Consider the following 144,179-nt stretch of genomic DNA (forward strand, 5'->3'; position numbering starts at 1 on the left):
GCAAATGGATGGAAGTGTACTTTCAGTCATTTGAGGAGCTATGAAAGCAGAATGGATGATGAAAAGACCAAGCCTTTTGTGTGCCAGGCAATGCAGACATCTTGACATAGCTGAATATTGACATCTCAGATGCTGTTACATGACAGGTAAGGTACAGCACAGGCTCAGTCCACTGAACTCTCATAACGTATCCAGGGTCAGGTGACAGAAATGATGGGCCGTGTAATCACAGAAGAAGGAGCTGCCTAGGAGGTGCCTGTGTTTGTAATATAGAAGTTTGCTACTCAGAAATTGGATCAGAGCTGTTACTTACCTAACTTATTTTATGACCAGATACAGACCAAAATATGAGACACAACCTTAATTTAATACCATAGGTGTTGTCAATGCATCAGGTTGGAGACTGGGAGGCAGGGCATAAGGACATGAACTGCACGCTAGTGGAAGACAGCCATAAATATAATTTATATGAAGCCATGTTTTCATGGTCTTCTTTAGTGACCTCTCTGAAGAAGCTCAGCTTCAGACTGGATGAGTGCTCTCTTGCTTGCCACTGGGAGGCAATTCTGGAGATGAGGAATGGGAACTTCTGGTAAAGACTCAGAGGTCAACAATACTATAAATGACTATATTTATTTTTGTAGAAAGTTCTGTAACATTCACCTTTCTTTGAGTGTGACTGTGGTTCCTGCCTCATCTGTTCTGCAACTTTTCCGTAATTACATTTCTTCTCTGATTCATTGGGTCAACATAAAAAAAAGGTGTTGAAAAGATCACACACACGTATTTAAAAGAGGAGAAGATATAATAGCAAGTAGAACTAGAAATAGTTATTCTTTGAAATTTCAACAACAAAAGTCCCACCTTTATGGTAGTGTATGCTGTACTGATACAAAATTAAACGATGTCCATCAAGGGGGCCTTAAAGCGCCCTCAGAATGAATATTTCTAAAGGATTTATTTGCTAATATAGAGATCCTGACCTAAATTTCCCCTGCAAATACTGGTATGCTATGTATAATGAAATAAAAGGAGATAATCACGATGCAAAGACTGCCAAAAGAATAAGTATTGGGTTCTGAATGAGACAGCTCACCTAAATATAATTTTTTTAAAAGCATAAAAATGCAAAATAATTAAAGGTAATATATACTCTGAACTTGGAAAACAGTGATGGACTTGTCAGCACTGCTTACCTTCAGGCTGACAAACTTTTAAAGGTGCATGGAAGTACCTAGAAATTCAACTGGTAATTTGACTTTCACTGATAACTCAGCCACCATTTGGACCAAACAGATTTGATGCTGTAGACCCACATTCTGCATCTGTAATTCTGGGGTAACGCCCATGGTTGAGTGACACTGCTGTAGATTTACCCTTTTTAATTGTAAGTGAAATTTTCCTGGCAGGTGCAGATGATGATGATTCTCTTTTCTCTATTTCTCTTTTAAACATAAGTAGCATAGAACAAGTTTAAAAACAAAACAGACAACAACAACAACAACAAAACAGATGAAAACAACAACAAACAAACAAAATCAACCAAACAAACAGAAAACTACCACCACTGACAAAAAAGGACTAATATGAAGTATGTATAGATGCTATTTTAAATTATGTTGAACAAGAATTTGGCAAAAGATATATATAAGAGAAAGATGTTTAAGTTCTAATAGCTGGAAGCCTACAAATCTAATTTGGATCAATCCAGGCTGTAAATAAAGTTGAGATTTTATCACAGTTACAGGAATTAAATGTTGGAGCAAACTCTGTAGAATGTGCGTCAGATTCCTTGTTGACTGATAGGTTTAAATCTTTAAAAGTCTGGATATTGTTTTTACCAGGGGTACTGTAAGTCATTCAAAAGCTCTGCTTTAAATGTAAGAATCAACTGACAAAATTGTACAGCTTTTATTCAAAATGAGGCAAATCTCTGTGGGTGTTTTTTGGGGGGGTTGTGGATGTTCCAAGTGTTTCAAGTGCTGATGGAATAATTTTTGTAGATGCCATTCTGCTTAGAAGAGAAATACATTTTCTGAGAGAAGGCGCTGCAGCATTTTGTGAAAGCATGCAGTTTTAGGTTTAACATGTTGCCATAAACATTTTGATCTATATCCAAATGGCATTTGTTGGGAGGTTTGGGTCCTAACTCCATCAGGCAGGACTAAGTAGCTGAGCAGCAAGTAGAAGTCTTTATTTTGTAGCATTGTACATTGTCCAATGGGGTTTATGACACACACACTGTCCAATGTGGTTTGTGAAACACACGCTGTCCAACGGGGTTTGTGACAAACACACTGTCCAATTGGGTTTGAGACACACACGTTGTCCCATTGAGTTTGAGACACACACGCTGTCCAGTGGGGTTTGTGACACACACACGCTGTCCACTGGGGTTTGAGACACACACACTGTCCAATAGGATGTGAGACACACACGCTGTCCACTGGGGTTTGAGACACACACACTGTCCAATAGGGTGTGAGACACACACGCTGTCTCCCTGAATTTGAGACACACACAGTCCAAAGGGACCACTATTATTTAAGCTGCATATTGGAAAAGACACATTTAGACCTAGGCCCTGAGCAACTCCACTTGGGCTAGTCAGCCCAACGTACATAATCTTATTTTATTAACTATACAAGACCTTAGATAGTACCCATGGCATCATCTAATTAGTTTTACTCATTTGCATTTCTAATTTGTATCCCATCATTATTTTCAAAGATGACTGTTAATATTCTTTGTGATCCTGTATACTCTTGTTCATTTTTAGCAAAAGAAATAAAGATCCAAGTAGTTTGCTATGGATAAATTAATCAAAAAATGTATGCATTTAAGAAGGACATGGTACCTTTATTTATTAGGAAAAGAAAAATGAGGAATTATGCTTTTGATATGGTAGTACTTATTTTGCTTGGTAGACTTAATGTTGGCTAACTGTAAGATTCAATTCTAATACTGTAATCATGCTGAGGTAATGTTTGTTGATGAAATTTGACATAAGTATAACTGAGTGGTTTGTGTATCTGGTAAGAGTTAGATATGTATCATCCTTGAAAAAGATGATAATCAAAGGTATAAAAGGCATAACTAAGGTGATTAAGCCAACTTGATCTAGTGGACTATTATAAAGAAGATTAAATGCTCAAAGCACAATGGAAAACACATGGGGTTCTTTTTGTGTGCAGTTGTTTGGGGTTTTGTTGTTGTTTTGTTGTTTGTTTTTGTTTTCAAGATAGTTCTGTCTTCTGGTTTCTGCTACCGTAAACTTATGATTCCTTGTGAATATGTCAGAGTGACAAACGAGAGATAAATGAAGTGAAAGCAACTAGTGTTATTTGGATCCTATCTTATTTGAATCATATCTGACGTTTAATAAATTACTATTTCTAAAAAATATCTTCATAGAACTGAGAATATTCCATAGCTGCACTCTCATAAGAAATTCTCACTTCACTATCTGCCCAGGCTTCCAATATGACTAGATCTATTCGATACAGTTTTTCCATCTTCAGTAATGATCCCATAGCTTTGCAGCTTAGCATCAATTATAAATGTCACTAACATATGCTATTCACTCCTTATTGCAGGACTTAAAATCTGATACCAATTCTCACACAAATCAGAAAGGCGTTTTCCCCTTTGTTCAGGCTATAGTGCTATTTCTGTTTACATCCTTTTAGCTAGTTTTCTATCTGCATGATAGTGTTCTCAATTAGGACCATCTGAATTAATTATCAGATGTTGCCATTGTAAAGATATCTTCCTCAGAAAGAGCAAACTGCAAGAAATGTGCAGTTGCAAAGTTTATATTTGCAGATTGAGAGTAGCGCTTCGCCTTGCCATGCTGGTAGTCATCCCAAGATTTCAAAACTGTCTGCGGTATATTGTATGCTTTTGGCTTTAGGAGATCCTGAAAACTGTATTCCTTTCACTTTCTTGATACTTTTAATTGCAATAATTTTTAATTCACAAACTATCTTATGTGACTTTGACATGAATTGCTTCATGTATGATTTCACTTAGATAAGACCAGCTGCTCCTGAGTCTTTAGTTATTCATGGAGTACACCTTCAGCTCCCACAACATTTTTAGCATAATAGAAAAAAAATAGTTATTCCTAAATAGGAAACAGTGCCGAAGTTTGAAAGAAAATATTAAGTGCTTGTGTTGCAACACTGTTTTCAAAACAAGTGAGTAAGTATTCTGGTGTTCTTTAAATGGTGGGCAAAATGAGTTGTGAAAAGGTTAAGAGAAGTGCTTATGGCCAGTCAGTGCATTATTTACAAAGCCAGGATTATGCCTCTAACTGCTGACTTTTAGTCCAGTCTTTTTCTGCCTTGTTCACACTGTTCATGAAGAGAAATGGATTAATATTGAGATGAATTAACATCTTAAGTTACCTGTTATAGCTCTGACATAGGTTGGGATGGGATTTATTGTGCAGGAGTCAAAACAATGTGGATTTTTCTTTTTTCTTTAGGATATGGCTTCTAAGAATTCCACTGTCATAATGAATATATTTCATGAGAACTGAGGGAATTTCTAAACAGCTTAAGATCGTTGAGGTTTGAAAGCCACATCTTTCCAAGTATTGTTAGTCAGCCTTTCTAAAGATTCGCTTGACCAATTAGCAAACACAGAGCCGTACTGCTCTTTAATCTCTCCTGGAGGCTTTTCAAGGTAAAGCAGAAGCGAGTAGAAATTCATTAGCGGCTGCAGTATAATGAAATAAACCAGTGACAAACCACACAGTATCATCATGAGCATTGTCCAGTTCCTTGTTGTTATATAATGAACACTTCGATTTAAAAAGAAAGCCCAACACAGATATGGAATCAGTGAGCACAATGTAGAAAACAACTGATACAACTTAAGCCATAACATCTTTAAATCAGTGGAATTCACTTTGCCTTAATACCACTAAATAATATCCGAAGCAAACAGGCGCATGAGTATCACAACTCTATGAGTTGGCACCGAGCCAAGAAAATTGAAAGGTACGTCAGAGCAGTAGAAAAGCCAAAAATCTCCAGATTTACCCCTTTCTCGTGCCCCACGTTGGGCGCCAATTATCTGTCGAGGGTTAAGATTGCGGGGTGACAATAAAACCCTGGCAGATGTATTGTTAACCCCCTCTTCCCCCCCACTCCCCCCTTTTGCCCCTCCCTCTCCCCCCTTCCACTCAGGACAGGCGATCGAGAGAGAAAAAGAAGGACAGAGAGAAGAGAGTTGAAAAAATTAAAGATGTTTTACTAATGCTACTAATAAGAATAGAGAAAATAATACAAAATATACAAAACCAATCTTGAAAGTCTCAGCAACTGCAGAGCCGGCACCCAAAGTCCTGGATTAGACTCCACAGCCAACCAGAGCTGGATTCAGTCTCTCACTAGGCCTCAGTTCGCAGGGACGACTAGCAAGGTCCTCTCCTAATGTCGGCCATAGGGAAAAAAGGAAAAAAGGGACGAGATCCTCGTGATCTCCCATTTTATATGAAGTATTCACGTGAATGGAATGTTATACACAGTTGGTCAGTTGTTTCTCGTCGCCCCTCTCGCGAGATGTCCATCCATGCTTATCAATAAGTTAGCATTCCATTGCTAGGTTTTACCAAAACATGTGTCTGGTTCTCCAGGAAAATGCAGTTAATACGAAGGCTTTAGCTGACAGGCAAACTCACTGAAAGAGAAACTTGTTTTTAAAAAAACCAGGACACACACACACCCTTCAATGGGGTTTTTAACACGCACACTGTCCAATGGGTTTTGTGACACGCACACTGTCCAATGGGTTTTGACATTCACACGCTATCCAATGGGTTTTGTGACACACACACTGTCGAATGGGTTTTGAGACACACAAGCTGTCCAACGTGGTTTCTGACACACACACTGTCCAAGGGGATTTGTGACACACACACGCTGTCCAATGGTGTTTGTGACACACACACTGTCCATGCGGTTTGTGACACATACGATTTCCAGGAGGGTTTCTGACACACACGCTGTCCAACTGGGTTTGTGACACACACACTGACCAATGGGGTTTGGGAGACACACGTCCTCTAATGGGGTTTGTGACATAGAAACGCTGTCCAATGGGGTTTGTGAAAAACACACTCTCCAGAGGGCTTTGTGACACACATGCTGTCCAATGCGGTTTGAGAAACACACGCTATCCAATGGGGTTTGTGACACACACAGTCTCCAATGGGGTTTGTGACACACACGCTGTCCAATGGGGTTTGTGACACACACACCCTCCAATGGGGTTTGTGACACACACACTGTCCAAGGGGGTTTGTGAAACACACACTGTCCAGAGGGCTTTCTGACATACACGCATTCCAATGGGGTTTGAGATCCACACGGTATCCAATGGGGTTAATGATATACACACTGTAAAATGGGGTTGGTGAAACATACGCTGTCCAAGGGGGTTTTTGGCACACACACGCTGTCCAATGGTGTTTGTGACACACACACTCTCCAGTGGGGTTTGTGACACACACGTTGTCCAATTGCGTTTTTGACACAGACACAGTCCATGGGGTTTGCGACACACACGCTGTCCAATAGAGCTTATCACACACACGCTGACCAATGGTATTTGTGACACACACACCGTCAAAGGGGTGTGAGACACAAACGCTGTTCAATGGCGTTTGAGACACACACACACTTTCCAATGAGGTTTGTGACACACACGCTGTCCTATTGGGTTTTTGGAGCAGACACTGTCCATGGGGTTTGTGACACACACACTCTCCATAAGGGTTTTAGATACACACACTGTCAAATGGGGTTTGTGACACAAACACTGTCCAACGGGTTTTGTGACACACACACTGTCCAATGGAATGTTAGACACACAAACTGTCCAATGGCGTTTGTGACATACACACGCTGTCCAATGGGATTTGTGACACACACACTGTCCAAGGGGGTTTGTGAAACACACACTGTCCAGAGGGCTTTCTGACATACACGCTGTCCAATGGGGTTTGAGATCCACACGGTATCCAATGGGGTTAATTAAATACACAGTGTCCAATGGGGTTTGTGAAACACACGCTGTCCAGAGGGGTTTGTGACACACACAGTGTCCAATGGCTTTTGTGACACACATGCCCTCCGATGGGGTTTGTCACACACACTCTGTCCAATTGGGTTTGTGAAACACACACTCTTTAGAGGGCTTTGTGAAACACACACACTGTCCAATGCCGTTTGAGACACACAAGCTAACCAATGGGGTTTGTGACACACACACTGTCCAATGGGGTTTGTGACACACACACTCTCCAATGGGGTTTATGACACACACGCTGTCCAGAGGGGTTTGTAACACACACACTGTCCAATGCAGTTTGAGACACACGCTATCCAATGGGGATTGTGAAACGCACACTGTTCAATGGGGTTTTTGACACACACGCCCTCCAATGGGGTTTGTGACACACAGACGCTGTCCAATGGGGTTTGTGAAACAAACACTGTCCAGAGGGCTTTGTGAAACACACACGCTGTCCAATGGGTTCTGAGACACAGACGCTCCCAAATGGGTTTCGTGACACACACATTGTCCAGAGGGCTTTGTGAAACACACACGCTGTCCAATGGGTTCTGAGACACATACGCTATCCAATGGGGTTTGTGACACACACACTGTCCAACGGGGTTTGAGACACAGACGCTCCCAAAGGAGTTTCGTGACACACACATTGTCCAGAGGGCTTTGTGACACACACACTGTCCAATGGGTTTTGTGAAACACACGCGGTCCAATGGGGTTTGTGACACACACTGTCCAATGGGGTTTGTGACACACACAATGACCAGGGCGTTTTATAACACACCCACTGTCCAACGGGATTTAAGACACACACACTATCCTATGGGGTTTGAGATACACACGGTATTCAATGGGGTTTATGATACACACACTGTCCAATGGGGTTTGTGAAAAACACGCTATCCAATGGGGTTTTTGACACACACACGGTCCAATGGGATGTGAGACACACACGCTGTCCCATTGAGTTTCAGACACACACACAGTCCAAAGGGATTTGAAACACACACGCTATCCAATCGAGTTTGTGACACAGGCACTGTCCATGGGGTTTGTGACACACACGCTGTCCAATAGGGTTTTAGAAACATACACTGTCAAATGGGATTTGTGACACAAACACTGTACAATGGAGTTTGTGACACACACGCTCTTTAATGGGGTTTGTGGCACACACTCTGTCCAATAGGGTTTCTGACACAGACGCTGCCCAATTGGTTTCGTGACACACACACTGTCCAGAGGGCTTTGTGAAAAACAGACTGTCCAATGGAGTTTTTGACACACACGCTGTCAAATACGGTTCGTGACACTCACACTCTCTAATGGGGTTTGTGACACACACACTGTCCAATGGGATTTGAGACACACACGCTGTCCAACGAGATTTCTGAGACACACACACTGTCAAATGGGCTTTGTGACACACACACTGTATAGGGGGGTTTGTGACACACACGCTGTCCAATGGGGTTTGTGACACACACACTGTCCAATAGAGCTTATGACACACACACTGACCAATGATGTTTGTGACACACACACCGTCCAAAGGGGTCTGAGACACACACGCTGTCCAATGGCGGTTGAGACACACACAAGCTTTCCAATGGGGTTTTGTGACACACACAGTGTTTAATGGGGTTTGTGACACACACAATGTCCAGGGGGTTTATGACGCACCCACTGTCCAATGGGTTTTGAGATCACACACGCTGTCTAATGGGGTTTGTGAAAAACACGTGGTCCAATGGGGTTGTGACACACACACTTTTTGATAGGGTTCGTGACGCACACGCTGTCCATGGGGTTGGTGACACACACGCTGTCCAATGGGGTTTGTGACACACACGCCTTCCAATAGAGTTTGAGACACACACACTGTCAAATGGGGTTTGTGACACACACGCTGTCCAATAGGGTTCGTGATGTACACGCTGTCCAATGGAGTTTGTGACACACCCACGCTGTCCTATGGGGTTTGGGAAACACATACATTCCAATGGGGACTGAGACACACACACTGTCCAGAGAGGTTTGTGACACACACGCTATCCAATGGGGATTGTGACACGCACACTGTTCCATAGAGTTTGTGACACACACGCCCTCCAATGAGGTTTGTGACACTCAGACGCTGTCCAATGGAGTTTGTGAAACAAACACTGTGCAGAGGGCTTTGTGAAACAAACATGCTGTCCAATGGATTTTGAGACACATACGCTATCCAATGGGTTTTGTGACACTACACAGTCCAATGGGTTTTGTTACACACACATTGTCCACCGGGGTTTGTGACACACACACTGTCCAGAGGACTTTCTGACAGACACGCTGTCCAATGGGGTTTGAGATCCACACAGTATGCAATGGGGTTTATGATATATACACTCTTAAGTGGGGTTTTTGAAACACACTCTGTCCAAAAGGGTTGGAGACACAGACGCTGCCCAGTGGGTTTTTTGACACACACACTGTCCACAGGGCTTTGTGACACACACACTGTCCAATGCTGTTTGTGACACACACACGCTGTCCAATGGGGTTTGAGACACACACATGCTTTTCAACGGGGTTTGTGACACACACACTGTCCAATGGAATTTTAGACACACACACTCTCTAATGGGTTTTGTGACACACACAGTGTCCAATGGGATTTGAGACACACACGCTGTGCAATGGGGCTTGTGACACAAACACGCTGTCCAATGGGTTTTTCTTAAAAACACAATGTTCAAGCGGTTTATGAAACAAACGCTGTCCAATGGGGTTTGTGACACACACACTGTCCAGAGGGCTTTCTGACAGACACGCTGTCCAATGGGATTTGAGATCCACACGGTATCCAATGGGGTTTATGATATACACGCTGTCCAATGGGGTTTGTTAAACACATGCTGTCCAACGGGGTTTGTGACACACACACTGTGCAATGGGGTGAGAGACACACGCTGTCCCTTTGAGTTTGAGACACACACAGAGTCCAAAGGTGTTTCAGACACAGACGCTGGCCAATGGGGTTTGTGACACACACACGCTGTCCATTGGTGTTTGTGACATACACACTGTCCAGTGGGGTTTGTGACACACACCCTGTGTAATAGCGTTTGTAACACACATGCTTTCCAGTGGGGTTTGTGACAAACACGCTTCCCAATGGGGTTTTAGATACACACGGTATCCTATGGGGTTTGTGACACACACACTGTCCAATGAGGTTTGTGACACACACGCTCTCCCATGGGGATTGTGACACACACACTGTTCAATGGGGTTTGTGTCACAAACACCCTCCAATGGGGTTTGTGACACGCAGACGCTGTCCAATGGGGTATGTGAAACAAACACTGTCTAGAGGCCTTTGTGAAACACACACTGTCCAATGGGGTTTTTGACACACACACTGTCCAACGGGGTTTGAGACAAAGACGCACCCAAATGGGTTTTGTTACACACACATTGTCCAGAGGGCTTTGTGACACACAAACTGTCCAATGGGTTTTGTGACACACACGCTGTCCAATGGGGTTTTTGACACACACCTTTCCAATGGGGTTTTAGATACACACGGTAGCCGTTTGGGTTTGTGACACACGCACTGTCCAATGAGGTTTGTGACACACACGCTGTCCAATGGGGATTGTGACACACAGGCGCTGTCCAATGGGGTTTTTGAAACAAACACTGTGCAGAGGGCTTTGTGAAACACACACGCTGTCCAATGGGTTTTGAGACACATACGCTATCCAATGGGGTCTGTGACACACACACTGTCCAACGGGATTTGAGACACAGAAGCTCCCAAATGGGTTTTGTGACACACACGTTGTCCAGAGAGCTTTGTGACACACACACTGTCCAATGGGGTTTGTGACACACACACTGTCCAATGGGGTCTGTGACACACACACTGTCCAACGGGGTTTGAGACACAGAAGCTCCCAAATGGGTTTTGTGACACACACGTTGTCCAGAGAGCTTTGTGACACACACACTGTCCAATGGGGTTTGTGACACACACACTGTCCAATGGGGTGTGAGACACACACGATGTCCAATAGGATTCGTGACACACACGCTGTCCAATAGGGTTTGTGGCACACACACTGTCCAATAGCGTTTTAGACACACACACTGTCAAATGAGGTTTGTGACACACACGCCGTCCAATAGGGTTTCTGACACACACGCTGTCTAATGGGGTTTGGGACACACACACTGTCCAATGGGTTTGTGACACACAAGCTTTCCAATAGGGTTTGAGACACACACACTGTCCAATGGAGTTTTTGACACACACCCTTTCCAATACGGTCTCTGCTGGTGTTCGCACTTTTCAGACACAATCCCGAAAGCCGCGCACACTGCAGCTCATTCGCTGAATGTCGTCTAGGGAAGCATTTTCAGGTCGATCTACAGCTCAGCTTTCTTCTGGTGGTACTGAGAAATGTCAGCGCAGGGAATCCGTCTCCCTCGAGCACACGGCAATCCCTCTTCGGTTTTCCTTTCTTGACTCTGCCTAGATGATTTCCCTGGTCTCTCTTCACTGGAGCAGTCATGGCTGTGCTATGTTACTCACAGGCACAGCCAACACACACCAAGTGTCAAGAGACACACTCCGCTGAGCTCAACACTAGCACAGATGCACATGTGCGACGAAATCAACACACATGCTTGTGGAGAGAAAGACATGGACTCACACGCATGTGGAGCGACGGATAGATACAGCAGGCGCTAGGAACACAGACTGACTTACAGGCACACTGTCCCCACACCAACAGGGACCGCTCTGCAGGTATCCTAGACGTTGATTATCGAACCAGCCACACTGACCTGCGCCAAACTCTCAGTCACTTACAGGCAAGACACATTCTCTACGACAAGCGCACAAGTGTTCGCCCTCAGCTATAGATCAGGGACAAGCTTGCGCAGAGACGCCCTGCTGCTCTTTCGCGTTACGGCATGATCTGTTTCTTTTCTCTTTGTAGATCGACTGCTGAGCGCCTTTCCTCGGGCCACTGTGAAGCATTTGCCATAGGTGAGAAGTAGCTCGGAGCAGCATTCACTTACTGCCTACGACTCTCTTTGCTCGCCTACTAGTAGAACTCCCTTGTATCTGTCGGCCTGAGAAATGCAGGACTGGGCAACCTCGTACAACACGCGGAACCTTGCCAACAAACGGCGCAGCTGTGCACTCACTCCAGCTTAAGCACGAATGGAGCCTGCATCAAGGCACACGCATGTGGACAGACAATCGTTTGTAGACACAAATGCGTTCACGCACACGGTCGTCCAAATACAGGGACATATCTGCAGGTACCCTCCAAAAGAATATTCTCGTGCAACCACGTATGCGTGAGGCAGTACGCCAACCATCAACGGACGTGTTTACCCTCAAGCACGTCAGTACGTTTCGCCTACGTCTTTCTGTCCGTAGATGGGAGTGGGCGCGCTTGCGGATGTGCGCATGTGTGTGGCCAGGCGTTTGCTTAAGCATCAGTGTGTGAAAAGGTAGGTGCTTTTCTCTAGCTGCGTTCGCGTGCACGAGGTGGTGGGTGCACATACCTGGGAGCTTGTGGAAAGGTTTCTGCTTGGTTTGCAGTGGGGAATCGTGTGTGTTCACGTGGACAAACAGAAGGTCTAGCAACTAGGTTCCAGCGCAGAAAACGCAACTTTTCCGATGCTCTCTCTTTCTCTCCCTATACCGAGACGTGTATAGATACCGCTAAGCCTGCGATCGACGAGTAAGGTACCACGAAGCGTGCCGTACGGAGAAAATACCAACAGATCCTCGGTCCACACATTGTTTCTGATACATGCTTGAACGCACATACGTTCGTGCTGCTGTGGCATAAAAGACGTCCGTCAGAATATGTGATTGCGCGCAGCGGTGCAATTGCTTGGTTCTACATTCAGTCCTGGTGTGCGGGGCTTTCAGAACCGGGTCTGTTGAGCCTAGATGATTTCCCTGGTCTCTTTTCACTGGAGCAGTCATGGCTGTGCTGTGTTACTTTTTATTCTGCTTTTTTCATATTTACAGGCATTATTAGAGTCTATCTACTTAGCTCACAAAAATAGGAGTACAAAATACAGCGAATAAAAAATAATATTAAAAAATAACTTGACTTCCCCAAAGAAGTAATTTGAATCATTTTTAATTTCATCCAGGCTGAACAGATAGCATACTAAATAGTCAAGTGCTGTATTACAGCAGTAAAAAGAAAAAATGCAGACCTACTTTTTTAAACTACAAATTAAAGACACTTTAGATTGGACATTAGATCATCCATATGTTTTGTAGTGATTGAGTGATATTTGAGAGTTGCATTTTGTACTTTTAGGTTGGTGAGATGCATCACAAACAATAGTCCTAAACCATACATAAATTAAAAAAAAATATTCAAAAAAATACATATATTTTAATAAGCAGCTAATCAAAACTGGTTGTAAAGGATTTTGCAGACCCTTTGGGGAAGATGAAGTATGGTTCATTAAAACAGGATAGGAAAAAAAAAATCTGTATTTAAATCCGTTTTATGCCAAGAGTTTAATTACAGAGCAGACCCCCTTCTTACTGTATGAAAATGTTCAAAAAAATAAAGGAATACTAAAAAAATAATTTTGTCTCTAGATACACATTTATCTATTAAGACATGCATTAATGTATCTTTCTATATTTAACCAACCCATTATCTGCTTTTACTGTTTGAAAGAGCTGCATCATCTGCTTTATAGAATTATTAAAGAAAGGAAACAAAAAAATTATAATGTGAATATTTGGTTTTGGGAATAAAACTTCTGTGTATGCAATTAACATACAGGCACACAGAAACACTTTTATTCTATTAAAATGAAATGTTCATATTTTACTCTTGAATCCCTAGAAGGCCAGAGAAAAAGAGGGTCAATATTTCAGCCCTAATTAGATACCTGTTGAAAAAAACTGAGGCAAAATTGATTTGCATCGCAAAATGGAAGGAGTAAGGCATGACTGAAATGCATTTATATAGAATAGTAGGCTCCTCTAGATGGAAATGATTTTAAGCAATTGTGTAAGTTTTTAGAAAAACAACACAGGCTGTGAGGGGAACCCAAAACTCAGGCCTGAATAGCAGCCTTGTAAGCAGGTGAGTCATTACCTGTGAGAAAGGAAATGGCAGCAGCTGTTTGAGAAACTTTCACATGAACAAAAAACTCCCAAGACCTGGAGCTCTTTCCAGACTGGTGTGCAAATCCTGGCTACTTTTCTGTTTACTTCCCTCAGAGTGCCAAGATTAAGGCTCATTCCTGAGAGATTTAGTGTAAATACTTATCAGCACTCCTTGCTCAATTTCTCATGGTGGTTTTGTGGGATTTGCTCATTTGGACATAGAGTATAACAAGCAAATTCATTCCTGTTTCCCTTTAACATCCTGTTTATACTGACATTAATAAACAAGGTTTTTATAAACCTTCCTCAGTTCCTGATAAACTACAAATAACTGCAATAAGCTGGAAACTACTAAGCCTTCTTAGTACCACTTTATTTTTCCTTTTACCTCTCATGTATTACATGTAAAGACAGGGTAAAGCACCTGGCTCATCATTAACACCTGAAAAAGCACAAAAAGTGCCATGTGAAAACTGAAGCTCTATTAAAGCAAACAAGCAACTAGACAAAGAAGCTTAGTAAAGTACATAAGAAATCTGCTCTATGAATTCTAGGGAACAAAACACAGAACTGCAACTCATGAAGGAGACCCTCTAACTTGGCCTGCCATCATGTAGGCTCACGTGCAAAGCACCAAACACATCCATAAGGGCCTGGACTGTAACTCTTGCCTCAGCACTGCCCTGCTCTGGGATGCTGGGAGTCTCAGCTACTAAAAATCTTTATGTATCCTTCTGCTGTAAAACACTTTAGAAAAGTATAGTGAAAAATGAAAGACAATTACTGCTATAATTGAATTTATTTTCTCTAAAAGACAGAAAAATGAGAGGAATACTTTTTTATCAATTTTCTGGCTTCCGGAGAACTGACATACGAGGTATGGAGCTGAAAAGTAATAATCAGTATTGCCTGCTCCTTCCAGGAGCATGATCTCTACCAAAAACCTCTTGATACAAAAAATGTGAGGGAAATTCTCCTTTTATGTAAAAAACAAAACAAAACAAAGAAGCAGCTTGGGGTTTGTCTGACTTATTTTCTATTATTGAGAAAACCAGAAAATCAATTACTTCTTAAGTTTATTAACTTCTAGATCTCTATGTTCATGAAAAATGGCCCAATTATGCTGTTTGTATGTTATTTTTCTATCATCCTAATTCTCAACTACAACATTCTCACATTTCGTAGAGAGAGTCCAACAAAAAGAAGTAACTTCACCTCTTCTTCATCTTCACATAAAAAAAAAAAAAAAAAATCTAAATAAAGGATATGGCACACAGAAAACACATTGAATTTCTTGGCATTTGATTTTCATTCAGATGCATTTGCCTATGAAAAGAGTTGTCAAAGACAGCTCCCTGCTAGTTGTCAGTGGGGAATGATTTCAGAAATCAGTCTAAATCTTCACTGGCATTTTCTACTAAACTTCTCAGTAAGAATATAAAATGCATCACCCTGTTATCTAATCCTGACTTGCTCAAAAATATATCCAAAGAATTTACTTAGCATTTGAAAGAAACTGTTACCTTTAAAGAAACCTTTACAATCACAATTTTGAAAATGCATAACACATCTTCTTTGGAAGATTTACTTCTTTCACAAAGATGAGTAGATAGTGTGTATTTCACTGGGAATGTTGAAGCCCTTTCTGTGGTATTTCCAGACATTGGAATCAATAAGGATAGATACTGACAGTTGCCTTTCTTGCAGTGCCTACAGACTTTCTTCAGTTTGATAGAACCAATTTGTCTGGTCCCCTCTAGTTTCTCTGTACTCAGAAGGATGCAGCAGGATGGGAAGAACTCAGTACAATTCTACTCATTATAAGGATGAATTAATTAAGTTGAAACTGAAATCTGAGTTGCTATAAATGTGTAAGACATAACATATATATATTTTTGAACATCTGGAAATGATAAAAAAAAAACATAGGCTGAAAGTTAGTTTTGTGCTATGTAAAAGAGTTAGACTGTCTCAATAAATAAGAATCAAGCTGACCGTCAAATGACTACTTCAGGTAATGCTTACAGGACACCAAAGGGGAAGAATTTCTCTTGTTCATGAGAAACAGAGATGTTGCAAAAACTTAATAAGCCAAACATTGGCAATATTCTGGAGAAGAGTCTCTAACAAAAAGTAAAGCAAAATAAGGAAACATAAAGAGGAAACTGTACTAACTACATCAGGGGTAGAACTTGAACTGGAACAGTGGAGAGAAACCTTTGAAACCTGTAGCTGATCTACATTTTATATGTTCTTGCATGCACACAACGGTGAACGTTTTCTATTCCCAATGTCCTCTATAAAGCTGATGAACTGTGTATTTTTTTTTATGTGCTCTAGGAAAATGTGATTAAAATTAACATTAGGTAAGGGACTTAAACCTGTCAGGAAATCAGAAGGGAGTGGAAGGAATTTCCATGATAAGAAAGTGTTGATGATTTTCACTCTAGTGTGTTTCATCTTAACTGATTAGCTTGTTCTCTTGTTTGAATGCACCTCTGTCAGAGATGCAGTGAGCTGCTGCTACTGTATGCTTAATAAACTTCCAATGTGTTGTGAAGTCCCCTTGAAGAAAAATGTTCCTTTGCAATCAATCCAAAGAGTTTGTAAAGAACTGGATCATTAGGGGAAGTCAGAGTTTTCTGTGTATTGCTCAGAAGTGGACATTTTAACTGGATGACAGTTGAACCCCCAAATATTTGGACAGAAATAATTTCTCCTGTGGTTTGTAATAGCTTCCTTGGTACTCTTTTGTGTATGTGTGTGTATATATATATATATATATACACACATTTAAAATTCACATCTAAAACTTCTTAAGAGCAGTGTTCACCAAACTGTTTAAAAGCAGCAGCTACCTTCTGTGTAAAAAGTGTGCTTGCATGCTTACGTGAACACCTCCCCATTACTACTATTTTTCTTTCCTACTGAATGTGCTCCTTTTTTAAAAGGATGAGCTTGTTATATCTAAGTAAGTAGCACATATTTTGCATAAAGAAAGTTGCATTTGTAAATTAATAACACAGCTATCACGGAAATAAGTACTGACTATTCATTCAGGTGTCAGGGAAGATGCTGATTCACCTCCCAACATGCCTTTTGTTAACACATCCACTTAAGAGTCTGGTCATCGAATGGGCACTTGCCTGTTCACTTGATTCACCCTGTGCTCATTTGTGAGAAAATGAAACAGAAACAGTCATATGGAAAAATGTTCTAAGGTTACCTCAGAGAGTAGTCTTTGGTTTAGCTGTTGGCAAAGAGAAAGCTTTCCCTCCTTAAGTACGCTCGTTCCCAGGAGAACTATTAACATGCAAGTCCATTCAAGGGGAGGCTTCTTCGGTGGTTTGTGTCCTTTGACTCCCTGCCAGTATAGATCCTGTCCCACTGAAAGGAGTTTCTTCTGGTAGGGGCCCAACTAATTTCCATTTCCATTCAGCTCATTCATTTCATGGCTCTTGAGGCAAAGCCTCACATCTAGTCTTTGTCTTGACTATGAGGACTCAGCAATTAACAAGGATCCATCACAATTTTAAGAGTGGGAAGCAGAAGTCAGAGAGAGAATTGTGGTGAGCTCAGAGGCCTGCCAGCATCCTAGCAAACAATTAATTTTGTGAGTATGAGGAATGGCTATGACTGTGATGAAATACATTACTGGTCCCTGCTCATAAATACTATATATTTGAGCATGCACACAGCCAGGTTGTTTTACATATCACCAGTGCCTTCAGTGGTAATGACAAATTTTTTCAGAGCTAGTATCCTTTATATGTACTGTAGAAGTTCTGTACAGGAGTTAATGTGCTTCCAGAGGGAAACAGGAAATGTAACACTTCTTAAATGGCAGGAGGTCACTAAAAGTTGGCTCTTTTATTCCTTGCTTTCTCTGTAACTCAGAACAGTACATGGTATTTACTGCTACAAAAGTGAACAACTACCACTAAGAATAACTTTCTCTGATCACAAAAAGGATCCTATTTCTTTTATAAGAGAGAAAATATTTTTCAAAACCCCAATTGTAAGAAAATAAAGAAAACAAGGTCATACATTTACTTTTGTTCCGCTGATGTGTAGAATTTTTAACAGGGTCACTACCTTGGTGTATGAAGTAAAGGTTTTACTTGCAGAAACTAGTCCTGAAGGGAAACAGTTTAATTTGAGAGATGTACTACAGTATTCAGTATTATTAGGATTGATCTTCTCTGTATATATCAATAACCTTGATTTGAAAAATGTGCTGAACTATGATGGAACCTAAAAAAGAAAATGACAATCAATATAAAAAGAGAGAAAATAAAACATAAATAAACATAACACATTGAAGGAAAGCAGAAGTGTGGGCAGCTGTATGCTTTTTTTGAGTTTTACATAACATTTTTAAATAGTTTCAATACACTTTGCTATAAGCAAGGCCTTAGGACTTTGGTGTTTCTTGTGTCAGAGATGTTTTTTTATTCCTACTAGCAAAATGGAAGTCGAAAACAAAATAAAAGACAGTTTCTGGACTGGCTTGTTGGATTCAAAAAAATATTCCCTTATTTCACTGTAATTTGATACAAATGCCAGGAAAGATAGTTACACTGTTATTGCAGGCCCCATTTAATTTCTCCAGAAAAACCTATATTCATTTACAACCTTATGTATCTCTTATTCTGCTACTCTTTCTGGTCCCATCCCTAGTTAAATACAAACTGTTCTACTTTTGATAGCTATCAGTGAGGCATCTGTGCTTCCTTCAGAGTTAAAAAGGAACACAGATTGTCTTTTCCATTTCTAACAACAGGAAAAAAAATATCGATACATGTTTAAAGTACTAACCTTTTCTGCCAGATAGTATAGATATACTTCAAATTGCCACATAAAGTTTTCTGGAAAATATTAAACAGCGTTTTGCCTATCAAGATTTTCAGAGTAAGAGCATTGAGTACAGAATACTGTATGAAGAAAACTGCACTGTGTTATTTTTCAGTAGTATGAATCATTTACAAAATCAAAGTTTTAATTTCCTTTGAGATACACAGTACTGATTTTGCAGATTTCTCCCTGTTGTCATCACAGCAGGAGGAGGTGAAACAGCCTAATAAAGACAGGTAAGCACAGTTGTTCATTATGTATTCAAGAAGACTTCTAGAGGGGATTTCACTTGCTATTGAAAGGTTTAGACAAGCTTACCCAACAAGACAAGCTTATATTAATAATTCTCTCATTTCATGAAACAGCAATATGAAAGGCAAAGACACTCTGAGGCAGTGCTCCCCTAAACCCTGACTTGGAGGCAATGTGTTATCAGATCCTTTTGGTGTGGCTCCCAGCTACTGAACGCTAAAAAAAAACCCAACAAACAAAAACACAATAAAAACTCAAGACTGAGGTTTACAGAGAGAACAAAGAATGACATTGCTATCAGCATGATGCTTGCTGAGTGCTGTTCATAATATGAGAAGCTTGGGAGTTGCTGGGCAAAAGATTTTTTCTAGTATATTTGTTAATTCTAAAAAAGTTGTCTGTTAACATAAGCAAACTGAAAACATTTTAGACTAATACATTGAAATAATACAGTGGTATGAGTTCAGATCTATTTATGCAGAGAAATCATATGAATATCTCAAACTTTTGCTTAATGAAAAAAATAGTAATAAAATGAGTGCTCAACTGATTAAAAAAAATATACATTTAGAGACATCAATAAATACAGCCTCAAAAAACAATCTTTTGAAGAAAGGCATCAGTTTTGTAGGAAAATTATTCATTTTCTTCTCGAAGAAATGGACAATTCAAATCTAAATTAACAACATTAACTCAAAGACAGTATTAAGAAAGAGAACAAGAACTGAAATGGAATCATTATGTCTATAGAAGATTAGAAGCCAAAGTATTAGAAATTTGTAAGACAAATTTGCAATGTATGATGATCAGAGTATATCAGGGAGAAAAGGAGAGAAAAGAGCTGGAAAAGGAAATGGAATATTTATGGAATGATGGAACAATGAACTTAAACGGAACAAAATAATAGGACCAGGCAGTGGTCTGCTAAATTTAACTCTGAGTGGGATCCTTTTCATTTATATTCATGGTCTTTCAGATTTTATTTATTGGTACCATAACATATTTCAGGATATGATCCTAAAAATGAGGTGAAGAAATAGAGTACATCTAATAAGAACAAATATAAAAGATAGTGGATGCTAAGTGTCTGGTGCAAATAAAAGACTGTTAAATAAAGGTTAAACAGATGACATAAGCGTGATGCATGAGGCTGATAACTGGCAAAATCACAGCACTTTATAGAGAAATAGGTATCAGGATACCACCTTGAGCTGATCTATCCTGGATACCGCATGAAGATTATGTCCATACTAGCCAGCGACCATTCCTAGGACATGGACTATTGTTGTGCACTAGCAAATAAAAAACAGCGAAACTGTGAGAATATTTGCTAGCATAAAATTGGCTCCTTTCAACCAGGATTCTCCCAAACAGTTCCTGGCCCTGTTTCAGGAACCTGAATAATACAGGCTCCATACCCGCTGTCAGTTTGCCCATAGTCATTTGGGTTTGGCAGCGATGCAGGGAGCTCCGTGCCACATTAGCTTCAATACCTGGGAGGGGACCCTGGACTTGTTAGCACAAATGTAGCCTGAGAGGTTGACTCCAGAATATATAGCAGCAGCGTTTAGGCTGTTATGTCTGTCTCCTCTTTATCCATCAAGATACAGCTTCATACTACTACTCAACAATAATATGAACAAGTTTCCTTTGAAGCACCAAATATCTTTTATTTTCTGTTCTCCTTTACATTGATCAATGTATAAAAACAACAATAAGGTCTAACTGAACCATCAGATCTATTTGATAAGTCATAGAGGACCATCAATCTGTTGTTACACAAGTTAAAATTTTATTCAGGTATCTCTCCAACTTTTAGATCCTTAGAAGAGAATTAGAACCTGAATGACTTTTCCAAAACTAATCTTCAGATTTCCATCAGGAGTGAGGCTTGTTTTCATCCATTTGAGGAACTCTGGGGACTTACTCACAAATCCCATAGATTGCAGGAGGTTCACCCATACTGATTCATACTGGTAGTCAGGTCCTGACATTCTTCCCTCTTAGATTTCACTACGCTACAACCTCAATATATCAGGTAAAATAATTCCTTCTATAGTGCAATACACAGCTACTTTCTTGTTAATGGCAACAGGGAAATGTTTGCATTGTCTTATATAAATTTGTTGGTGGACAGTGCTAAACTTGATTCTAGTAATCAACAAGCATTTCTAGCAATAACGTAAGGTCAAAAAGATGAGTTCTGTTTTCCAGTACAGTGGTCAAGAAGAGAAAATACTGTTACAAATTAAAGTTATCACTTTGAGAATCAAAAGAAAGCTTACCAAATAGTTCTCTCATTATAAAATGAAACATAAGTACTTAAGAATTTGCTATCTTCCTCTTTTCCTTCATACATGTATATATGTCTATATGTACATATTAAAATTTTACAATAAAAATCTCAGTGTTTCAGATTTTCTTAGGGAAAATAATTACTTATGAAGTGAAACATCATCTGCCCTCTTTCAAACTGTGGGATATTTTAATCTGAAGATATTGTCCTCATCCTTGTTTTAAAACACTGATTCTCAGTCTGGATTTTGGTCTAAAAAGATGCTGTCATATGTGATGAATTTTATTGTTGGAAAAAGCATAGTTTAAATGAAACTAGAAAATTTCATGAAAGAGACTTGATTTGAAGAAAATTTTAATGGGATTATATTTGATAAGCACTACTGAAGTAAGCACTACTAATTTTGCTCTTGACTATGTAAGGATGTGTAGTTATGAACATATGTCTGGGCGTCCCTCTATTTTTTTTTCCACTGAATCCCTATCTGATTCAGGCAGAGAAAATACATAAATCTACTTGGGACTATTCAAACTCTATACTCTATTACAGACTAGCTCTTTTAAAGGAAGAATGAATCACAATCACATATATGAAACTACATAGTTACATTTAACAGCATTATACTCAAAATGATCTTGCATTTTATCATAAAGTTTCTGTCATCTCTCCCACCAAGATACCTGCAAAATACTGCAGTAAGACATTGAACAGGTCAAATACCATCAGGTAGTAGTCCACCTGATAAACTTGGTCAGAATAATGCTTTTATTCCTCTTCAAATAGCTCAAATTTTGTCACCTCTCAGCTTGAAACTACTGCCCTATAATTCAATACCTTTCAAGTGAGACAAGGTAATGGACGGTGTTCTGTCTCCATGTCCATCTGTTATAAATGAAGACGAGTCTTTGAGCCAATTAATTAATTTTATTAAGCAAGCAAATTTAAAGCAAGCAGTAATTAGGCAAAACAGCGCTGGGTGACCGGGGGAAGCTCAGTTCCACCGACGGCACAAAACTCAACTTTTCGTATGTGCTTATGTATGTTATACACTTGTTCACGCGCTGGGACACCCTGACGAGTTAGCTCCTGGTTGGCTAGTCGACAGTGAAAGATGTTGCTGGGTGTCGCTTGGTGTTTCTGCCTCTGGAGTTCTGTTATCTGTTGCACCATCTGGGAGCTCTGTTATCTGTTGCACCATCCGGCCATTGGCTTGGTTGGGGTCCGGCATCCGGCCGTTGGCTTGGTTGGGGCCCGGCATCCGGCCATTGGCTTAACTACTATTTTTTACAAAATATAATGAAACTTGCACAAGCGCAATTACTTCTTACAACGATATGCATAATATGATTGAACCCTACTCGATTTGTTCAACAACCTTGACCATATCTATTACACATCACAATGTATTTTTGACCACTAGATGAGAATAAGCGAGAACTTGTGAAAATAAAGACATACAGAAGAAATGCAAGGATTTCCATCATTTAGAATATCCTTATTTAGAATAAGGAATTTTTACTTTAAATATATCTTATGTTATTTTTATATTTCCCTTCATGTTCCTACTTCATTCATCCTCTTGTGCATTATTTGCTTGTAATTATAAAAGAAGGATGGAAGAAGGGGGGAAAAGTTATTCCAATGATTAAAAGCTTGAACAATAACAACAAAATCTTGTAAAGTTATCTAAATATAGACATGAAATAAGTTAAAATAATAACACAGTTTAGAATCAAAATGCTAATGTATTTATTTTTTTAACTCATGTATTTCAAAGATTCACACTAATTCTTAGTACTTAAACAGATACCAAAAGCACTGTTCTATTATCACGTAAACATTATAGCACATGCTTTATTCGTAAAATACACACACACACAGAGTTGCTAGCATTGAAACAAAACATTCCAAGACCCATAGCAAAGCCTCTGTTAGTTTGCATATGTACAACATCTAGCACCTAATAATAAATTAACTTTCTCACTCTTACTTTCATCACTATCATGAAATGAATCAAAGCACTCTTTCATTTCCACCGTCAGAGAGTTTTCTTGCTCTAGTGCACTTAGTAGCTACAGGTATGTCCGTGAAAATACGTGCTTCTTCCAGGCAACTCCAAAAACTCAGCTTATTGTAGTGGAAAATGCACAAAGGCATGAAACTTCTAAAGCTTTCTAATATTTTTATAAGTCAGGTCATACAACAAAGGATCCTTTAGTTTCTGGTGTTTGTCTCACATGTGACAGCACTAATATAAATCACAGTAATTAACCAAGAAAACAGTGTTCAAAAATTGATCATTAACAGAAATGATTAGTCCCTTAGAAAAATAATTAAAACCATTATCAAACATTCTCTACAACTTTCACATTCTCATCACTTCTAATCGTAGAATCATTCTGGTTGGAAAAGACCTTTAAGATCACCGAGTCCAACCATTAACCTAACTTACGACATCTCTCATTTGTAGCTCAGCTCTAATTAATTTATTCCTTGTTCAACACTTGAGCAGTTAATCATCTTTTAATAAGTCAAATGAAAAACATTGTATCTAGCATGAAAGTTTCTAAAGATTTTATTTCTTAGGTGTACAATTAAGAATTCATTCAAAAAATCTTTGAGATGTATGGTTATTACTTTCATAACCTGATGCCACAACGTGTCCAAGATAATATTTGCAATTAAGATATAAACTCCTGCTTTCTTTCATTTTAACATCTTGCATGACATTTTAAAGAGTCTATTTCCAATAAAATTACCATGAGTACTTAAGTAACAGCACTAATAAACAGTTAAAAGTAAGGAATGGTTGCTTGTTGTATATTATTACTGTCTCTATTCCCAGCACTTTGGGCTACGTTACTGAATCTAGTGATAAATATTTATAGCTATTATTATATCTACAGTAAAACAAAATTTATGTGCTTTTTTATTTGGTCTGTAAAAATGCATAGAAAGAATGGATAAAACTACTTCATCTGGTTTACTGCTAAGGTCGGGAATTTAAGGATCATATCTCTTACTGCTGTGGCCCACCCTAACTGCATATACTGAGAAGAGGGAAAGAAAAATCTGATTCTTTGATGAGCATGAATGGACAGCTTGTTTTAGCCTGTCTATAACATAATTGTGTAAGATAAGAGAGAAAAGCTGGATGGTTGAGTTTCCAAGTGTCCTTTAAAACTGCACCAAATTTAACTGGGAAAAGAGCCAATAAAAGATTTCTAATTAATAAAAGAAGCTCAACATTATAACGTAATGTTTCCCAAATATATGTAGTTTTCATATACTATGCATGAAATATATATATACATTTCTTTAACATATTTTTCAGCAGAAGTAAAAAAATCAACTGTCTTGTTCCTATGTTCACTTGGTCATGCAAATTTCCAAGATGTGCAACGTTTCGTGCGTGTATACCCAAACAGGCTTCTGTGTGCCTACATAACTAATGTTTATAAGTAAACACTGTACAGGAGTGGCAATGGTGTTTTATGACATCTATTCATTTTTATCAATTTTAGTCCCGACAGAAAAAGCAGAGATTCATTGTCTTTAGTTAGTACTAATAGAAACATTCCTATCACAACACATTTCTCAAAGTCAACCCTGAGATCATTGCATACTTGGTCCTCTCATGTGACACGCTATCAGAGTAACATTTTGTTAACTGTCACCTATTTCAGGTTTTATTGAGAATTCAGTGAAACTGGTAGTGACACTTGTGCCATCCAAGTCAAATATTCTGCCTGAAATCCCAAAAGGTCATTGTGGCTATGATTTGCATGGCTATACTCAACTCAGCATCTGTCTTCACAGTACAACTCAGCCAACCTCCCAAGGAAGGTAAATTAGCTTTACAAGCATGTCATATGGAAAGGTACCTCAGACAACTTCACAGACAAGTACTGTTTGTCTTACCTGAAGCCTTCAAGTCTCTTTTGTAGCATAACATTTTATGGTTCAAAATCTGTAAGCATTATGTACTATAGCAAGAAAAGAGGAAACTGAGAAGCGTAAAAAAATGACTAAATTACTCCCTTGTTTTAGGTGAAGAACAGAATACTTGTCTATCAAACAGTGATTTATAACCTTCCAGCCTTTTCAGTAATCTGAAAATACCAGAGATCACTAGGGCTCCCAATATGTCCCTTTGTCAGTGCCTTTCTTTTCTAGGAGAGATCGCTTTGCTAGTTTGCACCCTACATACTTCTAGGATTCAACATACAATCTTACGTACCATTTCAAAGTAACAGACCACAAATATCAGAGGAACATGAGACATTATATGCCCGGATTTTGCCTACATATGGGAAAATTTCTGCCTACGAAAGAAAAAGCAGTCCTATTTCTGATCAGGTTATGCTTCTGTGGGGTAGTCTGGAGAGTCAAAGGGCTTTGTTACTGATGGTTTATTTATGTTAGTTTATTTCTAAATGGCAGCTGTCTGAAGCTGTTCAGAGTTTGGAGCATGAAATTAAGTCTCGGGAGAGATGGATTAGAGGACAGAATGCCAGGGAGTCAATCAAAAATTCACTATATAAGTGGTTTACCCTATAGCTCTGAGAGTCTATCACAAAGCTTCCCAGTCTGTTGTTTGCCAGTTACGATTATTTCATACAGTCCTGCATTATTTATCTATATATATATATAAATATATATATACACCAACTCATATACAGGCATGCTTCCTTTCATCCACTCACATCTCACATGCATGCAGTATCAATACTCAATAATGTAGTTATACACTTACATGTGTCAATGTAGACACAAATGTGAGTCCTCCAGCTTTCGACAAAAGTGAATTCAAAAGATATCCTGAATCTCCTCCAAATAGCAAAATGTTACTGAGATGTATTAATGTTCCTATTACATTTTCCTCTTCAGGAAAAGGAAAGATGTGGCTTTCAAACCTCAACGATCTTAAGCTGTTTAGAAATTCCCTCAGTTCTCATGAAATATATTCATTATGACAGTGGAATTCTTAGAAGCCATATCCTAAAGAAAAAAGAAAAATCCACATTGTTTTGACTCCTGCACAATAAATCCCATCCCAACCTATGTCAGAGCTATAACAGGTAACTTAAGATGTTAATTCATCTCTTAATATTAATCCATTTCTCTTCATGAACAGTGTGAACAAGGCAGAAAAAGACTGGACTAAAAGTCAGCAGTTAGAGGCATAATCCTGGCTTTGTAAATAATGCACTGACTGGCCATAAGCACTTCTCTTAACCTTTTCACAACTCATTTTGCCCACCATTTAAAGAACACCAGAATACTTACTCACTTGTTTTGAAAACAATGTTGCAACACAAGCACTTATTATTTTCTTTCAAACTTCGGCACTGTTTCCTATTTAGGAATAACTATTTTTTTTCTATTATGCTAAAAATGTTGTGGGAGCTGAAGGTGTACTCCATGAATAACTAAAGACTCAGGAGCAGCTGGTTTTATCTAAGTGAAATCATACATGAAGCAATTCATGTCAAAGTCACATAAGATAGTTTGTGAATTAAAAATTATTGCAATTAAAAGTATCAAGAAAGTGAAAGGAATACAGTTTTCAGGATCTCCTAAAGCCAAAAGCATACCATATACCGCAGACAGTTTTGAAATCTTGGGATGACTACCAGCATGGCAAGGCGAAGCGCTACTCTCAATCTGCAAATATAAACTTTGCAACTGCACATTTCTTGCAGTTTGCTCTTTCTGAGGAAGATATCTTTACAATGGCAACATCTGATAATTAATTCAGATGGTCCTAATTGAGAACACTATCATGCAGATAGAAAACTAGCTAAAAGGATGTAAACAGAAATAGCACTATAGCCTGAACAAAGGGGAAAACGCCTTTCTGATTTGTGTGAGAATTGGTATCAGATTTTAAGTCCTGCAATAAGGAGTGAATAGCATATGTTAGTGACATTTATAATTGATGCTAAGCTGCAAAGCTATGGGATCATTACTGAAGATGGAAAAACTGTATCGAATAGATCTGGTCATATTGGAAGCCTGGGCAGATAGTGAAGTGAGAATTTCTTATGAGAGTGCAGCTATGGAATATTCTCAGTTCTATGAAGATATTTTTTAGAAATAGTAATTTATTAAACGTCAGATATGATTCAAATAAGATAGGATCCAAATAACACTAGTTGCTTTCACTTCATTTATCTCTCGTTTGTCACTCTGACATATTCACAAGGAATCATAAGTTTACGGTAGCAGAAACCAGAAGACAGAACTATCTTGAAAACAAAAACAAACAACAAAACAACAACAAAACCCCAAACAACTGCACACAAAAAGAACCCCATGTGTTTTCCATTGTGCTTTGAGCATTTAATCTTCTTTATAATAGTCCACTAGATCAAGTTGGCTTAATCACCTTAGTTATGCCTTTTATACCTTTGATTATCATCTTTTTCAAGGATGATACATATCTAACTCTTACCAGATACACAAACCACTCAGTTATACTTATGTCAAATTTCATCAACAAACATTACCTCAGCATGATTACAGTATTAGAATTGAATCTTACAGTTAGCCAACATTAAGTCTACCAAGCAAAATAAGTACTACCATATCAAAAGCATAATTCTTCATTTTTCTTTTCCTAATAAATAAAGGTACCATGTCCTTCTTAAATGCATACATTTTTTGATTAATTTATCCAAAGCAAACTACTTGGATCTTTATTTCTTTTGCTAAAAATGAACAAGAGTATACAGGATCACAAAGAATATTAACAGTCATCTTTGAAAAAAATGATGGGATACAAATTAGAAATGCAAATGAGTAAAACTAATTAGATGATGCCATGGGTACTATCTAAGGTCTTGTATAGTTAATAAAATAAGATTATGTACGTTGGGCTGACTAGCCCAAGTGGAGTTGCTCAGGGCCTAGGTCTAAATGTGTCTTTTCCAATATGCAGCTTAAATAATAGTGGTCCCTTTGGACTGTGTGTGTCTCAAACTCAGGGAGACAGCGTGTGTGTCTCACACCCTATTGGACAGTGTGTGTGTCTCAAACCTCAGTGGACAGCGTGTGTGTCTCACACCCTATTGGACAGTGTGTGTGTCTCAAACCCCAGTGGACAGCGTGTGTGTGTCACAAACCCCACTGGACAGCGTGTGTGTCTCAAACTCAATGGGACAGCGTGTGTGTCTCAAACCCAATTGGACAGTGTGTTTGTCACAAACCCCGTTGGACAGCGTGTGTTTCACAAACCACATTGGACAGTGTGTGTGTCATAAACCCCATTGGACAATGTACAATGCTACAAAATAAATACTTCTACTTGCTGCTCAGCTACTTAGTCCTGCCTGATGGAGTTAGGACCCAAACCTCCCAACAAATGCCATTTGGATATAGATCAAAATGTTTATGGCAACATGTTAAACCTAAAACTGCATGCTTTCACAAAATGCTGCAGCGCCTTCTCTCAGAAAATGTATTTCTCTTCGAAGCAGAATGGCATCTACAAAAATTATTCCATCAGCACTTGAAACACTTGGAACATCCACAACCCCCCCAAAAAACACCCACAGAGATTTGCCTCATTTTGAATAAAAGCTGTACAATTTTGTCAGTTGATTCTTACATTTAAAGCAGAGCTTTTGAATGACTTACAGTACCCCTGGTAAAAACAATATCCAGACTTTTAAAGATTTAAACCTATCAGTCAACAAGGAATCTGACGCACATTCTACAGAGTTTGCTCCAACATTTAATTCCTGTAACTGTGATAAAATCTCAACTTTATTTACAGCCTGGATCGATCCAAATTAGATTTGTAGGCTTCCAGCTATTAGAACTTAAACATCTTTCTCTTATATATATCTTTTGCCAAATTCTTGTTCAACATAATTTAAAATAGCATCTATACATACTTCATATTAGTCCTTTTTTGTCAGTGGTGGTAGTTTTCTGTTTGTTGGTTTGGTTTTGTTTGTTTGTTGTTGTTTTCATCTGTTTTGTTGTTGTTGTTGTTGTCTGTTTTGTTTTTAAACTTGTTCTATGCTACTTATGTTTAAAAGAGAAAAAGAGAAAAGAGAATCATCATCATCTGCACCTGCCAGGAAAATTTCACTTACAATTAAAAAGGGTAAATCTACAGCAGTGTCACTCAACCATGGGCGTTACTCCAGAATTACAGATGCAGAATGTGGGTCTACAGCATCAAATCTGTTTGGTCCAAATGGTGGCTGAGTTATCAGTGAAAGTCAAATTACCAGTTGAATTTCTAGGTACTTCCATGCACCTTTAAAAGTTTGTCAGCCTGAAGGTAAGCAGTGCTGACAAGTCCATCACTGTTTTCCAAGTTCAGAGTATATATTACCTTTAATTATTTTGCATTTTTATGCTTTTAAAAAAATTATATTTAGGTGAGCTGTCTCATTCAGAACCCAATACTTATTCTTTTGGCAGTCTTTGCATCGTGATTATCTCCTTTTATTTCATTATACATAGCATACCAGTATTTGCAGGGGAAATTTAGGTCAGGATCTCTATATTAGCAAATAAATCCTTTAGAAATATTCATTCTGAGGGCGCTTTAAGGCCCCCTTGATGGACATCGTTTAATTTTGTATCAGTACAGCATACACTACCATAAAGGTGGGACTTTTGTTGTTGAAATTTCAAAGAATAACTATTTCTAGTTCTACTTGCTATTATATCTTCTCCTCTTTTAAATACGTGTGTGTGATCTTTTCAACACCTTTTTTTTTATGTTGACCCTATGAATCAGAGAAGAAATGTAATTACGGAAAAGTTGCAGAAGAGATGAGGCAGGAACCACAGTCACACTCAAAGAAAGGTGAATGTTACAGAACTTTCTACAAAAATAAATATAGTCATCTATAGGATTGTTGACCTCTGAGTCTTTACCAGAAGTTCCCATTCCTCATCTCCAGAATTGCCTCCCAGTGGCAAGCAAGAGAGCACTCATCCAGTCTGAAGCTGAGCTTCTTCAGAGAGGTCACTAAAGAAGACCATGAAAACATGGCTTCATATAAATTATATTTATGGCTGTCTTCCACTAGCGTGCAGTTCATGCCCTTATGCCCTGCCTCCCAGTCTCCAACCTGATGCATTGACAGCACCTATGGTATTAAATTAAGGTTGTGTCTCATATTTTGGTCTGTATCTGGTCATAAAATAAGTTAGGTAAGTAACAGCTCTGATCCAATTTCTGAGTAGCAAACTTCTATATTACAAACACAGGCACCTCCTAGGCAGCTCCTTCTTCTGTGATTACACGGCCCATCATTTCTGTCACCTGACCCTGGATACGTTATGAGAGTTCAGTGGACTGAGCCTGTGCTGTACCTTACCTGTCATGTAACACCATCTGAGATGTCAATATTCAGCTATGTCAAGATGTCTGCATTGCCTGGCACACAAAAGGCTTGGTCTTTTCATCATCCATTCTGCTTTAATAGCTCCTCAAATGACTGAAAGTACACTTCCATCCATTTGCACTATCACTGTTTGAATCAAAAAGGAATTTAAAAATCTGTATTTGCTGTTGCATAAATTGGCAAAAACTGAGCAAAAGAAATTTCTTAAGAAACAACCGGCCATGTCCAAACACTGATTTAATGTCATGATCCCTGAACTGGTTTCAGAGTAGAAGAGAGGTCATTAACATTCATTTGTTTACCAAGTCCCATGAATCTCAGTCATAATTATTTAAGTCATGGGTGGTCCACACCGCTAGGAATATGGAGTACTCTACAAAAGATGTCCAGATAGAAGATTCGTCCTCAAATTCCCACGGGAAAACTCTGCATAGGAAGTACCTGCCGTCGGTGTCAGCTGCAGATAATTGCAGTGGGGTTTGTGACACACACACTGTCCAGTGGGGTTTGTGACAAACACTCTGACCAATGGAATTTGTGACACACACACTGTCCACTGGGGTTTGAGACACACACGATATCCAATGGGGTTTGTGACACACACACTGTCCAATGGGGTTTCAGACACACACGCTATCCAATGGGGATTTTGACACACACACAGTCCAATGGGGTTTGTTACACAAACACTGTTCCTAGTGGTGTTTGTGACACACACACTGTCCAATGGAGTTTGTGACACACAAACGCTGTCCAATGCGGATTGTGACACATACACTGTCGAATGGGGTTTGAGACACACACACTGTCCAATGGTGTATGTGAAACATACACTGTCCATGACGTCTGAGACACGAACGCTTTCCACTGGGGTTTGAGACACACACACTGTCCAAAGGGGTTTGTGACACACATGCTTTTTGGTGGGGTTTGTGACACACAAGATGTCCAGTGGGGTTAGTGACACACACTCTGTCCAATGGAATTTTTGACACACACACAGACCAATGGGGTTTGTGACACACACACTGTCCAATGGAATTTGTGACACACACACTGTCAAATGGGGTTTGAGACACACACGATATCCAATGGGGTTTGTGACACACACACTGTCCAATGAGGTTTGTGACACACACGCTATCCAGTGGGGTTTGTGACACACACACTGTCCAATGGGGATTTTGAGACACACACTAGCCAATGAGGTTTGTGACACACACTCTGAACAATGGAATTTGTGACACACAGACTGTCCAATGGGGTTTGTGACACACACACTGTCCAATGGGGTTTGAGACACACACGCAGTCCAATGAGGTTTGTGACACACACTCTGAACAATGGAATTTGTGACACACAGACTGTTCAATGGAGTTTGTGACACACACACTGTCCAATGAGGTTTTAGACACACACGCTGTCCAATAAGGTTTGACACACACACGCTGTCCAATGGGGTTTGTGACCACACACTGTCCAAAGGGGTTTCAGACACACACACTGTACAATGGTGTTTGTGACACACACACTTTCCATGGGGTTTGAGACACACATGCTGTCCAATGGGATTTGAGACGCACACTCTGTCCATTGGAATTTTTGACACACACACTGCCCAGAGAGCTTTGTGACACACACACTGTCCAATGGCGTTTGAGACACACACACAGTCCAATGGGGTTTGTGACACACACACTGTCCAATGGAATTTGTGACACACACACTGTCAAATGGGGTTTGAGACACACACGATATCCAATAGGGTTTGTGACACACACACTGTCCAATGAGGTTTGTGACACACACGCTATCCAGTGGGGTTTGTGAAACACACACTGTCCAATGGGGATTTTGAGACACACACTAGCCAATGAGGTTTGTGACACACACTCTGAACAATGGAATTTGTGACACACAGACTGTCCAATGGGGTTTGTGACACACACTCGGTCCAATGGGTTGTGTGACACACACAGTATCCAATGGGGTTTGTGACACATGCTGTCCAATGGGGTTTGAGATACAGACGCTATCCAATGGGGTTTGAGACACACATGCTATCCAATGGGTTTTGAGACACACATGCTATCCAATGGGGTTTGAGACACACACGCTGTTAAACGGGGTTTGTGACACACACACTGTCCAATGGGGTTTGAGATACACAGGCTATCCAATGGGATTTGTGACACACACTCATTCCAGTGGGGATTGAGACACATCGCTGTCCAATGGGGTTTGTGAAGAACACTCTATCCAATGGAATTTTTGACACACACACTGTCCATGGGGTTTTAGAAAAACAGGCTGTCCAATGGGGTTTGAGACACACACACTGTCCAATGAGTTTTCTGACACACATGCTGTCCAAGGGGATTTGTGACACACACATGGTCCAGTGGGATTTTTGACACACACACTGTCCAATACGGTGCATGACACACACACTGTCCAATGGGTTTGAAGCACACACGCTGCCCAATGGGTTTTGTGACACACACACACTCCAATGGGTTTTGTGACACCCACAGTGTCCAGTAGGTTTTGTGACAAACACGCTGTCCAATGGATTTTGACATTCACACGCTATCCAATGGAGTTTGTGACACACAAACTGTCCAGAGGGCTTTGTGAGACAGACACTGTCCAATGGGATTTGAGATACACACGGTATCCAATGTGGTTTGAGATACACACGGTAACCAATGGAGTTTTAGACACACACGCTTTCCAACAGGATTTGTGACACACACGCTGTCTAATGGGATTTGCAACACACACACTCTTCAATGGGGTTTGTGACACACACAGTGTCCAATGGTTTTTGTGACACACGCGTTGTCCAATGGGGTTTGAGACACAGACGCTGCTCACTGGGTTTTGTGACACACACACTGTACAATGTTATTGTTGAGACACCCACGCTGTCGAATGGGGTTTGAGACACACACACGCTATTCAATGGGGTTTGTGACACACACGCTGTTAAATGAGGTTTGAGACACACACACTGTCCAATGGGGTTTGTGACACACATGCTTTCCAATAGGGTTTGTGACACACATGCTGTCCAATGGCGTTTCAGACACACACTGTTCAACGGGTTTTGTGACACACACGCTGTCCAATTGGGTTTGTGACACACACGCTTTCCAATAGGATTCGTGACACACACGCTGTCCAAAGGGGTTTGAGACACAGACGCTGCCCAATGGGTTTTCTGACACAGACACTATCCATAGGGCTTTTTGACACACGCACTTTCCAATAGGATTCGTGACACACACGCTGTCCAATGGGTTTTGTGACACAAACAGTGTCCCATAAAGGTTATGACACACATGCTGACCAATGGTGTTTGCGACATTCACAAACTATCCAATGGGGTTTGTGACACACACACGCTTTCCAATAGGGTTTGTGACACACACGCTGTCCAATGGGGTTAAAGACACACATGCTGTACAATGGGGTTTGAAACACACACACTGTCCAGAGGGCTTTGTGACACACACGTTGTCCAAAGTGGTTTGTGACACACACACTGTCCAATGGGGTTAAAGACACACACGCTGTCCAATGGCGATTGTGACACGCACACGCTGTCCAATGGGGTTTGAGATACACACTCTTTCAAATCGGGTTTGTGACACACACACTCTCCAGTGGTGTTTGTGATACACACGATATCCAATGGGGTTTATGATACACACACTGTCTAATGGGGTTTGTGAAACACTCGCTGTCCAACGGGGTTTGTAACACACACACAGTCCAATGGGGTGTTAGACACATACGGTCTTCCATTGAGTGTGTGACACACACACAGTCCAAAGGGGTTTTAGACACACGCTGTCCAATGGTGTTTGTTACACACACTATCCATGGAGTTTGTCACACACACACTGTCAAATGGGGTTGGTGACGCACACGCTGTCCAATGGGTTTGTGTCTCACACCCTTCCCAATAGGATTTGTGACATACACTGTCCAATGGGGTTTGAGACACACACACTTTCCAAAGAGTTATGTGACACACACACTGTCCAATGGGTTTTGTGTCTCACACCCTTCCCAATAGGGTTTGTGACATACACTGTCCAATGGGTATTGAGACACACACACTGTCCAATGAGGTTTGTGAGACACACACTGTCTAATGGGGTTTTGTGACACACACACTGTCCAATGTGTTTTGACATTCACACGCAATTCAATGGGGTTTGTGGCACGCACATTTTCCAATGGATTTTGTGACACACACGCTGTCCAATGGGGTTTTGTGACACACACGCTTTCCAATAGGGTTTGTGAGACACATGCTGTCCAATGGAGTTTGAGACACACACACTGTCCAATGAGATTTGTGAGACACACACTGTCCAATGGGGTTTGAGACACACACACTGTCCAATGGGGTTTGTGACACACACGCTGTCAAATGGGGTTAGTGACACAGAGGCTGTCCAATGGGGTTGGCGACATACACACTTTCCAATAGGGTTTCTGACAAACACACTGTCCAATGTGTTTTGACATTCACATGCAATCCAATGGGGTTTGTGACACACACACCGTCCAATGGGGTCTGTGACACACACACACCCTCCAATGGGGTTTGTGACACACACAATCTGTCCAGTTGGGTTTGTGACACACATGCTGTTTATTTGGTTTTGTGACACACACACTGTCCAATGGGGTTTGAGATACACACAGTATCCAATGAGGTTTATTATAAACACACTGTCCAATGGGGTTTGTGAAACTCACGCCCTCCAATGGGTTTTGTGACACACACACGCTGTCCAATGATGTTTGTTACACACACGCTGTCCATGGGGTTTGTGACGCACTCGCTTTCCAATAGGGTTTGTGACACACACAATGTCCAGTGCGGTTTGTGACACACACACTGTACAATGGGGTTTGTGAAACACACGCTGTCCAATGGGGTTTGTGACACACACACTGTCCAGTGCGGTTTCTGACACACATACGCTCACCAGTGGGGTTGCTGAAACACACGCTGTCCAATGGAGTTTTAGACACACACACTGTCCAATGTGTTTTGAGACACACACACTGTCCAATGGGTTTTGAGACACACACACTGACCAGAGGGCTTTGTGACACACACGCTGTCCAATGGGTTTTGCGACACAAACAGTGTCCAATAGATCTTATGACACACATGCTGACCAATGGAGTTTGTGACATTCACAAGCTATCCAATGGAATTTTTGACACACACACTGTCCATGGGGTTTTAGAAAAACAGGCTGTCCAATGGGGTTTGAGATACACACGCTGTCCAATGAGGTTTCTTACACACATGCCTTCCATGGGGGTTTGTGACACACACAGTGTCCAATGGGGTTTGTGACACACACGCTGCCCAGTGGGGTTTGTGACACACACACTGTCCAGAGAGGTTTGCGAGACACACGCTTTCCAATGGGATTTTTGACACACACGCTGTCCAATAGGGTTTGTGACACACACATAGTCCAATGGGGTTTTTGACACACACACTGTGCAGAGGGCTTTGTGACACACACGATGTGCAAAGGAGTTTGTGACACACATGCTGTCCAATGTGTTTTGACATTCACACGGTATCCAATGGGGTTTGTGGCACATACATTTTCCAATGGGTTTTGTGACACACACGCTGTCCAATGGGGTTTTGTGACACACACGCTTTCCAATAGGGTTTGTGACACACACACTGTCCAATGAGGTTTGTGACACACACGCTATCCAGTGAGGTTTGTGACACACACACTGTCCAATGGGGATTTTGAGACACACACTAGCCAATGAGGTTTGTGACACACACTCTGAAGAATGGAATTTGTGACACACAGACTGTCCAATGGGGTTTGTGACACACACTCGGTCCCATGGGTTGTGTGACACACACAGTGTCCAATGGGGTTTGTGACACATGCTGTCCAATGGGATTTGAGATACACACGCTATCCAATGGGGTTTGAGACACATATGCTATCCAATGGGTTTTGAGACACACGTGCTATCCAATGGGGTTTGAGACACACACCCTGTTAAATGGGGTTTGTGACACACACACTGTCCAATGGGGTTTGAGATACACAGGCTATCCAATGGGATTTGTGACACACACTCATTCCAGTGGGATTTGAGACACATCGCTGTCCAATGGGGTTTGTGAAGAACACTCTGTTCAATGGAATTTTTGACACACACACTGTCCATGGGGTTTTAGAAAAACAGGCTGTCCAATGGGGTTTGAGACACACACACTGTCCAATGAGGTTTCTGACACACATGCTATCCAAGGGGGTTTGTGACACACACATGGTCCAGTGGGGTTTTTGACACACACACTGTCCAATACGGTGCATGACACACACACTGTCCAATGGGTTTGAAGCACACACGCTGCTCAATGGGTTTTGTGACACACACACACTCCAATGGGTTTTGTGACACCCACAGTGTCCAGTAGGTTTTGTGACAAACACGCTGTCCAATGGGTTTTGACATTCACACGCTATCCAATGGAGTTTGTGACACACAAACTGTCCAGAGGGCTTTGTGAGACAGACACTGTCCAATGGGGTTTGAGATACACACGGTATCCAATGTGGTTTGAGATACACACGGTAACCAATGGAGTTTTAGACACACACGCTTTCCAACAGGATTTGTGACACACACGCTTTCCAATAGGATTCGTGACACACACGCTGTCCAAAGGGGTTTGAGACACAGACGCTGCCCAATGGGTTTTCTGACACAGAGTCTATCCATAGGGCTTTGTGACACACACACTTTCCAATAGGGTTTGTGACACACACGGTATCCAATGGGGCTTGTGACACATACACTGTCCAATGGAGTTTGTGAAAAACACACTGTCCAGAGGTCTTTGTTACACACATACTGTCCAATGGGGTTTGAGACACACACGCTATCCAATGGGGTTTTTGACACATACACTGTCCAATGGGGTTTCTGAAAAACACACTGTCCAATCGGGTTTGTGACACACACGCTATCCAATGGGGTTTTTGACACACACACTGTCCAATGGGGTTTCTGAAACACACACTGTCCAGTGGGGTTTGTGACACACACACTGTCCAGTGGGGTTTGTGACACACATACGTTGTCAAGTAAGGTTTCTGAAACACACACAGTCGAAAGAGGGTTGAGACACACACACTGTCCAGACAGGTTTGTGACACACACCGTACAATGTTGTTTGTGACACACACTCTCTCCAATGGGGTTAAAGACACACACACTGTCCAATGACGATTGTGACACACACATGTTGTCCAATGGGGTTTGAGACACACACGATGTCAAATCGGGTTTGTGACACACACACTCTCCAATGGGGTTTGTGACACACACACTGTGCAATGGGTTTCGCGACACACACACTGTCCAGAGGGCTTAGGGACACACACGCAGTTTAATGGGTTTTGTGACGAACACGCTGTCCAATGGGGTTTGAGATACACATGGTATCCAATGGCGTTTATGATACACACACTGTCTAATGGGATTTGTGAAACACATGCTGTCCAACGGGGTTTGTAACACACACACTGTCCAATGGGGTGTGAGACACACACGCTCTTCCATTGAGTGTGAGATACACACACAGTCCAAAGGGGTTTTAGACACACATGCTGTCCAATGGTGTTTGTAACACACACACTATCCATGGAGTTTGTCACACACACACAGTCAAATAGGGTTGGTGACACACACGATGTCCAATGGGTTTGTGTCTCACACACTTTCCAATAGGGTTTGTGACACGCACTGTCCAATGAGTTTTGAGACACACACGCTGTCCAATAGATATTGTGACACACACACTGTCCAGAGGGCTTTGTGACACACACGCTGTCCAGAGAGGTGTGCGACACACACTAGCTTTCCAATGGGATTTTTGACACACACTCATTCCAGTTGAGTTTGAGACACATCGCTGTCCAATGAGTTTTGTGAAGAACACTCTGTCCAATGGAATTTTTGACACACACACTGTCCATGGGGTTTTAGAAAAACAGGCTGTCCAATGGGGTTTGAGACACACACACTGTCCAATGAGGTTTCTGACACACATGCTGTCCAAGGGGGTTTGTGACACACACATGGTCCAATGGGGTTCGTGACACACACACTGTCCAATAGGGTGTATTCCACACACACTGTCCAATGTGTTTGAAGCACACACACTGCCCAATGGGTTTTGTGACACACACACACTCCAATGGGGTTTGTGACACCCACAGTGTCCAGTAGGTTTTGTGACAAACACGCTGTCCAATGGGTTTTGACATTCACACGCTATCCAATGGAGTTTGTGACACACAAACTGTCCAGAGGGCTTTGTGAGACACACACTGTCCAATGGGGTTTGAGATACACACGGTATCCAATGTGGTTTGAGATACACACGGTAACCAATGGAGTTTTAGACACACACGCTTTCAAATGGGGTTCGTGACACACACGCTGTCCAATGGGGTTTGTGACACACACAATCTGTCCAGTTGGGTTTGTGACACACATGCTGTTTAATTGGTTTTGTGACACACACACTGTCCAATGGGGTTTGAGATACACACAGTATCCAATGGCGTTTATTATACACACACTGTCCAGAGAGGTTTGTGACACACACCGTACAATGTTGTTTGTGACACACACTCTGTCCAATGGAGTGTGATACACAAACGCTGTCCCATTGATTTTGAGACACACACACAGTCCAAAGGGGTTTGAGACACGTACGCTGTCCAATGGGGTTTGTGACACACACACTGTTCAAGAGGATTTGTGACACACACAGTGTCCAGAGGGCTTTTTAACACACACGCTGTCCAATGGAGTTTGAGATACACGCGATATCCAATGGGTTTTATGATATACACACTGTCTAATGAGGTTTGTGAAACATATGCTGTCCAATGGGGTTTGTGACACACACACTGTCCAATGGGGTTTGTGAAAAAAACGCCCTCAAATTTGGTTTGTGACACACAAACTGTCCAATGGGGTTTGAGACACAGACGCTGCCCAATGGCTTTTGTGACACACACACTGTCCAATGGAGATTGTGACACACAAACGCTGTCCGATGGAGTTTGTGAAACACACACTGTCCAATGGGTTTTGAGACACACACACTGTCCAGTAGGTGTTGTGACACACACACTGTCCAGTGGGGTTTGTGACACACACGCTGCTTAGCGGAGTTTTTGACACACACACTGTCCAATGGGGTTTGTGACACACACGCTGTCCAGATGGGTTTTTGACACACACGCTGTCCAATGGGTTATAAGACACACACGCTGTCTCATGGCGATTGTGACACACACACGCTGTCCAATGGGATTTGTGAAAAACACACCCTCAAATGGGGTTTGTACCACACACACTGTCCATGGGGGTTTGTGAGACACACACTGCCCAGAGGGCTTTTTGACACAAATGCTGTTTAATGGGTTTGGTGGCACACACGCTGTCCAATGGGGTGTGAGATACACGCGGTATCCAATGGGGTTTATGATATACACACTGTCCAATGGGTTTGTGACACACTCGCTCTCCAATATAGTCTGTGACACACAGGCTGTCCAATGGGGTTTGTGACACACACACGCTTTCCAATAGGGTTTGTGACACACACGCTGTCCAATGGGGTTAAAGACACACATGCTGTCCAATGTGGTTTGAAACACACACACAGTCCAATGGGGTTTTTGACACACACACTGTCCAGAGGGCTTTGTGACACACACGCTGTCCAAAGGGGTTTTTGACACACACACAGTCCAATGGGGTTTTTGACACACACACTGTCCAGAGGGCTTTGTGACACACACACTGTCCGAAGGGGTTTGTGACACATACTCTGTACAATAGAATTTGTGACACACAGACTTTCTAATGGATATTGAGACACACACGGTATCCAATGGGGTTTTTGACACACACACTGTCCAATGGGGTTTCTGAAACACACACTGTCCAATGGGATTTGAGACACACACACTGTCCAATGGGGTTTGTGACACACAAATACGCTGTCCCGTGGGGTTTCTGAAACACACACAGTCGCATGAGGGTTGAGACACACACACTGTCCAGAGAGGTTTGTGACACACACCATACAATGTTGTTTGTGACACACACGCTGTCCAATGGGGTTAAAGGCAGGCACACTGTCCAATGGCGATTGTGACACACACATGCTGTCCAATGGGGTTTGAGACATACACGCTGTCAAATCGGGTTTGTGACACACACACTCTCCAATGGGGTTTGTGACACACACACTGTGCAATGGGGTTTGTGACACACACACTGTCCAGAGGGCTTAGGGACACACACACGGTGTAATGGGTTTTGTGTCTCACACGCTGTCCAATGGGGTTTTTGACACACACAATGCCAGAGGGTTTTGTGGCACACAGGCTGTCCAATGGGTTTTGTGACATACACACTGTCCAATGGAGTTTTTGACATAAACGCTGTCCAATGAGGTTTGTGCCACAGACGCTATCCATTGGGGTTTGTGACACACACACTGTCCAATGGAGTTTTTGACATAAACGTTGTCCAATGAGGTTTGTGCCACAGACGCTATCCAATGGGGTTTGTGACTCCCACACTGTCCAATGGGTTTTGTGACACACACTCTGTGCAATGAGGTTTGTGAAACACAGAATCTGTCCAAGGGGGTTTGTGAAGCACACACTGCCCAGAGGCCTTTGTGAAGCACTCACGCTGTCCAATGGGCTTTGAGACAGACACGCTAACCAATGGGGTTTGTGACACACACACTGTTCAATGGGGTTTGTGACACACACACCGTCCAGTGCGGTTTCTGACACACATACGCTCACCAGTGGGGTTTCTGAAACACACACTGTCCAATGGAGTTTTAGACACACACACTGTCCAAAGTGTTTTGAGACACACACACTGACCAGAGGGCTTTGTGACACACACGCTGTCCAATGGGTTTTGTGACACAAACAGTGTCCCATAGAGCATATGACACACATGCTGACCAATGGTGTTTGTGACATTCACAAGCTATCCAATGGGGTTTGTGACACACACACGCTTTCCAATAGGATTTGTGACACACACGCTGTCCAGTGGGGTTAAAGACACACATGCTGTCCAATGGGGTTTGAAACACACACACTGTCCAGAGAGGTTTGCGAAATATACGCTTTCCAATGGGGTTTTTCACACACACGCTATCCAATAGGGTTTGTGACACACACACAGTCCAATGGGGTTTTTGACACACACACTGTCCAGAGGGCTTTGTGACACACATGCTGTTCAAAGGGGTTTGTGACACACACGCTGTCCAATGGGGTTAAAGACACACACGCTGTCCAATGGCGATTGTGACACGCACACGCTGTCCAATGGGGTTTGAGACACACTCTCTTTCAAATTGGGTTTGTGACACACACGCTCTTCAATGGGGTTTGTGATACACACGGTATCCAATGGGGTTTATGATACACACACTGTCTAATGGGGTTTGTGAGACACACACTGTCCAATGGGGTTTGAGATACACACGTTATCCAATGGGGTTTATGATACACACACTGTCCAATGGGATTTGTGAAACCCACGCTGTCCAACGGGGTCTGTGACACACACACTGTTCAATAGGGTTTGTGAGAGACACGCTGTCCAATGGGGTTTGAGACACACAAACCGTCCAATGGTATTTGTGACGCACACACATTGTCCAATGGTGTTTGTGACACACACACTGTCCATGGGGTTTGTGACACACACTTTCCAATAGGGTTTGTGACACACACGCTGTTCAATGCAGTTTGAGTCACACACACTGTCCAATGTGGTTTTTGACACACACGCTTTCAAATGAGGTTCGTGACACACACGCTGTCCAATGGGGTTTGTGACAGACACAATCTGTCCAGTTGGTTTTGTGACACACATGCTGTTTAATTGGTTTTGTGACACACACACTGTCCAATGGGATTTGAGATACACACAGTATCCAATGGCATTTATTATACACACACTGTCCAGAGAAGTTTGTTACACAAACCGTACAATGTTGTTTGTGACACACACTCTGTCCAATGGAGTGTGATACACAAACGCTGTCTCATTGATTTTGAGACACACACACAGTCCAAAGGGGTTTGAGACACACACGCTGTCCAATGGGGTTTGTGAGACACACACTGCCCAGAGGGCTTTTTGACACAAATGCTGTTTAATGGGTTTGGTGGCACACACGCTGTCCAATGGGGTGTGAGATACACGCGGTATCCAATGGGGTTTATGATATACACACTGTTCAATGGGTTTGTGACACACTCGCTGTCCAATATAGTCTGTGACACACACGGTGTCCAACAAGGTTTGTGACACAGGCACTGCCCAATGGGTTTTCTGACACACACACTATCCAGAGGGCTTTGTGACACACACACTGTCCAATGGGGTTTGTGACACACACACACTTTCCAATAGGGTTTGTGACACACACGCTGTCCAATGGGGTTAAAGACACACATGCTGTCCAATGGGGTTTGAAACACACACACAGTACAATGGGGTTTTTGACACACACACTGTCCAGAGGGCTTTGTGACACACACGCTGTTCAAAGGGGTTTGTGACACACACGCTGTCCAGTGGGGTTTGTGACACACACACTGTTCAGAGAGGTTTGCGAGACGCTTTCCAATGGGTTTTTTGACACACATGTTGTCCAATAGGGTTTGTGACACACACACAGTCCAATGGGGTTTTTGACACACACACTGTCCAGATGGCGTTGTGACACACACGCTGTCCAAAGGGGTTTGTGCCACACACGCTGTCCAATGTCGATTGTGACACGCACACGCTGTCCAATGGGGTTTGAGATACACACTCTTTCAAATCGGGTTTATGACACACACACTCTCCAATGGGGTTTGTGATACACACGGTATCCAATGGGGTTTATGATACACACACTGTCTAATAGGGTTTGTGAAACACTCGCTGTCCAACGGGATTTTTAACACACACACTGTCCAATGGGATGTTAGACACACACGCTCTTCCATTGAGTGTGAGACACACACACAGTCCAATGGGGTTTTAGACACACACACTATCCATGGAGTTTGTCACACACACACTGTCAAATGGGGTTGGTGACACACACGCTGTCCAATGGGGTTTGAGATACACACGGTATCCAATGGGGTTTATGACACACACACTGTCCAATGGGGTTTTTGACACACACACGCTTTCCAATAGGGTTTGTGACACACAGACTCTCCAATGGTGTTTGGGACACACATGGTGTCCAATGGGGTTTGAAACACACACACATAGTCCAATGGGGTTTTTGACACACACACTGTTCAGAGAGGTTTGCGAGACACACGCTTTCCAATGGGGTTTTTGACACACACGCTGTCCAATACGGTTTGTGAGACACACACAGTCCAATGGGGTTTTTGACACACACACTGTCCAGAGGGCTTTGTGACACACACGCTGTCCAAAGGCGTTTGTGGCAAACACGCTGTCCAATGGGGTTAAAGACACACACGCTGTCCAATGGCGATTGTGACACGCACACGCTGTCCAATGGGGTTTGAGACACACGCTTTCAAATCGGGTTTGTGACACACACACTCTCCAATGGGGTTTGAGATACACACGGTATCCAATAGGGTTTATGATACACACACTGTCCAAAGGGGTTTGTGAAACACTTGCCGTCCAACGGGGTTTGTAACACACACACTGTCCAATGGGGTGTTAGATACACACGGTCTTCCATTGAGTGTGAGACACACACACAGTCCAAGGGGGTTTGTAACACACACGCTGTCCAATGGGTTTGTGTCTCACACGCTTTCCAATAGGGTTTGTGACACACACTGTCCAATGGAGTTTGAGACACACACACTGTCCAATGTGTTTTGACATTCACACGCAATCCAATGGGTTTTGTGACACACACGCTGTCCAATGGGATTTGTGACAGACACACTGTCCATGGGGTTTGTGACAGACACACTGTGAAATGGGGTTGGTGACACACACGCTTTCCAATAGGGTTTGTGACACACAGGCTTTCCAATAGGGTTTGTGAGACACACACTGTCCAATGGGGTTTGAGACACAGACGCTGCCCAATGGGTTTTCTGACACACACATGCCCTCAAATGGGGTTTGTGAGACACACAATCTGTCCAATGGGCTTTGTGACACACAGGCTGTTTAATGGATTTTGTGATACACACGCTGTCCGATGGGATTTGAGATACACACCGTATCCAATGGGGTTTGAGATACGTACGGTAACCAAAGGAGTTTTAGACACACACGTTTTCTAACGGGATTTGTGACACACACGCTGTTCAATGGGATTTGCGACACACACGCTCTTCAATGGGGTGTGTAACACACACAGTGTCCAATGGGGTTTTTGACACACGCGTTGTCTAACGGAATTTGAGACACATACGCTGCTCAATGGGTTTTGTGACGCACACACTGTCCAATGTTGTTGTTGAGACATTCACGTTGTCCAATTAGGTTTGTGAAAAACACACCGTCAAAGTGGTTTGAAACACACACACTGTCCAATGGTGTTTGATACACACACACGCTATTCAATGGGGTTTGTGACACACACACGCTGTTCAATGAGATTTGAGACACACACACTGTCCAATGGGGTTTGTGACACACACGCTCACCAATGGGGTTTGTGAAACACACACTTTCCAATAGAGTTTGTGACACACATGCTGTCCAATGGCGTTTCAGACACACACTGTTCAACGGGTTTTGTGACACACACGCTGTCCAATTGGGTTTGTGACACACACGCTGTCCAATGGGGTTTGTGACACACACGCTGTCCAATGGGGTTAAAGACACACACGCTGTCCAATGGGGTTTGAGATACACACGGTGTCCAATGGGGTTTGTGATACACACACTGTCTAATGGGGTTCGTGAAACACTCGCTGTCACACGGGGTTTGTAACATACACACTGTCCAATGGGGTGTTAGACACACACGCTCTTGCATTGAGTATGAGACACACACACAGTCCAAAGGGGTTTTAGACACACACGCTGTCCAATGGGTTTGTGTCTCAGACGCCTTCCAATCGGGTTTGTGTCACACACTTTCCAATGGGGTTTGAGACACACACACTGTCCAAAGGGTTTTGTGACACACACGCTATCCAATTTTTTTTGACATTCACACGCAATCCAATGGGGTTTGTGGCACACACATTGTCCAGTGGGTTTTTGTGACACACACACTGTCCAACGGGGTTTGTGACACACACGCGCTGTCCAGTGGGGTTTGTGACACACACACTGTCCATGGGGTTTGTGACAGACACACTGTGAAATGAGGTTGGTGACACAGACGCTGTCCAGTTGGGTTTGTGACTCACACACTTTCCAATAGGGTCTGTGACACACACGCTATCCAGTGGGGTTTGTGACACACATGCTGTCCAATGTGGTTTGAAACAAAGACACTCTCCAGACAGGCTTGCGACACACACGCTATCCCATGAGGTTTGTGGCACACACACTGTCCAATGGGTTTTGAGACACACAAACTGTCCAATGGGTTTTGAGACACACACACTGTTCAATGGGGTTTTTGTCACGCACGCTGTTAAATGGGGTTGGTGACACACTGACTTTCCAATGGGGTTTTTGACACACACACTTTCCAATAGGGTTTGTGACACACACAGTGTCCAATGGGGTTTGAGACACACACACTGTTCAATGGGGTTTGTGACACGCACGCTGTGAAATGGGGTTGGTGACACACAGGCTTTCCAATGGGTTTTTTGACACACACAGTGTCCAATGGGGTTTGTGACTCACACACTGTCCATGGGGCTTGTGACACACATGCTTTCCAATAGGGTTTGTGACACACACAGTTTCTAATGGGGATTGAGACACACACGGTATCCAATGGGGTTTGTGACACACACACTGTCCAAATGGGTTTCTGAAAAACACACTGTCCAGAGGGCTTTGCGACACACATGCTTTCCAATGGGGTTTGTGAAACACACACGCTGTCCAACGGGGTTTCTGATACACACACAGTCGAGGGGGTTTTGAGGCACACACACTGTCCAGAGAGGTTTGTGACACACACTGTCCAATGTTGTTTGCGACACACACGCTGTCCAATGCTGGTTTTGACACACACGCTGTGCAGTAGGTTTTGTGACACACACGCTGTCCAATGGGTTTTGTGGCACACACACTGTCCAATGGATTTTGAGACACACACGCTGTCCAGTGGGTTTTGTGACACACACACTATCCATGGGGCTTGTGACAAACACGCTTTCCAATACGGTTTGTGACACACACGCTGTCCAATGGGTTTTGCGAAACACACACTGTCCAATGGGGTTTGTGACACACACGCTGTCAAATGGGTTTTTTGACACACAGACTGTCCAATGGGGTTTGCGACACACACGCTTTCCAATAGGGTTTCTGACACACACGCTGTCAAATGGGGTTGGTGACACACAGGCTGTCCAATAGAATTTGTGACATACACACTTTCTAATGGGGATTCAGACACACACGGTATCCAATGGGGTTTAAGACACATACACTGTCCAATGGGGTTTGTGAAAAACACACTGTCCAGAGGACTTCATGACACACATGCTGTCCAATGGGGTTTGAGACACACACGCTATCCAATGGGGTTTTTGAGACACACAATGTCCAATGGGATTTCTGAAACACATGCTGTCCAATGGGGTTTGTGACATCACACACTGTCCAGTGGGGTTTGTGACACACATACGCTGTCCAGTGGGGTTTCTGAAACACACACAGTCGAATGAGGGTTGAGACACACACACTGTCCAGAGAGGATTGTGACACACACTGTCCAATGTTCTTTGTGACACACGCTGTCCAATGGTGATTGTGACACACACACGATGTCCAATGGGGTTTGAGACACACACGCTGTCAAATCGGGTTTGTGACACACACACTCTCCAATGGGATTTGTGACACACGCACTGTGCAATGGGGTTTGTGACACACACACTGTCCAGAGGGCTTAGGGACTCACACGCTGTTTAATGGTTTTCGTGACACACACGTTGTCCAATGGGGTTTGAGATACACACGGTATCCAATGGGGTTTATGATACACACACTGTCTAAGGGGGTTTGTGAAACACTCGTTGTCCAACGGGGTTTTTAACACACACACTGTCCAATGGGGTGTGAGACACACACTCTCTTCCATTGAGTGTGAGACACACACACAGTCCAAAGGGGTTTTAGACACACACGCTGTCCAATGGAATTTGTTACACACACACTATCTATGGGGTTTGTCACACACACACTGTCAAATGGGGTTGGTGACACACACGCTGTCCTATGGGTTTGTGTCTCAGACGCTGTCCAATAGGGTTTGTGACACACACTGCGCAATGGGGTTTGAGACACACACACAGTGCAAAGGGTTTTTTGACACACACGCTGTCCAATGTGTTTTGACATTCACACGCAATCCAATGGGGTTTGTGGCACACACACTGTCCAATGGGTTTTGTGACACTCACGCTTTCCAATAGGGTTTGTGACAGACACACTGCCCAGTGGGGTTTGTGATACACACACTGTCCAGAGAGGTTTGCGACACACATGCTGTCCAAAGGGGTTTGTGACACGCACGCTGTCCAATGGGGTTAAAGACACACACGCTGTCCAATGGCGATTGTGACACGCACACGCTGTCCAATGGGGTTTGAGACACACACGCTTTCAAATTGGGTTTGTGAGACACACACTCTCCAATGGGGTTTGAGATACACACGGTATCCAATGGGTTTTATGATACACACACTTTCTAATGGGGTTTGTGAAACACTCGCTGTCCAACGGGGTTTGTAACACACACACTGTCCAATGGGGTGTTAGACACACACGCTCTTCCATTGAGTGTGAGACACACACACAGTCCAATGGGGTTTTAGACACACACGCTGTCCAATGGTGTTTGTTACACACACACTATCCATGGAGTTTGTCACACACACATTGTCAAATGGGGTTGGTGACACACACGCTGTCCAATGGGTTTGGGTCTCACACCCTTCCCAATAGGGTTTGTGACACACACTGTCCAATGGGGTTTGAGACACACACTGTCCAAAGGGTTTTGTGATACACACGCTGTCCAATGTGTTTTGACATTCACACGCAATCCAATGGGGTTTGTGACATACACATTGTCCAATGAGTTTTGTGACACACACACTGTCCAATGGGGTTTTGTGACACACACGCTTTCCAATAGGGTTTGTGACACACACGCTGTCCAACGGGGATTGTGGCACATACTCTGTCCAATAGAATTTGTGACACACACACTTTCTAATGAGGATTGAGACACACACAGTATCCAATGGAGTTTGTGACACAAGCACTGTCCAATGGGGTTTCTGAAAAACACACTGTCCAATGGGGTTTGAGACACACACGCTATCCAATGGGGTTTTTGACGCACACACTGTCCAATGGGGTTTCTGAAACACACACTGTCCAATGAGGTTTGTGACACACACACTCTCCAATGGGGTTTGTGACACACACACTGTCCAATAGGGTTTGAGATACACACGGTATCCAATGGGTTTTATGATACACACACTGTCTAATGGGGTTTGTGAAACACTCGCTGTCCAACTGGGTTTGTAACACACACACTGTCCAATGGGGTGTGAGACACACACGCTCTTCCATTGATTGTGAGACACACACACAGTCCAAGGGGGTTTTAGACACACATGCTGTCCAATGGTGTTTGTTACACACACACTATCCATGGGGTTTGTCACACACACACTGTCAAATGGGGTTGGTGACACACACGCTGTCCAATGGGTTTGTGTCTCACACGCTTTCCAATAGGGTTTGTGACACACACTGTCCAATGGGGTTTGAGACACACACACTGTCCAAAGGGTTTTGTGACACACACGCTGTCCAATGTGTTTTGACATTCACACGCAATCCAATGGGGTTTGTGGCACACACACTGTCCAATGGGTATTGAGACACACACACTATCCAATGGGTTTTGTGACACACACACTGTCCATGGGGCCTGTGACACACACGCTTTCTAATAGGGTTTGTGACACACACGCTGTCCAATGGGGTTTGGGACACACATGTTGGAAACTGCAGCGAGTCTGTGGAATCCTTGACAGAAAATATGAGAGTAGATATCAGCCTTGATATATTAAGATTTACCCTTGAGGAGGATGGGAGTAAAGGAGTATCCGGAGAGAGGAGAGATTTACCCGTGAGAGAGAAGGGGATAGAAGAATAACATGGATGATAGAAAAATTAACCAATGAGATGTTAGTGCTGTAACTTGTAACCAATAGTGAAAAGACACATGAACTGGCAGAATTGTATAAAAATGCACTTGTAGCAATAAATGGTGCTCTATTACTTTCATCTTGAAAGAATTTGGTCCATGTCACTTGTCCGTCTCAACCGCGACGTGGTGACCCCGACGTAATCCTACCTGAAGAGGATCTCGCATAACAAGGTGACAGCGGTAAGCTGTGAACAGCCGAAGAGCTGTGGAGACGGAGCACGATACAGCTAATAAGAACAGCCAAGGAGAGCTGCCGAAGATCCGGATCGATTGAAAAGACACCTCGCTAAGGAGGAGGTGAGCTACCGGGAACATGGGGGGAAACTTATCTAAAGAAGAGGGTACTATATTATCTACATGGAAGCTGCTTCTGAAGAAGCAGGGTGTTAGTCTTCCGGAACTGACTTTAAGGAAAATGTTACTATGGGGCAAAGCACAAGGTTTAGAGGGTAACCCTGTGACAGCATTTAGTGTGTCACAATGGATGGACTTGGGGGATAAACTGTTCGACAGTGCTACCCAAGGGTCCAAGGAAGCAACTGAACTGTTAACGACGTGGCGCTTATTATTAGATACTCTGAAAGAGTTAAAACAGCAACAGGCAGAGGCGGCCGAGGGGAATGGTCTTCTTGGCTCTTCTGGGCCAGATTCGGAGAAAAACGCAAGATTAAGTACTACTCCGACACCCCCTGTTACTAAAGATTCGTTAAAACCGCCCAAGTCCATATTATCTGATACGGATAAGGATCCGCGGCACTTAATTGAAAAGTTAAAAGGAATAAAGGAGGAGCGTACGTATGTGTGGCCCCGAGATCAGGAAAAAATTGTGAAAGAGTCGTATACATATGTGTGGCCCCGAGATCAGAAAAAAACTGTGAAAGAGTTGTATACATATGTGTGGCCCCGAGATCAGTTAAAAGCTATGAAAGACTCACATGAAAAAACAGCGTTATGGTCTCGGGAGGGGCCCTCAGAGAACCAGTCGGAGCACCAGTCGGAGCAGTGCATTCGGCCGACCGCTCCGCTGTCATCAATTACGGCTCAAATCTCTCCTCTATCATCAGCAACCGCGGTTCCGCCGTCTGCGTCATCGCCATTAATCACAGTTCAACCCTCTGCCCCGCCCCTATCAGTCGCGGAAGGAAAAAATGGACATTTTTTTTCCTATCCCCCCTTGCCTGGAGATTTAGGTGGGGAGGACCCCCCCGTGGTGAGCCAGACTGAGCTAAATAACGTAATTTCTACAGATTTGGGTCCCCCCAACCTGCCCCCGCCTCCCTCCCACGCTGCTCCTGAGGGTGGGGGTAGAGTTTCAGAGCGTAAACCCAACTTACCAAAAAGCTGGGATTTACCCCCAGTTTCGATTACAGTTAAACCATGGGACCCTGTGCGTTTCTGGAAGAGACACTATACAGGCACGATAACTTTCTGAAATCCTGAAGCAGTCAACAGACCTCGTATATCAAGCTGTGATGGGGGTGCCTGGGACCAGCAGTGCGGCCAAATCATTTGCAACTATTAATCAGGGTCCCAGTGAGAATTACATGCAATTTATTGACCATCTCCAAGAGGCCATCAATGAGCAGGTTGAAAACTTAGAAGCTAAGGAAGCATTGGTGTTGAAATTAGCAGTAGAGAATGCTAATGTTTGCTACCTGCGAGTTTTACAGTACATATTATGTGTTTCTGTGTATTGCCTCTCTGAAAATCAAGCAGCTTCTTAGGAATGTGAGTTAATTGTTTTACTAGTTGTTTTTAAGTGCGCCCATTTTTCCCAGTCGTGCTGCAAGCAGCCTGTGTTTTATACCCCTCCCTCCCCCTTCTCAAGGTTTTTACTTGTAAGATGGGGTCAGGAATAATTGTTTTCAGTTGTGTTCCTAAAAATCAGTATTGGGAGGTGTTTTAAAACTTAGGAAAGCACTCAGAATTATAAGGAAGGAATATCTTGTTAAATATTGAAATCAGTGTTCGCTGCTGTTTACGTTAAATGATTGGTAAAAGTGTCTGGAGAATAGAATTTTGTTGCAATTAATGTTGTTTTTAAGGTGAGAAGAGCAGGACAACATAAATCTCTACAAGAGATCATTAGATCATTACAGACAGTTTTACAGTTGGAAGGATTTGAACGTCAACAAGCTGAGAGAGAGTTAACTGATAACACACAGGTCACAGTAAACTTGCTAAAGTCTGCTTTCCTCATTAACCTGTTTTCTTTGTGGGTATCGGTTTAAGCATGTTGCAATTTTGGTAGGTCTTTGTTATATGGTATGATAAGTTCACAGTCTGTTAAATCATGAGAATTCATTGACTCAAAATGTGCGTTCTGTGATGGTGCAGAGGATCGTGAGTGGTTTGGTTCTTTGCTGCGTGGATGTGATGGTAAATTTTGTGTGTGGTAGCTGTTATTTTTTTTTCTCTAGCATGCTAGCTTTATTCCAGCATTCAGACTTGCGCAACTCTGTGACAGGTTGTGTCTCATCTCGGTGTGCTGGATTTGTTTTTTCCGTATGCACATCATGTAAAGAATCCTGGTTTTGGAATAACAGCTGTAGCGCACCAGATGAGACACTAAAACAAAAACAAAACAAAACAAAACACAAAAAGGCCTTGCCCAGTCCGGCTCGGCGGGTGCGGATGGGTTTCAGCGCGCAACTGACCTTTTTTGTCAGGGAGACCCAGAGGTACCTCCACCTGGCTGAGCAGTGAGCAGCCCAAAGGTGCAATATAAAAAATTGAGATATTGTCTTAAATTGGTGTAACTGTGATCCATCTGCATATTTGAACTTGGTATATGGTTTTCATATCTGAGCTCAGTATTTTAGTTTGCATATTCATATTTGGTACCAAAAGAATCTTGTTTGGGGAGATAATTACAAAATGGGAACCGGTTCCACTGCTAAAATTCCACCTTGCTCCTCCTTAGGATGCATCCTTACACATTAGAGTAATTGCTTATATTGTTAGAAAAGCATTTAAATTGTTAAAATGCTATGATAGCTGAGAATTTGGAAGAGGTTGTATTTAAAAGTTGCTAGAATATTAACTGATTTAGATTTAGGAAAATAGAATAATGGATTTATGTTTATTATACTGGTTTATACTGTTTTCTGACATCTCTAAATTGTAACAGGTAAATGGAGCTAAGGAATGTAACTATTGCTGAGCTACTTGAAATTGCATATAAAGTGTATTATGATTGGAATGAAATGGGAAAACAAAACAGCAAAATATTCCAGGCCTATGTGCAGCTCATTGTAACTGAGGAGTTTACCAGAGCCTCCCACCTCGTACCAGCTGCGTGACCTTGACTATATCTGAACTGCAGGAAGAAGAGAACGAAAAAAAATGGAGAAACCTGTTTTCCCGCTGCTAAGCGGAGAAAGGGGGGCTTTACTCCCCCTGCTCTGTCCTTTTTTTTCCCTGAAGTATTGTCATCCATTTCTGTTGTGGCACTGTGTTGTTTTTCGGCTTTGAATCAGGGGTTGTTGGTGTTGTTTATTTTTGCTTCTGTCTTGTTTCCTAGTTTTTGACACATCTGGGGAAAAGAGCTCATAATTTTACCTCCTTGCTGAAGTCAGTCTTTTCACACTGGTCAGCTTTGGGGGGTCACAGTGTTCAGTGCTTCTCTGGGTCAGACTGGTACTGATTTGAGTGTGGAGTGGAGCCAGGTTGGTTTGATGTGGAGTTCGAACTGATGTGTTTTCATGCTGGGCTGGACGTCTTGCCATCTCAGATGGGGGCGAGAGGGAAGTTTTATTCCCCCCCGCGCCCCTCCCCCAAGCAATGTTGCTGCTAGAGAACTGTAATACTGCATGAAGGAGTCCGAGGGTGAAATTTAAAGGCATCACCAGTGGATCCATAGTTCTAATGAAACTGGAAAATTAAACCAAATATTTGTTAATAGACTTATTCTGTGGTAATTAGTTGTTAGTGACTTCTTAGTAAATTCACCATGCTAGTTTTTGAGATCATGAGAGAGAACGAAAGAAAGGCCATTTTTTGAGACCAATGGAATGTCAAATTTGGAACAAAGTTTAAATACATGAATTCTTATAGTTGTTAGAAACTCCTATACCTCTCTTAGGTTAAGATTTGTTAAGTAAATTGTAAGCTCAAATAACGTTTTCTGAGACTTCTGTTTATTTGCATGGCCTACAGGAAGCTGCTTGGATGGTACAGATCTGCTTGCTGCAAGTGAGAAATCTCCAAGGAAATTTCAGATGCTGTATTTCCACTACTATTAACAGCCAATGTTTTGATAAAGCAAATACTACACTGATTGATCTGAAACAGGACTTCGATCTGGTAAGGGAAAACAATATCCAATAAATATGACAGCCAAAATGGAGTTGGAAACTTTGAGGAATAAATTTATTACAACCTTACAGGTTGACTGTATTTGATTGGACTTGCAGATTTGTCTATTTATGGCTACAACATAGAAACAACCTGTGGCTATTGTGGGACAGTATGATGAGATTGCTAATAGACTGATATACCGACTGTTACATACCAATTGTCACTCTACTCAAGAAAATGCAGGGAATTAATTTAAGTTTCAATAGGCCATGATCCTTTTGTCATATATGTACCATTTGTGAAATTTAATTCTGATTTTTTTATTTTATTTGTAATCTATGTCTTTGTAAATTACACTAGATGGTTTTCTTAACAGCACAGCTTTTGGCATGCCTAAATGTAAAATGTAAATTGCTGCAGAACCTGCAAGTCTTTAACATCAGACCATAGGCCATACTTGTATTTGGTCTGATCCTACATACTTGCAAAGTTTTTGTCGATGGTTTTGGGCAGTCTCATAAAGCTGTAGTGGTTTGGTGTGAAGATAACAATTGGCGTCATTCTGTAAAAATTCTTGAAGGTTCAACCCAATTAGCAGAACTTGGCACAGCTTTAAATTACTTAGAGCTTTTTAAGGAGGAACCTCTAAATTTGATTTGTGATTCTGAGTACGTAGTCAAGGTTCAATGCACATATCTGCTTCTGAACTGTGGTTTTTTTTTTGTTTTGGTTTTGTTCTTTTTTAAAACAAAAAGGGAGGAGAAGTAGGGAAAACACCACAAAACCAATTGTCAAAAGCACTGTATGTGATTAAATACTTTGCAAGTATGACCCAAAATCATGCTAAATCAGAAAGAACCTACATTAGTTATGGTCAAATCACTAGTCAATTGAAAAGGCCACATCAATTGATAACCTGAGGGAGAGGTTCTGCTTGTGTCTTTACAGATCAAGGGCCGCAATGGTTGCTGGCGCGAAACGTGAAACCTGTGTTATCTTCCTGACAACGATTGTTGCAGCTGCTGTGTTTTGGATGCCCGCACAGACAAAGACTAACATGTGGAGTACTTTAGCCAACATGACTGACCAGGATTCCATATGGCTAGCTATGGTATCTCCGGAAAACCTGTTCCACACATGCTTGGTTGGCATCCTCCTTGATGACTACAGCAGCATCACACAATTGTTTCAAAATACTGGTCGATGCAGAGGCATTGCAACAAACTGTAATAATACTAACATGGCACTTTGGATTAACTGTCTCCCGGAAATAGACATTGAACCACAGGAACTGGAATTGCTGGGATCTGTGCCCATGAACACTTGTATCCAGCTGGTTTGTGAAAAGTGCCAGGACAATATGCTAAAGCATGAATGGATAAGACTGCAAAATGTTAATGCTACCATTGGTGACTATAGAAATGAAACTCGATGGTGTAATGCTTCGCAGAAGAATCCAAGGGTTGTCATTGATAATGTGGGAACAGCGACCCCAAAACCTCCTGTGTGGTGTATTCTTGATCTGTGGAGATAGAGCCTGACCAGGAATTCCTTCTAATGCTGTTGGAGGACTGTGTATTTTGGGACTATTAACTCTCTTAACACCCAATGTATCTATGATAATAGATCACAGAAGAGCAAGATGAGAAAAACAGCTTTTGCGTGTATATGAGTCAAAATGTGATGATAATGTAGATTTTTGGGGATCAAGGCTAAGGGTTTTAGGATCTCTTGTATCTGGTGTTGGTACAGCTAAAAGCTTTAAATATTTTAGAAAATTAGGATGCTGGCTAGTTAAGCAAACTAACAGAACTTAAAAGGCTTTAAGTGGACTTTTGTTAGATGTAGATTCTGTAAGACATGCCACACGGCAGAGTAGAGCCACAATAGATTTTTGTTATTAGCTCAAGGACATGGGTGTAAAGATTTTGATGGGATTTGTTAAATAAATTGCTTAGTGGCTGAGGGTTTTTAGGATGGTTGTTATCAGTAGTGAAAACAGGACTGATCATTTTGATGATTGTTGTGGTTGCGTTACTAATGTTGCCATGCATGATTTCTCTGCTGCAAAGGGCCCTGCAGTGGACAATGAGGGCAGTATTTTTTGCACAAATAAGAAAAGAGGGAATTGTGGGAAGCTGCAGCGGGTCTGTGGAATCCTTGACAGAAAATATGAGAGTAGAGATCAGCCTTGAGATATTAAGATTTACCCTTGAGGAGGATGGGAGTAAAAGAGTATCCGGAGAGAGGAGAGAAGTACCCGTGAGCGAGAAGGGGATAGAAGAATAACATGGATGATAGAGAAATTAACCAATGAGATGTTAGTGCTGTAACTTGTAACCAATAGTGAAAAGACACAGGATATGGTAGAATTGTATAAAAATGCACTTGTAGCAATAAATGGTGCTCTATTACTTTCATCTTGAAAGAATATGGTCCATGTCGCTTGTCCGTCTCAACCGTGACACACACACACTGTCCAATGGGGTTTGTGACACACACGCTTTCCAATAGGGTTTGTGACACACACGCTGTCCAACGGGGATTGTGGCACATACTCTGTCCAATAGAATTTGTGACACACACACTTTCTAATGGGGATTGAGACACACACATATCCAATGGGGTTTGTGAAACATACACTGTCCAACGCGGTTTGTGAAAAACACAATGTCCAGAGGGCTTTGTGACACAGATGCTGTCCAATGGGATTTGAGACACACACGCAATCCAATGGGGGTTTTAACACACACACTGTCCAATGGGATTTCTGAAACACACACTGTCCAATGGGGTTTTAGACACACACGCTGTCCAATGGGTTTTGTGACACACACGCTGTCCAATGTGTTTTGACATTCACATGCAATCCAATGGGGTTTGGGGCACACACACTGTCCAATGGGGTTTGTGACACACACACTGTCCAATGGGGTTTGTGACACACACGCGCTGTCCAGTGGGGTTTGTGACACACACACTGTCCATGGGGCTTGTGACACACACGGTTTCCAATAGGGTTTGTGGCACACACACTGTCCAATGGGGTTTGAGACACACACACTGTCCAATGCGGTTTGTCACACGCATGCTGTCAAATGGGGTTGGTGACACACAGGCTGTCCAATGAGGTTTTTGACAAACACGCTGTCCAACAGGGTTTGTGGCACATACTCTGTCCAATAGAATTTGTGACACACACACTTTCTAATGGGGATTGAGACACACACGGTATCCAATGGGGTTTGAGACACACACACTGTCCAATGGGGTTTGTGAAAAACACACTGTCCAGAGGGCTTTGTGACACACATACTGTCCAATGGGGTTTGAGACACACACGCTATCCAATGGGGTTTTTGACACACACACGGTCCAATGAGGTTTGTGACACACACACGCTGTCCAGTGGGGTTTGTGACACACACTGTCCATGGGGTTTGTGAAAGACACACTGTGAAATGGGGTTGGTGACACACACACTGTCCAGTTGGGTTTGTGACTCACACACTTTCCAATAGGGTTTGTGACACACACTGTCCAATGGGGTTTGAAACACACACACTCTCCAGAGAGGTTTGCGACACACACACTGTCCAATGGGTTTTGAGACACTCGCGCTGTCCAATGGGGTTTGTGACACACACGCTGTCAAATGGGGTTGGTGACACACAGGCTGTCCAATGGGGTTGGTGACACACAGGCTGTCCAATAGGGTTTGTGACACACACTCTTTCCAATAGGGTTTGTGACACACACACTGTCCAATGGGGTTTGAGACACACACACTGTCCAATGGGGTTTGTGACACACACGCTGTCAAATGGGGTTGTTGACACACAGGCTGTCCAATGGGGTTTGTGACACACACTCTTTCCAATAGGGTTTGTGACACACACACTGTCCAATGGGGTTTGAGACACACACACTGTCCAATGGGGTTTGTGACACACACGCTGTCAAATGGGGTTGTTGACACACAGGCTGTCCAATGGGGTTTGCGACACACACGCTTTCCAATAGGGTTTGTGACACACATGCTGTCCAATGGCGTTTGAGACACACGCTATCCAATGGGGTTTTTGACACACACACTGCCAATGGGGTTTCTGAAACACACGCTGTCCAATGGGGTTTGTGACACACACACTGTCCAGTGGGGTTTGCGACACACATACGCTGTCCAGTGGGGTTTCTGAAACACACACAGTCAAATGAGGGTTGAGACACACACACTGTCCAGAGAGCTTTGCGACACACACGCTTTCCAATGCGGTTTTTGACACACATGCTGTCCAATAGGGTTTGTTACACACACACAGTCCAATGGGATTTTTGACACAAACAGTGTCCAATAGATCTTATGACACAAATGCTGACCAATGGTGTTTGTGACATTCACACGCTATCCAATGGGGTTTGTGGCACACACACTGTCCAATGGGTATTGAGACACACACGCTGTCCAATGGGGTTGGTGAAACACACATTGTCCATGTGGCATGTGACACACACGCTTTCCAATAGGGTTTGTGAAACACACGCTGTCCAACGTGGTTTGTGGAATATACTCTGTCCAATGGAATTTGTGACACACACACTTTCTAATGGGGATTGAGACACACACGGTATCCAATGGGGATAGTGAAACACACACTGTCCAATGGGGTTTGTGAAACACACGCTGTCCAATAGGGTTCGTGACACACACACTGTCCAGTGGGGTTTGTGACACACATATGCTGTCCAGTGGGGTTTCTGAAACCCACACTGTCCAATGGAGTTTTAGACACACACACTGTCCAATGGGTTTTCTGACACAAACGCGGCCCAATGGGTTTTGACATTCACATGCTGTGCAGTAGGTTTTGTGACATAGACACTGTCCAATGGGGTTTGTGACACACACGCTGCCCAGTGAGGTTTGTGACACACACACTGTCCAATGGAGTTTTAGACACACACGCTGTCCAATGGAGTTTTAGACACACACACTGTCCAATGGGTTTTGTGACACACACACTGCCCAGTGATGTTTGTGACACACACACTGTCCAATGGGTTTTGTGACACACACACACTCTCCATGGGGATGTGACACACACGCTGTCCTGGTTTTGTTAAAAACAAGTTTCTCTTTCAGTGAATTTTGCCTGTCAGCTAAAGCCTTGATATTAACTGTATTTTCCTGGAGAACCAGACACATGTTTTGGTAGAACCTAGCAATGGAATGCAAACTTATTGATAAGCACGGATAGACATCTCGCGAGAGGGACGACGAGAAACAAGTAACCAAGAAACTGACCAACTGTGTATGACATTCCATTCACGTGAATACTTCATATAAAATGGGAGATCACGAGGATCTCGTCCCTTTTTTTTTTTTTTCCCTATGGCCGACATTAGGAGAGGACCTTGCTAGTCGTTCCTGCGAACTGAAGCCTAGTGAGAGACTGAATCCAGCTCTGGTTGGCTGTGGAGTCTAATCCAGGACTTTGGGTGCTGGCTCTGCGGTTGCTGAGACTTTCAAGATTGGTTTTGTATATTTTGTATTATTTTCTCTATTCTTATTAGTAGCATTTGTAAAATATCTTTAATTTTTCCAACTCTCTTCTCTCTGTCCTTCTTTTTTTCCTCCCAATCGCCTCTCCTGAGTGGAAGGGGGGGAGAGGGAGGGGCAAAAAGGGGGAAGCGGGGGGAAGAGAGGATTAACAATACATCTGCCAGGGTTTTATTGTCACCCCGCAATCTTAACCCTCGACACACCCTTTCCAATGGGGTTTGAGACACACACACTGTCCAATGGGGTTCGTGACACACACGCTGTCCAATGGGGTTGGTGAGACAGAGGCTGTCCTATGGGATTGGTGACACACAGGATGTCCAATGTGGTTTGTGACACACAGGCTTTCCAATAGGGTTTGTGACACAAAAACTTTCCAATGGGGTTTGTGGAATATACTCTGTCCAATGGAATTTGTGACACACACACTTTCTAACGGGGATTGAGACACACACGGTATCCAATGGGGTTTGGGACACACACGGTATCCAATGGGGTTTGTGACACACACACTGTCCAATGGGGTTTGTCAAAAACACACTGCCCAGAGGGCTTTGTGACACACATGCTGTCCAGTGGGGTTTGAGACACACACGCAATCCAGTGGGGTTTGTGACACACACACTGTCCAATGGGGTTTGTGAAACACACGCTGTCAAATGGGGTTTGTGACACACACACTGTCCAGTGAGGTTTGTGACACACACACTGTCCATGGGACTTGTGACACACATGCTTTCCAATAGGGTTTGTGACACACACGCTGCCCAATGGCGTTTGAGACACACACACTGTCCAATGGGGTTTGTGAAAAACACACTGTCCAGAGGGCTTTGTGACACACATGCTGTCCAATGGCGTTTGAGACACACACGCTATCCAATGGGGTTTTTGAAACACACACTGTCCAATTGGGTTTCTAAACACACGCTGTCCAATGGGGTTTGTCACACACACACTGTCCAGTGGGGTTTGTGACACACATATGCTGTCCAGTGGGGTTTCTGAAACACACACAGTCGAATGACGGTTGAGACACACACACTGTCCAGAGAGCTTTGTGACACACACTGTACAATGTTGTTTGTGACACACACGCTGTCCAATGGTTTTTGACATTTACACGCTATCCAATGGGGTTTGTGGCACACACACTGTCCAATGGGTTTTGAGACACACACGCTGTCCAATGGGGTTTGTGAAACACACGCTGTCCAATGGGGTTTGTGACACACACACTGTCCAGTGGGGTTTGTGACACACATACGCTATCCAGTGAGGTTTCTGAAACACACACTGTCCAATGGAGTTTTAGACACACAAACTGTCCAGTGGGTTTTGTGACACAAAGTCTGCCCAATGGCTTTTGACGTTCACAGGCTGTGCAGTAGGTTTTGTGACACACACGCTGTCCAATGGGTTTTTTACACAAACAGTGTCCAGTAGAGCTTATGACACACATGCTTACCAATGGTGTTTGTGACATTCACACGCCATCCAATGGGGTTTGTGGCGCACACACTGTCCAATGGGTATTGAGACACACACACTGTCCAATGGGTTTTGAGACACACATGCTGTCCAATGGGGTTTGTGAAACACACACTGTCCATGGGGCTTGTGACACACACGCTTTCCAATAGGGTTTGTGACACACACGCTGCCCAATGGCGTTTGAGACACACACACTGTCCAATGGGGTTTGTGGCACATACTCTGTCCAATGGAATTTGTGACACACACACTTTGTAATGGGGATTGAGACACACACGCTATCCAATGGGGTTTTTGACACACACACTGTCCAATGGGGTTTCTAAACACACACTGTCCAATGAGGTTTGTGACACACACACTGTCCAGTGGGGTTTGTGACACACACACAGTCGAATGACGGTTGAGACACACACACTGTCCAGAGAGCTTTTTGACACACACTGTACAATTTTGTTTGTGACACAAACGCTGTCCAATGACTTTTTTGACACACATGCTGTGCAGTATGTTTTGTGTCACACACGCTGTCCAATGGCATTTGCGACATACACACTGTCTAATGGAGTTTTAGAAACACACACTCTCCAATGGTTTTTGTGAAAAAAAAGGCTGCCCAATGGGTTTTGACGTTTACACGCTATCCAATGGGGTTTGTGGCACACACACTGTCCAATGGGTTTTGAGACACACGCTGTCCAATGGGGTTTGTGAAACACACACTGTCCAGTGGGGTTTGTGACACACATGCTGTCCAATGGGGTTTGAAACACACACACTGTCCAGACAGGTTTGCGACACACATACGCTATCCAGTGAGGTTTCTGAAACACACGCTGTCAAATAGGGTTTGTTACACACACACAGTCCAATGGGATTTTTGACACACACATTGTCCAGAGGGCTTTGTGAGACACACGCTATCCAATGGGTTTTTTAAACAAACAGTGTCCAATAGAGCTTATGACACACAGGCTGACCAATGGTGTTTCTGACATTCACACGCTATCCAATGGGGTTTGTGGCACACACACTGTCCAATGGGTATTGATACACACACACTGTCCAATGGGTTTTGAGACACACACGCTGTCCAATGGGGTTTGTGAAACACACACTGTCCATGGGGCTTGTGACACACACGCTTTCCAATAGGGTTTGTGACACTCACGCTGTCCAACGGGGTTTGTGGCACATACTCTGTCCAATGCAATTTGTGACACACACACTTTGTAATGGGAATTGAGACACACACGGTATCCAATGGGGTTTGGGACACACACACTGTCCAATGGGGTTTGTGAAACACACACTGTCCAGTGGGGTTTGTGACACACATATGCTGTCCAGTGAGGTTTCTGAAACACACACTGTCCAATGGAGTTTTAGATACACACACTGTCCAATGGGTTTTGTAACACAGACGCTGCCCAATGGGTTTAGACATTCACAGGTTGTGCAGTAGGTTTTGTGACACACAGGCTGTCCAATGGGGTTTGTGACACACACGCTGCCCAGTGAGGTTTGTGACACACAAGCTGTCCAATGGAGTTTTTCACACACTCACTGTCCAATGGGGTTTGTGACACACACGCTGCCCAGTGAGGTTTGTGACACACAAGCTGTCCAATGGAGTTTTTCACACACTCACTGTCCAATGGGTTTTGTGACAGACACGCTGCCCTATGGATTTTGACATTCACACGCTATCCAGAGGGCTTTGTGACACACACACTGTCCAATGGGTTTTGAGACACACACGATGTCCAATGGATTTTGAGACACACACCCTGTCCAATGGGGTTTGTGACACACACACTGTCCATGGGGCTTGTGACACACACGCTTTCCAATAGGGTTTGTGACACATACGCTGCCCAATGGTGTTTGAGACACACACACTGTCCAATGGGGTTTGTGAAACACACGCTGTCCAATGGGGTTTGTGACACACACACTGTCCAGTGGGGTTTGTGACACACATATGCTGTCCAGTGGGGTTTCTGAAACCCACACTGTCCAATGGAGTTTGAGACACACACACTGTCCAATGGGTTTTGTGACACAAACGATGCTCAATGGGTTTTGACATTCACAGGCTGTGCAGTAGGTTTTGTGACATACAGGCTGTCCAATGGGGTTTGTGACACACACACTGCCCAGTGAGGTTTGTGACACACAAACTGTCCAATGGAGTTTTACACACACACACTGTCCAATGGGTTTTGTGACAAAAACGCTGCCCTATGGGTTTTGACATTCACATGCTATCCAGAGGGCATTGTGACACACACACTGTCCAATGGGTTTTGAGACACACATTCTGTCCAATGGATTTTGAGAACACACGCTGTCCAATGGGGTTTGTGACACACACACTGTCCATGGGGCTCGTGACACACACACTGTCCAATGGGGTTTGTGACACATACGCTGCCCAATGGGGTTTGAGACACACACACTGTCCAATGGGGTTTGAGACACATACGCTGTCCAATGGATTTTAAGACACACACGCTGTCCAATGGGGTTTGTGACACACACACTTTCCATGGGGCTCGTGACACACACTCTGTCCAATAGGGTTTGTGACACACACGCTGCCCAATGGGGTTTGAGACACACACACTGTCTAATGGGGTTTGTGACACACACACTGTCCAAAGGGGTTTGTGAAACACACGCTGTCCAATGGGGTTTGAGACACACACGCTATCTAATGGGGTTTCTGAAACACACGCTGTCCAATGGGGTTTGTGACACACACACTGTGCAGAAGGCTTTGTGACACACACGCTGTCCAATCGGTTTTGAGACACAAACAGTGTCCAATAGAGCTTATGACACACATACTGACCAATGGTGTTTGTGACATTCACACGCTATCCAATGGGGTTTGTGACACACACACTGTCAAGAGGGGTTTGTGACACACGCGCTGTTTAATGGGTTTTGTGATACACACGCTGTCCAATGGGGTTTGAGATACACACGGTCGCTAATGCGGTTTATTACACACACACTGTCCAATGGGGTTGGTGAAACACACGCTGTCCAATTGAGTTTGATACACACACGCTGTCAAATTGGGTTTGAGACACACACTGTCCAATAGGGTTTGTGACACACACGCTTTCCAATGTGGTTTGTGACACACACACTGTCCAATTCGGTTTGAGACACACACGTTGTCCCATTAAGTTTGAGACACACACACATTCCAAAGGGGTTTGAGACTCACACGCTGTCCAATGGGGTTTGAGACACACACACTGTCCATGGGGTTTGTGGCACACACACTGTCCAATGGGGTCTGTGAAACAGACGCTGTCCAACTGGGTTTGTGAGACACACACTGTCCAATTGGGTTTGAGACACACACACAGTCCAAAGGGGTTTGAGACACACACGCTTTCCGATGTGGTTTGTGACACACACGCTGTCCAATGGGGTCTGTGAAACAGACTCTGTCCAACGGGTTTTGTGACACACACACTGTCCAATTGGGTTTGAGACACACACGCTGTCCCATTGAGTTTGAGACACACACACAGTCCAAAGGAGTTTCAGACACACACGCTGTCCAATGGAATTTTTGACACACACACTGTCCATGGGGTTTTAGACACACACGCTGTCCAATAGAGTTTGAGACACACACACTGTCCAATGGGGTTAGTGACACACACGCTGTCTAGTAGAGTTTGTGACACACACGCTGTCCAATGGGGTTTGTGACACACACGCTATCCAATGGAGTTTGCGACACACACACAGTCCAATGGGGTTTGAGACACACACGCTGTCCAATGACGTTTGTGAAACACACATACTTTCCAGAGGTGTTTGTGACACACACACTATCCATTGGAGTTTTAGACAAACATGCTGTCCAATAGCGTTTGTGACACACACGCTGTACAATGAGGTTTGTGACACGCACACTGTCCAATGGGTTTTGTTACATACACGCTGTCCATTGGGGTTTGACATTCACACGATATTCAGTGGGGTTTGTGACACACACACTGTCCATGGGGCTTGTGACACACACGCTTTCCAATAGGGTTTGTGACACACACGCTGCCCAATGGCGTTTGAGACACACACACTGTCCAATGGGTTTTGTGAAAAACACACTGTCGAGAGGGCTTTTTGACACACATGCTGTCCAATGGCGTTTCAGACACACACGCTATCCAATGGGGTTTTTGAAACACACACTGTCCAATTGGGTTTCTAAACACACGCTGTCCAATGGGGTTTGTCACACACACTGTCCAGTGGGGTTTGTGACACACAAATGCTGTCCAGTGGGGTTTCTGAAACACACACAGTCGAATGACAGTTGAGACACACACACTGTCCAGAGAGCTTTGTGACACACACTGTACAATGTTGTTTGTGACACACATGCTGTCCAATGGTTTTTGACATTTACACGCTATCCAATGGGGTTTGTGGCACACACACTGTCCAATGGGTTTTGAGACACACACGCTGTCCAATGGGGTTTGTGAAACACACGCTGTCCAATGGGGTTTGTGACACACACACTGTCCAGTGGGGTTTGTGACACACATACGCTATCCAGTGAGGTTTCTGAAACACACACTGTCCAATGGAGTTTTAGACACACAAACTGTCCAGTGGGTTTTGTGACACAAACACTGCCCAATGGCTTTTGACATTCACAGGCTGTGCAGTAGGTTTTGTGACACACACGCGCTGTCCAATGGGTTTTTTACACAAACAGTGTCCAATAGAGCTTATGACACACATGCTTACCAATGGTTTTTGTGACATTCACACGCCATCCAGTGGGGTTTGCGACGCACACACTGTCCAATGGGTATAGAGACACACACACTGTCCAAGGGGTTTTGAGACACACATGCTGTCCAATGGGGTTTGTGAAACACACACTGTCCATGGGGCTTGTGACACACACGTTTTCCAATAGGGTTTGTGACACACACGCTGCCCAATGGCGTTTGAGACACACACACTGTCCAATGGGGTTTGTGGCACATACTCTGTCCAATGGAATTTGTGACACACACACCTTGTAATGGGGATTGAGACACACACACTATCCAATGGGTTTTTTGACACACACACTGTCCAATGGGGTTTCTAAACACACGCTGTCCAATGGGGTTTGTGACACACACAATGTCCAGTGGGGTTTGTGACACACATGCTGTCCAATGGGGTTTGAAACACACACACTGTCCAGAGAGGTTTGCGACACACACGCTTTCCAATGGGGTTTTTGACACACACGCTGTCCAATAGGGTTTGTTACACACACACAGTCCAATGGGATTTTTGACACACACACTGTCCAGAGGGCTTTGTGAGACACACGCTATCCAATGGGTTTTTTACACAAACAGTGTCCAATAGAGCTTATGACACACATGCTGACCAATGGTGTTTCTGACATTCACACGCTATCCAATGGGGTTTGTGGCACACACACTGTCCAATGGGTATTGATACACACACACTGTCCAATGGGTTTTGAGACACACACGCTGTCCAATGGGGTTTGTGACACACACACTGTCCATGGGGCTTGTGACACAGACGCTTTCCAATAAGGCTTGTGACACACACGCTGCCCAATGGCGTTTGAGACACACACACTGTCCAATGGGGTTTGTGAAAAACACACTGTCCAGAGGGCTTTGTGACACACATGCTGTCCAATGGCGTTTGAGACACACACGCTATCCAATGGGGTTTTTGACACACACACTGTCCAATTGGGTTTCTAATCACACGCTGTCCAATGGGGTTTGTCACACACACACTGTCCAGTGGGGTTTGTGACACACATATGCTGTCCAGTGGGGTTTCTGAAACACACACAGTTGAATGACGGTTGAGACACACACACTGTCCAGAGAGCTTTGTGACACACACTGTACAATGTTGTTTGTGACACACACGCTGTCCAATGGTTTTTGACACACATGCTGTGCAGTATGTTTTGTGTCACACACGCTGTCCAATGGCGTTTGTGACATACACACTGTCCAATGGAGTTTTAGAAACACACACTCTCCAATGGGTTTTGTGACACAAACGCTGCCCAATGGGTTTTGACATTTACACGCTATCCAGTGGGGTTTGTGGCACACACACTGTCCAATGGGTTTTGAGACACACACGCTGTCCAATGGGGTTTGTGAAACACACACTGTCCATGGGGCTTGTGACACACACGCTTTCCAATAGGGTTTGTGACACTCACGCTGTCCAACGGGGTTTGTGGCACATACTCTGTCCAATGCAATTTGTCACACACACACTTTGTAATGGAGATTGAGACACACACGGTATCCAATGGGGTTTGGGACACACACACTGTCCAATGGGGTTTGTGAAACACACACTGTCCAGTGGGGTTTGTGACACACATATGCTGTCCAGTGAGGTTTATGAAACACACACTGTCCAATGGAGTTTTAGATACACACACTGTCCAATGGGTTTTGTGACACACACGCTGTCCAATGGGGTTTTTGACACACACCTTTCCAATGGGGTTTTAGATACACACGGTAGCCGTTTGGGTTTGTGACACACGCACTGTCCAATGAGGTTTGTGACACACACGCTGTCCAATGGGGATTGTGACACACAGGCGCTGTCCAATGGGGTTTTTGAAACAAACACTGTGCAGAGGGCTTTGTGAAACACACACGCTGTCCAATGCGTTTTGAGACACATACGCTATCCAATGGGGTCTGTGACACACACACTGTCCAACGGGGTTTGAGACACAGAAGCTCCCAAATGGGTTTTGTGACACACACGTTGTCCAGAGAGCTTTGTGACACACACACTGTCCAATGGGGTTTGTGACACACACACTGTCCAATGGGGTGTGAGACACACACGATGTCCAATAGGATTCGTGACATTTTCGTAGGTTTATAAAAGAAGCGCTGCATGTATGTCTCCAATAAGGTTACAGTATTGCTGTCAAGTGTCTCTATTGGATTATTTTTATATAGACAATAATTTTGGAACATGTAATCTGAGGTTCTGGGAAGGCCTTTTGGAATTCAAGATGCTTCACAAACAGAAACATTTATAAACCATGATCTGTATTTAGTAACTTTTGCCACAAATGAGCTTGCTCAGTGCTCTTGGTATCATGAGTTTAAAGTTGCCTTCTAGCCTCCGAGGGTATATATGAAATACAGCTTATTCAAATTCAGGAATATTGCAGATGAATTACATACTCCCATAAATGTATTAACTACAACTACATATACTGCCAATATATCATATGCTGAATTAAATAAATGGAGAATTTACTGCAGCTTACACAGAAATAAAAGCATAGTCTATTAAATCAGTCATATTCTGAACCAGATACATAACCTATCTAATCAGATACTTAATATATTGAATCAAAATCACAGTACCTGCTGGATCAAATACATCATGCATTGAATGAAACATACCATCCAAAAAGCATGTCGATATTAACTAAATCATGTTGAATGACTATGTAATTTACTAAATTAAAAAAAAAACAAAATAAAAAATCAACACAGTAGTCATTGAACCCAGCATATCAGATCATAAACAAACACAAGATATAGGTGTTTAGAAATAACTTGCAATGCATTCCCAGTTAGGTATTGGCAAACTGTTATTGTTACATAGAAAAAGTTTTCTAGAATCTTGGAAAATTAATTTTTTAACAGCCATGGACTACTGACTAATGTAGGTATCACACTTGAATAAAAACTGCTATCATTCCTAGATATCCAATGTGTTCCAAAATTATAAAACTAATGGTATATAAGAGATTCATGACATTCATTTAAAAAAATATTCCCTGAGAAAATCTGCAGCAAATATCACACTTTGGCTGTTTATCCCCACACCAGTTCTTATAATAAAATCATAACAAAAAGCAGCAAAGACCTAAGTTCAAGATGAGAAAGAAATTCTTATTTTAGAGACATTTTTAAGAAATAAGTGACATGCTTGAGCCCAGATTGCAAGTGTAATGTGACACAAACTTGAATTGGTTCCTAATACGATTTTTAAAAGCCAAGTACTAATTCTTAAAAAAAAAATATTTATCTAAGACTAAGTAATATAGTGTTAGCCATCGTTAAAGTTAATCAGAGTTCTGCCAATTAGACTGTTTTCTGTCTAGTAAGTTCATAATGTTTTATTGAAATTAATACTGTAGAACATTTCATAATAAGCATTGTTGAAAACAAATCTAAATGAGTATAGACGTTTTATGATACATTCAATATTCTTCAATTATAAAATAAAGAATAGATATTGATTTACCTATTTGCTTTTTTATAATATCTCCATAGAAAAGACACGTTTCCAAATGTTAAGTTAGTACCCTTGCTGTGAAACCAAGAATGTACCAGTGCCAAGATCTAATAGATGTGTGTATCCATTTTGATGATAAAATGAGTTTATTCATAAAGTAAGCCTATGTTTAAAAAAAAACTTGCAAAAACTCTACAGGAGTACATAGAGCTAAATGAATGAATGAAGACTTTTATTATTGGACAATTTTTTTTTAATTTTTTTTTTTCTATGTGTTTGATTTGATCTCATTTTTAAGATTCTCTCAAGCCTGAAGTAAGAATCATGTTTCACACCAAAACTCCAGCCCTTTATGAATATACTCAAAACTTCGAGATCATGGGAGGTCCATCTATGTACTATTAGCAATTCAGTAATAAAAACCCTTAACTGGGAGCTGTGAAGATTTGTTTCCTCAGCGCTGTAAAGCTACAAAGTTATTGTTTTTATCACACAATAAATATTTAACCTTTGTTTTCTTTAAGTGGAACAGTTTCAGCCAAGAGACAGAGATTAGAACTTTTATCTTTTTTTTTTTTCTTTCTCGTTTTCCATCCCAGTACCTCTAAAATGTCAGTATCAATGGAAAAAACATAAAATCTTTTCTAGCTTCTCTCAGCCCTTGAAGAGGAAATGACACTGTTGCTCATTAAACACTTCCAATGCTTACCTAAAAAAATAAGGTGCTGTTCTCGGAAAGCATTAACAAATCCTGGGGTGCCAATATATGGAAAGATAGCAACTTTGCAGAAACCCTTTATTCTTAATTCCTCTTGCCTCAACAACAAGAGATCAGCTGGAGTCTTTCGCCCACCCATCATCTATAACACCAACCAGCAATCGATACCAGAAGCAGATGTTTTATGAAAACTTCTCTTGCTTTCTCAGCTTCAGTCCCTTTAACCCATGCTGAGAAAAAGAAAGGAAGAGGAACAGGATTGATGTAAAGGGCAAAGCTAAGGATGAAAAAGCTGTGTCAGAATTAGAAAAGGTAAACTACTTTTTACAAAGAAACACATATAGAGTTTTTCAATACAGTAGATTGAGCTCAACAATTCTGTAATGCTCTCAATTAGACTGCTTTCATGCAAGGTTCAGAGTTGCTGCCTTTTGAAGAAAATACATTTGCATCCTTAGAGGCATTCAACAAGACTTTAGAAAGTCATCTAGTAAAAGGTCAATTGTGAGAACACTGGAATGCCTATAACCTTTCATTTCTAATGAAATGCTCTGTAGATTCCCAATGGAGTAACAGCTTGTATAGTTCCACTAAATTTTATTTTGAAATCAGTTCCCACATAACTCATTTAGAGAAGCTTTTGAGTCTGTTCCCCTACCCTGTCCTACTGCTTTCAGGAAAATCATTAACATTGCCTACCATCTTGCTTATGCCTTAATAGTCAAGGAAGGATATGTTTAAATTGCCAAAGAAGGCCTATTTTTTAAAATTGTATTTCTGAGCAATTAGTTTGCTGTAGGTTGAAGTGTGGAATGCAGTGTTTCAGTATATAAAGACTTGGTTGTGTTTGTATTTGACTCAGAAATATACTGGGTGTTTTTACATACAGCAGAATCAAAAATAGGGCTAATATTTAAATGCAGTACATGAAGCAGAACTCTGCATGTAACGCTGCTGATTTTATGGGTGTTTCTTGTAGCTCAGAGGCCCCATTCATATGGATCTCACTGAAGGTGTGGTGCCATCATTATTTGCAGCTGAAATTGGGTGAAACAATTGCTTCACCTTATTAGTAGTTTGGATTTGAAGGAGTTGTATCAGCTATTGTTTTTCAAATTCATTAGATGAAAGCTAGTAACCTGGAACAAGGCAAATATTCAGACACTGAGAGGGGACAGGATCCAGGAAGCAGTTTTGCATATACTTTGTAAGTGAAATATGACTTAGAAGGGACAAAGTTTGTCAAGAAGTTCTGCCAGTTCACAAACTGTTAAATGTCTACGAGCTTAATTTGCCAGGGAGCTGCTCTGATAAATCTGTTCCCTCTTCATGCCAGATTACCAAGAAAAGGATCAAAAAAATTCCATTAAACGAAGAAGATTAACAGGATGTTCTTGATAAAGAGTCTCTAACTGGCATATGCTTATGCATCTCGAAAAGGGGTATGTGTGGCAACCATAATGGAAACTTCGTGCCCAGGTTACAAGGAAATATGTGGAGTAAAACCCGAATTTCTTTTACATAAGCCTTAAACAGTAACCAAATATACTCCAACACAAATTGAATTCATGAAAATACCTCATTTACTGATAAAGTATGTCGATCATCTCAAAAGTTCTAAAAATATGTAGAAACTATATAGTATATATCTATAATACTAGATGCCATTGCCAGTTAAACATATGACCAAAAACTCTAGGAACCAGTGAGAGTTATACAAGGAAGAGTTCTGGATATTATCTGTCTTTGCAATATTTCAAGACATATGGCATGCTTGATTTTATTTTAAGCCGACCTGAAAAATGCTTATTTAAATTCCTACCCACCCCCTCAAAAAAAAAAATTAAAAAAAATAATTAAAAAAATATATTCCCTAGGGAGCCATTAAAACCATAAGTTATAAAACTGCAATCATATCTTCATCTTATACATGTGTCTATATATAATCTACTTAGAAATATCTATATGTAATACACTTAGATATATATAGATATGTGCACATCATTTAAGGTAAGACTTGGGAAGGCCAATGTCTCTTCCTTGTTAGGCGTAAAGCAAAAGCAGCATTTGTATTCAGAAAACTGTAATTTACTTTTCATTTTCATAGAAACATAGTTCAAATCAGATTCTTTCCCTTTTTGTTATGTTGAGGTTCCCTCCTGGCAGCACATGCCCTGGTAGGGGAAGAGCTCCGCTCCGTGGGCTCGGGGCAGGGGGTCCAGGTACCCAGGTCACACCACTCAGTGTTTCATATAGCAAGTTAGGGATCCAGGGGCGTCCTCTGGTATCACACACTTTCAGACCACAATAAAGGTTTATTTCCTTCTCTGTCTGTGCATCAACCCTGGCTGGGGCCATCTGCTCACAGTGGAAGGTACCTGTTAAACACAACGTGTGGAGCTGCTCTCCAAATCACACATTTTAAGATACTTTTTATTCTGCTTTTTTCATATTTACAGGCATTATTAGAGTCTATCTACTTAGCTCACAAAAATAGGAGTACAAAATACAGCGAATAAAAAATAATATTAAAAAATAACTTGACTTCCCCAAAGAAGTAATTTGAATCATTTTTAATTTCATCCGGGCTGAACAGATAGCATACTAAATAGTCAAGTGCTGTATTACAGCAGTAAAAAGAAAAAATGCAGACCTACTTTTTTAAACTACAAATTAAAGACACTTTAGATTGGACATTAGATCATCCATATGTTTTGTAGTGATTGAGTGATATTTGAGAGTTGCATTTTGTACTTTTAGGTTGGTGAGATGCATCACAAACAATAGTCCTAAACCATACATAAATTAAAAAAAAAATATTCAAAAAAATACATATATTTTAATAAGCAGCTAATCAAAACTGGTTGTAAAGCATTTTGCAGACCCTTTGGGAAAGAAGATGAAGTACGGTTCATTAAAACAGGATAGGAAAAAAAAAATCTGTATTTAAATCCGTTTTATGCCAAGAGTTTAATTACAGAGCAGACCCCCTTCTTACTGTATGAAAATGTTCAAAAAAATAAAGGAATACTAAAAAAATAATTTTGTCTCTAGATACACATTTATCTATTAAGACATGCATTAATGTATCTTTCTATATTTAACCAACCCATTATCTGCTTTTACTGTTTGAAAGAGCTGCATCATCTGCTTTATAGAATTATTAAAGAAAGGAAACAAAAAAATTATAATGTGAATATTTGGTTTTGGGAATAAAACTTCTGTGTATGCAATTAACATACAGGCACACAGAAACACTTTTATTCTATTAAAATGAAATGTTCATATTTTACTCTTGAATCCCTAGAAGGCCAGAGAAAAAGAGGGTCAATATTTCAGCCCTAATTAGATACCTGTTGAAAAAAACTGAGGCAAAATTGATTTGCATCGCAAAATGGAAGGAGTAAGGCATGACTGAAATGCATTTATATAGAATAGTAGGCTCCTCTAGATGGAAATGATTTTAAGCAATTGTGTAAGTTTTTAGAAAAACAACACAGGCTGTGAGGGGAACCCAAAGCTCAGGCCTGAATAGCAGCCTTGTAAGCAGGTGAGTCATTACCTGTGAGAAAGGAAATGGCAGCAGCTGTTTGAGAAACTTTCACATGAACAAAAAACTCCCAAGACCTGGAGCTCTTTCCAGACTGGTATGCAAATCCTGGCTACTTTTCTGTTTACTTCCCTCAGAGTGCCAAGATTAAGGCTCGTTCCTGAGAGATTTAGTGTAAATACTTATCAGCACTCCTTGCTCAATTTCTCATGGTGGTTTTGTGGGATTTGCTCATTGGGACATAGAGTATAACAAGCAAATTCATTCCTGTTTCCCTTTAACATCCTGTTTATACTGACATTAATAAACAAGGTTTTTATAAACCTTCCTCAGTTCCTGATAAATTACAAATAACTGCAATAAGCTGGAAACTACTAAGCCTTCTTAGTACCACTTTATTTTTCCTTTTACCTCTCATGTATTACATGTAAAGACAGGGTAAAGCACCTGGCTCATCATTAACACCTGAAAAAGCACAAAAAGTGCCATTTGAAAACTGAAGCTCTATTAAAGCAAACAAGCAACTAGACAAAGAAGCTTAGTAAAGTACATAAGAAATCTGCTCTATGAATTCTAGGGAACAAAACACAGAACTGCAACTCATGAAGGAGACCCTCTAACTTGGCCTGCCATCATGTAGGCTCACGTGCAAAGCACCAAACACATCCATAAGGGCCTGGACTGTAACTCTTGCCTCAGCACTGCCCTGCTCTGGGATGCTGGGAGTCTCAGCTACTAAAAATCTTTATGTATCCTTCTGCTGTAAAACACTTTAGAAAAGTATAGTGAAAAATGAAAGACAATTACTGCTATAATTGAATTTATTTTCTCTAAAAGACAGAAAAATGAGAGGAATACTTTTTTCTCAATTTTCTGGTTTCCGGAGAACTGACATACGAGGTATGGAGCTGAAAAGTAATAATCAGTATTGCCTGCTCCTTCCAGGAGCATGATCTCTACCAAAAACCTCTTGATACAAAAAATGTGAGGGAAATTCTCCTTTTATGTAAAAAACAAAACAAAACAAAGAAGCAGCTTGGGGTTTGTCTGACTTATTTTCTATTATTGAGAAAACCAGAAAATCAATTACTTCTTAAGTTTATTAACTTCTAGATCTCTATGTTCATGAAAAATGGCCCAATTATGCTGTTTGTATGTTATTTTTCTATCATCCTAATTCTCAACTACAACATTCTCACATTTCGTAGAGAGAGTCCAACAAAAAGAAGTAACTTCACCTCTTCTTCATCTTCACATAAAAAAAAAAAAAAAAAAAATCTAAATAAAGGATATGGCACACAGAAAACACATTGAATTTCTTGGCATTTGATTTTCATTCAGATGCATTTGCCTATGAAAAGAGTTGTCAAAGACAGCTCCCTGCTAGTTGTCAGTGGGGAATGATTTCAGAAATCAGTCTAAATCTTCACTGGCATTTTCTACTAAACTTCTCAGTAAGAATATAAAATGCATCACCCTGTTATCTAATCCTGACTTGCTCAAAAATATATCCAAAGAATTTACTTAGCATTTGAAAGAAACTGTTACCTTTAAAGAAACCTTTACAATCACAATTTTGAAAATGCATAACACATCTTCTTTGGAAGATTTACTTCTTTCACAAAGATGAGTAGATAGTGTGTATTTCACTGGGAATGTTGAAGCCCTTTCTGTGGTATTTCCAGACATTGGAATCAATAAGGATAGATACTGACAGTTGCCTTTCTTGCAGTGCCTACAGACTTTCTTCAGTTTGATAGAACCAATTTGTCTGGTCCCCTCTAGTTTCTCTGTACTCAGAAGGATGCAGCAGGATGGGAAGAACTCAGTACAATTCTACTCATTATAAGGATGAATTAATTAAGTTGAAACTGAAATCTGAGTTGCTATAAATGTGTAAGACATAACATATATATATTTTTGAACATCTGGAAATGACAAAAAAAAAACATAGGCTGAAAGTTAGTTTTGTGCTATGTAAAAGAGTTAGACTGTCTCAATAAATAAGAATCAAGCTGACCATCAAATGACTACTTCAGGTAGTGCTTACAGGACACCAAAGGGGAAGAATTTCTTTTGTTCATGAGAAACAGAGATGTTGCAAAAACTTAATAAGCCAAACATTGGCAATATTCTGGAGAAGAGTCTCTAACAAAAAGTAAAGCAAAATAAGGAAACATAAAGAGGAAACTGTACTAACTACATCAGGGGTAGAACTTGAACTGGAACAGTGGAGAGAAACCTTTGAAACCTGTAGCTGATCTACATTTTATATGTTCTTGCATGCACACAACGGTGAACGTTTTCTATTCCCAATGTCCTCTATAAAGCTGATGAACTGTGTATTTTTTTTTATGTGCTCTAGTGTAATAAATAATGGTCAAGGTTGTTGAACAAATCGAGTAGGGTTCAATCATATTATGCATATCGTTGTAAGAAGTAATTGCGTTTGTGCAAGTTTCATTATATTTTGTAAAAAATAGTAGTTAAGCCAATGGCCGGATGCCGGGCCCCAACCAAGCCAACGGCCGGATGCCGGACCCCAACCAAGCCAATGGCCGGATGGTGCAACAGATAACAGAGTGGCCGGACGGTGCAACAGATAACAGAGCTCCCAGATGGTGTAACAGATAACAGAACTCCAGAGGCAGAAACACCAAGCGACACCCAGCAACATCTTTCACTGTCGACTAGCCAACCAGGAGCTAACTCGTCAGGGTGTCCCAGTGCGTGAACAAGTGTATAACATATATAAGCACATACGAAAAGTTGAGTTTTGTGCCGTGGCGGAACTGAGCTTCCCCTGGTCACTCAGCGCTGTTTTGCCTAATTACTGCTTGCTTTAAATTCGCTTGCTCAATAAAATTAATTAATTGGCTCAAAGACTTGTCTTCATTTATAACAATTTTTGGTGCCGTGACTCGGATTAAGGATTTCTCGGAGGAACTTCTAAACTTCAGGGAGGCGCCCCGTCCCAGTTTCAGACGGCCCTGGAGTGGACGAAGGATCGCCCCGAAACCTTAACCTCCGAACCCTAAATTCAGGTAATTAGGCAAAAGAATCAAGCCCCGTAACACTTTGTGCACGAAGAACCGGATGAAGACCCCAGGGAGGGTAAGTATAGAAAGCGATTCCGTTCGGTTGGGGTGGGTTTCCTGGAGTGTGCTTGAACGAGACGCCCCCCCACTTTTTGGGGAGGAAGCGAAGCGAGTGTGGACCCTGCCGTAAGGCAGGGCGGGACTCTCTAGTAGTGCAGTTCTCATTGCCCGCGAGGGCGTGAGCCACGAACGAGGGGTGTGTGTGTGTGTGTGAAAGAAGGCACTCCAGAAGATGGGACAGAGGAAGAGCAAGCCCTCTGATCTCATGGGGAAGGGACCCAAGGAGAGGTCACCGGATATTCCCCGAGATTCCCCATTGGGCCTTATGCTCAAAAATTGGGAAGGTGCATTTTGCACGAGAAACAAGAGTAAAGAGAAAATGGTATATTATTGTATGTATGTCTGGGGAAACCAGCAGCGCCCTAATTGGGATAATCAAAACCTGGAACACAGGGGCCATATGGGAGATCTCCGCACTATAATCGTACAAGGGATTAAGGAATCGGTTCCTCAAGGGCAGAACATAAATAAAGCCTTTAATGAACAACAAAAGAAAGATGAGACTCCCACAGAATGTTTAGAAAGATTAAGAAAGAGCTTGCAGCTTTACTCCGGGATAGACCCTACGACACCGGTTGGGCAAGCTCTTTTAAAAACTCATTTTGTGGCAAAGTCGTGGCCGGATATTAGAAAGAAGTTAGAAAAATTGGAAGATTGGCAAGTAAAAAGAAACCCGTAGGATATTATTCCAAATTATTAGATCCAGTTAGTGGCGACTGGCCTACTTGTTTACAGGCCATAGTTGCTACTGCTCTCTTAGTCGAAGAAGTCGGGAAAATAACTATGGGAGGAGAATTAAAGGTATACACACCTCATAATATACGAGGGGTATTACAGCAGAAAGCTGACAAATGGATTACGAATGCTAGGTTACTGAAATATGAAGGAATCCTATTGCACTCTCCTAAGTTAGAGCTTGAAACCACTAATTTACAGAATCCAGCCCAATTTTTCTATGGGGAACCGAGTGAATCTCCTTCCCATGATTGTATCAGGGTAATAGAATATCAAACAAAGATAAGGGAGTATTTAGAGGAAGAGGAGTTGTTATGTGGAGAAAAATTGTTTGTAGATGGATCATCGCGGGTAGTGTACGGGAAAAGGAAGTCAGGATACGCTATAATAGATGGGAACAGTTGGACAATTAAAGAATCGAGTCCCCTTAACATAAGTTGGTCGGCACAAGCCTGCGAACTATTCGCAGTATTGAGGGCATTACAGTTGTTAAAAGATAAGAGAGGAACAATATTTACGGATTCTAAATATGCATTTGGGGTAGTTCACACGTTCGGAAAAATTTGGGAAGAGAGGGGCCTAATGAATTCTCAAGGTGAAGGATTAATACATGAGACCTTAATAAAGCAAACTTTGGAGGATAGAGACCAAAATGAGCTGGGTGAAGTGCCTCCCCTTAGCCCTCTTGAACATAAGGACACAACCGAGGGCTGATACAGGACTTTCCTCCTTTGAAATGTTATATGGAGTGCCCTATGATTTGGAGAAACCAATAGAACACCCTAAAGTGGAAGAAAAGATGTTACAAGAATACCTTATAGAGCTCATGAAAAGGAGGCAAGAACTGTTAAAGCGAGGCCTGGTGGTTCAAAGACCACCTTTAGATATCGCAATACATAGTATTAAACCAGGAGATCAAGTACTCATAAAAACATGGAAGGAATCATCGTTAACCCCTCGCTGGGAGGGACCTTTCCTTGTTTTACTCACCACAGATACCACAGTCTGCACCGCGGAAAGAAGTTGGACACACCTAGTCGAGTAAAGGGTCCTATTCTGCACACAGACTGGGAAGTCGCTGGGAAACCGGATGAGTTGAAGCTGACCTTCAAGAGGAAACAGACACATGACGCATAGCCCTGGATACCAGGCTTTTTATGGACAATTGTAAGGAATTATAGAAGTCGCACATCGCATGTCCTGTATGTAAGCAATGCAATCCGTGGGTATGTCGCGTGTGTAACGGGTGCGGGATACAGCAGTGGAAAAAGTTTCCTTATGTTGAATGATGGTGTAATGAGTGATGGGGAAAAACCTTAGATACCATTAGGATATTAATAATCACTGGACGAGAACATAGCACGGATCCTAGTTACGAATACTGTAGAAGAGATTGGTACAAAACTGTTGCACAATTAGAGGAAGAACTTAGGGATATAGGGTGTAATAAAACTATTCAGGTACCCTCTGTTTGGACTGTAAGTCCAGACATTTGGGAAATAACCACGAGGAATTGTAAGAAGCGTTTTGGTAAGAAAAAATACAGGAAGTGTTCCAAACCCTGTGAGGATTCGGGACAGTGGCCAAAACCCTGTATTCGAAAATAGCCCTATTGGGTTGAGTATTAGAAAGTGGGTTGTGACAGAACAAGAAGAGAATTCAGGAGGCAGTTCCCTGAAGACTACAACTGCTGCCGAGAAGATAACTTACCCGGCTACTCTGAAGCAACAGAGTAGGCCCAGGGCAAGGCAGAGGGGTATCCTTGTGGGGATTGGCAAGTGCCTCCGAAAACTTCTAAAATAAAGCAGCTCCATTAAGCAGAACAACCCTCAACAAAATGAACCTCCACTGGCTGATTTTTCAGCCAACTAAGGGCTGGGTCACTCTCCCTAATCCTCCTTACCTTACCGGTAATAATAGCAATAAACCAAGGGAGTTCCCATCAACCTTTTAAATGGACCCTCTATCGATGGGAGGACCAAACGATAATACAACAACAAACCACATCAGGGTCACCCTCTTTTACTCCAGCCTTATGCCAATTAGTTCAGGTTAAGCCATGCCTTAACGAAATGGGGTTTTATATGTGCCCTAGCACAGGGCCCTCATTTTGTAATACCCCAGGACACTATTATTGCGCTTACTGGGGGTGTGAAACAATTGCCTCAAATTGGCAGATTCCTCAGGCCAATGTGGATAAGTTTTTAAAGGTTGAATGGGACCTCCAGGATGCATTTCCTCTAAGTGACTCAGGGGCGGGATGCAATTGGCTCGCCGTGGGAAACTAGAACCCGATGGCAACTGTAAATACATAGTCATGAACATAACAAATCCTGAACATAATGGATGGCTTGTTGGAAAAACCTGGGGAATGCGGTATTATCAGCCGGATAATGACAGAGGAGGCATGTTTATCATAAAGAAGGAAGAAGTTAAACCGACCTTTCGAGCAATAGGTCCCAATCCAGTAGCAAAATCCCCTCCCCCTCTAGGCAGGGAAACAAAGACAGTAGAAAATGAGAATACAATAGTAAGAGAGGAAATTGTCACTGAAGCCTTGAAATCTCTGAATACTGAAGCCTCAGAATCTTTGAATCCTCTGTGGGAAATTATCTGGGCTACTTATCAAACCCTAAACTATACTCAACCCAACCTAACCACTGGTTGCTGGTTGTGTTATAACGTTAATCCTCCTTTTTATGAAGCTATAGGTGATAATCGTCTGTATACCACAAGCAAGGAGTCTGCGCCTATTCAGTGTCTTTGGGAAAAGCAGTAAAGCAGTAAAAGCAGTTACTAACAGCTTTGGCTAGCTGATGGAAAAGGCAGAGGAGAGGGCAGCAGGTGAGTGAGTAGTTTCTCTGCAAGCTTGCCAAAGACATGCCTGTCATGCATAGAATTGGAGAACAGAGAGGCTGGGTATACCCACCCACAGTGCTGAGCACACATTGTGGAAGACATTCAAGTCCTTTAGAAGCTATGAACCGTGATCACTAAGAGACAGAGATGTTCCTACTGTGTTCTGTGCTGGAGTTACTGTTCAGCGTTTAACCTTCCTGTATAAACTAAGCAAATAGTATCTGAAATGAGTTCTATTTAAAATAATGAATTAATCATTAAATTAAGCTTAGCTTAGTAGAAGGTACAAGTCAGAAGTTATTTAACAGAAGAATACAATCACTGAAGTGTAATAGTGCAGACTATTAATTTAAAAGAAACTCAAACAGGCATGGATATGCACAGTTAAAGCATTCATGTTATATTAATTGCTGCATAGCTGTTCTTGAGAGCATTAATTTCCGTATTTGCTAAAGCTGCTCAGAGACGTGCAAGAGAGGTGGACGAAAGTGTCAGCCTTGTGAAAAAGGTGAAGCAGGGCATCTCTTACTTGTGCTTGTACAAGAAAACATATAATAAATTGTTTCCTAGTTTGTGCTCCATGCCTGTGTTTGCAGTTTAACATCAAGCCAAGATCAGTTTGACAGCTTCTGGATAAAAGTTACTTTTAAATAATAGAGACAATCAGCATTGCATCTCCGTGATCAAAACTTTGAATGATACATACTGTTGCTAAATGACTTCATTAACTTTGGGTTTGTTTGAGTTTAACGTTATTTACCTTTATTTCAAATGCTGCCAAAATGGTATTTTTTGGAAAGAAAAATTAACTCAAGGTTTATCAAACTTTGACCCTTTTATATTAATAGCGACTATAACTATATTAACTATGCAACATGTAACTGGGATAGGGACTTGTATAGGTAAAGTACCAAATTCCAAGAGGTCACTTTGTGGTAAGATCATACCGAGCCTTAATGAAACCACAAGATATATTATTCCCCCGAATGGAACAAAATGGATATGTTCCAGGACGGGACTTACTCCATGTGTGTCTTTAAAGGTGTTTAACAGTTCCCGAGAGTATTGCATGTCAGTTACCATTATTCCAAGGATATTATATCATCAAGAAGATGTGATGTATCCTAAATCGACTTATAGGACTAGTTAAAAGCCGTGTAGAGCAGGTACACCTTATGCTGCTACAAAGATATGGTACTGATGAAGAAGCTGAAATGATCTTACTAGCCCAAGAAGCGGTAACTCGATTTGATCAACAAATAGATGCTCGAAAGGAAAGGGGGGAATTGTAATAAATAATGGTCAAGGTTGTTGAACAAATCGAGTAGGGTTCAATCATATTATGCATATCGTTGTAAGAAGTAATTGCGTTTGTGCAAGTTTCATTATATTTTGTAAAAAATAGTAGTTAAGCCAATGGCCGGATGCCGGGCCCCAACCAAGCCAACGGCCGGATGCCGGACCCCAACCAAGCCAATGGCCGGATGGTGCAACAGATAACAGAGTGGCCGGACGGTGCAACAGATAACAGAGCTCCCAGATGGTGTAACAGATAACAGAACTCCAGAGGCAGAAACACCAAGCGACACCCAGCAACATCTTTCACTGTCGACTAGCCAACCAGGAGCTAACTCGTCAGGGTGTCCCAGTGCGTGAACAAGTGTATAACATATATAAGCACATACGAAAAGTTGAGTTTTGTGCCGTGGCGGAACTGAGCTTCCCCCGGTCACCCAGCGCTGTTTTGCCTAATTACTGCTTGCTTTAAATTCGCTTGCTCAATAAAATTAATTAATTGGCTCAAAGACTTGTCTTCATTTATAACAGATGGAAAATGTGATTAAAATTAACATTAGGTAAGGGACTTAAACCTGTCAGGAAATCAGAAGGGAGTGGAAGGAATTTCCATGATAAGAAAGTGCTGATGATTTTCACTCTAGTGTGTTTCATCTTAACTGATTAGCTTGTTCTCGTTTGAATGCACCTCTGTCAGAGATGCAGTGAGCTGCTGCTACTGTATGCTTAATAAACTTCCAATGTGTTGTGAAGTCCCCTTGAAGAAAAATGTTCCTTTGCAATCAATCCAAAGAGTTTGTAAAGAACTGGATCATTAGGGGAAGTCAGAGTTTTCTGTGTATTGCTCAGAAGTGGACATTTTAACTGGATGACAGTTGAACCCCCAAATATTTGGACAGAAATAATTTCTCCTGTGGTTTGTAATAGCTTCCTTGGTACTCTTTTGTGTATGTGTGTGTATATATATATATATATATACACACATTTAAAATTCACATCTAAAACTTCTTAAGAGCAATGTTCACCAAACTGTTTAAAAGCAGCAGCTACCTTCTGTGTAAAAAGTGTGCTTGCATGCTTACGTGAACACCTCCCCATTACTACTATTTTTCTTTCCTACTGAATGTGCTCCTTTTTTAAAAGGATGAGCTTGTTATATCTAAGTAAGTAGCACATATTTTGCATAAAGAAAGTTGCATTTGTAAATTAATAACACAGCTATCACGGAAATAAGTACTGACTATTCATTCAGGTGTCAGGGAAGATGCTGATTCACCTCCCAACATGCCTTTTGTTAACACATCCACTTAAGAGTCTGGTCATCGAATGGGCACTTGCCTGTTCACTTGATTCACCCTGTGCTCATTTGTGAGAAAATGAAACAGAAACAGTCATATGGAAAAATGTTCTAAGGTTACCTCAGAGAGTAGTCTTTGGTTTAGCTGTTGGCAAAGAGAAAGCTTTCCCTCCTTAAGTACGCTCGTTCCCAGGAGAACTATTAACATGCAAGTCCATTCAAGGGGAGGCTTCTTCGGTGGTTTGTGTCCTTTGACTCCCTGCCAGTATAGATCCTGTCCCATTGAAAGGAGTTTCTTCTGGTAGGGGCCCAACTAATTTCCATTTCCATTCAGCTCATTCATTTCATGGCTCTTGAGGCAAAGCCTCACATCTAGTCTTTGTCTTGACTATGAGGACTCAGCAATTAACAAGGATCCATCACAATTTTAAGAGTGGGAAGCAGAAGTCAGAGAGAGAATTGTGGTGAGCTCAGAGGCCTGCCAGCATCCTAGCAAACAATTAATTTTGTGAGTATGAGGAATGGCTATGACTGTGATGAAATACATTACTGGTCCCTGCTCATAAATACTATATATTTGAGCATGCACACAGCCAGGTTGTTTTACATATCACCAGTGCCTTCAGTGGTAATGACAAATTTTTTCAGAGCTAGTATCCTTTATATGTACTGTAGAAGTTCTGTACAGGAGTTAATGTGCTTCCAGAGGGAAACAGGAAATGTAACACTTCTTAAATGGCAGGAGGTCACTAAAAGTTGGCTCTTTTATTCCTTGCTTTCTCTGTAACTCAGAACAGTACATGGTATTTACTGCTACAAAAGTGAACAACTACCACTAAGAATAACTTTCTCTGATCACAAAAAGGATCCTATTTCTTTTATAAGAGAGAAAATATTTTTCAAAACCCCAATTGTAAGAAAATAAAGAAAACAAGGTCATACATTTACTTTTGTTCCGCTGATGTGTAGAATTTTTAACAGGGTCACTACCTTGGTGTATGAAGGAAAGGTTTTACTTGCAGAAACTAGTCCTGAAGGGAAACAGTTTAATTTGAGAGATGTACTACAGTATTCAGTATTATTAGGATTGATCTTCTCTGTATATATCAATAACCTTGATTTGAAAAATGTGCTGAACTATGATGGAACCTAAAAAAGAAAATGACAATCAATACAAAAAGAGAGAAAATAAAACATAAATAAACATAAAACATTGAAGGAAAGCAGAAGTGTGGGCAGCTGTATGCTTTTTTTGAGTTTTACATAACATTTTTAAATAGTTTCAATACACTTTGCTATAAGCAAGGCCTTAGGACTTTGGTGTTTCTTGTGTCAGAGATGTTTTTTTATTCCTACTAGCAAAATGGAAGTCGAAAACAAAATAAAAGACAGTTTCTGGACTGGCTTGTTGGATTCAAAAAAATATTCCCTTATTTCACTGTAATTTGATACAAATGCCAGGAAAGATAGTTACACTGTTATTGCAGGCCCCATTTAATTTCTCCAGAAAAACCTATATTCATTTACAACCTTATGTATCTCTTATTCTGCTACTCTTTCTGGTCCCATCCCTAGTTAAATACAAACTGTTCTACTTTTGATAGCTATCAGTGAGGCATCTGTGCTTCCTTCAGAGTTAAAAAGGAACACAGATTGTCTTTTCCATTTCTAACAACAGGAAAAAAAATATCGATACATGTTTAAAGTACTAACCTTTTCTGCCAGATAGTATAGATATACTTCAAATTGCCACATAAAGTTTTCTGGAAAATATTAAACAGCGTTTTGCCTATCAAGATTTTCAGAGTAAGAGCATTGAGTACAGAATACTGTATGAAGAAAACTGCACTGTGTTATTTTTCAGTAGTATGAATCATTTACAAAATCAAAGTTTTAATTTCCTTTGAGATACACAGTACTGATTTTGCAGATTTCTCCCTGTTGTCATCACAGCAGGAGGAGGTGAAATAGCCTAATAAAGACAGGTAAGCACAGTTGTTCATTATGTATTCAAGAAGACTTCTAGAGGGGATTTCACTTGCTATTGAAAGGTTTAGACAAGCTTACGCAACAAGACAAGCTTATATTAATAATTCTCTCATTTCATGAAACAGCAATATGAAAGGCAAAGACACTCTGAGACAGTGCTCCCCTAAACCCTGACTTGGAGGCAATGTGTTATCAGATCCTTTTGGTGTGGCTCCCAGCTACTGAACGCTAAAAAAAAACCCAACAAACAAAAACACAATAAAAACTCAAGACTGAGGTTTACAGAGAGAACAAAGAATGACATTGCTATCAGCATGATGCTTGCTGAGTGCTGTTCATAATATGAGAAGCTTGGGAGTTGCTGGGCAAAAGATTTTTTCTAGTATATTTGTTAATTCTAAAAAAGTTGTCTGTTAACATAAGCAAACTGAAAACATTTTAGACTAATACATTGAAATAATACAGTGGTATGAGTTCAGATCTATTTATGCAGAAATCATATGAATATCTCAAACTTTTGCTTAATGAAAAAAATAGTAATAAAATGAATGCTCAACTGATTAAAAAAAATATACATTTAGAGACATCAATAAATACAGCCTCAAAAAACAATCTTTTGAAGAAAGGCATCAGTTTTGTAGGAAAATTATTCATTTTCTTCTCGAAGAAATGGACAATTCAAATCTAAATTAACAACATTAACTCAAAGACAGTATTAAGAAAGAGAACAAGAACTGAAATGGAATCATTATGTCTATAGAAGATTAGAAGCCAAAGTATTAGAAATTTGTAAGACAAATTTGCAATGTATGATGATCAGAGTATATCAGGGAGAAAAGGAGAGAAAAGAGCTGGAAAAGGAAATGGAATATTTATGGAATGATGGAACAATGAACTTAAACGGAACAAAATAATAGGACCAGGCAGTGGTCTGCTAAATTTAACTCTGAGTGGGATCCTTTTCATTTATATTCATGGTCTTTCAGATTTTATTTATTGGTACCATAACATATTTCAGGATATGATCCTAAAAATGAGGTGAAGAAATAGAGTACATCTAATAAGAACAAATATAAAAGATAGTGGATGCTAAGTGTCTGGTGCAAATAAAAGACTGTTAAATAAAGGTTAAACAGATGACATAAGCGTGATGCATGAGGCTGATAACTGGCAAAATCACAGCACTTTATAGAGAAATAGGTATCAGGATACCACCTTGAGCTGATCTATCCTGGATACCGCATGAAGATTATGTCCATACTAGCCAGCGACCATTCCTAGGACATGGACTATTGCTGTGCACTAGCAAATAAAAAACAGCGAAACTGTGAGAATATTTGCTAGCATAAAATTGGCTCCTTTCAACCAGGATTCTCCCAAACAGTTCCTGGCCCTGTTTCAGGAACCTGAATAATACAGGCTCCATACCCGCTGTCAGTTTGCCCATAGTCATTTGGGTTTGGCAGCGATGCAGGGAGCTCCGTGCCACATTAGCTTCAATACCTGGGAGGGGACCCTGGACTTGTTAGCACAAATGTAGCCTGAGAGGTTGACTCCAGAATATATAGCAGCAGCGTTTAGGCTGTTATGTCTGTCTCCTCTTTATCCATCAAGATACAGCTTCATACTACTACTCAACAATAATATGAACAAGTTTCCTTTGAAGCACCAAATATCTTTTATTTTCTGTTCTCCTTTACATTGATCAATGTATAAAAACAACAATAAGGTCTAACTGAACCATCAGATCTATTTGATAAGTCATAGAGGACCATCAATCTGTTGTTACACAAGTTAAAATTTTATTCAGGTATCTCTCCAACTTTTAGATCCTTAGAAGAGAATTAGAACCTGAATGACTTTTCCAAAACTAATCTTCAGATTTCCATCAGGAGTGAGGCTTGTTTTCATCCATTTGAGGAACTCTGGGGACTTACTCACAAATCCCATAGATTGCAGGAGGTTCACCCATACTGATTCATACTGGTAGTCAGGTCCTGACATTCTTCCCTCTTAGATTTCACTACGCTACAACCTCAATATATCAGGTAAAATAATTCCTTCTATAGTGCAATACACAGCTACTTTCTTGTTAATGGCAACAGGGAAATGTTTGCATTGTCTTATATAAATTTGTTGGTGGACAGTGCTAAACTTGATTCTAGTAATCAACAAGCATTTCTAGCAATAACGTAAGGTCAAAAAGATGAGTTCTGTTTTCCAGTACAGTGGTCAAGAAGAGAAAATACTGTTACAAATTAAAGTTATCACTTTGAGAATCAAAAGAAAGCTTACCAAATAGTTCTCTCATTATAAAATGAAACATAAGTACTTAAGAATTTGCTATCTTCCTCTTTTCCTTCATACATGTATATATGTCTATATGTACATATTAAAATTTTACAATAAAAATCTCAGTGTTTCAGATTTTCTTAGGGAAAATAATTACTTATGAAGTGAAACATCATCTGCCCTCTTTCAAACTGTGGGATATTTTAATCTGAAGATATTGTCCTCATCCTTGTTTTAAAACACTGATTCTCAGTCTGGATTTTGGTCTAAAAAGATGCTGTCATATGTGATGAATTTTATTGTTGGAAAAAGCATAGTTTAAATGAAACTAGAAAATTTCATGAAAGAGACTTGATTTGAAGAAAATTTTAATGGGATTATATTTGATAAGCACTACTGAAGTAAGCACTACTAATTTTGCTCTTGACTATGTAAGGATGTGTAGTTATGAACATATGTCTGGGCATCCCTCTATTTTTTTTTCCACTGAATCCCTATCTGATTCAGGCAGAGAAAATACATAAATCTACTTGGGACTATTCAAACTCTATACTCTATTACAGACTAGCTCTTTTAAAGGAAAAATGAATCACAATCACATATATGAAACTACATAGTTACATTTAACAGCATTATACTCAAAATGATCTTGCATTTTATCATAAAGTTTCTGTCATCTCTCCCACCAAGATACCTGCAAAATACTGCAGTAAGACATTGAACAGGTCAAATACCATCAGGTATTAGTCCACCTGATAAACTTGGTCAGAATAATGCTTTTATTCCTCTTCAAATAGCTCAAATTTTGTCACCTCTCAGCTTGAAACTACTGCCCTATAATTCAATACCTTTCAAGTGAGACAAGGTAATGGACGGTGTTCTGTTTTCATGTCCATCTGTTATAAATGAAGACGAGTCTTTGAGCCAATTAATTAATTTTATTAAGCAAGCAAATTTAAAGCAAGCAGTAATTAGGCAAAACAGCGCTGGGTGACCGGGGGAAGCTCAGTTCCACCGACGGCACAAAACTCAACTTTTCGTATGTGCTTATGTATGTTATACACTTGTTCACGCGCTGGGACACCCTGACGAGTTAGCTCCTGGTTGGCTAGTCGACAGTGAAAGATGTTGCTGGGTGTCGCTTGGTGTTTCTGCCTCTGGAGTTCTGTTATCTGTTGCACCATCTGGGCGCTCTGTTATCTGTTGCACCATCCGGCCATTGGCTTGGTTGGGGTCCGGCATCCGGCCGTTGGCTTGGTTGGGGCCCGGCATCCGGCCATTGGCTTAACTACTATTTTTTACAAAATATAATGAAACTTGCACAAGCGCAATTACTTCTTACAACGATATGCATAATATGATTGAACCCTACTCGATTTGTTCAACAACCTTGACCATATCTATTACACATCACAATGTATTTTTGACCACTAGATGAGAATAAGCGAGAACTTGTGAAAATAAAGACATACAGAAGAAATGCAAGGATTTCCATCATTTAGAATATCCTTATTTAGAATAAGGAATTTTTACTTTAAGTATATCTTATGTTATTTTTATATTTCCCTTCATGTTCCTACTTCATTCATCCTCTTGTGCATTATTTGCTTGTAATTATAAAAGAAGGATGGAAGAAGGGGGGAAAAGTTATTCCAATGATTAAAAGCTTGAACAATAACAACAAAATCTTGTAAAGTTATCTAAATATAGACATGAAATAAGTTAAAATAACAACACAGTTTAGAATCAAAATGCTAATGTATCTATTTTTTTTAACTCATGTATTTCAAAGATTCACACTAATTCTTAGTACTTAAACAGATACCAAAAGCACTGTTCTATTATCACGTAAACATTATAGCACATGCTTTATTCGTAAAATACACACACACACAGAGTTGCTAGCATTGAAACAAAACATTCCAAGACCCATAGCAAAGCCTCTGTTAGTTTGCATATGTACAACACCTAGCACCTAATAATAAATTAACTTTCTCACTCTTACTTTCATCACTATCATGAAATGAATCAAAGCACTCTTTCATTTCCACCGTCAGAGAGTTTTCTTGCTCTAGTGCACTTAGTAGCTACAGGTATGTCCGTGAAAATACGTGCTTCTTCCAGGCAACTCCAAAAACTCAGCTTATTGTAGTGGAAAATGCACAAAGGCATGAAACTTCTAAAGCTTTCTAATATTTTTATAAGTCAGGTCATACAACAAAGGATCCTTTAGTTTCTGGTGTTTGTCTCACATGTGACAGCACTAATATAAATCACAGTAATTAACCAAGAAAACAGTGTTCAAAAATTGATCATTAACAGAAATGATTAGTCCCTTAGAAAAATAATTAAAACCATTATCAAACATTCTCTACAACTTTCACATTCTCATCACTTCTAATCGTAGAATCATTCTGGTTGGAAAAGACCTTTAAGATCACCGAGTCCAACCATTAACCTAACATATGACATCTCTCATTTGTAGCTCAGCTCTAATTAATTTATTCCTTGTTCAACACTTGAGCAGTTAATCATCTTTTAATAAGTCAAATGAAAAACATTGTATCTAGCATGAAAGTTTCTAAAGATTTTATTTCTTAGGTGTACAATTAAGAATTCATTCAAAAAATCTTTGAGATGTATGGTTATTACTTTCATAACCTGATGCCACAACGTGTCCAAGATGATATTTGCAATTAAGATATAAACTCCTGCTTTCTTTCATTTTAACATCTTGCATGACATTTTAAAGAGTCTATTTCCAATAAAATTACCATGAGTACTTAAGTAACAGCACTAATAAACAGTTAAAAGTAAGGAATGGTTGCTTGTTGTATATTATTACTGTCTCTATTCCCAGCACTTTGGGCTATGTTACTGAATCTAGTGATAAATATTTATAGCTATTATTATATCTACAGTAAAACAAAATTTATGTGCTTTTTTATTTGGTCTATAAAAATGCATAGAAAGAATGGATAAAACTACTTCATCTGGTTTACTGCTAAGGTCGGGAATTTAAGGATCATATCTCTTACTGCTGTGGCCCACCCTAACTGCATATACTGAGAAGAGGGAAAGAAAAATCTGATTCTTTGATGAGCATGAATGGACAGCTTGTTTTAGCCTGTCTATAACATAATTGTGTAAGATAAGAGAGAAAAGCTGGATGGTTGAGTTTCCAAGTGTCCTTTAAAACTGCACCAAATTTAACTGGGAAAAGAGCCAATAAAAGATTTCTAATTAATAAAAGAAGCTCAAAATTATAACGTAATGTTTCCCAAATATATGTAGTTTTCATATACTATGCATGAAATGTATATATACATTTCTTTAACATATTTTTCAGCAGAAGTAAAAAAATCAACTGTCTTGTTCCTATGTTCACTTGGTCATGCAAATTTCCAAGATGTGCAACGTTTCGTGCGTGTATACCCAAACAGGCTTCTGTGTGCCTACATAACTAATGTTTATAAGTAAACACTGTACAGGAGTGGCAATGGTGTTTTATGACATCTATTCATTTTTATCAATTTTAGTCCCGATAGAAAAAGCAGAGATTCATTGTCTTTAGTTAGTACTAATAGAAACATTCCTATCACAACACATTTCTCAAAGTCAACCCTGAGATCACTGCATACTTGGTCCTCTCATGTGACACGCTATCAGAGTAACATTTTGTTAACTGTCACCTATTTCAGGTTTTATTGAGAATTCAGTGAAACTGGTAGTGACACTTGTGCCATCCAAGTCAAATATTCTGCCTGAAATCCCAAAAGGTCATTGTGGCTATGATTTGCATGGCTATACTCAACTCAGCATCTGTCTTCACAGTACAACTCAGCCAACCTCCCAAGGAAGGTAAATTAGCTTTACAAGCATGTCATATGGAAAGGTACCTCAGACAACTTCACAGACAAGTACTGTTTGTCTTACCTGAAGCCTTCAAGTCTCTTTTGTAGCATAACATTTTATGGTTCAAAATCTGTAAGCATTATGTACTATAGCAAGAAAAGAGGAAACTGAGAAGCGTAAAAAAATGACTAAATTACTCCCTTGTTTTAGGTGAAGAACAGAATACTTGTCTATCAAACAGTGATTTATAACCTTCCAGCCTTTTCAGTAATCTGAAAATACCAGAGATCACTAGGGCTCCCAATATGTCCCTTTGTCAGTGCCTTTCTTTTCTAGGAGAGATCGCTTTGCTAGTTTGCACCCTACATACTTCTAGGATTCAACATACAATCTTACGTACCATTTCAAAGTAACAGACCACAAATATCAGAGGAACATGAGACATTATATGCCCGGATTTTGCCTACATATGGGAAAATTTCTGCCTACGAAAGGAAAAGCAGTCCTATTTCTGATCAGGTTATGCTTCTGTGGGGTAGTCTGGAGAGTCAAAGGGCTTTGTTACTGATGGTTTATTTATGTTAGTTTATTTCTAAATGGCAGCTGTCTGAAGCTGTTCAGAGTTTGGAGCATGAAATTAAGTCTCAGGAGAGATGGATTAGAGGACAGAATGCCAGGGAGTCAATCAAAAATTCACTATATAAGTGGTTTACCCTATAGCTCTGAGAGTCTATCACAAAGCTTCCCAGTCTGTTGTTTGCCAGTTACGATTATTTCATACAGTCCTGCATTATTTATCTATATATATATATAAATATATATATACACCAACTCATATACAGGCATGCTTCCTTTCATCCACTCACATCTCACATGCATGCAGTATCAATACTCAATAATGTAGTTATACACTTACATGTGTCAATGTAGACACAAATGTGAGTCCTCCAGCTTTCGACAAAAGTGAATTCAAAAGATATCCTGAATCTCCTCCAAATAGCAAAATGTTACTGAGATGTATTAATGTTCCTATTACATTTTCCTCTTCAGGAAAAGGAAAGATGTGGCTTTCAAACCTCAACGATCTTAAGCTGTTTAGAAATTCCCTCAGTTCTCATGAAATATATTCATTATGACAGTGCAATTCTTAGAAGCCATATCCTAAAGAAAAAAGAAAAATCCACATTGTTTTGACTCCTGCACAATAAATCCCATCCCAACCTATGTCAGAGCTATAACAGGTAACTTAAGATGTTAATTCATCTCTTAATATTAATCCATTTCTCTTCATGAACAGTGTGAACAAGGCAGAAAAAGACTGGACTAAAAGTCAGCAGTTAGAGGCATAATCCTGGCTTTGTAAATAATGCACTGACTGGCCATAAGCACTTCTCTTAACCTTTTCACAACTCATTTTGCCCACCATTTAAAGAACACCAGAATACTTACTCACTTGTTTTGAAAACAATGTTGCAACACAAGCACTTAATATTTTCTTTCAAACTTCGGCACTGTTTCCTATTTAGGAATAACTATTTTTTTTCTATTATGCTAAAAATGTTGTGGGAGCTGAAGGTGTACTCCATGAATAACTAAAGACTCAGGAGCAGCTGGTTTTATCTAAGTGAAATCATACATGAAGCAATTCATGTCAAAGTCACATAAGATAGTTTGTGAATTAAAAATTATTGCAATTAAAAGTATCAAGAAAGTGAAAGGAATACAGTTTTCAGGATCTCCTAAAGCCAAAAGCATACAATATACCGCAGACAGTTTTGAAATCTTGGGATGACTACCAGCATGGCAAGGCGAAGCGCTACTCTCAATCTGCAAATATAAACTTTGCAACTGCACATTTCTTGCAGTTTGCTCTTTCTGAGGAAGATATCTTTACAATGGCAACATCTGATAATTAATTCAGATGGTCCTAATTGAGAACACTATCATGCAGATAGAAAACTAGCTAAAAGGATGTAAACAGAAATAGCACTATAGCCTGAACAAAGGGGAAAACGCCTTTCTGATTTGTGTGAGAATTGGTATCAGATTTTAAGTCCTGCAATAAGGAGTGAATAGCATATGTTAGTGACATTTATAATTGATGCTAAGCTGCAAAGCTATGGGATCATTACTGAAGATGGAAAAACTGTATCGAATAGATCTAGTCATATTGGAAGCCTGGGCAGATAGTGAAGTGAGAATTTCTTATGAGAGTGCAGCTATGGAATATTCTCAGTTCTATGAAGATATTTTTTAGAAATAGTAATTTATTAAACGTCAGATATGATTCAAATAAGATAGGATCCAAATAACACTAGTTGCTTTCACTTCATTTATCTCTCGTTTGTCACTCTGACATATTCACAAGGAATCATAAGTTTACGGTAGCAGAAACCAGAAGACAGAACTATCTTGAAAACAAAAACAAACAACAAAACAACAACAAAACCCCAAACAACTGCACACAAAAAGAACCCCATGTGTTTTCCATTGTGCTTTGAGCATTTAATCTTCTTTATAATAGTCCACTAGATCAAGTTGGCTTAATCACCTTAGTTATGCCTTTTATACCTTTGATTATCATCTTTTTCAAGGATGATACATATCTAACTCTTACCGGATACACAAACCACTCAGTTATACTTATGTCAAATTTCATCAACAAACATTACCTCAGCATGATTACAGTATTAGAATTGAATCTTACAGTTAGCCAACATTAAGTCTACCAAGCAAAATAAGTACTACCATATCAAAAGCATAATTCCTCATTTTTCTTTTCCTAATAAATAAAGGTACCATGTCCTTCTTAAATGCATACATTTTTTGATTAATTTATCCATAGCAAACTACTTGGATCTTTATTTCTTTTGCTAAAAATGAACAAGAGTATACAGGATCACAAAGAATATTAACAGTCATCTTTGAAAATAATGATGGGATACAAATTAGAAATGCAAATGAGTAAAACTAATTAGATGATGCCATGGGTACTATCTAAGGTCTTGTATAGTTAATAAAATAAGATTATGTACGTTGGGCTGACTAGCCCAAGTGGAGTTGCTCAGGGCCTAGGTCTAAATGTGTCTTTTCCAATATGCAGCTTAAATAATAGTGGTCCCTTTGGACTGTGTGTGTCTCAAACTCAGGGAGACAGCGTGTGTGTCTCACACCCTATTGGACAGTGTGTGTGTCTCAAACCTCAGTGGACAGCGTGTGTGTCTCACACCCTATTGGACAGTGTGTGTGTCTCAAACCCCAGTGGACAGCGTGTGTGTCTCACACCCTATTGGACAGTGTGTGTGTCTCAAACCCCACTGGACAGCGTGTGTGTCTCAAACTCAATGGGACAGCGTGTGTGTCTCAAACCCAATTGGACAGTGTGTTTGTCACAAACCCCGTTGGACAGCGTGTGTTTCACAAACCACATTGGACAGTGTGTGTGTCATAAACCCCATTGGACAATGTACAATGCTACAAAATAAATACTTCTACTTGCTGCTCAGCTACTTAGTCCTGCCTGATGGAGTTAGGACCCAAACCTCCCAACAAATGCCATTTGGATATAGATCAAAATGTTTATGGCAACATGTTAAACCTAAAACTGCATGCTTTCACAAAATGCTGCAGCGCCTTCTCTCAGAAAATGTATTTCTCTTCGAAGCAGAATGGCATCTACAAAAATTATTCCATCAGCACTTGAAACACTTGTAACATCCACAACCCCCCCAAAAAACACCCACAGAGATTTGCCTCATTTTGAATAAAAGCTGTACAATTTTGTCAGTTGATTCTTACATTTAAAGCAGAGCTTTTGAATGACTTACAGTACCCCTGGTAAAAACAATATCCAGACTTTTAAAGATTTAAACCTATCAGTCAACAAGGAATCTGACGCACATTCTACAGAGTTTGCTCCAACATTTAATTCCTGTAACTGTGATAAAATCTCAACTTTATTTACAGCCTGGATCGATCCAAATTAGATTTGTAGGCTTCCAGCTATTAGAACTTAAACATCTTTCTCTTATATATATCTTTTGCCAAATTCTTGTTCAACATAATTTAAAATAGCATCTATACATACTTCATATTAGTCCTTTTTTGTCAGTGGTGGTAGTTTTCTGTTTGTTGGTTTGGTTTTGTTTGTTTGTTGTTGTTTTCATCTGTTTTGTTGTTGTTGTTGTTGTCTGTTTTGTTTTTAAACTTGTTCTATGCTACTTATGTTTAAAAGAGAAATAGAGAAAAGAGAATCATCATCATCTGCACCTGCCAGGAAAATTTCACTGACAATTAAAAAGGGTAAATCTACAGCAGTGTCACTCAACCATGGGCGTTACCCCAGAATTACAGATGCAGAATGTGGGTCTACATCATCAAATCTGTTTGGTCCAAATGGTGGCTGAGTTATCAGTGAAAGTCAAATTACCAGTTGAATTTCTAGGTACTTCCATGCACCTTTAAAAGTTTGTCAGCCTGAAGGTAAGCAGTGCTGACAAGTCCATCACTGTTTTCCAAGTTCAGAGTATATATTACCTTTAATTATTTTGCATTTTTATGCTTTTAAAAAAATTATATTTAGGTGAGCTGTCTCATTCAGAACCCAATACTTATTCTTTTGGCAGTCTTTGCATCGTGATTATCTCCTTTTATTTCATTATACATAGCATACCAGTATTTGCAGGGGAAATTTAGGTCAGGATCTCTATATTAGCAAATAAATCCTTTAGAAATATTCATTCTGAGGGCGCTTTAAGGCCTCCTTGATGGACATCGTTTAATTTTGTATCAGTACAGCATACACTACCATAAAGGTGGGACTTTTGTTGTTGAAATTTCAAAGAATAACCATTTCTAGTTCTACTTGCTATTATATCTTCTCCTCTTTTAAATACGTGTGTGTGATCTTTTCAACACCTTTTTTTTTATGTTGACCCAATGAATCAGAGAAGAAATGTAATTACGGAAAAGTTGCAGAACAGATGAGGCAGGAACCACAGTCACACTCAAAGAAAGGTGAATGTTACAGAACTTTCTACAAAAATAAATATAGTCATTTATAGTATTGTTGACCTCTGAGTCTTTACCAGAAGTTCCCATTCCTCATCTCCAGAGTTGCCTCCCAGTGGCAAGCAAGAGAGCACTCATCCAGTCTGAAGCTGAGCTTCTTCAGAGAGGTCACTAAAGAAGACCATGAAAACATGGCTTCATATAAATTATATTTATGGCTGTCTTCCACTAGCGTGCAGTTCATGCCCTTATGCCCTGCCTCCCAGTCTCCAACCTGATGCATTGACAGCACCTATGGTATTAAATTAAGGTTGTGTCTCATATTTTGGTCTGTATCTGGTCATAAAATAAGTTAGGTAAGTAACAGCTCTGATCCAATTTCTGAGTAGCAAACTTCTATATTACAAACACAGGCACCTCCTAGGCAGCTCCTTCTTCTGTGATTACACGGCCCATCATTTCTGTCACCTGACCCTGGATACGTTATGAGAGTTCAGTGGACTGAGTCTGTGCTGTACCTTACCTGTCATGTAACACCATCTGAGATGTCAATATTCAGCTATGTCAAGGTGTCTGCATTGCCTGGCACACAAAAGGCTTGGTCTTTTCATCATCCATTCTGCTTTAATAGCTCCTCAAATGACTGAAAGTACACTTCCATCCATTTGCACTATCACTGTTTGAATCAAAAAGGAATTTAAAAATCTGTATTTGCTGTTGCATAAATTGGCAAAAACTGAGCAAAAGAAATTTCTTAAGAAACAACCGGCCATGTCCAAACACTGATTTAATGTCATGATCCCTGAACTGGTTTCAGAGTAGAAGAGAGGTCATTAACATTCATTTGTTTACCAAGTCCCATGAATTTCAGTCATAATTATTTAAGTCATGGGTGGTCCACACTGCTAGGAATATGGAGTACTCTACAAAAGATGTCCAGATAGAAGATTCGTCCTCAAATTCCCACGGGAAAACTCTGCATAGGAAGTACCTGCCGTCGGTGTCAGCTGCAGATAATTGCAGTGGGGTTTGTGACACACACACTGTCCAGTGGGGTTTGTGACAAACACTCTGACCAATGGAATTTGTGACACACACACTGTCCACTGGGGTTTGAGACACACACGATATTCAATGGGGTTTGTGACACACACACTGTCCAATGGGGTTTCAGACACACACGCTATCCAAATGGGGATTTTGACACACACACAGTCCAATGGGGTTTGTTACACAAACACTGTTCCTAGTGGTGTTTGTGACACACACACTGTCCAATGGGGATTTTGAGACACACACTAGCCAATGAGGTTTGTGACACACACTCTGAACACTGGAATTTGTGACACACAGACTGTCCAATGGGGTTTGTGACACACACTCATTCCAGTGGGGTTTGAGACACATCGCTGTCCAATGGGGTTTGTGACACACACGCTGTTAAATGGGGTTTGTGACACACACACTGTCCAATGGGGTTTGAGATACACAGGCTGTTAAATGGGGTTTGTGACACACACACTGTCCAATGGGGTTTGAGATACACAGGCTATCCAATGGGATTTGTGACACACACTCATTCCAGTGGGGTTTGAGACACATCGCTGTCCAATGGGGTTTGTGAAGAACACTCTATCCAATGGAATTTTTGACACACACACTGTCCATGGGGTTTTAGAAAAACAGGCTGTCCAATGGGGTTTGAGACACACACACTGTCCAATGAGGTTTCTGACACACATGCTGTCCATGGGGGTTTGTGACACACACATGGTCCAGTGGGGTTTTTGACACACACACTGTCCAATACGGTGCATGACACACACACTGTCCAATGGGTTTGAAGCACACACGCTGCCCAATGGGTTTTGTGACACACACACACTCCAATGGGTTTTGTGACACCCACAGTGTCCAGTAGGTTTTGTGACAAACACGCTGTCCAATGGGTTTTGACATTCACACGCTATCCAATGGAGTTTGTGACACACAAACTGTCCAGAGGGCTTTGTGAGACACACACTGTCCAATGGGATTTGAGATACACACGGTATCCAATGTGGTTTGAGATACACACGGTAACCAATGGAGTTTTAGACAAACACGCTTTCCAACAGAATTTGTGACACACACGCTGTCTAATGGGATTTGCAACACACAGACTCTTCAATGGGGTTTGTGACACACACAGTGTCCAATGGGTTTTGTGACACACGCGTTGTCCAATGGGGTTTGAGACACAGACGCTGCTCACTGGATTTTGTGACACACACACTGTACAATGTTATTGTTGAGACACCCACGCTGTCGAATGGGGTTTGAGACACACACACGCTATTCAATTGGGTTTGTGACACACATGCTTTCCAATAGGGTTTGTGACACACATGCTGTCCAATGGCGTTTCAGACACACACTGTTCAACGGGTTTTGTGACACACACGCTGTCCAATTGGGTTTGTGACACACACGCTTTCCAATAGGATTCGTGACACACACGCTGTCCAAAGGGGTTTGAGACACAGACGCTGCCCAATGGGTTTTCTGACACAGACACTATCCATAGGGCTTTTTGACACACCCACTTTCCAATAGGATTCGTGACACACACGCTGTCCAATGGGTTTTGTGACACAAACAGTGTCCCATAAAGGTTATGACACACATGCTGACCAATGGTGTTTGTGACATTCACAAGCTATCCAATGGGGTTTGTGACACACACACACTTTCCAATAGGGTTTGTGACACACACGCTGTCCAATGGGGTTAAAGACACACATGCTGTCCAATGGGGTTTGAAACACACACACTGTCCAGAGGGCTTTGTGACACACACGCTGTCCAAAGCGGTTTGTGACACACACGCTGTCCAATGGGGTTAAAGACACACACGCTGTCCAATGGCGATTGTGACACGCACACGCTGTCCAATGGGGTTTGAGATACACACTCTTTCAAATCGGGTTTGTGACACACACACTCTCCAGTGGGATTTGTGATACACACGGTATCCAATGGGGTTTATGATACACACACTGTCTAATGGGGTTTGTGAAACACTCGCTGTCCAACGGGGTTTGTAACACACACACAGTCCAATGGGGTGTTAGACACATACGGTCTTCCATTGAGTGTGTGACACACACACAGTCCAAAGGGGTTTTAGACACACGCTGTCCAATGGTGTTTGTTACACACACTATCCATGGAGTTTGTCACACACACACTGTCAAATGGGGTTGGTGACACACACGGTGTCCAATGGGTTTGTGTCTCACACCCTTCCCAATAGGGTTTGTGACATACACTGTCCAATGGGGTTTGAGACACACACACTTTCCAAAGGGTTATGTGACACACACACTGTCCAATGGGTTTTGTGTCTCACACCCTTCCCAATAGGGTTTGTGACATACACTGTCCAATGGGTATTGAGACACACACACTGTCCAATGAGGTTTGTGAGACACACACTGTCCAATGGGGTTTTGTGACACACACACTGTCCAATGTGTTTTGACATTCACACGCAATCCAATGGGGTTTGTGGCACGCACATTTTCCAATGGGTTTTGTGACACACACGCTGTCCAATGGGGTTTTGTGACACACACGCTTTCCAATAGGGTTTGTGAGACACATGCTGTCCAATGGGGTTTGAGACACACACACTGTCCAATGGGGTTTGTGACACACACGCTGTCAAATGGGGTTAGTGACACAGAGGCTGTCCAATGGGGTTGGCGACACACACACTTTCCAATAGGGTTTCTGACAAACACACTGTCCAATGTGTTTTGACATTCACATGCAATGCAATGGGGTTTGTGACACACACACCGTCCAATGGGGTCTGTGACACACACACGCCCTCCAATGGGGTTTGTGACACACACAATCTGTCCAGTTGGGTTTGTGACACACATGTTGTTTAATTGATTTTGTGACACACACACTGTCCAATGGGGTTTGAGATACACACAGTATCCAATGGGGTTTATTATAAACACACTGTCCAATGGGGTTTGTGAAACTCACGCCCTCCAATGGGTTTTGTGACACACACACGCTGTCCAATGATGTTTGTTACACACACGCTGTCCATGGGATTTGTGACGCACTCGCTTTCCAATAGGGTTTGTAACACACACAATGTCCAGTGCGGTTTGTGACAAACACACTGTACAATGGGGTTTGTGAAACACACGCTGTCCAATGGGGTTTGTGACACACACACTGTCCAGTGCGGTTTCTGACACACATACGCTCACCAGTGGGGTTTCTGAAACACACGCTGTCCAATGGAGTTTTAGACACACACACTGCCCAATGTGTTTTGAGACACACACACTGTCCTATGGGTTTTGAGACACACACACTGACCAGAGGGCTTTGTGACACACACGCTGTCCAATGGGTTTTGCGACACAAAGAGTGTCCAATAGAGCTTATGACACACATGCTGACCAATGGAGTTTGTGACATTCACAAGCTATCCAATGGAATTTTTGACACACACACTGTCCATGGGGTTTTAGAAAAACAGGCTGTCCAATGGGGTTTGAGATACACACGCTGTCCAATGAGGTTTCTTACACACATGCTGTCCAAGGGGGTTTGTGACACACACAGTGTCCAATGGGGTTTGTGACACACACACTGCCCAGTGGGGTTTGTGACACACACACTGTCCAGAGAGATTTGCGAGACACACGCTTTCCAATTGGGTTTTTGACACACACGCTGTCCAATAGGGTTTGTGACACACACATAGTCCAATGGAGTTTTTGACACACACACTGTGCAGAGGGCTTTGTGACACACACGCTGTGCAAAGGGGTTTGTGACACACATGCTGTCCAATGTGTTTTGACATTCACACGCTATCCAATGGGGTTTGTGGCACACACATTTTCCAATGGGTTTTGTGACACACACGCTGTCCAATGGGGTTTTGTGACACACACGCTTTCCAATAGGGTTTGTGACACACACACTGTCCAATGAGGTTTGTGACACACACGCTATCCAGTGGGGTTTGTGACACACACACTGTCCAATGGGGATTTTGAGACACACACTAGCCAATGAGGTTTGTGACACACACTCGGTCCAATGGGTTGTGTGACACACAGACTGTCCAATGGGGTTTGTGACACATAATGTCCAATGGGGTTTGAGATACACACGCTATTCAATGGAGTTTGAGACACATATGCTATCCAATGGGTTTTGAGACACACGTGCTATCCAATGGGATTTGAGACACACACCCTGTTAAATGGGGTTTGTGACACACACACTGTCCAATGGGGTTTGAGATACACAGGCTATCCAATGGGATTTGTGACACACACTCATTCCAGTGGGGTTTGAGACACATCGCTGTCCAATGGGGTTTGTGAAGAACACTCTGTTCAATGGAATTTTTGACACACACACTGTCCATGGGGTTTTAGAAAAACAGGCTGTCCAATGGGGTTTGAGACACACACACTGTCCAATGAGGTTTCTGACACACATGCTGTCCAAGGGGGTTTGTGACACACACATGGTCCAGTGGGGTTTTTGACACACACACTGTCCAATACGGTGCATGACACACACACTGTCCAATGGGTTTGAAGCACACACGCTGCCCAATGGGTTTTGTGACACACACACACTCCAATGGGGTTTGTGACACCCACAGTGTCCAGTAGGTTTTGTGACAAACACGCTGTCCAATGGGTTTTGACATTCACACGCTATCCAATGGAGTTTGTGACACACAAACTGTCCAGAGGGCTTTGTGAGACACACACTGTCCAATGGGGTTTGAGATACACACGGTATCCAATGTGGTTTGAGATACACACGGTAACCAATGGAGTTTTAGACACACACGCTTTCCAACAGGATTTGTGACACACACGCTTTCCAATAGGATTCGTGACACACACGCTGTCCAAAGTGGTTTGAGACACAGACGCTGCCCAATGGGTTTTCTGACACAGAGTCTATCCATAGGGCTTTGTGACACACACACTTTCCAATAGGGTTTGTGACACACACGGTATCCAATGGGGCTTGTGACACATACACTGTCCAATGGGGTTTGTGAAAAACACACTGTCCAGAGGTCTTTGTTACACACATGCTGTCCAATGGGGTTTGAGACACACACGCTATCCAATGGGGTTTTTGACACATACACTATCCAATGGGGTTTCTGAAAAACACACTGTCCAATCGGGTTTGTGACACACACGCTATCCAATGGGGTTTTTGACACACACACTGTCCAATGGGGTTTCTGAAACACACACTGTCCAATGGGGTTTGTGACACACACACTGTCCAGTGGGGTTTGTGACACACATACGTTGTCAAGTAAGGTTTCTGAAACACACACAGTCGAAAGAGGGTTGAGACACACACACTGTCCAGACAGGTTTGTGACACACACCGTACAATGTTGTTTGTGACACACACTCTCTCCAATGGGGTTAAAGACACACACACTGTCCAATGACGATTGTGACACACACATGTTGTCCAATGGGGTTTGAGATACACACGGTATCCAATGGCGTTTATGATACACACACTGTCTAATGGGATTTGTGAAACATATGCTGTCCAACGGGGTTTGTAACACACACACTGTCCAATGGGGTGTGAGACACACACGCTCTTCCATTGAGTGTGAGATACACACACAGTCCAAAGGGGTTTTAGACACACATGCTGTCCAATGGTGTTTGTAACACACACACTATCCATGGAGTTTGTCACACACACACAGTCAAATAGGGTTGGTGACACACACGGTGTCCAATGGGTTTGTGTCTCACACACTTTCCAATAGGGTTTGTGACACGCACTGTCCAATGAGTTTTGAGACACACACGCTGTCCAATGGATTTTGTGACACACACACTGTCCAGAGGGCTTTGTGACACACACGCTGTCCAGAGAGGTGTGCGACACACACTAGCTTTCCAATGGGGTTTTTGACACACACTCATTCCAGTTGAGTTTGAGACACATCACTGTCCAATGGGGTTTGTGAAGAACACTCTGTCCAATGGAATTTTTGACACACACACTGTCCATGGGGTTTTAGAAAAACAGGCTGTTCAATGGGGTTTGAGACACACACGCTGTCCAATGAGGTTTCTGACACACATACTGTCGAAGGGAGTTTGTGACACACACATGGTCCAATGGGGTTCGTGACACACACACTGTCCAATAGGGTGTATTCCACACACACTGTCCAATGTGTTTGAAGCACACACACTGTCCAATGGGTTTTGTGACACACACACACTCCAATGGGGTTTGTGACACCCACAGTGTCCACTAGGTTTTGTGACAAACACGCTGTCCAATGGGTTTTGACATTCACACGCTATCCAATGGAGTTTGTGACACACAAACTGTCCAGAGGGCTTTGTGAGACACACACTGTCCAATGGGGTTTGAGATACACACGGTATCCAATGTGGTTTGAGATACACACGGTAACCAATGGAGTTTTAGACACACACGCTTCCAAATGGGGTTCGTGACACACACGTTGTCCAATGGTGTTTGTGACACACACAATCTGTCCAGTTGCGTTTGTGACACACATGCTGTTTAATTGATTTTGTGACACACACACTGTCCAATGGGGTTTGAGATACACACAGTATCCAATGGGGTTTATTATACACACACTGTCCAGAGAGGTTTGTGACACACACCGTACAATGTTGTTTGTGACACACACTCTGTCCAATGGAGTGTGATACACAAACGCTGTCCCATTGATTTTGAGACACACACACAGTCCAAAGGGGTTTGAGACACACACGCTGTCCAATGGGGTTTGTGACACACACACTGTTCAAGGGGATTTGTGACACACACAGTGTCCAGAGGGCTTTTTGACACACACGCTGTCCAATGGAGTTTGAAATACACGCGATATCCAATGGGTTTTATGATATACACACTGTCTAATGAGGTTTGTGAAACATATGCTGTCCAATGGGGTTTGTGACACACACACTGTCCAATGGGGTTTGTGAAAAAAACGCCCTCAAATTTGGTTTGTGACACACAAACTGTCCAATGGGGTTTGAGACACAGACGCTGCCCAATGGCTTTTGTGACACACACACTGTCCAATGGAGATTGTGACACACAAACGCTGTCCGATGGAGTTTGTGAAACACACACTGTCCAATGGGTTTTGAGACACACACACTGTCCAGTGGGGTTTGTGACACACACGCTGCTTAGCGGGGTTTTTGACACACACACTGTCCAATGGGGTTTTAGACACACATGCTGTCCAGATGGGTTTTTGACACACACGCTGTCCAATGGGTTATAAGACACACACGCTGTCTCATGGCGATTGTGACACACACACGCTGTCCAATGGGATTTGTGAAAAACACACCCTCAAATGGGGTTTGTACCACACACACTGTCCATGGGGGTTTGTGAGACACACACTGCCGAGAGGGCTTTTTGACACAAATGCTGTTTAATGGGTTTGGTGGCACACACGCTGTCCAATGGGGTTTGTGACACACACACTGTCCAACGGGGTCTGTGACACACACACTGTTCAATAGGGTTTGTGAGAGACACGCTGTCCAATGGGGTTTGAGACACACAAACCGTCCAATGGGATTTGTGACGCACACACACTGTCCAATGGTGTTTGTGACACACACACTGTCCATGGGGTTTGTGACACACACGCTTTCCAATAGGGTTTGTGACACACACGCTGTTCAATGCAGTTTGAGTCACACACACTGTCCAATGTGGTTTTTGACACACACGCTTTCAAATGGGGTTCGTGACACACACGCTGTCCAATGGGGTTTGTGACAGACACAATCTGTCCAGTTGGTTTTATGACACACATGCTGTTTAATTGGTTTTGTGACACACACACTGTCCAATGGGATTTGAGATACACACAGTATCCAATGGCATTTATTATACACACACTGTCCAGAGAGGTTTGTGACACAAACCGTACAATGTTGTTTGTGACACACACTCTGTCCAATGGAGTGTGATACACAAACGCTGTCCCATTGATTTTGAGACACACACACAGTCCAATGGGGTTTGAGACACACACACAGTCCAAAGGGGTTTGAGACACACACGCTGTCCAATGGGATTTGTGACACACACAGTGTCCAGAGGGCTTTTTGACACAAATGCTGTTTAATGGGTTTGGTGGCACACACGCTGTCCAATGGGGTGTGAGATATACGCGGTATCCAATGGGGTTTATGATATACACACTGTCCAATGGATTTGTGACACACTCGCTGTCCAATATAGTCTGTGACACACACGCTGTCCAACAAGATTTGTGACACAGACACTGCCCAATGGGTTTTCTGACACACACACTATCCAGAGGGCTTTGTGACACACACACTGTCCAATGGGATTTGTGACACACACACGCTTTCCAATAGGGTTTGTGACACACACGCTGTCCAATGGGGTTAAAGACACACATGCTGTCCAATGGGGTTTGAAACACACACACAGTCCAATGGGGTTTTTGACACACACACTGTCCAGAGGGCTTTGTGACACACACGCTGTCCAAAGGGGTTTGTGACACACACGCTGCCCAGTGGGGTTTGTGACACACACACTGTTCAGAGAGGTTTGCGAGACGCTTTCCAATGGGTTTTTTGACACACACGCTGTCCAATAGGGTTTGTGACACACACACAGTCCAATGGGGTTTTTGACACACACACTGTCCAGATGGCTTTGTGACACACACGCTGTCCAAAGGGGTTTGTGACACACACGCTGTACAATGGCGATTGTGACACGCACATGCTGTCCAATGGGGTTTGAGATACACACTCTTTCAAATCGGGTTTGTGACACACACACTCTCCAATGGGGTTTGTGATACACACGGTATCCAATGGGGTTTATGATACACACACTGTCTAATAGGGTTTGTGAAACACTCGCTGTCCAACGGGATTTTTAACACACACACTGTCCAATGGGATGTTAGACACACACGCTCTTCCATTGAGTGTGAGACACACACACAGTCCAATGGGGTTTTAGACACACACACTATCCATGGAGTTTGTCACACACACACTGTCAAATGGGGTTGGTGACACACACGCTGTCCAATGGGGTTTGAGATACACACGGTATCCAATGGGGTTTATGACACACACACTGTCCAATGGGGTTTTTGACACACACACGCTTTCCAATAGGATTTGTGACACACAGGCTGTCCAATGGTGTTTGGGACACACATGGTGTCCAATGGGGTTTGAAACACACACACATAGTCCAATGGGGTTTTTGACACACACACTGTTCAGAGAGGTTTGCGAGACACACGCTTTCCAATGGGGTTTTTGACACACACACTGTCCAATATGGTTTGTGAGACACACACAGTCCAATGGGGTTTTTGACACACACACTGTCCAGAGGGCTTTGTGACACACACGCTGTCCAAAGGGGTTTGTGACACACACCCTGTCCAATGGGGTTAAAGACACACACGCTGTCCAATGGCGATTGTGACACGCACACGCTGTCCAATGGGGTTTGAGACACAAACGCTTTCAAATCGGGTTTGTGACACACACACTCTCCAATGGGGTTTGAGATACACACGGTATCCAATAGGGTTTATGATACACACACTGTCCAATGGGGTTTGTGAAACACTTGCCGTCCAACGGGGTTTGTAACACACACACTGTCCAATGGGGTGTTAGACACACACGGTCTTCCATTGAGTGTGAGACACACACACAGTCCAAGGGGGTTTTAGACACACACGCTGTCCAATGGGTTTGTGTCTCACACGCTTTCCAATAGGGTTTGTGACACACACTGTCCAATGGGGTTTGAGACACACACACTGTCCAATGTGTTTTGACATTCACACGCAATCCAATGGGGTTTGTGGCACATGCATTGTCCAGTGGGTTTTGTGACACACACGCTGTCCAATGGGATTTGTGACAGACACACTGTCCATGGGGTTTGTGACAGACACACTGTGAAATGGGGTTGGTGACACACACGCTTTCCAATAGGGTTTGTGACACACAGGCTTTCCAGTAGGGTTTGTGAGACACACACTGTCCAATGGGGTTTGAGACACAGACGCTGCCCAATGGGTTTTCTGACACACACATACCCTCAAATGGGGTTTGTGAGACACACAATCTGTCCAATGGGCTTTGTGACAAACAGGCTGTTTTATGGGTTTTGTGATACACACGCTGTCCGATGGGATTTGAGATACACACGGTATCCAATGGGGTTTGAGATACGTACGGTAACCAAAGGAGTTTTAGACAAACACGCTTTCTAACGGGCTTTGTGACACACACGCTGTTCAATGGGATTTGCGACACACACGCTCTTCAATGGGGCGTGTAACACACACAGTGTCCAATGGGGTTTTTGACACACGCGTTGTCTAACGGAATTTGAGACACATACGCTGCTCAATGGGTTTTGTGACGTACACACTGTCCAATGTTGTTGTTGAGACATCCACGCTGTCCAATGGGGTTTGTGAAAAACACACCGTCAAAGTGATTTGAAACACACACGCTGTCCAATGGTGTTTGATACACACACACGCTATTCAATGGGGTTTGTGACACACACACGCTGTTCAATGAGATTTGAGACACACACACTGTCCAATGGGGTTTGTGACACACACGCTCACCAATGGGGTTTGTGAAACACACACTTTCCAATAGGGTTTGTGACATACATGCTGTCCAATGGCGTTTCAGACACACACTGTTCAACGGGTTTTGTGACACACACGCTGTCCAATTGGGTTTGTGACACAGACACTGCCCAATGGGTTTTCTGACACACACACTATCCAGAGGGCTTTGTGACACACACACTGTCCAATGGGGTTTGTGACACACACGCTGTCCAAAGGGGTTAAAGACACACATGCTGTCCAATGGGGTTTGAAACACACACACAGTCCAATGGAGTTTTTGACACACACACTGTCCAGAGGGCTTTGTGACACACACGCTGTCCAAAGGGTTTTGTGACACACACGCTCCCCAGTGGGGTTTGTGACACACACACTGTCCAGAGAGGTTTGCGAGACACAGGCTTTCCAATGGGGTTTTTGACACACACACTGTCCAATAGGGTTTGTGACACACACACAGTCCAATGGGATTTTTGACACACACACTGTCCAGAGGGCTTTGTGACACACATGCTGTTTAAAGGCGTTTTTGACACACACGCTGTTCAATGGCGATTGTGACACGCATACGCTGTCCAATGGGGTTTGAGACACACACTCTTTCAAATCGGGTTTGTGACGCACACACTCTCCAATGGGGTTTGTGATTCACACGGTATCCAATGGGGTTTATGATACACACACTGTCCAATGGGGTTTGTGAAACACTCGCTGTTCAACGGGGTTTGTAATACACACACTGTCCAATGGGGTGTTAGACACACACGGTCTTCCATTGAGTGTGAGACACACACACAGTCCAAAGGGGTTTTAGACACACACGCTGTCCAATGGTGTTTGTTACACACACACTATCCGTGGAGTTTGTCACACACACACTGTCCAATGGGGTTGGTGACACACACGCTGTCCAATGGGTTTGTGTCTCACAGGCTTTCCAATAGGGTTTTTGACACACACTGTCCAAAGGGTTTTGTGACACACACGCTGTCCAATGTGTTTTGACGTTCACAGGCAATCCAATGGGGTTTGTGGCACAGACATTTTCCAATGGGGTTTTTGACACACACACTGTCCAGAGGGCTTTGTGACACACACACTTTCCAATGGGGTTTTTGACACACACGTTGCCCAGTGGGGTTTGTGACACAAACACAGTGCAGAGGGCTTTGTGACACACACGCTGTCCAATGGGGTTAAAGACACACACGCTGTCCAATGGGGTTTGAGATACACACGGTGTCCAATGGGGTTTATGATACACACACTGTCTAATGGGGTTTGTGAAACATTCGCTGTCACACGGGGTTTGTAACAAACACACTGTCCAATGGGGTGTTAGACACACACGCTCTTGCATTGAGTATGAGACACACACACAGTCCAAAGGGGTTTTAGACACACACGCCGTCCAATGGGTTTGTGTCTCAGACGCTTTTCAATCGGGTTTGTGTCACACACTGTCCAATGGGGTTTGAGACACACACACTGTCCAAAGGGTTTTGTGACACACACGCTATCCAATGTTTTTTGACATTCACACGCAATCCAATGGGGTTTGTGGCACACACATTGTCCAGTGGGTTTTGTGACACACACACTGTCCAATGGGGTTTGTGACACACACGCGCTGTCCAGTGGGGTTTGTGACACACACACTGTCCATGAGGTTTGTGACTGACACACTGTGAAATGGGGTTGGTGACACAGACGCTGTCCAGTTGGGTTTGTGACTCACACACTTTCCAATAGGGTCTGTGACACACACGCTATCCAGTGGGGTTTGTGACACACATGCTGTCCAATGCGGTTTGAAACAAAGACACTCTCCAGACAGGCTTGCGACACACACGCTATCCCATGGGGTTTGTGGCACACACACTGTCCAATGGGTTTTGAGACACACAAACTGTCCAATGGGTTTTGAGACACACAAACTGTCCAATGGGTTTTGAGACACACACACTGTTCAATGGGGTTTTTGTCACGCACGCTGTTAAATGGGGTTGGTGACACACTGGCTTTCCAATGGGGTTTTTGACACACACACTTTCCAATAGGATTTGTAACACACACAGTGTCCAATGGGGTTTGAGACACACACACTGTTCAATGGGGTTTGTGACACGCACACTGTGAAATGGGGTTGGTGACACACAGGCTTTCCAATGGGGTTTTTGACACACACAGTGTCCAATGGGGTTTGTGACTCACACACTGTCCATGGGGCTTGTGACACACATGCTTTCCAATAGGGTTTGTGACACACACAGTGTCCAATGGGGTTTGAGACACACACACTGTTCAATGGGGTTTGTGACACGCACGCTGTGAAATGGGGTGGTGACACACAGGCTTTCCAATGGGGTTTTTGACACACACACTTTCCAATAGGGTTTGTGACACTCACGCTGTCCAACGGGGTTTGTGGCACATACTCTGTCCAATAGAATTTGTGACACACACAGTTTCTAATGGGGATTGAGACACACACGGTATCCAATGGGGTTTGTGAAAAACACACTGTCTAATGGGGTTTGAGACACACACACTGTCCAAAGGGTTTTGTGACACACACGCTGTCCAATGTGTTTTGACATTCACATGCAATCCAATGGGGTTTGTGGCACACACACTGTCCATGGGGCCTGTGACACACACGCTTTCTAATAGGGTTTGTGACACACACGCTGTCCAATGGGGTTTTTGACACACATGTTGGAAACTGCAGCGGGTCTGTGGAATCCTTGACAGAAAATATGAGAGTAGATATCAGCCTTGATATATTAAGATTTACCCTTGAGGAGGAAGGGAGTAAAGGAGTATCCGGAGAGAGGAGAGATTTACCCGTGAGAGAGAAGGGGATAGAAGAATAACATGGATGATAGAAAAATTAACCAATGAGATGTTAGTGCTGTAACTTGTAACCAATAGTGAAAAGACACATGAACTGGCAGAATTGTATAAAAATGCACTTGTAGCAATAAATGGTGCTCTATTACTTTCATCTTGAAAGAATTTGGTCCATGTCACTTGTCCGTCTCAACCGCGACGTGGTGACCCCGACGTAATCCTACCTGAAGAGGGTCTCGCATAACAAGGTGACAGCGGAAAGCTGTGAACAGCCGAAGAGCTGTGGAGACGGAGCACGGTACAGCTAATAAGAACAGCCAAGGAGAGCTGCCGAAGATCCGGATCGATTGAAAAGACACCTCGCGAAGGAGGAGGTGAGCTACCGGGAACATGGGGGGAAACTTATCTAAAGAAGAGGGTACTATATTATCTACATGGAAGCTGCTTCTGAAGAAGCAGGGTGTTAGTCTTCCGGAACTGACTTTAAGGAAAATGTTACTATGGGGCAAAGCACAAGGTTTAGAGGGTAACCCTGTGACAGCATTTAGTGTGTCACAATGGATGGACTTGGGGGATAAACTGTTCGACAGTGCTACCCAAGGGTCCAAGGAAGCAACTGAACTGTTAACGACGTGGCGCTTATTATTAGATACTCTGAAAGTGTTAAAACAGCAACAGGCAGAGGCGGCCGAGGGGAATGGTCTTCTTGGCTCTTCTGGGCCAGATTCGGAGAAAAACGCAAGATTAAGTACTACTCCGACACCCCCTGTTACTAAAGATTCGTTAAAACCGCCCAAGTCCATATTATCTGATACGGATAAGGATCCGCGGCACTTAATTGAAAAGTTAAAAGGAATAAAGGAGGAGCGTACGTATGTGTGGCCCCGAGATCAGGAAAAAATTGTGAAAGAGTCGTATACATATGTGTGGCCCCGAGATCAGAAAAAAACTGTGAAAGAGTTGTATACATATGTGTGGCCCCGAGATCAGTTAAAAGCTATGAAAGACTCACATGAAAAAACAGCGTTATGGTCTCGGGAGGGGCCCTCAGAGAACCAGTCGGAGCACCAGTCGGAGCAGTGCATTCGGCCGACCGCTCCGCTGTCATCAATTACGGCTCAAACCTCTCCTCTATCATCAGCAACCGCGGTTCCGCCGTCTGCGTCATCGCCATTAATCACAGTTCAACCCTCTGCCCCGCCCCTATCAGTCGCGGAAGGAAAAAATGGACATTTTTTTTCCTATCCCCCCTTGCCTGGAGATTTAGGTGGGGAGGACCCCCCCGTGGTGAGCCAGACTGAGCTAAATAACGTAATTTCTACAGATTTGGGTCCCCCCAACCTGCCCCCGCCTCCCTCCCACGCTGCTCCTGAGGGTGGGGGTAGAGTTTCAGAGCGTAAACCCAACTTACCAAAAAGCTGGGATTTACCCCCAGTTTCGATTACAGTTAAACCATGGGACCCTGTGCGTTTCTGGAAGAGACACTATACAGGCACGATAACTTTCTGAAATCCTGAAGCAGTCAACAGACCTCGTATATCAAGCTGTGATGGGGGTGCCTGGGACCAGCAGTGCGGCCAAATCATTTGCAACTATTAATCAGGGTCCCAGTGAGAATTACATGCAATTTATTGACCATCTCCAAGAGGCCATCAATGAGCAGGTTGAAAACTTAGAAGCTAAGGAAGCATTGGTGTTGAAATTAGCAGTAGAGAATGCTAATGTTTGCTACCTGCGAGTTTTACAGTACATATTATGTGTTTCTGTGTATTGCCTCTCTGAAAATCAAGCAGCTTCTTAGGAATGTGAGTTAATTGTTTTACTAGTTGTTTTTAAGTGCGCCGTAAAACTCTCTCCCCATTTTTCCCAGTCGTGCTGCAAGCAGCCTGTGTTTTATACCCCTCCCTCCCCCTTCTCAAGGTTTTTACTTGTAAGATGGGGTCAGGAATAATTGTTTTCAGTTGTGTTCCTAAAAATCAGTATTGGGAGGTGTTTTAAAACTTAGGAAAGCACTCAGAATTATAAGGAAGGAATATCTTGTTAAATATTGAAATCAGTGTTCGCTGCTGTTTACGTTAAATGATTGGTAAAAGTGTCTGGAGAATAGAATTTTGTTGCAATTAATGTTGTTTTTAAGGTGAGAAGAGCAGGACAACATAAATCTCTACAAGAGATCATTAGATCATTACAGACAGTTTTACAGTTGGAAGGATTTGAACGTCAACAAGCTGAGAGAGAGTTAACTGATAATACACAGGTCACAGTAAACTTGCTAAAGTCTGCTTTCCTCATTAACCTGTTTTCTTTGTGGGTATCGGTTTAAGCATGTTGCAATTTTGGTAGGTCGTTGTTATATGGTATGATAAGTTCACAGTCTGTTAAATCATGAGAATTCATTGACTCAAAATGTGCGTTCTGTGATGGTGCAGAGGATCGTGAGTGGTTTGGTTCTTTGCTGCGTGGATGTGATGGTAAATTTTGTGTGTGGTAGCTGTTATTTTTTTTTCTCTAGCATGCTAGCTTTATTCCAGCATTCAGACTTGCGCAACTCTGTGACAGGCTGTGTCTCATCTCGGTGTGCTGGATTTGTTTTTTCCGTATGCACATCATGTAAAGAATCCTGGTTTTGGAATAACAGCTGTAGCGCACCAGATGAGACACTAAAACAAAAACAAAACAAAACAAAACACAAAAAGGCCTTGCCCAGTCCGGCTCGGCGGGTGCGGATGGGTTTCAGCGCGCAACTGACCTTTTTTGTCAGGGAGACCCAGAGGTACCTCCACCTGGCTGAGCAGTGATCAGCCCAAAGGTGCAATATAAAAAATTGAGATATTGTCTTAAATTGGTGTAACTGTGATCCATCTGCATATTTGAACTTGGTATATGGTTTTCATATCTGAGCTCAGTATTTTAGTTTGCATATTCATATTTGGTACCAAAAGAATCTTGTTTGGGGAGATAATTACAAAATGGGAACCGGTTCCACTGCTAAAATTCCACCTTGCTCCTCCTTAGGATGCATCCTTACACATTAGAGTAATTGCTTATATTGTTAGAAAAGCATTTAAATTGTTAAAATGCTATGATAGCTGTGAATTTGGAAGAGGTTGTATTTAAAAGTTGCTAGAATATTAACTGATTTAGATTTAGGAAAATAGAATAATGGATTTATGTTTATTATACTGGTTTATACTGTTTTCTGACATCTCTAAATTGTAACAGGTAAATGGAGCTAAGGAATGTAACTATTGCTGAGCTACTTGAAATTGCATATAAAGTGTATTATGATTGGAATGAAATGGGAAAACAAAACAGCAAAATATTCCAGGCCTATGTGCAGCTCATTGTAACTGAGGAGTTTACCAGAGCCTCCCACCTCGTACCAGCTGCGTGACCTTGACTATATCTGAACTGCAGGAAGAAGAGAACGAAAAAAAATGGAGAAACCTGTTTTCCCGCTGCTAAGCGGAGAAAGGGGGGCTTTACTCCCCCTGCTCTGTCCTTTTTTTTCCCTGAAGTATTGTCATCCATTTCTGTTGTGGCACTGCGTTGTTTTTCGGCTTTGAATCAGGGGTTGTTGGTGTTGTTTATTTTTGCTTCTGTCTTGTTTCCTAGTTTTTGACACATCTGGGGAAAAGAGCTCATAATTTTACCTCCTTGCTGAAGTCAGTCTTTTCACACTGGTCAGCTTTGGGGGGTCACAGTGTTCAGTGCTTCTCTGGGTCAGACTGGTACTGATTTGAGTGTGGAGTGGAGCCAGGTTGGTTTGATGTGGAGTTCGAACTGATGTGTTTTCATGCTGGGCTGGACGTCTTGCCATCTCAGATGGGGGCGAGAGGGAAGTTTTATTCCCCCCCGCGCCCCTCCCCCAAGCAATGTTGCTGCTAGAGAACTGTAATACTGCATGAAGGAGTCCGAGGGTGAAATTTAAAGGCATCACCAGTGGATCCATAGTTCTAATGAAACTGGAAAATTAAACCAAATATTTGTTAATAGACTTATTCTGTGGTAATTAGTTGTAAGTGACTTCTTAGTAAATTCACCATGCTAGTTTTTGAGATCATGAGAGAGAACGAAAGAAAGGCCATTTTTTGAGACCAATGGAATGTCAAATTTGGAACAAAGTTTAAATACATGAATTCTTATAGTTGTTAGAAACTCCTATACCTCTCTTAGGTTAAGATTTGTTAAGTAAATTGTAAGCTCAAATAACGTTTTCTGAGACTTCTGTTTATTTGCATGGCCTACAAGGAGCTGCTTGGATGGTACAGATCTGCTTGCTGCAAGTGAGAAATCTCCAAGGAAATTTCAGATGCTGTATTTCCACTACTATTAACAGCCAATGTTTTGATAAAGCAAATACTACACTGATTGATCTGAAACAGGACTTCGATCTGGTAAGGGAAAACAATATCCAATAAATATGACAGCCAAAATGGAGTTGGAAACTTTGAGGAATAAATTTATTACAACCTTACAGGTTGACTGTATTTGATTGGACTTGCAGATTTGTCTATTTATGGCTACAACATAGAAACAACCTGTGGCTATTGTGGGACAGTATGATGAGATTGCTAATAGACTGATATACCGACTGTTACATACCAATTGTCACTCTACTCAAGAAAATGCAGGGAATTAATTTAAGTTTCAATAGGCCATGATCCTTTTGTCATATATGTACCATTTGTGAAATTTAATTCTGATTTTTTTATTTTATTTGTAATCTATGTCTTTGTAAATTACACTAGATGGTTTTCTTAACAGCACAGCTTTTGGCATGCATAAATGTAAAATGTAAATTGCTGCAGAACCTGCAAGTCTTTAACATCAGGCCATAGGCCATACTTGTATTTGGTCTGATCCTACATACTTGCAAAGTTTTTGTCGATGGTTTTGGGCAGTCTCATAAAGCTGTAGTGGTTTGGTGTGAAGATAACAATTGGCGTCATTCTGTAAAAATTCTTGAAGGTTCAACCCAATTAGCAGAACTTGGCACAGCTTTACATTACTTAGAGCTTTTTAAGGAGGAACCTCTAAATTTGATTTGTGATTCTGAGTACGTAGTCAAGGTTCAATGCACATATCTGCTTCTGAACTGTGGTTTTTTTTTGTTTTGGTTTTGTTCTTTTTTAAAACAAAAAGGGAGGAGAAGTAGGGAAAACACCACAAAACCAATTGTCAAAAGCACTGTATGTGATTAAATACTTTGCAAGTATGACCCAAAATCATGCTAAATCAGAAAGAACCTACATTAGTTATGGTCAAATCACTAGTCAATTGAAAAGGCCACATCAATTGATAACCTGGGGGAGAGGTTCTGCTTGTGTCTTTACAGATCAAGGGCCGCAATGGTTGCTGGCGCGAAACGTGAAACCTGTGTTATCTTCCTGACAACGATTGTTGCAGCTGCTGTGTTTTGGATGCCCGCACAGACAAAGACTAACATGTGGAGTACTTTAGCCAACATGACTGACCAGGATTCCATATGCCTAGCTATGGTATCTCCGGAAAACCCGTTCCACACATGCTTGGTTGGCATCCTCCTTGATGACTACAGCAGCATCACACAATTGTTTCAAAATAATGGTCGATGCAGAGGCATTGCAACAAACTGTAATAATACTAACATGGCACTTTGGATTAACTGTCTCCCGGAAATAGACATTGAACCACAGGAACTGGAATTGCTGGGATCTGTGCCCATGAACACTTGTATCCAGCTGGTTTGTGAAAAGTGCCAGGACAATATGCTAAAGCATGAATGGATAAGACTGCAAAATGTTAATGCTACCATTGGTGACTATAGAAATGAAACTCGATGGTGTAATGCCTCGCAGAAGAATCCAAGGGTTGTCATTGATAATGTGGGAACAGCGACCCCAAAACCTCCTGTGTGGTGTATTCTTGATCTGTGGAGATAGAGCCTGACCAGGAATTCCTTCTAATGCTGTTGGAGGACTGTGTATTTTGGGACTATTAACTCTCTTAACACCCAATGTATCTATGATAATAGATCACAGAAGAGCAAGATGAGAAAAACAGCTTTTGCGTGTATATGAGTCAAAATGTGATGATAATGTAGATTTTTGGGGATCAAGGCTAAGGGTTTTAGGATCTCTTGTATCTGGTGTTGGTACAGCTAAAAGCTTTAAATATTTTAGAAAATTAGGATGCTGGCTAGTTAAGCAAACTAACAGAACTTAAAAGGCTTTAAGTGGACTTTTGTTAGATGTAGATTCTGTAAGACATGCCACACGGCAGAGTAGAGCCACAATAGATTTTTGTTATTAGCTCAAGGACATGGGTGTAAAGATTTTGATGGGATTTGTTAAATAAATTGCTTAGTGGCTGAGGGTTTTTAGGATGGTTGTTATCAGTAGTGAAAACAGGACTGATCGTTTTGATGATTGTTGTGGTTGCGTTACTAATGTTGCCATGCATGATTTCTCTGCTGCAAAGGGCCCTGCAGTGGACAATGAGGGCAGCATTTTTTGCACAAATAAAAAAAGAGGGAATTGTGGGAAGCTGCAGCGGGTCTGTGGAATCCTTGACAGAAAAGATGAGAGTAGAGATCAGCCTTGAGATATTAAGATTTACCCTTGAGGAGGATGGGAGTAAAAGAGTATCCGGAGAGAGGAGAGAAGTACCGGTGAGCGAGAAGGGGATAGAAGAATAACATGGATGATAGAAAAATTAACCAATGAGATGTTAGTGCTGTAACTTGTAACCAATAGTGAAAAGACACAGGATATGGTAGAATTGTATAAAAATGCACTTGTAGCAATAAATGGTGCTCTATTACTTTCATCTTGAAAGAATATGGTTCATGTCGCTTGTCCGTCTCAACCGTGACACACACACACTGTCCAATGGGGTTTGTGACACACACGCTTTCCAATAGGGTTTGTGACACACACGCTGTCCAACGGGGATTGTGGCACATACTCTGTCCAATAGAATTTGCGACACACACACTTTCTAATGGGGATTGAGACACACACATATCCAATGGGGTTTGTGAAACATACACTGTCCAACGGGGTTTGTGAAAAACACACTGTCCAGAGGGCTTTGTGACACAGATGCTGTCCAATGGGGTTTGAGACACACACGCGATCCAATGGGGGTTTTAACACACACACTGTCCAATGGGATTTCAGAAACACACACTGTCCAATGGAGTTTGAGACACACACGCTGTCCAATGGGTTTTGTGACACACACGCTGTTCAATGTGTTTTGACATTCACATGCAATCCAATGGGGTTTGTGGCACACACACTGTCCAATGGGTTTTGTGACACACACGCTGTCCAATGGGGTTTGTGACACACACACGCTGTCCAGTGGGGTTTGTGACACACACACTGTCCATGGGGCTTGTGACACACACGGTTTCCAATAGGGTTTGTGGCACACAGATTGTCCCATGGGGTTTGAGACACACACACTGTCCAATGCGGTTTGTCACACGCATGCTGTCAAATGGGGTTGGTGACACACAGGCTGTCCAATGGGGTTTTTGACACACACGCTTCCCAACAGGGTTTGTGACACACACGCTGTCCAACAGGGTTTGTGGCACATACTCTGTCCAATAGAATTTGTGACACACACACTTTCTAATGGGGATTGAGACACACACGGTATCCAATGGGGTTTGAGACACACACACTGTCCAATGGGGTTTGTGAAAAACACACTGTCCAGAGGGCTTTGTGACACACATGCTGTCCAATGGGGTTTGAGACACACACGCTATCCAATGGGGTTTTTGACACACACACGGTCCAATGGGGTTTGTGACACACACACGCTGTCCAGTGGGGTTTGTGACACACACTGTCCATGGGGTTTGTGAAAGACACACTGTGAAATGGGGTTGGTGACACACACACTGTCCAGTTGGGTTTGTGACTCACACGCTTTCCAATAGGGTTTATGACATACGCTGTCCAATGGGGTTTGAAACACACACACTCTCCAGAGAGGTTTGCGACACACACACTGCCCAATGGGTTTTGAGACACTCGCGCTGTCCAATGGGGTTTGTGACACACATGCTGTCAAATGGGATTGGTGACACACAGGATGTCCAATGGGGTTGGTGACACACAGGCTGTCCAATAGGGTTTGTGACACACACTCTTTCCAATAGGGTTTGTGACACACACACTGTCCAATGGGGTTTGAGACACACACACTGTCCAATGGGATTTGTGACACACACGCTGTCCAATGGGGTTTGCGACACACACGCTTTCCAATAGGGTTTGTGACACACATGCTGTCCAATGGCGTTTGAGACACACACGCTATCCAATGGGGTTTTTGACACAGACACTGCCAATGGGGTTTCTGAAACACACGCTGTCCAATGGGGTTTGTGACACACATACGCTGTCCAGTGGGGTTTCTGAAACACACACAGTCAAATGAGGGTTGAGACACACACACTGTCCAGAGAGGTTTGTGACACACACTGTACAATGTTGTTTGTGACACACACGCTGTCCAATGGTTTTTTTGACACACACCCTGTGCAGTATGTTTTGTGTCACACATGCTGTCCGATGGCGTTTGCGACATACACACTGTCCAATCGACTGTCCAATGGACTTTAAGAAACACACACTCTCCAATGGGTTTTGTGACACAAACGCTGCCCAATGGGTTTTGACATTTACACGCTATCCAATGGGGTTTGTGGCACACACACTTTCCAGTGGGGTTTGTGACACACATACGCTGTCCAGTGAGGTTTCTGAAACACACACTGTCCAATGGAGTTTTAGACACACACACTGTCCAATGGGGTTTTTGACACACACACTGCCAATGGGGTTTCTGAAACACACGCTGTCCAATGGGGTTTGTGACACACACACTGTCCAGTGGGGTTTGTGACACACATACGCTGTCCAGTGGGGTTTCTGAAACACACACTGTCCAATGGAGTTTTAGACACACACACTGTCCAATGGGGTTTTTGACACACACACTGCCAATGGGGTTTCTGAAACACACGTTGCCCAATGGGGTTTGTGACACACACACTGTCCAGTGGGGTTTGTGACACACATACGCTGTCCAGTGGGGTTTCTGAAACACACACAGTCAAATGAGGGTTGAGACACACACACTGTCCAATGGGTTTTGTGACACAAACGCTGCCCAATGGGTTTTGACATTCACAGGCTGTGCAGTAGGTTTTGTGACACACAGGCTGTCCAATGGGGTTCGTGACACACACGTTGCACAGTGAGTTTTGTGACACACACGCTGTCCAAAGGGGTTTGTGACACACACGCGATCCAATGGGGTTTTTGACACACACACTGTCCAATGGGATTTCTGAAACACACACTATCCAATGGGGTTTGAGACACACACAGTGTCCAAAGGGTTTTGTGACACAAACGCTGTACAATATGTTTTGACATTCACATGCAATCCAATGGGCTTTGTGGCACACACACTGTCCAATGGGTTTTGTGACACACACGCTGTCCAATGGGGTTTGTGACACACACACGCTGTTCAGTGGGGTTTGTGACACACACACTGTCCATGGGGCTTGTGACACACACGGTTTCCAATAGGGTTTGTGGCACACACACTGTCCCATGGGGTTTGAGACACACACACTCTCCAATGGGGTTTGTCACACGCATGCTCTCAAATGGGGTTGGTGACACACAGGCTGTCCAATGGACTTCCTGACACACATGCTTCCCAATAGGGTTTGTGACACACACGCTGTCCAACAGGGTTTGTGGCACATACTCTGTCCAATAGAATTTGTGACACACACACTTTCTAATGGGGATTGAGACACACACGGTATCCAATGGGGTTTGTGAAAAACACACTGTCCAGAGGGCTTTGTGACACACATGCTGTCCAATGGGTTTTGAGACACACACGCTATCCAATGGGGTTTTTGACACACACACTGTCCAATGGGGTTTGTGACACACACACTGTCCAGAGGGCTTTGTGACACAGGTGCTGTCCAATGGGGTTTGAGACACACACGCTATCCAATGGGGTTTTTGACACACACACTGTCCAATGGGGTTTGTGACACACACACTGTCCAGAGGGCTTTGTGACACAGGTGCTGTCCAATGGGGTTTGATACACACACACTATCCAATGGGGTTTTTGACACACACACGGTCCAATGGGGTTTGTGGCACACACACTGTCCAATGGGTTTTGTGACACACATGCTGTCCATTGGGGTTTGTGACACACACGCGCTGTCCAGTGGGGATTGTGACACACACACTGTCCATGGGGTTTGTGACAGACGCACTGTGAAATGGGGTTGGTGACACACACACTGTCCCGTTGGGTTTGTGACTCACACGCTTTCCAATAGGGTTTGTGACACACGCTGTCCAATGGGGTTTGAAACACACACACTCTCCAGAGAGGTTTGCGACACACACACTGTCCAATGGGTTTTGAGACACACACTGTCCAATGGGTTTTGAGACACTCACGCTGTCCAATGGGGTTTGTGACACACACGGTCTCCAATGGGGTTTGTGACATACACACTGTCCAACGGAGTTTTAGAAACACACACTCTGCAATGGGTTTTGTGACACAAACGCTGCCCAATGGGTTCTGACATTTACACGCTATCCAATGGGGTTTGTGACACGCACACTTTGCAGTGGGGTTTGTGACACACATACGCTGTCCAGTGAGGTTTCTGGAACACACACTGTCCAATGGAGTTTTAGACACACACACTGTCCAATGAGTTTTGTGACACAAACGCTGCCCAATGGGTTTTGACATTCACAGGCTGTGCAGTAGGTTTTGTGACACACAGGCTGTCCAATGGGGTTCGTGACACACACACTGTCCAGTTGGGTTTGTGACTCACACGCTTTCCAATAGAGTTTGCGACACACGCTGTCCAATGAGGTTTGAAACACACACACTCTCCAGAGAGGCTTGCGACACACACACTGTCCAATGGGTTTTGAGACACACACACTGTCCAAGGGGTTTTGAGACACTCACGCTGTCTAATGGGGTTTGTGACACACACACTGTCCATGGGGCTTGTGACACTCACGCTTTCCAATAGGGTTTGTGACACACACACTGTCCAATGGGGTTGGTGACACACACACGCTGTCAAATGGGATTGGTGACACACAGGCTGTCCCATGGGGTTTGCGACACACACGCTTTCCAATAGGGTTTGTGACACACACGCTGTCCAATGGGGTTTGTGGCACATACTCTGTCCAGTAGAATTTGTGAGACACACACTTTCTAGTGGGGATTGAGACACACACGCTGTCCAATGGGGTTTGTGACAGACACACTGTCCAATGGGGTTTGTGAAAAACACACTGTCTAGAGGGCTTTGTGACACACATGCTGTCCAATGGGGTTTGAGACACACACACTATCCAATGGGGTTTTTGACACACATACTGCCAATGGGGTTTCTGAAACACACGCTGTCCAATGGGGTTTGTGACACACACACTGTCCAGTGGGGTTTGTGACACACATACGCTGTCCAGTGGGGCTTCTGAAACACACACAGTCAAATGAGGGTTGAGACACACACACTGTCCAGAGAGCTTTGCGACACACACGCTTTCCAATGCGGTTTTTGGCACACATGCTGTCCAATAGGGTTTGTTACACACACACAGTCCAATGGGATTTTTGACACAAACAGTGTCCAATAGACCTTATGACACACATGATGAGCAATGGTGTTTGTGACATTCACACGCTATCCAATGGGGTTTGTGGCACACACACTGTCCTATGGGTATTGAGACACACACGCTGTCCAATGGGGTTTGTGCAAAACACACTGTCCAATGGGGTTTGTGAAAAACACACTGTCCAGAGGGCTTTGTGACACACATGCTGTCCAATGGGGTTTGAGACACACACGCTATCCAATGGGGTTTTTGACACACACACTGCCAATGGGGTTTCTGAAACACACGCTGTCCAATGGGGTTTGTGACACACACACTGTCCAGTGGGGTTTGTGACACACATACGTTGTCCAGTGGGGTTTCTGAAACACACACAGTCAAATGAGGGTTGAGACACACACATTGTCCAGAGAGGTTTGTGACACACACTGTACAATGTTGTTTGTGACACACACGCTGTCCAATGGTTTTTTTGACACACACCCTGTGCAGTATGTTTTGTGTCACACATGCTGTCCAATGGCGTTTGCGACATACACACTGTCCAATGGACTTTAAGAAACACACACTCTCCAATGGGTTTTGTGACACAAACGTTGCCCAATGGGTTTTGACATTTACACGCTATCCAATGGGGTTTGTGGCACACACACTGTCCAATGGGTTTTGAGACACACACGCTATCCAATGGGGTTGGTGAAACACACATTGTCCATGTGGCATGTGACACACACGCTTTCCAATAGGGTTTGTGAAACACACGCTGTCCAACGTGGTTTGTGGAATATACTCTGTCCAATGGAATTTGGGACACACACACTTTCTAATGGGGATTGAGACACACACGGTATCCAATGGGGATAGTGAAACACACACTGTCCAATGGGGTTTGTGAAACACACGCAGTCCAATAGGGTTCGTGACACACACACTGTCCAGTGGGGTTTGTGACACACATATGCTGTCCAGTGGGGTTTCTGAAACCCACACTGTCCAATGGAGTTTTAGACACACACACTGTCCAATGGGTTTTCTGACACAAACGCTGCCCAATGGGTTTTGACATTCACATGCTGTGCAGTAGGTTTTGTGACATAGACACTGTCCAATGGGGTTTGTGACACACACGCTGCCCAGTGAGGTTTGTGACACACACACTGTCCAATGGAGTTTTAGACACACACGCTGTCCAATGGAGTTTTAGACACACACACTGTCCAATGGGTTTTGTGACACACACACTGCCCAGTGATGTTTGTGACACACACACTGTCCAATGGGTTTTGTGACACACACACTGTCCATGGGGATGTGACACACACGCTGTCCTGGTTTTGTTAAAAACAAGTTTCTCTTTCAGTGAATTTTGCCTGTCAGCTAAAGCCTTGATATTAACTGTATTTTCCTGGAGAACCAGACACATGTTTTGGTAGAACCTAGCAATGGAATGTAAACTTATTGATAAGCACGGATGGACATCTCGCGAGAGGGACGACGAGAAACAAGTAACCAAGAAACTGACCAACTGTGTATAACATTCCATTCACGTGAATACTTCATATAAAATGGGAGATCACGAGGATCTCGTCCCTTTTTTTTTTTTTTCCCTATGGCCGACATTAGGAGAGGACCTTGCTAGTCGTTCCTGCGAACTGAGGCCTAGTGAGAGACTGAATCCAGCTCTGGTTGGCTGTGGAGTCTAATCCAGAACTTTGGGTGCTGGCTCTGCGGTTGCTGAGACTTTCAAGATTGGTTTTGTATATTTTGTATTATTTTCTCTATTCTTATTAGTAGCATTTGTAAAACATCTTTAATTTTTCCAACTCTCTTCTCTCTGTCCTTCTTTTTTTCCTCCCAATCGCCTCTCCTGAGTGGAAGGGGGGGAGAGGGAGGGGCAAAAAGGGGGAAGCGGGGGGAAGAGAGGATTAACAATACATCTGCCAGGGTTTTATTGTCACCCCGCAATCTTAACCCTCGACACACCCTTTCCAATGGGGTTTGAGACACACACACTGTCCAATGGGGTTCGTGACACACACGCTGTCCAATGGGGTTGGTGAGACAGAGGCTGTCCTATGGGCTTGGTGACACACAGGATGTCCAATGTGGTTTGTGACACACAGGCTTTCCAATAGGGTTTGTGACACAAAAGCTTTCCAATGGGGTTTGTGGAATATACTCTGTCCAATGGAATTTGTGACACACACACTTTCTAACGGGGATTGAGACACACACGGTATCCAATGGGGTTTGTGACACACACACTGTCCAATGGGGTTTGTCAAAAACACACTGCCCAGAGGGCTTTGTGACACACATGCTGTCCAGTGGGGTTTGAAACACACACACTGTCCAGTGGGGTTTGTGACACACATACGCTATCCAGTGAGGTTTCTGAAACACACACTGTCCAATGGAGTTTTAGACACACACACTGTCCAGTGGGTTTTGTGACACAAACGCTGCCCAATGGCTTTTGACGTTCACAGGCTGTGCAGTAGGTTTTGTGACACACACGCTGTCCAATGGGTTTTTTACACAAACAGTGTCCAATAGAGCTTATGACACACATGCTTACCAATGGTGTTTGTGACATTCACACGCCATCCAATGAGGTTTGTGGCACACACACTGTCCAATGGGTTTTGAGACACACACACTGTCCAATGGGTTTTGAGACACACATGCTGTCCAATGGGGTTTGTGAAACACACACTGTCCATGGGGTTTGTGACACATACGCTTTCCAATAGGGTTTGTGACACACACGCTGCCCAATGGCGTTTGAGACACACACACTGTCCAATGGGGTTTGTGGCACATACTCTGTCCAATGGAATTTGTGACACACACACTTTGTAATGGGGATTGAGACACACACGCTATCCAATGGGGTTTTTGACACACACACTGTCCAATGGGGTTTCTAAACACACACTGTCCAATGGGGTTTGTGACACACACACTGTCCAGTGGGGTTTGTGACACACACACAGTCGAATGACGGTTGAGACACACACACTGTCCAGAGAGCTTTGTGACACACACTGTACAATTTTGTTTGTGACACAAACGCTGTCCAATGATTTTTTTGACACACATGCTGTGCAGTATGTTTTGTGTCACACACGCTGTCCAATGACATTTGCGACATACACAGTGTCTAATGGAGTTTTAGAAACACACACTCTCCAATGGGTTTTGTGAAAAAAAAGGCTGCCCAATGGGTTTTGACGTTTACACGCTATCCAATGGGGTTTGTGGCACACACACTGTCCAATGGGTTTTGAGACACACGCTGTCCAATGGGGTTTGTGAAACACACACTGTCCAGTGGGGTTTGTGACACACATGCTGTCCAATGGGGTTTGAAACACACACACTGTCCAGAGAGGTTTGCGACACACACGCTTTCCAATGGGGTTTTTGACACACACGCTGTCAAATAGGGTTTGTTACACACACACAGTCCAATGGGATTTTTGACACACACACTGTCCAGAGGGCTTTGTGAGACACACGCTATCCAATGGGTTTTTTAAACAAACAGTGTCCAATAGAGCTTATGACACACATGCTGACCAATGGTGTTTCTGACATTCACACGCTATCCAATGGGGTTTGTGGCACACACACTGTCCAATGGGTATTGATACACACACACTGTCCAATGGGTTTTGAGACACACACGCTGTCCAATGGGGTTTGTGAAACACACACTGTCCATGGGGCTTGTGACACACACGCTTTCCAATAGGGTTTGTGACACTCACGCTGTCCAACGGGGTTTGTGGCACATACTCTGTCCAATGCAATTTGTGACACACACACTTTGTAATGGGAATTGAGACACACACGGTATCCAATGGGGTTTGGGACACACACACTGTCCAATGGGGTTTGTGAAACACACACTGTCCAGTGGGGTTTGTGACACACATATGCTGTCCAGTGAGGTTTCTGAAACACACACTGTCCAATGGAGTTTTAGATACACACACTGTCCAATGGATTTTGTAACACAAACGCTGCCCAATGGGTTTTGACATTCACAGGCTGTGCAGTAGGTTTTGTGACACACAGGCTGTCCAATGGGGTTTGTGACACACACGCTGCCCAGTGAGGTTTGTGACACACAAGCTGTCCAATGGAGTTTTTCACACACTCACTGTCCAATGGGTTTTGTGACAGACACGCTGCCCTATGGGTTTTGACATTCACACGCTATCGAGAGGGCTTTGTGACACACACACTGTCCAATGGGTTTTGAGACACACACGATGTCCAATGGATTTTGAGACACACACCCTGTCCAATGGGGTTTGTGACACACACACTGTCCATGGGGCTTGTGACACACACGCTTTCCAATAGGGTTTGTGACACACACGCTGCCCAATGGCGTTTGAGACACACACACTGTCCAATGGGGTTTGTGAAACACACGCTGTCCAATGGGGTTTGTGACACACACACTGTCCAGTGAGGTTTGTGACACACATATGCTGTCCAGTGGGGTTTCTGAAACCCACACTGTCCAATGGAGTTTGAGACACACACACTGTCCAATGGGTTTTGTGACACAAACGTTGCTCAATGGGTTTTGACATTCACAGGCTGTGCAGTAGGTTTTGTGACACACACGCTGTCCAATGGGGTTTGTGACACACACGTTGCCAAGTGAGGTTTGTGACACACAAACTGTCCAATGGAGTTTTACACACACACACTGTCCAATGGGTTTTGTGACAAAAACGCTGCCCTATGGGTTTTGACATTCACACGCTATCCAGAGGGCTTTGTGACACACACACTGTCCAATGGGTTTTGAGACACACATTCTGTCCAATGGATTTTGAGAACACACGCTGTCCAATGGGGTTTGTGACACACACACTGCCCATGGGGCTCGTGACACACACGCTGTCCAATGGGGTTTGTGACACACACGCTGCCCAATGGGGTTTGAGACACACACACTGTCCAATGGGGTTTGAGACACACACGCTGTCCAATGGATTTTAAGACACACACGCTGTCCAATGGGGTTTGTGACACACACACTTTCCATGGGGCTCGTGACACACACTCTGTCCAATAGGGTTTGTGACACACACGCTGCCCAATGGGGTTTGAGACACACACACTGTCCAATGGGGTTTGTGACACACACACTGTCCAAAGGGGTTTGTGAAACACACGTTGTCCAATGGGGTTTGAGACACACGCTATCTAATGGGGTTTCTGAAACACACGCTGTCCAGTGGGGTTTGTGACACACACACTGTCCAGTGGGGTTTGTGACACACACACAGTCGAATGACGGTTGAGACACACACACTGTCCAGAGAGCTTTGTGACACACACTGTACAATTTTGTTTGTGACACAAACGCTGTCCAATGATTTTTTTGACACACATGCTGTGCAGTATGTTTTGTGTCACACACGCTGTCCAATGACATTTGCGACATACACAGTGTCTAATGGAGTTTTAGAAACACACACTCTCCAATGGGTTTTGTGAAAAAAAAGGCTGCCCAATGGGTTTTGACGTTTACACGCTATCCAATGGGGTTTGTGGCACACACACTGTCCAATGGGTTTTGAGACACACGCTGTCCAATGGGGTTTGTGAAACACACACTGTCCAGTGGGGTTTGTGACACACATGCTGTCCAATGGGGTTTGAAACACACACACTGTCCAGAGAGGTTTGCGACACACACGCTTTCCAATGGGGTTTTTAACACACACGCTGTCAAATAGGGTTTGTTACACACACACAGTCCAATGGGATTTTTGACACACACACTGTCCAGAGGGCTTTGTGAGACACACGCTATCCAATGGGTTTTTTAAACAAACAGTGTCCAATAGAGCTTATGACACACATGCTGACCAATGGTGTTTCTGACATTCACACGCTATCCAATGGGGTTTGTGGCACACACACTGTCCAATGGGTATTGATACACACACACTGTCCAATGGGTTTTGAGACACACACGCTGTCCAATGGGGTTTGTGAAACACACACTGTCCATGGGGCTTGTGACACACACGCTTTCCAATAGGGTTTGTGACACTCAGGCTGTCCAACGGGGTTTGTGGCACATACTCTGTCCAATGCAATTTGTGACACACACACTTTGTAATGGGAATTGAGACACACACGGTATCCAATGGGGTTTGGGACACACACACTGTCCAATGGGGTTTGTGAAACACACACTGTCCAGTGGGGTTTGTGACACACATATGCTGTCCAGTGAGGTTTCTGAAACACACACTGTCCAATGGAGTTTTAGATACACACACTGTCCAATGGATTTTGTAACACAAACGCTGCCCAATGGGTTTTGACATTCACAGGCTGTGCAGTAGGTTTTGTGACACACAGGCTGTCCAATGGGGTTTGTGACACACACGCTGCCCAGTGAGGTTTGTGACACACAAGCTGTCCAATGGAGTTTTTCACACACTCACTGTCCAATGGGTTTTGTGACAGACACGCTGCCCTATGGGTTTTGACATTCACACGCTATCGAGAGGGCTTTGTGACACACACACTGTCCAATGGGTTTTGAGACACACACGATGTCCAATGGATTTTGAGACACACACCCTGTCCAATGGGGTTTGTGACACACACACTGTCCATGGGGCTTGTGACACACACGCTTTCCAATAGGGTTTGTGACACACACGCTGCCCAATGGCGTTTGAGACACACACACTGTCCAATGGGGTTTGTGAAACACACGCTGTCCAATGGGGTTTGTGAAACACACACTGTCCAGTGGGGTTTGTGACACACATATGCTGTCCAGTGGGGTTTCTGAAACCCACACTGTCCAATGGAGTTTTAGATACACACACTGTCCAATGGGTTTTGTAACACAAACGCTGCCCAATGGGTTTTGACATTTACACGCTATCCAATGGGGTTTGTGGCACACACACTGTCCAATGGGTTTTGAGACACACATGCTGTCCAATGGGGTTTGAAACACACACACTGTCCAGAGAGGTTTGCGACACACACGCTTTTCAATGGGGTTTTTGACACACACGCTGTCCAATAGGGACAGAGGAAGAGCAAGCCCTCTGATCTCATGGGGAAGGGACCCAAGGAGAGGTCACCGGATATTCCCCGAGATTCCCCATTGGGCCTTATGCTCAAAAACTGGGAAGGTGCATTTTGCACGAGAAACAAGAGTAAAGAGAAAATGGTATATTATTCTATGTATGTCTGGGTAAACCAGCAACGCCCTAATTGGGATAATCAAAACTCGGAACACAGAGGCCATATGGGAGATCTCCGCACTATAATCGTACAAGGGATTAAGGAATCGGTCCCTCGAGGGCAGAACATAAATAAAGCCTTTAATGAACAACAAAAGAAAGATGAGACTCCCACAGAATGGTTAGAAAGAGTAAGAAAGAGCTTGCAGCTTTACTCCGGGATAGACCCTACGACACCGGTTGGGCAAGCTCTTTTAAAAACTCAGTTTGTGGTGAAGTCATGGCCGGATATTAGAAAGAAGTTAGAAAAATTGGAAGACTGGCAAGTAAAAAGAAACCCGTAGGATATTATTCCAAATTATTAGATCCAGTTAGTCGCGGCTGGCCTACCTGTTTACAGGCCATAGTTGCTACTGCTCTCTTAGTCGAAGAAGTCGGGAAAATAACTATGGGAGGAGAATTAAAGGTATACACACCTCATAATATACGAGGGGTATTACAGCAGAAAGCTGACAAATGGATTACGAATGCTAGGTTACTGAAATATGAAGGAATCCTATTGCACTCTCCTAAGTTAGAGCTTGAAACCACTAATTTACAGAATCCAGCCCAATTTTTGTATGGGGAACCGAGTGAATCTCCTTCCCATGATTGTATCAGGGTAATAGAATATCAAACCAAGATAAGGGAGGATTTAGAGGAAGAGGAGTTGTTATGTGGAGAAAAATTGTTTGTAGATGGATCATCGCGGGTAGTGTACGGGAAAGGGAAGTCAGGATATGCTATAATAGACGGGAACAGTTGGACAATTAAAGAATCGGGTCCCCTTAACATAAGTTGGTCAGCACAAGCCTGCGAACTATTCGCAGTATTGAGGGCATTACAGTTGTTAAAAGATAAGAGAGGAACAATATTTACGGATTCTAAATATGCATTTGGGGTAGTTCACACGTTCGGAAAAATTTGGGAAGAGGGGGGCCTAATGAATTCTCAAGGTAAAGGATTAATACATGAGACCTTAATAAAGCAAACTTTGGAGGCATTAAGAGGGCCCAAACAAATTGCGGTAGTTTATGTAAAGGGCCATCGAAAGGGAACCTCCACGCAAATAAGAGGGAACAATTTAGCAGACGAGGAAGCTAAGAAAGCTGCGTTACTGGTAATAAAAGCAGTTGAACAGGATCCTGTACAAACTAAGTATGCTATGAGATTTACAAATCAGGAAAAGGAAAAATTGGAGCAAATGGGAGTAGTTGAACAAGAAGGAAAGTGGTGGCTACCTGACGAGAGGGAAATGCTCCCGAAAGGAGTAGCTTGGCGAGTCTTGAGAGAGTTTCATAGACAAACCCATTGGGGAGTACAGGCTCTGGTAGATCAATTCGCTAATAAATATATGGCCCTGGGAGTGTATGATCTAGCAAAAAGAATCGTTGGAGAATGTTTAACATGTCAAAAGATAAATAAACAGCGCCTTAGGGAAAGAGTCCCCGAGGGGAGGCAACTAGCCAAGAAGCCATTCGAAAGGATTCAGGTAGACTTTACGGAGTTACCGAAGGTAGGCAGATATAAGTATCTCCTAGTTTTGGTTGATCACCTAACTCACTTTGTCGAAGCCTTTCCGGTAGCTCGGGCCACTGCAAGGACGGTAGTAAAAATATTATTAGAGCATATCATACCTAGATATGGGATCATGTCAGTTATCGATTCGGACAGAGGGCCCCATTTTACTTCCAAAATAATTAGAGAAATGTTAGAAGCTCTGGGAACCAAATTCTGTCAACTGGTTTTATTTTATGAGTCTGGTAAATTAAGCATGTGGAATTAAGTAAATTAAGTATGTGGAATTTGAATAGGCATATAGAATCCACTTAATGCATCTTAATTTTAAATCAGATAAGGAAAGAACTGCTATGTGATCATGATATGAACAGTAAAAGAAGTTATTGTTTTTGCATTCAGTGTCCAACAGAATCCGCCTAGTCATAAGATATTATCTTATTCAAATCTCTAGCAATGAACAATGGAGTCAGAGTACTTCTACAGTGCAACTCAGAATGAAACACAAATCAGTTTTACTTGCCAAAACAGAATCCTGTGCAAACCTATACTACAATCAACTGACTTACTGCTGAGGTGTTTGCAAGAATTCTTAGGACCTCAAGGAATTTAAAGCACTGTACCCGTAATGGAAGTTACTGAACTAAAATGCTAAACAAGGCTTGTTTCTATCTTCGTAATAAAATCATCAAAGTACATAATTGATTATATTGGCATGATGTATGACAGTAAAAATGTAATTGTGCTTTTGATTCAAATTAGGTCATGTCTACAGCTGCAACTAATAATCAATATTACAATTCTGAAACACAATATTAGCAAAATGTTACTAAGATTAATTTCTTCTCATGTAAGGCTAAAGGATTAATAGTGAGCTAATCATCCCAAATATCCCTGAAACGTATCTAAAATTATTACCTGATGGTGCCCATTTCTGCTTGTTGACTCTAAGATGATCTTGGGCACATTTCTTAATATTTGACAGCAGTTTTTGGATGTCAACCACTAAGTGAGAAAACTGGTACTTTTCCTGTGGAGCTAGCATCTATCAGCAGCACTATTATTTTATGAACAGGTATTCTAGCTCTCCTGAAGGATATACAGTTTTACCAGAGAAAGTGAATCTGTGTTCTGTAGTTTTCTTCTTCAGCAACCTCTGAATTTAACTTGCCAGCAGCCCTGCATTGGCTGGAGACAACTCATGAGATTGTCATCCTGACAGACAGATCCATACTGGCAAGTTTTACACTAGACCTAACTTTAGTATTAAAGTTTGGTTAAATTGCATCGGCAGTCATGGCTTCCTCGAGGCTGATTCACGAAATTGATGTCAACTAAAGTACTTGGCTAAAGGTACATTTCCTGCATTTTCCACATTATACTCTACAGAAATATATGGAACAGAGTAGGACGGTATAAACATTTCATTATAAGTGAAAATCCCTGGCAGCCGTTCTTCAGCTACATACAGGCATGTGTGGGAGAAGTGCACTGTGAATTAGGATGGTGTTAAAACATTGTACGTAATGTGAGAGGCAGCATGGTAAGGTTCAGGCAGGTAACGAATCAATACCTCTGTCCACCTGTCCCACAGATAAGTGGTGTGCACATACACACAAATATGGGCCAAGCAAGAAGACTCTTTAAAGTGAAATTTTGTTACTTTTATATGAGAAAGATACAATGAAACATTTTCTTGCAACAGTCCAACTACTCTAGATGAAGTGAATGGAGATTCTGAACTCTTTTTATGATTAATTTCCAGGAATTCTATTTTGTTTTCTCTCCTGTTTCCCTCTACATCCACTTTTTTTTTTTTTTTTTTTTTTTTAAAGCACCAGTTATTATTAAATCTCTTCACTACCAGCTGCCCAATATCTAAACCATTTTACACTTTTCTTCATTACAAGCATTTAAGTATTTTATCACACTCTATTGTATAACTACAAAGTAATGGAAAGTAGTGTTCATCTGTCACTGTTCTGTTTAGAATGCATCAACTAGGTGTGAAGCAGGGTTAATTTTATACTGTACTTGAAAACACCACCAGTTAGCTATCTGTTTTTTTTGTTTTTCCTAGCTTGGCATGAAATGCAGATGGAGATAAATTTATGTACTTGACACACTAAATCTGCTTCAGGACCCTACCAACCAAATTGAGGCATAGGCATTTTTTACATTTTGAAAGGCAGAATAGCATTTTCTACTTTCAGAAGTTACTTTAAAAAAGCATATAGTGCAATGCACAGCAAGTAACAGAAGAGAACTTAATTTTTTCAGGAGAGAAAGCAGTTCAAATCTTTAACAGATGAAATATTTCTTCCTAAGTTACAAACAACCTGAGAGATTGAAAGTGCTTTTTTGCTTCTACACAGTAAAAGACAGTAAACTACAAAATATTTTTTTGATGAGCGTAAATAATTCAGTATTTGAGGAAATGAAAAAGAAATATGGAATTCTGGTTTTGAGCAACTGAAACAATTTTTTACATTGTCTTTAGGATTTTTTTTTTTAAATTTCATTGAGCACCTTTGCATCTGATTGAATATTATTATTAAAGTGATTACAATTTCTTCTTTTTGGGAAAGTTCTATTATGATTTTTCTCAATTTATCTGGCTCTTTAAACACCAAATTATAAATACTTGTAGAGACTCATGTAAGTGATCAAGCAATTAAGAAAAGGATTCTAGAAACTGCCCTGACAAATATACAGGATGGAATCTATGAGAAGATGCAAATTCAGCACCAAATATTGTATTTTTGTCTTACTCTCTCATCAAGTTTCATAAGATCTTTTTCCTTTCTTATTCAATAATTTAAGGGTTGAATTCTTAATAAAATTGTCTTAGCTCTTTCTAGTTGGCTCTTCTGTTAAACATCTGATCCAGAACACTTACAAACGGTATAAGGATACTGACTTGTGTCATACTATTTCAAAATTCAGACAGCAGAATGGCTGGATCTTCTGAGTTTTACTTGGCTTATTGTCTGTACTACATTTTCGTAGGTTTATAAAAGAAGCGCTGCATGTATGTCTCCAATAAGGTTACAGTATTGCTGTCAAGTGTCTCTATTGGATTATTTTTATATAGACAATAATTTTGGAACATGTAATCTGAGGTTCTGGGAAGGCCTTTTGGAATTCAAGATGCTTCACAAACAGAAACATTTATAAACCATGATCTGTATTTAGTAACTTTTGCCACAAATGAGCTTGCTCAGTGCTCTTGGTATCATGAGTTTAAAGTTGCCTTCTAGCCTCCGAGGGTATATATGAAATACAGCTTATTCAAATTCAGGAATATTGCAGATGAATTACATACTCCCATAAATGTATTAACGACAACTACATATACTGCCAATATATCATATGCTGAATTAAATAAATGGAGAATTTACTGCAGCTTACACAGAAATAAAAGCATAGTCTATTAAATCAGTCATATTCTGAACCAGATACATAACCTATCTAATCAGATACTTAATATATTGAATCAAAATCACAGTACCTGCTGGATCAAATACATCATGCATTGAATGAAACATACCATCCAAAAAGCATGTCGATATTAACTAAATCATGTTGAATGACTATGTAATTTACTAAATTAAAAAAAAAAAAAATAAAAAATCAACACAGTCGTCATTGAACCCAGCATATCAGATCATAAACAAACACAAGATATAGGTGTTTTGAAATAACTTGCAATGCATTCCCAGTTAGGTATTGGCAAACTGTTATTGTTACATAGAAAAAGTTTTCTAGAATCTTGGAAAATTAATTTTTTAACAGCCATGGACTACTGACTAATGTAGGTATCACACTTGAATAAAAACTGCTATCATTCCTAGATATCCAATGTGTTCCAAAATTATAAAACTAATGGTATATAAGAGATTCATGACATTCATTTAAAAAAATATTCCCTGAGAAAATCTGCAGCAAATATCACACTTTGGCTGTTTATCCCCACACCAGTTCTTATAATAAAATCATAACAAAAAGCAGCAAAGACCTAAGTTCAAGATGAGAAAGAAATTCTTATTTTAGAGACATTTTTAAGAAATAAGTGACATGCTTGAGCCCAGATTGCAAGTGTAATGTGACACAAACTTGAATTGGTTCCTAATACGATTTTTAAAAGCCAAGTACTAATTCTTAAAAAAAAAATATTTATCTAAGACTAAGTAATATAGTGTTAGCCATCGTTAAAGTTAATCAGAGTTCTGCCAATTAGACTGTTTTCTGTCTAGTAAGTTCATAATGTTTTATTGAAATTAATACTGTAGAACATTTCATAATAAGCATTGTTGAAAACAAATCTAAATGAGTATAGACGTTTTATGATACATTCAATATTCTTCAATTATAAAATAAAGAATATATATTGATTTACCTATTTGCTTTTTTATAATATCTCCATAGAAAAGACACATTTCCAAATGTTAAGTTAGTACCCTTGCTGTGAAACCAAGAATGTACCAGTGCCAAGATCTAATAGATGTGTGTATCCATTTTGATGATAAAATGAGTTTATTCATAAAGTAAGCCTATGTTTAAAAAAAAACTTGCAAAAACTCTACAGGAGTACATAGAGCTAAATGAATGAATGAAGACTTTTATTATTGGACAATTTTTTTTTAATTTTTTTTTTTCTGTGTGTTTGATTTGATCTCATTTTTAAGATTCTCTCAAGCCTGAAGTAAGAATCATGTTTCACACCAAAACTCCAGCCCTTTATGAATATACTCAAAACTTCGAGATCATGGGAGGTCCATCTATGTACTATTAGCAATTCAGTAATAAAAACCCTTAACTGGGAGCTGTGAAGATTTGTTTCCTCAGCGCTGTAAAGCTACAAAGTTATTGTTTTTATCACACAATAAATATTTAACCTTTGTTTTCTTTAAGTGGAACAGTTTCAGCCAAGAGACAGAGATTAGAACTTTTATCTTTTTTTTTTTTCTTTCTCGTTTTCCATCCCAGTACCTCTAAAATGTCAGTATCAATGGAAAAAACATAAACTCTTTTCTAGCTTCTCTCAGCCCTTGAAGAGGAAATGACACTGTTGCTCATTAAACACTTCCAATGCTTACCTAAAAAAATAAGGTGCTGTTCTCGGAAAGCATTAACAAATCCTGGGGTGCCAATATATGGAAAGATAGCAACTTTGCAGAAACCCTTTATTCTTAATTCCTCTTGCCTCAACAACAAGAGATCAGCTGGAGTCTTTCGCCCACCCATCATCTATAACACCAACCAGCAATCGATACCAGAAGCAGATGTTTTATGAAAACTTCTCTTGCTTTCTCAGCTTCAGTCCCTTTAACCCATGCTGAGAAAAAGAAAGGAAGAGGAACAGGATTGATGTAAAGGGCAAAGCTAAGGATGAAAAAGCTGTGTCAGAATTAGAAAAGGTAAACTACTTTTTACAAAGAAACACATATAGAGTTTTTCAATACAGTAGATTGAGCTCAACAATTCTGTAATGCTCTCAATTAGACTGCTTTCATGCAAGGTTCAGAGTTGCTGCCTTTTGAAGAAAATACATTTGCATCCTTAGAGGCATTCAACAAGACTTTAGAAAGTCATCTAGTAAAAGGTCAATTGTGAGAACACTGGAATGCCTATAACCTTTCATTTCTAATGAAATGCTCTGTAGATTCCCAATGGAGTAACAGCTTGTATAGTTCCACTAAATTTTATTTTGAAATCAGTTCCCACATAACTCATTTAGAGAAGCTTTTGAGTCTGTTCCCCTACCCTGTCCTACTGCTTTCAGGAAAATCATTAACATTGCCTACCATCTTGCTTATGCCTTAATAGTCAAGGAAGGATATGTTTAAATTGCCAAAGAAGGCCTATTTTTTAAAATTGTATTTCTGAGCAATTAGTTTGCTGTAGGTTGAAGTGTGGAATGCAGTGTTTCAGTATATAAAGACTTGGTTGTGTTTGTATTTGACTCAGAAATATACTGGGTGTTTTTACATACAGCAGAATCAAAAATAGGGCTAATATTTAAATGCAGTACATGAAGCAGAACTCTGCATGTAACGCTGCTGATTTTATGGGTGTTTCTTGTAGCTCAGAGGCCCCATTCATATGGATCTCACTGAAGGTGTGGTGCCATCATTATTTGCAGCTGAAATTGGGTGAAACAATTGCTTCACCTTATTAGTAGTTTGGATTTGAAGGAGTTGTATCAGCTATTGTTTTTCAAATTCATTAGATGAAAGCTAGTAACCTGGAACAAGGCAAATATTCAGACACTGAGAGGGGACAGGATCCAGGAAGCAGTTTTGCATATACTTTGTAAGTGAAATATGACTTAGAAGGGACAAAGTTTGTCAAGAAGTTCTGCCAGTTCACAAACTGTTAAATGTCTACGAGCTTAATTTGCCAGGGAGCTGCTCTGATAAATCTGTTCCCTCTTCATGCCAGATTACCAAGAAAAGGATCAAAAAAATTCCATTAAACGAAGAAGATTAACAGGATGTTCTTGATAAAGAGTCTCTAACTGGCATATGCTTATGCATCTCGAAAAGGGGTATGTGTGGCAACCATAATGGAAACTTCGTGCCCAGGTTACAAGGAAATATGTGGAGTAAAACCCGAATTTCTTTTACATAAGCCTTAAACAGTAACCAAATATACTCCAACACAAATTGAATTCATGAAAATACCTCATTTACTGATAAAGTATGTCGATCATCTCAAAAGTTCTAAAAATATGTAGAAACTATATAGTATATATCTATAATACTAGATGCCATTGCCAGTTAAACATATGACCAAAAACTCTAGGAACCAGTGAGAGTTATACAAGGAAGAGTTCTGGATATTATCTGTCTTTGCAATATTTCAAGACATATGGCATGCTTGATTTTCTTTTAAGCCGACCTGAAAAATGCTTATTTAAATTCCTACCCACCCCCCCAAAAAAAAATAATTTAAAAAAATAATTAAAAAAATATATTCCCTAGGGAGCCATTAAAACCATAAGTTATAAAACTGCAATCATATCTTCATCTTATACATGTGTCTATATATAATCTACTTAGAAATATCTATATGTAATACACTTAGATATATATAGATATGTGCACATCATTTAAGGTAAGACTTGGGAAGGCCAATGTCTCTTCCTTGTTAGGCGTAAAGCAAAAGCAGCATTTGTATCAGAAAACTGTAATTTACTTTTCATTTTCATAGAAACATAGTTCAAATCAGATTCTTTCCCTTTTTGTTATGTTGAGGTTCCCTCCTGGCAGCACATGCCCTGGTAGGGGAAGAGCTCCGCTCCGTGGGCTCGGGGCAGGGGGTCCAGGTACCCAGGTCACACCACTCAGTGTTTCATATAGCAAGTTAGGGATCCAGGGGCGTCCTCTGGTATCACACACTTTCAGACCACAATAAAGGTTTATTTCCTTCTCTGTCTGTGCATCAACCCTGGCTGGGGCCATCTGCTCACAGTGGAAGGTACCTGTTAAACACAACGTGTGGAGCTGCTCTCCAAATCACACATTTTAAGATACTTTTTATTCTGCTTTTTTCATATTTACAGGCATTATTAGAGTCTATCTACTTAGCTCACAAAAATAGGAGTACAAAATACAGCGAATAAAAAATAATATTAAAAAATAACTTGACTTCCCCAAAGAAGTAATTTGAATCATTTTTAATTTCATCCAGGCTGAACAGATAGCATACTAAATAGTCAAGTGCTGTATTACAGCAGTAAAAAGAAAAAATGCAGACCTACTTTTTTAAACTACAAATTAAAGACACTTTAGATTGGACATTAGATCATCCATATGTTTTGTAGTGATTGAGTGATATTTGAGAGTTGCATTTTGTACTTTTAGGTTGGTGAGATGCATCACAAACAATAGTCCTAAACCATACATAAATTAAAAAAAAAATATTCAAAAAAATACATATATTTTAATAAGCAGCTAATCAAAACTGGTTGTAAAGCATTTTGCAGACCCTTTGGGAAAGAAGATGAAGTACGGTTCATTAAAACAGGATAGGAAAAAAAAAAATCTGTATTTAAATCCGTTTTATGCCAAGAGTTTAATTACAGAGCAGACCCCCTTCTTACTGTATGAAAATGTTCAAAAAAATAAAGGAATACTAAAAAAATAATTTTGTCTCTAGATACACATTTATCTATTAAGACATGCATTAATGTATCTTTCTATATTTAACCAACCCATTATCTGCTTTTACTGTTTGAAAGAGCTGCATCATCTGCTTTATAGAATTATTAAAGAAAGGAAACAAAAAAATTATAATGTGAATATTTGGTTTTGGGAATAAAACTTCTGTGTATGCAATTAACATACAGGCACACAGAAACACTTTTATTCTATTAAAATGAAATGTTCATATTTTACTCTTGAATCCCTAGAAGGCCAGAGAAAAAGAGGGTCAATATTTCAGCCCTAATTAGATACCTGTTGAAAAAAACTGAGGCAAAATTGATTTGCATCGCAAAATGGAAGGAGTAAGGCATGACTGAAATGCATTTATATAGAATAGTAGGCTCCTCTAGATGGAAATGATTTTAAGCAATTGTGTAAGTTTTTAGAAAAACAACACAGGCTGTGAGGGGAACCCAAAGCTCAGGCCTGAATAGCAGCCTTGTAAGCAGGTGAGTCATTACCTGTGAGAAAGGAAATGGCAGCAGCTGTTTGAGAAACTTTCACATGAACAAAAAACTCCCAAGACCTGGAGCTCTTTCCAGACTGGTATGCAAATCCTGGCTACTTTTCTGTTTACTTCCCTCAGAGTGCCAAGATTAAGGCTCGTTCCTGAGAGATTTAGTGTAAATACTTATCAGCACTCCTTGCTCAATTTCTCATGGTGGTTTTGTGGGATTTGCTCATTTGGACATAGAGTATAACAAGCAAATTCATTCCTGTTTCCCTTTAACATCCTGTTTATACTGACATTAATAAACAAGGTTTTTATAAACCTTCCTCAGTTCCTGATAAATTACAAATAACTGCAATAAGCTGGAAACTACTAAGCCTTCTTAGTACCACTTTATTTTTCCTTTTACCTCTCATGTATTACATGTAAAGACAGGGTAAAGCACCTGGCTCATCATTAACACCTGAAAAAGCACAAAAAGTGCCATTTGAAAACTGAAGCTCTATTAAAGCAAACAAGCAACTAGACAAAGAAGCTTAGTAAAGTACATAAGAAATCTGCTCTATGAATTCTAGGGAACAAAACACAGAACTGCAACTCATGAAGGAGACCCTCTAACTTGGCCTGCCATCATGTAGGCTCACGTGCAAAGCACCAAACACATCCATAAGGGCCTGGACTGTAACTCTTGCCTCAGCACTGCCCTGCTCTGGGATGCTGGGAGTCTCAGCTACTAAAAATCTTTATGTATCCTTCTGCTGTAAAACACTTTAGAAAAGTATAGTGAAAAATGAAAGACAATTACTGCTATAATTGAATTTATTTTCTCTAAAAGACAGAAAAATGAGAGGAATACTTTTTTCTCAATTTTCTGGTTTCCGGAGAACTGACATACGAGGTATGGAGCTGAAAAGTAATAATCAGTATTGCCTGCTCCTTCCAGGAGCATGATCTCTACCAAAAACCTCTTGATACAAAAAATGTGAGGGAAATTCTCCTTTTATGTAAAAAACAAAACAAAACAAAGAAGCAGCTTGGGGTTTGTCTGACTTATTTTCTATTATTGAGAAAACCAGAAAATCAATTACTTCTTAAGTTTATTAACTTCTAGATCTCTATGTTCATGAAAAATGGCCCAATTATGCTGTTTGTATGTTATTTTTCTATCATCCTAATTCTCAACTACAACATTCTCACATTTCGTAGAGAGAGTCCAACAAAAAGAAGTAACTTCACCTCTTCTTCATCTTCACATAAAAAAAAAAAAAAAAAAAAATCTAAATAAAGGATATGGCACACAGAAAACACATTGAATTTCTTGGCATTTGATTTTCATTCAGATGCATTTGCCTATGAAAAGAGTTGTCAAAGACAGCTCCCTGCTAGTTGTCAGTGGGGAATGATTTCAGAAATCAGTCTAAATCTTCACTGGCATTTTCTACTAAACTTCTCAGTAAGAATATAAAATGCATCACCCTGTTATCTAATCCTGACTTGCTCAAAAATATATCCAAAGAATTTACTTAGCATTTGAAAGAAACTGTTACCTTTAAAGAAACCTTTACAATCACAATTTTGAAAATGCATAACACATCTTCTTTGGAAGATTTACTTCTTTCACAAAGATGAGTAGATAGTGTGTATTTCACTGGGAATGTTGAAGCCCTTTCTGTGGTATTTCCAGACATTGGAATCAATAAGGATAGATACTGACAGTTGCCTTTCTTGCAGTGCCTACAGACTTTCTTCAGTTTGATAGAACCAATTTGTCTGGTCCCCTCTAGTTTCTCTGTACTCAGAAGGATGCAGCAGGATGGGAAGAACTCAGTACAATTCTACTCATTATAAGGATGAATTAATTAAGTTGAAACTGAAATCTGAGTTGCTATAAATGTGTAAGACATAACATATATATATTTTTGAACATCTGGAAATGACAAAAAAAAACCATAGGCTGAAAGTTAGTTTTGTGCTATGTAAAAGAGTTAGACTGTCTCAATAAATAAGAATCAAGCTGACCATCAAATGACTACTTCAGGTAGTGCTTACAGGACACCAAAGGGGAAGAATTTCTTTTGTTCATGAGAAACAGAGATGTTGCAAAAACTTAATAAGCCAAACATTGGCAATATTCTGGAGAAGAGTCTCTAACAAAAAGTAAAGCAAAATAAGGAAACATAAAGAGGAAACTGTACTAACTACATCAGGGGTAGAACTTGAACTGGAACAGTGGAGAGAAACCTTTGAAACCTGTAGCTGATCTACATTTTATATGTTCTTGCATGCACACAACGGTGAACGTTTTCTATTCCCAATGTCCTCTATAAAGCTGATGAACTGTGTATTTTTTTTTATGTGCTCTAGTGTAATAAATAATGGTCAAGGTTGTTGAACAAATCGAGTAGGGTTCAATCATATTATGCATATCGTTGTAAGAAGTAATTGCGTTTGTGCAAGTTTCATTATATTTTGTAAAAAATAGTAGTTAAGCCAATGGCCGGATGCCGGGCCCCAACCAAGCCAACGGCCGGATGCCGGACCCCAACCAAGCCAATGGCCGGATGGTGCAACAGATAACAGAGTGGCCGGACGGTGCAACAGATAACAGAGCTCCCAGATGGTGTAACAGATAACAGAACTCCAGAGGCAGAAACACCAAGCGACACCCAGCAACATCTTTCACTGTCGACTAGCCAACCAGGAGCTAACTCGTCAGGGTGTCCCAGCGCGTGAACAAGTGTATAACATATATAAGCACATACGAAAAGTTGAGTTTTGTGCCGTGGCGGAACTGAGCTTCCCCCGGTCACCCAGCGCTGTTTTGCCTAATTACTGCTTGCTTTAAATTCGCTTGCTCAATAAAATTAATTAATTGGCTCAAAGACTTGTCTTCATTTATAACAATTTTTGGTGCCGTGACTCGGATTAAGGATTTCTCGGAGGAACTTCTAAACTTCAGGGAGGCGCCCCGTCCCAGTTTCAGACGGCCCTGGAGTGGACGAAGGATCGCCCCGAAACCTTAACCTCCGAACCCTAAATTCAGGTAATTAGGCAAAAGAATCAAGCCCCGTAACACTTTGTGCACGAAGAACCGGATGAAGACCCCAGGGAGGGTAAGTATAGAAAGCGATTCCGTTCGGTTGGGGTGGGTTTCCTGGAGTGTGCTTGAACGAGACGCCCCCCCACTTTTTGGGGAGGAAGCGAAGCGAGTGTGGACCCTGCCGTAAGGCAGGGCGGGACTCTCTAGTAGTGCAGTTCTCATTGCCCGCGAGGGCGTGAGCCACGAACGAGGGGTGTGTGTGTGTGTGTGAAAGAAGGCACTCCAGAAGATGGGACAGAGGAAGAGCAAGCCCTCTGATCTCATGGGGAAGGGACCCAAGGAGAGGTCACCGGATAT

This window comes from Nesoenas mayeri (genome assembly GCF_963082525.1).
Source record: "Nesoenas mayeri genome assembly, chromosome: W".
NCBI lineage: Eukaryota > Metazoa > Chordata > Aves > Columbiformes > Columbidae > Nesoenas > Nesoenas mayeri.